General features: G+C 39.6%; 5 protein-coding genes and 1 long non-coding RNA gene across 13 annotated transcripts; 5 read left to right on the top strand and 1 right to left on the bottom strand.

Annotated features, from left to right (window-relative positions):
• Nucleotides 1–1,260: 1,260 nt before the first annotated feature.
• Nucleotides 1,261–9,102, top strand: hs6st2 (heparan sulfate 6-O-sulfotransferase 2). Its single transcript, XM_063000446.1, has 2 exons — nucleotides 1,261–2,539; nucleotides 7,682–9,102. The coding sequence occupies exons 1-2, from the start codon at nucleotides 1,998–2,000 to the stop codon at nucleotides 8,529–8,531; spliced, it is 1,392 nt and encodes a 463-aa protein (XP_062856516.1). The 5' UTR covers nucleotides 1,261–1,997; the 3' UTR covers nucleotides 8,532–9,102.
• Nucleotides 9,103–14,429: 5,327 nt separating this feature from the next.
• mbnl3 (muscleblind-like splicing regulator 3) lies at nucleotides 14,430–69,315 on the top strand. 8 transcript variants are annotated; one of them, XM_063000440.1, is made up of 9 exons: nucleotides 14,430–14,733; nucleotides 36,035–37,041; nucleotides 46,077–46,241; nucleotides 49,220–49,417; nucleotides 49,598–49,846; nucleotides 57,123–57,273; nucleotides 62,832–62,939; nucleotides 67,511–67,623; nucleotides 67,817–69,315. In XM_063000440.1, the coding sequence occupies exons 2-9, from the start codon at nucleotides 36,868–36,870 to the stop codon at nucleotides 67,955–67,957; spliced, it is 1,299 nt and encodes a 432-aa protein (XP_062856510.1). In that variant the 5' UTR covers nucleotides 14,430–14,733; nucleotides 36,035–36,867; the 3' UTR covers nucleotides 67,958–69,315. The 8 variants fall into 8 exon arrangements, with proteins under 8 accessions (XP_062856510.1, XP_062856508.1, XP_062856511.1 ...); XM_063000438.1 differs by having other exon boundaries at nucleotides 67,508–67,623; XM_063000441.1 differs by having other exon boundaries at nucleotides 67,508–67,623; nucleotides 67,821–67,961.
• On the bottom strand, nucleotides 57,806–62,757 carry LOC134319338 (uncharacterized). Its single transcript, XR_010013491.1, has 3 exons — nucleotides 62,612–62,757; nucleotides 60,534–60,614; nucleotides 57,806–58,228 (listed from the first exon to the last, which is right to left on the bottom strand). It is a non-coding gene; the product is annotated as an uncharacterized LOC134319338 (long non-coding RNA).
• An 8,846-nt stretch (nucleotides 69,316–78,161) lies between the features above and the next one.
• Nucleotides 78,162–84,747, top strand: rap2c (RAP2C, member of RAS oncogene family). The gene is made up of 3 exons (XM_063000437.1): nucleotides 78,162–79,076; nucleotides 80,467–80,773; nucleotides 83,142–84,747. Exons 1-2 carry the CDS (start codon nucleotides 78,804–78,806, stop codon nucleotides 80,743–80,745), a joined length of 552 nt encoding a protein of 183 aa, XP_062856507.1. The 5' UTR covers nucleotides 78,162–78,803; the 3' UTR covers nucleotides 80,746–80,773; nucleotides 83,142–84,747.
• A 1,208-nt stretch (nucleotides 84,748–85,955) lies between these two features.
• zgc:92907 (uncharacterized protein LOC436733 homolog) lies at nucleotides 85,956–89,783 on the top strand. The gene is made up of 4 exons (XM_062999805.1): nucleotides 85,956–86,050; nucleotides 86,876–87,038; nucleotides 87,761–87,899; nucleotides 88,109–89,783. The coding sequence occupies exons 1-4, from the start codon at nucleotides 85,970–85,972 to the stop codon at nucleotides 88,218–88,220; spliced, it is 495 nt and encodes a 164-aa protein (XP_062855875.1). The 5' UTR covers nucleotides 85,956–85,969; the 3' UTR covers nucleotides 88,221–89,783.
• Nucleotides 89,784–89,947: 164 nt separating this feature from the next.
• On the top strand, nucleotides 89,948–98,619 carry il2rgb (interleukin 2 receptor, gamma b). Its single transcript, XM_063000962.1, has 8 exons — nucleotides 89,948–90,038; nucleotides 91,468–91,561; nucleotides 91,668–91,840; nucleotides 94,646–94,785; nucleotides 96,039–96,219; nucleotides 96,679–96,763; nucleotides 97,370–97,466; nucleotides 97,576–98,619. The coding sequence occupies exons 1-8, from the start codon at nucleotides 89,948–89,950 to the stop codon at nucleotides 97,711–97,713; spliced, it is 999 nt and encodes a 332-aa protein (XP_062857032.1). The 3' UTR covers nucleotides 97,714–98,619.
• The last annotated feature ends 11,006 nt before the right edge of the window (nucleotides 98,620–109,625 follow it).

Genomic DNA, 109,625 nt, shown 5'->3' with positions numbered 1-109,625 from the left:
TTTGCTAAATGACTTGTAGCATCCAACCAAAACACCACTGAAGTCTCAAAATGTTTATACCCATCCTTCTTGGGACTAATTACTAAATAGAAAAAATGTAATATTTATTCTTACAAAAGTTATAATAAATAAATAAAAGGCATCCCACCCAGAGATTCAGCTGAAATTGAACTGTCCATTTACTCTCCAATTAAAGCAATAAGCCACGAGAGACTGTGCATTACTGCGATTTTATCACGAGGAAGGATGTTTTTCTCCGTGATAAAATCATAGCAGTAATGCCTCTCGTGGCTTATTGCTTTTATAAAACAGTGGTCAACATAAAATATAATAAAATACAACAATGTTCAATTTATAAATGTTTTTATTTACAAAAACACTTATAAAAAGCATTCTTCCACGAATTCAGGTAGTCCGTTAACAGTCTTGTTTATATTAATCTGGACATTTCCATGTATAGTACATGACTTAAAATAGTGTTCAACCAAGTTTGTACTTTTTCTATTCAGTGGCGTATTAATATGGAATGATGTGAGGTGGTCATAGGTGTGCGTATATCAGGGATTTTACAATGGCTTCGAATGCGTCTCAGCCAATCAGATTTTAGGACTGGAACTGTCTGTTTTATAATATTTATTTTACATTTTCAACATTTAGCAGACACTTTTTAGCCAAAGCGACTTACATTTCTGTGAGACAGTACACAGTCTAAACAAAGGTTAGGGCTTTGCTCAGTGGCAACCTGGCAGTTGTGGGCAAGGACGGATTAAGGATAGTCTGGGCCCCCTCCAAAAACATAAATAGATTAATACATTAAACCAGAGTTTCTCAACCTTTGCTCAGTCACAGCATCCTTTAAAAGTGTTCAAAATATTGGGTTGCCCCAGTCTACAATGTATTGAAAGGCACTTCGTCTCTGCGTCCCTCCTCGCACCACGCCCCCCTCCCCTTGATGAACCAGTTCTCGGTTGCATATGATAGGCACTGCTTCCGCCACGCCCCCTCCCCCTTGATGGAGCAACACTCAATCGTGAAGTCAGCGAGTGCGGTGGCTTGCCTGACAATTTATAGGTCCCTAGAGGATCAGGGGCCCATGGTGAACGACTTCTGTAGAAGTCTGGGGGCCCCCAAAAGCATGGCCCGGTCGGTAATCCAGCCATGGTTGTGGGGCTTGAACCAGTGACCTTCTGATTACTAGTCTAGTACCTTAAGCCTTAAGGATTTTAACATCACGTTTTACACACTGTGGTTACATTCATGACAAGTCATGTAATTACTAGTTACACAAGATTCATCAGTTTAAGTCTTTATTATCAAACAGAGTCAGGGACAATTTGGTATCTCCAGTTCACCTCACTTGCATGTTCTTGGACTGTGGGAGGTAACCGGAGCTCCCAGAGGAAACCCACGCAGACACGGGGAGAACATGCAAACTCCACACAGAATGGACCCGGACCACCCCACCTGGGAATCGAACCCATGACCTTCTTGCTACCTACCGAGCCAAGAATCAGAAGCTTGTTTATTCCAGGTGCTCTGGTTGTAAACTTTTATTTTGAAAAATGATAGGCGGGGACGAATACTGAGTCGCGGGGGGTTCTGGGAAAAGTGGGTCAGAGTCGAACACGGAATCGTAGAATGTTTTGGTCGGTTCATTAAGCTCTTACTGTAAGTATTCAGCTTTAAATAAAGACTCGTGTGTTTAAGGTGTTTGTGTGCAGGTTAAATAAGCGGATGAATACAGGTGGGGAGGAGCAGGGTGGCGCTTTTGTGCGGTGAGAGCCTGAAAAACCAGTCTGGGTTAGTTGTTGGAATGAAAGCACATACAGGGACAGGACAGCCCCGCTGATCGGGCGAGTTCAGTGGACAGATATCAGGACAGCATTTCCGATTAGCAGTGGGGCAGAAGTGTTCTGGAACAGGGGTAACAGGGGTAACAGGGCAGTAAGGGATCTGCCAGGCTCCGTGAGGAATGCTTTCCATTCTGCAGAGAGAAGATGGATGAAAAGTCCACATACAGTCGAATCCTGGTGGCCCTGCTCATGCTGCTGCTGTTCGCCATCATCGTGTTACAGTATGTATGTCCAGGGTCTGAGTGCCAACTGCTCCACCTGAGCGCTTTCTCCTCACACCTGCGGGCTGGAAGCGACGGCCGGGATGGAGATCCGTATGTGGCAGAGGACGGTGCGCTGGCGCGATTTGTACCACGCTTTAACTTCACCCAGCAAGATCTGGACCGAGAAGTGGACTTTAATATCAAGGGAGACGACGTGATCGTGTTCCTGCACATCCAGAAAACAGGGGGCACGACTTTCGGTCGCCACCTGGTCCGGAACATTCAGCTGGAGCGGCCGTGTGAGTGCCATGTGGGGCAGAAGAAATGTACATGTTACCGGCCGGGCAAAAAAGAAACATGGCTCTTTTCTCGCTTCTCCACCGGCTGGAGTTGTGGACTGCATGCAGACTGGACAGAGCTGGTCAACTGTGTCCCGTCTAAAATGAGCAACCGACAAGCAGCACAACTGCAAAAAACTAGAAGGTGAGTTCAGACCTGTGTACGTGTGAGATACAGAATGCTTCCTTCATCTGCTTCCTTATTTACTGTAAATACTAGTTTCAGACATACACAGTGCATGCAAACGTCCTTTTAGGTTATTCCTAGTCAAAGCTTCGAACCACTAAATTAAAAGTACTTAAATACAGCTAGATTCTCCTTTTTTTTCTTAATGCTCTGCAATAAGTAAAAATTTAGATTTTTGGTGCATATCAATGGCAGCCTAATGTCCTAGCCGGGCGTGTAACACTCAGTGTAACTCAGTGGGTAACACTGTCGCCTCACAGCAAGATGGTCCTGAGATCGATCCCCAGATGGGGCGGTCCGGGTCCTTTCTGTGTTGAGTTTGCATGTTCTCCCCGTGTCCGCGTGGGTTTCCTCCGGGTGCTCCGGTTTCCTCCCACAGTCCAAAGACGTGCAAGTGAGGTAAATTGGAGACACTAAATTGTCCATGACTGTGTTTGATATAAACTTGTGAACTGATGTTAAAATCCTAATAAACAAACAAATGTGCTAGCCCAACTTTGCAGGGACCCAAGTACAAGTTTCAGCAGTTCCACCAGTCTGTTTGGGCGCCCAGCCGACAAAACGGACTGTATATGAGTTAGAAAAGTGTGAATGAGAAATAGGCACCTTTCCACTGCAAAAGTGGCTTTGCTGTTTTGTTGAGGTGCTGACACGAGTGGTGGAGGAACACAGAGAGAACAGTGTAATATGTATCCACATCCATACATATTAGGGCTTTCAGTGAAAAGAGACCACGGGATGGTGTATAGGTGTGTCTGCCTGCTTTACATATTTCCAAGGAGGCATGTGCTAGCCTTCGGCCCTCCTGGGCCAGCGATGGTGTTCAAGCGTAAAGGGGAGTTAGATATTCCAACTCTTGTCAGTGGGTTCATTTTGTGGTATAGATCTCAAACTCTGGAACTCACTTCCATAAAAACTATAACATTTAAATTTTACAAATTGCAGCTTCAAAACATTTAATATTCAAGCTTCTGCTTGTAGTTGTGTCATTAGTATGCACCATTATAGTTGTATGTTTGGGTTTTTGTTTTAAAACAGTTTAGTTTCAGTTTGTGTATAGAAGACATGTAGTTTTCTTTTCCTTTTAGTTTATTTTAGGTTTAGTTTCAGTTTTAGTATGACAGTAAATGTTATGTACGCCACAAAACCAAAACTGTTCTCTGCAATGCGGATAAGTTTGCATTTATGTTGCGGGCCACTTGTATTTTTATGTTTTTGAAAGCTCCATTTTATCACATTCGTTTTCAAGCTTTTGTTTTGTTCTAGTTTTTTATTATGCAGTAATAACTTGGGCTTGTCTTATTATTATTGTCATGTCTGGGGTGTGTTACAATAACAATAGAAAGAGTTTTTTCCCTTTAGTTGTGTATTGTTTTGAATCTGAAGTCATACTTTTAGTAGTCATCAGTTCAGACTTTGCAATTAATAAATATTCTTATTTATAGTCACTTAGGTTGGATTGTTTATAGTATGTTTTGTTACAATTTAAGTAAAACTTATACTATTTTGATTACTTGGTTTTCCAATCTGCTTTATTTCATGCTTAAAAAATGCAAAATTCCTCATTCCTCAATTCCTCACCATTTGTTAGAAACTTCAGCAAAAGTCAATATTGTAACATGAAAATTCTGATATTGATACAACATTGATATTATAAATTATCTTAATATATTTGTATATCACCCACCCTGCCCTCCTGTTTGAGGTGTGTGACACAGTGATTTCGGGAAAATGGACCCTGAGCAGGATAAAGTGGTAGTAAAACATAAAAATGTAAAATTACCTACCCCTTCTGATGAAATCTTTTAGCCTGGATTTAAAATCTTATCTGGTCACTTGGCAGTATAAAAATAAAACATTAACATGGGAGGCATGATGGCACTTTGGAACTTGTTTTGGGTAAAGTTTCAGGCTGTTTGTGTTTTTATGTATCAATTGTTAATCACTGTAACAGTTAACTGGAGGTCAGTGTGTTTTCATCTTTGTTTTTTACCTTTTTATTTGACAATGTTGAGTTTGCTGAAATGAAATTGTTTTGTTAAGCAAGTCTTAATAGACCTATTTATGGTCCTAAATAGTGTTTTGTGCAAATGTCAATTCATGTAGAAGCTCTACTTAAACGTAACAAAGGACCAGATTCATTTGGCTTGCTATCTCTTCAGTCCTATTGTGCAACTCTAATCTTGATGAAACTTAACGCTCTCCTCCCCCATAATTGTTTTCAACCTGCATTATTCAATAAGAAAATCCACTGGGAAGCCAGATGTGGCAAGACAAAAAGGCCTGCAATAGGTCATTGACAGGCTATAGAGTTTGCCTTTCTTTAGATAACTTAAACCACAGGGGTTCTATTATATAAGGCATTCACGCTTCACACCAGGGGTGCCCAACCTTATTTTAGCAGGGGACAGATGGAGAAAATGGTGTTTTAGGCAACAAGCTTTTATTATTTGTAATAATGAAAACGTAAATTATCAGCCTACCGTGTTGCCACTATTGCACTGCTTTTAATTTAAGTGAATGTGTTAGTAAATAAGTTTTCTGCAACAGTGGCTTTACTGTTTTGTTGAGGTGCTGATACGAGTGGTGAAGGAACACAGAGAGAATAGTTTGATACTGCATACATATTAGGGCTTTTTGTCAGAAGACACCACTGTATAGATGGTGTATAGGTGTGTCCGGCTGCTTTACATATTCCCAAGGAGGCATGTGCTAGCCTTCAGCCCTCCTGGGCCAGAGATGGTGTGCAAGTGTAAAGAGTGTTGGATATCCAAACTGTTCCAGAGTTCCAACTCTTGTCAGTGGGTTCAATTTGTGTTCGATTTTTCCTCCTTTCCGGAATGGTCCCATACTGGGCTAATTTGTGATTGGACCCCGGAAATTGCTGCTTGCAGCTCTATTTGTTGTTGTTTTTCTTCTTCTTCTTATTTCTAATTCATGGCAGACCTGTTTTGGTAGTTCTGACACATTTTCACACATCATGAAGTAACACTTTGAGTCCCAATTTTGGCAAGAACTCACTGTACCATGTTGTTTTTAAGGGGTGCATTCAAACCTGCCTTATTTATTTATTTTACAGTCAGTTTAACAAGTACTAACAAGAAATTAGGATGTCATGCTACATGGTTAAGTGTCATTTCTAGAACTTTCTAGATTACCAACCTAACTATCCAGGTTGCTGAATGTATGATTTAGAACAAAACCCTGGAATACTTCAAACTGGTTAAGTAATAAATTAAGCAATATAAATCATGTACTCTTAATGGTAGTTTTGTAGAAGGTGAATTCGCATAATGTTTAATTCATCTACTAAAATACAAAATAAGGCAGCAATCAAGTTCTGTGAGAAAAAATGATATGTACACTTAAAAAGCTGTTCTACACAAATTTGATCCAGCATTTTAGAACCATACCCATCGTACCCCTGTAATTATAGGCTTGTACAATGCTGCCATTCTTCAGATGTTTTAAGATGTAGTAAAACATCTGTGTACTTAAATACTATGATTTTAGGAGTACTAATCTTCCTGGAACAAATGTTTTTGAACACAAAGCACCCCCCCCCTTCTGTTTTGTAGTAGACTGGAATGAAAGACATTAAAAGCATTAACGTGATTTTTTTTATATATATAACTTTAGGAATAGGTAAGATGATAGGACCTAAAAATGACTGAAGCAGTGAAATGGTTCACTGGGTGTAAAACCTTTAAACTATTAGGTGTCAACAGAAAACCAAACAAAAGAGAGGTGCACAATTACCAATACAGCTGCACATTTTAGTTGTACTGGGCTAAAAATTTATTAATTTAAAGTGGAACAGTAGTCGCAAACTAAAGCTCACCAACAGTAATAAATGGCACTTTACATGAAATTCGCTATAAAAATAATCATAAACACACTGAATAGCCTAACCACCTCTGTGTTTGCTGTAAAAGTAAGAATCGATAGCAGGGCTGCCATTTGACAACCTTCATTACCAAACGGATCTTTTATTAAATACATACTGTAACATTTTAAATATTTATGTGCATCAGTGCATTTTCATGTATTAACTCAGTCTAGACGTACAGCTCAAACTAGGTCCTACTTTTTGGTGTGCTGGTGGATGACAGCATTGCATGTGTATTGCCTTTACATTAAGGCTGAATCAAATCAGCAGGGTCGATCTGATTCTTTTTGATCAGCAGGATTGATATTTTGGCCCAGTTCTGTTTTAATAGATGTAGATTGTCTGGATAGATCAGAACAACACTGGTGAGAAAGTAAATTCGGTTGCTTTTTCAAAGAAAAATAATACCTTTGTCCAAAGAGATGTTTAAGAGTCGTCCATTGTTAGTAATTATATTGTATAAAGGTAGATAATGTTAAACAATATGCCAAATGAGTCAAAACTACGAATTAATGTATCTAACTCAACATAGCTATTAAACCATCTGAAAAGCAGCACAAAGTGTACATTAAAAGTTCAGCATTTCCTCTCCTCTCTATTTACCTGCCATGCAAATGCATTCACAAATAACCATGCAATTGGGTATCCCTCAGCAGCAGAAGAAAAATTGAGTGCAGTAAATCGGGAGGAAAATGGGGAGAAAAATGCATAAAAAATAAATAAATAAACTATTCACTCAGTCATTTGTTCTAATTAGCTTTATTAAACCAAGTGCCTGTAACCTGACAGTTCAGTTCAGATTTGTCTCAGCTTTAGGACAATAAGTGCTTCATATGTTACAAAAAATCCAGTTGTTTTTTTTTTCCCTAATAATGGGCCTGTAATTGCAATACGGGTATAATATAGCAGTTACTGACTTGCTTTTCAACTTTTTAGTGATGGTCCTAAAATGGTCTTGACTAATTTGACAAACTATGTACTGGTTTGGGACTTGCACAGGTAAAAAGATCTGTAAAGAAGTGATTGCTTTCACCAAACAACCCAAAATTCATTTGGCCTTACTTGTCTTGGAGACAAACACAGGAATCAATGTACATGCCAATGCTGATAGTCACAAATGCTGTATAAATTCCTCTTGGGAACACAGCTAAAAATCTGCACTTCGATACTCTAGCAAATTGTTTATTCTCTTTCTTTCTTTCTTTCCTTAGAAACTACTATTACATCACCATTCTAAGAGACCCAGTGTCACGCTACCTGAGCGAGTGGCGTCACGTGCAGCGTGGTGCCACATGGAAGGCCTCACTGCATGTGTGCGATGGCCGAGCGCCCACCCTGACCGAACTTCCTAGCTGCTACACTGGTGACGACTGGTCAGGCTGCTCTCTCGCAGAGTTCATGGCTTGCCCCTACAACCTGGCAAACAACCGACAAACTCGCATGCTGGCAGACCTGAGTCTGGTGGGCTGTTACAATGCATCATCCATGAGTGAGCAACAGAGAGGGGCTGTTTTACTGGAGAGCGCCAAGCGCAACCTGCGTCGTATGGCCTTCTTCGGCCTGACGGAGTACCAACGCAAGACTCAGTACTTGTTTGAGCGAACCTTCCGCCTGTCCTTCATCGCACCCTTCACTCAGCTTAACGGCACCCGCGCGGCCAGTGTGGATGTGGCAGCTGCAACACAGCAGCGCATTCGAGAACTCAATGCCTGGGACGTGGAGCTGTACGAGTACGCGCGTGATCTCTTCCTGCAGCGATTTCAGTACGCACGCCAGAAGGAGAGGCGCCAGGCTCGCCAGCGCCGCCAGCAGGAGAGGCGCAGGCTGCGCGCCAAGGTGCAGCCCTGGTTGGTAGGGCAGGGGGAGGAAGTTAGGCCCACTAAAACTCCAGTGCAAATGAGGGAGTCGTTTGCAACCAAGCTTGCTGAGCTAAAAAGGGAAGAGACGGGGAAAAAGTTGGAGGATGAGACGGAGGCGGAGTTGGAAGACCCGTGGTGGGAGGATGATGATGATGAGAACGACACTATAGAGGACTATTTAAACAATGTAGAACAGTGGTGATTGGTACTTGGTGGATGTTATTTAAGACAAATGGGTGGCATGAATGAACTTTCTAAAAAATGAAAAGACTTGACTTCATATTTCCTCCAGTGCTTTTTCTACTCAGTCTAACTTCAGAATACTACTGTTTTTTGTAGGTTAGCACATATAAGAAGTGCTATATTTGTGTTAGACACAATGAACTAAGTGAACTTTATTTAAGTGTCCTGAGTTTGGATCCCAAACAAATTTGATGCACATTACAATCCTTTTTTGTACCGAAGTCTTTAAAAGTTGGCTAAGATGCACTGCTATCTGGATCTCTGTTTAAAAAGCTATTAAATCAAAGATGTTTTTTTTTTATTGTACTATTTGGTCCTTCAGTTGACATTTGATTGTAGGTGCTGGTCTGTTTTGAGTATTTTTACTGTACTGATGGATGTGTGCCCTCTATAAAATGTTGTAGCAAATCATGTTATTTGTAATACCTAATGTAAGCTATATTTCAAATTCTGTGAACAGGTAAACATATGGGTATGCTGGTAATCAAATGCAATTTGTCACTTCTCAATAAATTTTTATTTTAATTGTATGTTTGCCATGTCAGCTGAAGATTATTTTATTCATTTTCACCACCCGCTTCTACCCTGTCAATGGTGTTCAAAGTGAAACTACACCCTAGAGAGGGTGCCAATCTGTTGCTGGGTAACACACTTGCACATTCACGTATGCTTTTACACCGAGGGAAATCCTAGATCAGCCAATTAACCTTCTGTGTGTTTTTGGGATAAGGAAAAACCCTGACTACACCAAGAAAACCCACATGGGAGAACATGACAAACACGTTACAGTGACTGAAGATGGAGATTAATGCCAGGCCTACAGGGTCCGTGCTGCTGTGTGGCACCCACTCTACCAGCTGTGCCACCGTGTCACCCTAGCCTTAATTTGTGATTTGATAGCTTTACTTAAATAGCCATGAAGACATTTTATTCAAATCAACTTACACTGGTGACTGAATATACTTTAAGCAACTGAAGTCACCAACTTAAGGATGGTGGGACTTAAACAGGCAACCTTCTGATTACTAGTACATTACCTTAGCCACTAAGCCATCACCTTCCTAGGGAAGCACATTACTACTCACCTAGTTTTAAAGGGGCACTTGCCAGTATTTCATTGTTTTTACTTTTACAAATTTGGTAAACATAATGTAAATAGTAAATTAATGCACTTAATACAGATTCCCTGTTTTTCAAATCCTTATTTTTTGAGGGATGATTTGTAATCATGCCCTCAAAAAGCCCTGATGTATGTAATTTAATTTGTCCTTTTAAATTAGGGGTGTGGAGATAAAAGTATCAATAATTTGCTACACACATACATGTATACCCATAGCAGGGCCCTGTCATGTCTGCAGTGTGGAGAACATAAACACTATACTAGATTTGAAACCTAATAACAGATAATACATAGTCGGGTATGAAGCCGTGTTCATTTTGCTCCCTCAATAAAGCCTGACCTTAACTGTTACTATAGTTTTTCTTTCTAATGTTAATGAGCTGAATTTAAACAGCCTTTGTGTCTGCATGAAGTCATGTCAGCATTGCATGTTGTGTTATGCTGGCCTTTTAAAAAGCTGTTTGAGTTTGCTAGCAGCGCTAAAATACTGAAGGTCACGTCAAGTTGACAAACAACCTTATCTGAGTCTGCTTCGTTATCACCATGCATGTAGCCCCTCTTAGTAATTAGCATGTCTGGCAGATTAACATATTTACATTTTAATTATCCTTCATTAGTTTTAGTATTCCTCACAAATTTAATTTAAAAAAGCACAAGTAAAACCAGGCCACTTGTTGACTTATCAGACAAAATACACTATTATTTAAAAGTTAAGTATAGTGCCTTGTTGAGGTTTGCATGAAACAGAGAAGCAAAGAGCTATGTCGTCTGTTGTTTGTCTGTGCTGTCTGTCTCTCACAAAAGAAGGGTGCTCCGGTTTCCTCCCACAGTCCAAAGACATGTAAGTAAGGTGAGTTGGAAATACTAAATTGTCCATGACTGTTCGAGATAACCTTGTGAGCTGATGAATCTTGTGTGGTAAGTAACTACCGTTCCTGTCATGGATATAACCATGGTGTAAAACATGACGTTAAAATCCTAATAAACAAACAAATCTAAATAAATATTTAATGAAAACATCATAAAAAGAAAACTAGTAATAACTTTTAAAAAGTAAGAAGAATTAAAGCAAATAAAAATAGATTTTTAGGAAATGTAGATAGCAGAAAATGCAGGCTGTTTAATACAGTTCATGTTCAGAGCTGTAATGTAAATGTGTGAGTAAACGAGTCAACAAACTAATCACAAACAAATTCCTAAACAATGAGGTCTGTTATCAAAAAAATACGTTTTAATACTCTTGTGGGTTGCGTCTCATTCTGCGTACAAAATCCCGTGTAGTGTGCTTGAAATAAGATCCTCGCTGTTGGTCAACTGTACAACAGTTATACATTGTTAAGTATATCGGCTGGTATTTTGAACACAACCGCTTTTGTATGCATGCTAAGAGGTCTAACTATTTTATTCGTTTTATATTCTTATTTTTTATTCTCCACTTGATCCAGTTTTAGTTCGAGTTTTCAGTTCGAGACAAAACCCAAACTAGAAAAAGATCGGAGTGATCTGGTATCAGCTGCAGTGTTTATTTCTCTCAGCAAGTGTCGCCATAGTTTTATTTAAGAAGTCGGACATCTTTTTTTTAACCAAGGCATATATATAAAATAAACCTGTCTTGCTTAAGCAGAGAAATTAAACATTTACGTTTTTCGTTTATATCGTTTATAATAAGAAGAAAACATTTAGTATTCATTTTTTACAATAAATTATTGGCTGGTGTTTTGGTATTAGTATATTGTTTTCCTTAAAATAATTTTTGACATAGCATTTAAAGAGTCATAATACCCTGTAATAAGATCCTACTACACAGAACCTCAGTGCGTATTGAATCTAATCCCTGGAGTATTTTACTCTGTCTCTGGAGTCTTAATCTGGAAAAATGACCAATTGAAAAAGTGTATAAAAAAAAATTAACTTAAATTCTTAAATCTGAGAGAACTGGGAGAGTTAACCTGAGAAGAGTGGACCAAACTACAGATTGAAGAGTGTAGAAATCTTATTAAGCTACAAAAAAGCACCTGATTTGGAGGTATCGTCTTTAAAGGCAGTCGGCAGTTGTAGCCTAGCAGTTAGGGTACTGGACTAGTAATCAGAATTAGTAATACTGTAGTCACTGGTTCAAACCCCACCACTGCCAGGTTGCTGCGGTTGGGCCCTTGAACACGGCCCTTAACCTTAATTTGCTTAGACTGTATACTGTCCCAGTACTGTATGTCGCTTTGGATAAAGGCATCTGCTAAATGCAGAAAATGTAAATGTAAAGGCTGTGCCACAAAATAGCAAAGCCGTAGCCATCAATTTAACATGGGGGGGAATCTACCTGGGGGGACCAAATCTACCTGGATGTGGGGGAGAGGGGCATTTTAAGCATATCCAGTAATGATCCAATAATGATTACGGCATTATAGAATAGTAAAGGTAACGATATTTTGTCATTTTGTTTACTTCATTCATCATTTCAAGGAATTTGTTACGTCATAATACAAAATCAACATTGCTGTTATGGTTTCTAGGTTATGTAACAGAGAGCCAAAATATCTGTACACCAAGGCTGTAATCAAAATATATAATGGGGGGACACATGCTCAAAATGTCCCCCAATATAATGATGTAAAAAATAACAAAACAGTAGCCATGAACTGAACATTTAGGAAGGGGGGGATTTACCTTAATGTGGGGGGATTGGGGTTTCCTGTCATTCTAAAACATTCATGGACAGATCCTAACATTATACAAAGCTAGTGAGTGGATTATGTTTATTTATCATTGTTATTAGTATATTGGGGGAACATTTTGACCATATCTAAATATTCAGGAGGGCCGCACAGTGGCTCGGTGGGTAGCACTGTCGCCTCACAGCAAGAAGGTCCTGGGTTTGATCCCCAGACAGGGCGGTCTGGATTCTTTCTGTGCGGAGTTTGCATGTTCTCCCCGTGTCCGCGTGGGTTTCCTCTGGGGGATCCGGTTTCCTCCCGCAGTCCAAAAACATGCAGCCAGGTTAATTATCATTGCACCTGCACTTTACCATCACCCCGGACTGCACACTGGACTGTTGTAATTAATTATTTATCATTAGCACCTGCACTTTACACAACCGTCATACATATATATGTATAGTTATAGTTCTTTTTCACCATCCTTATATAGTTATAGTCACAGCTGTATAGTTATTATTTACACATCTTTATTACTATTACTGTTATTACTAATATATACCTAACTAATCTTTATTATTATTACTGTTATAATTATAATGTATACCTAACTAATCTTTATTATTATTACTATTATTATAATAATACATACCAATTTTTATATATATGGTTGTTGTTATTATTGCTATTATGTATATAGTACTATGTACCTAGATATAATTCCATATATGTAAATAGCTATAGTTATAACTTTATATTCATATTAATCATAGACATATGTTTACTGATATTCTCTGTTTTTTTGCACAGTGCTACTATTTGCACTTCTGGTAGATGCTAACTACATTTCGTTGCCTTGTACCTGTACTGAGCAATGACAATAAAGTTGAATCTATCTATCTATCTATCTATCTATCTATCTATCTATCTATCTATCTATCTATCTATCTATCTATCTATCTATCTAATTGGAGACACTAAATTGCCTATGGGTGTGTGTATGTGTGTGTATGTCAGAGTCAGAGTCAGAGTCAGAGAGGTTTTATTGTCATTTCAGCTACATACAAGTACGTATTGAAACGAAACAGCGTTCCTCTAGGATCACGGTGTAACACGGTACAAAAAGTGCAAGACAATACAAAAACAGTGCAAATACAACAATAATACAAAAAATCCTATAATAAATAACTACAAAAGATATTCCTAATTATCCCTAATCTAAACAAGTAATTAGAAGACAGGACTAAAGACAAGTGTTAGTACATGATGGTGAATAGATGGTACAATGGTTCATGAGGTAGTGACATGTTGTACATTAGCAGCGTAAAATTGGCAATGCAGATAAGGTGCCTAAAAAGTAAATATGGTGCAAAATACAAGTAAGGTGCAGAAATTATTGTGCATTTCCAGGAGGTGTGCAAAAATGCAAGTAACAGTCAAAAATGCAAGTAACATAGTCAAAAATGCAAGTAACAGTCAAAAATGCAAGTAACATAGTCAAAAATGCAAGTAACAGTCAATACAGATCAGTGTGTGGCAGCAGAAAATTTCCGGAGGAAATTGTTACAGTCCTGAGTTTAGAAGTCTGATTGCTTGAGGGATAAAACTGTTACACAGTCTGGTTGTGTTAGTTCGGATGCTGCGGATGTGCGTATGTGCGTCTGCCCTGCGATGGACTGGTGCCCCGTCCAGGGTGTTACTGTGTGCCTTGCGCCCATTGAAAAGGTAGGATATAGACCGCACTAGAGAATAGTATAGGTAACGATATTTTGTCATTTTGTTGACTTCATTCATCATTTCAAGGATTTTGTTACGTCATAATACAAAATGAACATTGCTGTTATGGTTTCTAGGTTATGTAACAGAGAGTACACATAAATGTGCTATTTATGAATATTGACACGAATATTGTGAATATTTCTCCGGCTTGTCAGACTCCACCCTTGCCACAGGCATTTATCCGCACGGGAATCCCCTAAAATGGAAGCGTGGTGTGTGGGTCTGGTGTGTTGCACTAGTTTGTGTTCACTCTCCTCCCTCCTGACTGAGGAGTGACTGACTGCTCCCTCCCTCGTTTCCACCTCTCCTCTTCAGCACTGCTGGGCTGCTCCGCTCCGCCGTGTAGCCGCCGTTAGCAACTTCTCCCACCTCACTCCCTCACTCACTCACTCACGCTTCCTCATTCACTGGCTTCGTCCTTCATGTTTTAAACCCCGCTTCCAGTGAGCTGCAGAGCTAAACGCACCGAGGAGAAAGCTCCAGACTAACCAGTGTGTGTTACCGAGCTGGTTATTAGAAACACGCTCCGCTTGGCGCAGAGTTTGTTTTGAAACGAGGAGCTCCGGTATTCAGCGCTCCTTCCCCCCTCTGCAAACATCAGCTCTGCACAGGTAAGTGCTTCTTCTCCTGCGCACTTATATAGCGCACTTTCATTCTCAGAGTATTTCAAACAGAGCTTTAATAAAAATCATATTAAACGTAGGAAACTCTGCTTGTAAAGATAAATGCGCCACATTTGATAGCTACCCGGGCCTTTGACAATGGCATTGAGCTTCAGGGCTAACCTTGCTCTGCACATGGCCTTGAACCATGCCTGTTGTGACCTGTAATTTTCCTAACGGAGCTTCTTTCATTGTGGAATAGACTGCACAGCCGCTTGCATTGTGTACGCAGGAAAGTGCGTGTGTTTACTTTGCCTTGTCCAGTTGCAGCTGTTGATCCTCTCTCAATACTGAGTGACATTTATGTGGTACTGCACGCCAAAATATCTGGACACCAAGGCTGTAATCAAAATATATAAGGGGGGGGGGCACATTCCCAAAATGTCCCCTAATATAATGATGTAAAAAATAACAAAGTAGTAGCCATGAACTGCACATTTGGGAAGGGGGGGATTTACCTGGGTGTGAGAGTATTAAGGTTTCCTGCCATTCTAAAACATTCCTGCCATCAATAACTGATGGGTACAAGGACAGATCCTAACATTATACAAAGCTAGTGAGTGGATTATGTTTATTTATCATTGTTATTAGTATATTGGGGGGACATTTTGACCATATCTAAATATTCGGGAGGGCCGCACGGTGGCTCGGTGGGTAGCACTGTCGCCTCACGGCAAGAAGGTCCTGGGTTTGATCCCCAGACAGGGCGGTCTGGGTCCTTTCTGTGCGGAGTTTGCATGTTCTCCCGTGTCCGCGTGGGTTTCCTCTGGGGGATCCGGTTTCCTCGCACAGTCCAAAAACATGCAGCCAGGTTAAATGGAGACACTGAATTGCCTATGAGTGTGTGTGTGTGTATGTGTGTCTGCCCTGCGATGGACTGGCGCCCCGTCCAGGGTGTTACTGTGTGCCTTGTGCCCATTGAAAAGCTGGGATAGGCTCCGGCACCCAACCCCCACCGTGACCCTAACTGGATAAGCGGTTAAGAAATTGAGTGAGTAAATATTCAGGAGGAGGGGGTGTGTTCCGACAATATAAATTGTGATTATGGCTATGAAATCAGCCTTCCCAGAATAGCGCAGACTGTTATAGTTACAAGCAAAGAGAAGAGATTCCAAATTAATACCCATGGTTTTTGGTCAAGCTTATTGTCTGCATACTTTTGGCCATACAGTGTTTATTTACAACCATACGATAAGTCAAAATATGGCTTCTGTAAATAGCATTTGCACCATAGGGTGCACCCGATTCTGAGAAGTTGCCTCGAATTGGTTGTCCATAGACAACCATGCGGATATTTGACCTAAAGTTAAGTTGTCTGTGCATACCGTTAGTAGAGTTGACAGCAGACGATTAAAAGCATCATTTAGCTCCAACCAAACATAAATCCTGATGTAGGAAATATGAAAACAATGGTTACTCATCACACTGTATATTTATCGCTCAGCGTTGCAGTATTTTTGCATCCGTGCACCTTGGTATTTGGTTTCAGAAGTTTCAGAATTGCAACTATTTCATTTTGCTGATGGCGGTTGTTCATGATTAATATCTGCTGCCATGATTTTGACACTGGGCCCTTTGAAGCGTGGATTAATTCTTCTACAGTTCCTTCAATTACTGTTTGGCCCAATTGGAAATTAGACTGCCTGATTTTTATGTCTTTTTGAGATCTCATGGAGCAGGTGTCAGCGTTCGGAAACACACTACTTGTGCAGCTTTGGGATTTAGTGTCTCAAAGTTAAGTTTTTTTTTAATGCTGTTTTTGGTATTTTTACTTTCTGTGTGTATTATTTCCCAGTATATGTTAATTTGAAATATGCTGTCAACACATATTTCAAACTTTACCATATTAAAATAAACTGGGTTGCTTAAAGGGCCCTGGAACAGAAGTTGATCAGTTACAGCATCAGTTTGAGCTTCACATGGGCCATTTTGACCATAAGGGTAATAGCATCACATCTGGTAAATCTCTGGAAATGACTGGTAGATTAAGAATTTAAATCCCATCTCAGTCAGGCTTCCACTGTGGGGTGCAAACAAAACAGTTTTCCTGAATTGTATAGATATGTACAACCACTATAGTAAAAGATGTGTTTTTTTCTTGTCCTAGCATGGAAACAATTGCTGCTTTTTTACTAGTAACTGGCAAGCATGTGTTTCTTTTTTTAAACCAAGTTATTGCTTCGATTTTCAATAAAGTCTCAAAATAGAACTGGAGTGTGGAGTCCAGTAAGGTCTTAATGTCTGTCAGTCTAGCAGCAAACGTGTTAGACTAAGTATGTTTATTTTTCATTCTTAGCCACTTTGGCCTGCCATGCTTGGTTAACGTTTCTGCATGATGAATCCTTTTTAATTTTCTCTATTTATCTCTTAATTTAATCATTTCCATTAGATCTAGTCCGTGAATCCACTTTGTGCAAGCAAATGTGTTAGGCAAATTTATTACAATACAGATCCATAATTCTTAAGTATTGACAGATAAAAAGTAAGTAAATAGTTGTACAGAAAAAACTAAATTAAATTAAAAAGAAGATTAAAAAGAGGAAAGAAGAGGGTAATGGGTTAATGAAACTATTGCATCAATTAAAAAGCTCCAGAAATATTTTGTTAAAGAGCTACCAAGCTACAACATACGAGTTCTTGTTTAGGAAATGTGGGATTGCTATCTAAAATTCAAACCCAGTCTCATTACACAGCTCACTAGTCACCATGCCATATTTTTCTCAATGCTGTGGTTGGAATTGAAACTAAAATCTAACATTTTAGGGTTTTGTAAAACAGTGAGCATCAGTTTCTGCCCGTCATGTCCGTGCTTGGTCGCATTGGCGGCTTTTGAAAGGCTCAGCGTATAAGTGGGTCAAATTTCAATCAGATTAAACTTTGAGGGCATTTGGAAGGTGTAAAATCCAATCAGTCAGGTCTTGTCTGTTGGACGCCTGGCCAGGTGGGTGCACTGCTGATATTCAAACTTGAGTAAGTAGTTTGTGGCGGTAAGCTGGCATATTACACTGTTACGCCACCCGAGGACCCCTGTAGCTGATCTCTTTCTGATTAGCTGATGTTAATTATGCAATCTTATTTAGGGTTTCTCGGAAGTTTCATCCTAAATCTTAATGTTTAGTCTGTCAGGTGGCAAATGTGTTGTTTATTAATCATGTTTTTAGTTCACAACTCCTGTAGCTAATCTTAACAGCTTTTAGTTGCCTTTACAAGGCTTAAGCCAGCTGCTTAATGCACTAACAGGAAACACATGTCGGATTAACCATGCCGACCTTTGGCTCCTGGGTCTTTCAGGCTTTGTTTAACATGCACTTGAATGCTTTGTCTCATTGTGTTCTGTTTTCCCACACTTTCACTGATGCACTGACATATTCTCTGCATGTGTCATGCATGTTTCATGCGCAGACCAGTTAACACCCACACACCCACTCTTGCAAACTGGAAGGTTAAATAGGGCAAGTCAGAATTGGTGAGGTGGGCGGTGCTCACTATATTCTGTTTGATTTCACACCCTGTCTAAACGTAATGGTAGATGAGGACAAGAGAGTGGTATGCATTTGTCTCCCAGGATTTAAATAGGTTGGTTTATTTGCTGTGGTGTTTCTACAAACTTCCTCTGCTTCTGCCTCCTCGCATGTATCCAGCATGCTTTGCTTGAGGTGTTTGTGCATCAGAGTTGTACCTCCATGCAGGATCCCATACTTTGGAGGACCTGGGTCGTACTGTTTTCTCAGTTGTATGCTGTGTACTAAAGAACACTGTAAATTATTGATTGCATTTAGGATTTGATTTATGCTAGCGTAACAATATAGGACAATGTGTCAATGTACGTGTATATTTAGCCATGTTAGCATGGAATAAACAATAGACCAACTGATCAAACCAGCTATTGTGATAATTAATTAACATCAGTTGTGTCAGGTGTTGAGGCCTGACTGGCTGTGATTATATTCTTGACCAAGTATGAATCATAATAAGGCGCTTGGCATCTCCACAGACATGATTGGCTATGTCTGAGGTGGAGGATGGCCAAAGCCCTGCAAAGTATTAGTACATTTTTGTAAACAAACAAAAAAAAATGACACACAGATCAACATGTGCAGAGTTTAACATGCTGTCTTCAACTTCAAGACTTCAAACTGACACAAAACCACCTCAGTGTTTGTGAAAATATGTGATAATTTGACTGTTTTTATTATGCAATTGTTCCATTGTTCATGGTTAAATTAACATAAATGCATCACATAAAGTTTCCCTGATTGGCTCAGTGGTGCAGTTGTCAACACATTGGTAAACTGGCGCATGGGCACTGAGGGTGGGTAAGGGTGAATCTCAATTCAGCATCTCACCCTGGAAGCAACAGGGAGTTAAAAACGACTAGACTTGGGAGACAACCTCCTCCATCAAACATTTAAAGGAACTCAGATTTGTAAAAGTCATTACTACTAATTACTGAAGTAATTACTTCTAATTACTACTTAATAACAACTTCTCTTTTTCATGCCTTCAGACCACAACCTGTGCTTGTGTTCTCTATTGAACTACACTTTAAAGATTTAACAGTGTGTGGTTTTCATCAAACTACAAGCCAGCATCACTATTTGAGGTTTTGAGGACATGTTGAGTGCAGGCTCAGTTACTGTAAAGTGGTCACTATTAGTATGAAGCATCATACAACACTTAAAGGTTTAATATTGGGGCCAGATTGAAATTCCTATACCCTTTAACCATCAGGTATTGGGTCCACAAGGTCATTATAATGAGGGTATCAGTATCACTAGGTGCTTGAATGTGTACAACCTCCTCAATCATGGCGTCAGGACTGGGTCACAGAAACCCTGTTTTGGTATACAAGGAGTATGGTAGGGGTGTCAGTGATTAACCGGTTAAACGATAACCGACATAGAGTTTACAGTTTGATAAGTGCTGTCAGTAAAAACGTCATTTTAATTCATTTCCATCAGCTGACGCTTCACCTTAGTTGAGAGTGCAGCTATAATCTGTGCAGAGTAAGAGCACCAATTTGAAACACAGCCAACTGCTTCTTTTCACCTGCCGGAGACGAGTTCACGCAGAGATCATATGGAGAGTCACACACTGATCTCTGTTATTTCCGTTTGACCAGCCAGAGAGGCCACAATTACAGCAGCAGTGAGGAATCCCTTCAGCCCTCCCTCCCTCAGACATAGCCAATCATGTTTGTCTAGGTGCCCTGCTGGCTGATATCAGAGCTGCGATTTGAACTTGAAAACCTGAGAGCTTGGCGCACTACCACCCAAGCGGCCCAGCCTTGTTGATAAGGAAATTTCGGACGTATGATGATTTATATTTCGATAAGACTTTATAAGACTGTTGGTTATCGGTTAACCTTTGACTTATGATTCCTAGAGCATGAATTTAGAGCTGCTACTTATTCCAACTGAGATATTCTTGGACCGAAAAATACTGCCAGGTTAGCTACTGTGTGATGCCAAGTGGCTGACACAAGACTTAATAAAGCTGTTATATTCTACACTGTGTTCTGAAATGTCTGGAAACTTCCTCAAAGGAGTTGGAATCTGTGACCAAGGAAAAAGACATCTGGACTAATCTTTGCAGCGCTACTATTGCAGTCCTCATCTGTAAAGGCTGATGAAAAAATATTCTTTAAAGTATTTTAGTTAAAGATGCATTATATTGCCAGAAGTATGTGGACACCTGACCATGAGCAAAAACTATGGGCTTTAACAGCCTCCACTTGACTTTGACTTTGTATGCTTTGCAGGCAAACTTGTATGCATTGTATGTTAACAACCCCCTCAGGCATGGTTTCAGGACTGGGTCCCAGAAAACCTGTTTTATTGTACAACGTGCATAACGGGGTGTCAGTGATTAACCGGCTAACTGATAACCTAAAGATATCAAAGTTTAATAAATGCTGTCAATGAAAATTTTACATTTAAATTCATTTCCAATAGCTGACGCTTCATCCTAGTTTAGAGTGCAGCTACAGTCTTCGAAACACAGCCAACCACTTCTTTTCACCTGCCCGAGATGGGTTCATGCAGAGATCAATAGTGCATACAGTCACGCACTGATCTCTGTTATTCCCCATCTCTGTTCAGGTGCCTTTGACTAGCCAGAGAGGCCACAATTACAGCAGCAGTGAAGAATCCATTCAACCCTCCCTCCCTCAGACATAGCCAATTATGTCTATGTAGGCGCTTTGCAGACAATAGTATTGAGTAGTCTGTTCAGTGGTGATTAAGGCAGATGTGTAAATCAGCAGGAGGTACTTTTTTATATAATGTTATAACTAACCATAGTTTAGCCTGCCACACACAGTGCTGCCCTGAAGCTGTGCCATTCTAGTGCACTATTTGCTGTAACCCGGTTTCTGGTTCGCTGCCATGCCTCTGAGATGGTGGACTTTGCACTCGTCCAGCTCCCTCGCCCTGTTATCAGTTTATCAAGCGCCAGAACTGTACACATACATGTCCTGGGTTCACCTGGCAGGCCGGTTCTGCCATGTGGTAAAAAGGTGTGGAAAGGGTGCCGAGTGGTATAGAAGCCTTAATATGTTTCACAAGCGGGATAAGCCAGACTGAAGCGTCGCTGTTTACTAAAAGTAAGCTTGATCCTTTTATGTGGAAATAACCTCTGTATTATCATTACAAAAGCCTATTTAGAAAGCTCAAATGCTTTGCTAAGCCTGTGTGTATTAAAGTGAATAACCGTGACCGATTAGGGCATACCAGTAAGCATATAATCTCACGGTTCTCTTACTTTATTAGCATGTAATCCCACAGATGTCTTATTCAGTGCTAATTACCATCTGTGTTGCTTCATGTAGAGAGCTTACCTTGTTTAGATATTTGTACCAAGTGGGTTGTACTATTGGACACGGCCATTTGAAAATAATTGAAATTTTTCCGGCTGTGCTTCCTCTTCATCAGCGAATATACAGAAGACTTCCTGGGCTTGATAATCGTCATACCTATTAGGGGACAAGGTTGTACCATTTCAGTTATACGAAAATCATCTATTTACCCCCTTTATGTCACAGTTATTGATAGTGAATCCACTGCTGCTTACACAAGCCTAGATCTGATCAAGGATCAAGTTGGATCTCAACACAACCCCCCCATAATGCGTGTCCAATTTGCGGCCTCTTCTTATCACCTGCCAGTGTTAGGTTCCCACACAGAGCTGTATTGCATACGGAGGGACATGCTATGCTCCATGTGACCCCCAACACATACACACACACAATTGCACAGTCCAGAAGTTCTAAACCAATCCCGGAGTCCCCGTCTGCCCTCCCCTTCCTCAAACACAATCAACTGTGTTTGCATGAACGTGTGGCCAGGTCAGTGTCATGACATAATTAATAATTAGGGCCCTACTAAATTCACAGGAAAATGTGCTTAATGTCACGGACCTCCTTTTAGCTGCTTTAGACTTCAACAGCTTGGACATTTTGTCTAATCGATTGCTAGTGTAACAGAGCGTCTTTAGAGTTTGCTGAGTTTATGAAGAAAGAAATAAACTGTACATAGACAAACTATCAGGAGAATAATAGTTTACTGGCTTGTTCCTTTGAGGTACAGCACAGACTACATAGAGATGATCACATGTGTAGAGAAGCACACTTTTCCTTTGATTATGGATCCTAAAAGGGGCAAAATACACTCAGTACATAAACACATACAGTGTATCACAAAAGTGAGTACACCCCTCACATTTCTGCAGATATTTAAGTATATCTTTTCATGGGACAACACTGACAAAATGACACTTTGACACAATGAAAAGTAGTCTGTGTGCAGCTTATATAACAGTGTAAATTTATTCTTCCCTCAAAATAACTCAATATACAGCCATTAATGTCTAAACCACCGGCAACAAAAGTGAGTACACCCCTAAGAGACTACACCCCTAAATGTCCAAATTGAGCACTGCTTGTCATTTTCCCTCCAAAATGTCATGTGACTCGTTAGTGTTACTAGGTCTCAGGTGTGCATAGGGAGCAGGTGTGTTCAATTTAGTAGTACAGCTCTCACACTCTCTCATACTGGTCACTGAAAGTTCCAACATGGCACCTCATGGCAAAGAACTCTCTGAGGATCTTAAAAGACGAATTGTTGCGCTACATGAAGATGGCCAAGGCTACAAGAAGATTGCCAACACCCTGAAACTGAGCTGCAGCACAGTGGCCAAGATCATCCAGCGTTTTAAAAGAGCAGGATCCACTCAGAACAGACCTCGCGTTGGTCGTCCAAAGAAGCTGAGTGCACGTGCTCAGCGTCACATCCAACTGCTGTCTTTGAAAGATAGGCGCAGGAGTGCTGTCAGCATTGCTGCAAAGATTGAAAAGGTGGGGGGTCAGCCTGTCAGTGCTCAGACCATACGCCGCACACTACATCAAATTGATCTACATGGCTGTCACCCCAGAAGGAAGCCTCTTCTGAAGTCTCTACACAAGAAAGCCCGCAAACAGTTTGCTGAAGACATGTCAACAAAGTACATGGATTACTGGAACCATGTCCTATGGTCTGATGAGACCAAGATTAATTTGTTTGGTTCAGATGGTCTCAAGCATGTGTGGCGGCAATCAGTTGAGGAGTACAAAGATAAGTGTGTCATGCCTACAGTCAAGCATGGTGGTGGGAATGCCATGGTCTGGGGCTGCATGAGTGCAGCAGGTGTTGGGGAGTTACATTTCATTGAGGGACACATGAACTCCAATATGTACTGTGAATACTGAAGCAGAGCATGATCCCCTCCCTCCGGAAACTGGGTCGCAGGGCAGTGTTCCAGCATGATAATGACCCCAAACACACCTCTAAGACGACCACTGCTTTATTGAAGAGGCTGAGGGTAAAGGTGATGGACTGGCCAAGCATGTCTCCAGACCTAAACCCAATAGAACATCTTTGGGGCATCCTCAAGCGGAAGGTGGAGGAGCGCAAAGTCTCGAATATCCGCCAGCTCTGTGATGTCATCATGGAGGAGTGGAAAAGCATTCCAGTGGCAACCTGTGAAGCTCTGGTAAACTCCATGCCCAGGAGAGTTAAGGCAGTTCTGGGAAATAATGGTGGCCACACAAAATATTGACACTTCAGGAACTTTCACTAAGGGGTGTACTCACTTTTGTTGCTGGTGGTTTAGACATTAATGGCTGTATATTGAGTTATTTTGAGGGAAGAATAAATTTACACTGTTATATAAGCTGCACACAGACTACTTTTCATTGTGTCAAAGTGTCATTTTGTCAGTGTTGTCCCATGAAAAGATATACTTAAATATCTGCAGAAATGTGAGGGGTGTACTCACTTTTGTGATACACTGTACATCAAACATCGTCAGCACACTACACCACAGAAAAGGCTCTTACACTAACTTAATTGCCGTAGGACCGCCTTATATTGCGCCTCATGTATTACATATCTAAACACAAGCGTTAAATTTTGAAGTTGCATATTTCATGGGAAACGGCTTATTTCACAGCCGTGAATTTGGTAGGGCCTTACCTATAAACAAGATTGCCAAAACCAATAGCTACCGAGATACAAAAAGTGAAAGTGGCTAACCAGAAATCTAATAAAATGGGTGCGACCACAGACGGCGTAACTTTGCCATGTTATTTATATTTTTTTAATGGTTTACAATAACCAGTTCAGGTGGCACTATAAATTACAGGGAAACTCTTGTTCTTGGTTTGTTTAGATGACTAAACTGTCAAAACGAGTTTGGGTGGAGAAAAAAAAACATTTGCATGAAACCGTCAGAAAATCTGGCCTGCATCTGAGCGACGGCGTGTCTGTAGTGTGTGTGTTGTGTGTGTGTGTGGTTCTGTACGGCTGCGTCGAGGGGGTTTGTGAATGGAGACTGCAGTACTGAAGTGGGCTGAGGGGAGATTACACATACTTAACCTAATTATTTAGCTCTTAGGCCGTAAGCTTTCTCTCCCCTGCACTCTCTTTCTCTCACTCAGCTGCCGGCGCCTGTCTCCTAACCACTCCTCTTACTCACCTTAACCGCAGCTGCCTGCCATCCATTTCGGGCTCTGCCTCTGCACGTCCCTGCTCCACACCCCCTTGCTGCTATTTCTTTATTTTCTTCTTCAGTGACAGATAAACTCATGATTTCTCGGAACATGGTGAAATCCTTGCAGTCTGCCAGCACCTGTTACAAGGGACTAATATTTAGATCATCATTATGCCGCAACAAGGTGCTCGGGTTGCGCAGACATAAATTGCACCGGCCCACTACCGCTGGCATCCAAGGTTTTAATACATACAGTGCTTTATCACAGACTGGACTGAATAATGAAGAACTCCCAATTGTTTACATTATTTTTTTTTTTGCTAGTTATAACTTTTAGTTTTATTTGATTGTGTGTATGTATGATTTGTGTAAATCCTATTTATTCAAATTATCCTCCAGGCCACCCAAGGAGGATGGCGGTCCCTGCTGAGTCTGGTTCCTCTCAAGGTTTCTTCCTGTAATTTTAAGGGAGTTTCTTCTTTCCCCTGTTGCCCTCGGCTTACTCAACAGGGCTTTTTGGTCTGTTGGTCTTGGATTCTGTAAAGTTGCTTTGAGACAATGTCCAAAATAAATTTGACTTGACTATCAGCCGGTCGGGCATGTACATACAGAGAGGACTGGCTCTGTCTGAGGGGAGTGTCCGAGACCACGCCCTCCAAGAACAGTGTACGCTGTTCTGCTTCTGTTTTTTGACTTAACATTCACAGTTTCAGTTCTGCTTGAAAAACTCTGTAGTTTCTCTACACGCGCGCTTACAGTGGCAGAAAAATATTGGCCCCTTCAGTATTTTTTTTTCAGGTATTTGCATAGTAGTCATATTTAACAAAAGAAATAGATGCCCCTTATGATTTGGTACTTTTTCAATTCTGCAGTTCCACATTTAGCAGTGGTTTCCATTGCCAAGCGACCTGTACTGTACTCGAGTGCCCCTGCTTAATTTGTTTACCCTTTTTGACCAGGATCTGAGCGCACTGAATGTGCTGCATGTGTGGGGTGAGAAATAGTGCACACAATTAATTTGTCAAGCAGAATCACAACTGGAGTGAGGCGACCATGAAGCAGCATTTTTCAAAACCAGTTGTAAGTGATTGTAGTAAAACTGTGTCTTAAAAACATAGAAATTAAACGCTACAACTAAACACTGTGGGGCAAACCGGAAATCTGCTGCTACTGCTATTGTTTACAGTCACCACAGCGTGGCCAGGACAGTGTTATGATTTGGTTTAATGATGTTACCTATAAACAAGTCTGCCAACACCAATAGCTGCTGAGATACAAAGAACGGAAGTGGCTAACCAGAAGTATTACACAAAACCCCTAGAAAATGGGCACGTCCACAGACACACTGAAAATATGATGAATGGTATTTTCTTGGCCATCTGAAAACGGACATACCAACTAATTTATGTATATATTGTTCATTCATTCATTGTCTATTCTACCACCGCTTTACCAGAATCACTGTGGGTACAACTCTCTGGCCGAAATGCAGGAAACACCCTGGACAGGTTGCCAGTCCATCACAAGGCAAACACACACAAACATTAAAGGGCAATTTAGTATCTCCAATTTACCTCACTTGCATATGTTTGGACTGTGCGAGGAAACAGGAGATCCTGAAGGAAACCAACACAGACATGGTGAGAACATACACTGACTAGGCATAACATTATGACCACTGACAGGTGAAGTGAATAACACTGATTATCTCTTCATCACGGCTTCATCACACAATGCTTAATGTTTTGATAGGAAGGTGTCAGAATACACAGTGCATCGCAGTTGCAGGGCTGTTTTGGCAGCAAAAGGGGGACCAACCAAGTATTAGGAAGGTGGTCATAATGTTATGCCTGATTGGTGTATATGTCCACACATAAAGGACCCAGACTGCTTCACTTGGAATTCGAACCCAGGACCTTTGTGCTGTGAGCCAACCATGAAGCATGATATTTAAAACCCAGTTGTAAGAGATTTTAATACAACTGTGTCATAAAAAACAAAGAAGATTAAACAGTACAAGATAATGCAACGGGGCAAATCAGAGCTCATCCTGTTGTTGCTACTGCTATCGTTTACAGTTACCATAGTGTATTTGCTATAAGCATCTAGTGGAGGATGTCATTACACCCTCACCCTCAGTGACCTTCTCCTGCTTTTACCAGTACGCTTGAGCACTAGGAAACGGACAATCACACTGGGATTGGGATGAGTACTGTATTGTACTGTAGGGCGACCCACATTCTGTCCTTGATTTTTAACACAACCTAGTCAACACAAACCATGCATCTTACTCTGAACGTTTAGTAAAACACAAAATGAAATATACTTAATTAATGAGAAGGGCGGGACTGTCTGCTCTGTATGATCTGGTCCCACTGTGGTTCACAGTAGTTCTGTAAATCACTATTAATAATATTCAGAATCAAAGTCAAACAGAGGCAGCGAAGCAAACCAGACAGTCTGGGTTGCAATGTTGTAACATAAAGCCTACACAAGGGAGGCATTCATGTACATGTTAAATTTGTGTTTATGTGCCTGTTAAAATTTGTTTATTTAATGATTATTATTTTTCTCTGAGACCTGTTTTTGGCTCAGGGTTTTTTTTCTTACCTAAGTGCCTGTTTTGTAGCCCTTTTGTAGCTTTCCACAGTCATTCTGAATGGCACACTTGTGTATTGTGGTTTTCAAGTCCAGTGCAATGTATAATAAAGTCACCAGGTTTAGACTTTTAATGGAAAATGAAGATGTAATCATGCGCCAGCCAATCAGAGATGACGTTTTAGTCATTCGGGTCAGTGATGGAAATGAATGGAGAGGGTAATGCAGCTGTCAAATGTCATTCCAAACTGTCCATCTAGCACTTGTATTAATAAATGTATTTATTTGTGTCTACAACATCAGTCTATTTGATGTTTTGATATAAATATTGATATTTTTGCATCTAGCAACTTATACAGCATGTGTTTCAATTCGTATATCTAGTCTACAAGCAAGAAAGTAGTTTAGAAACATTTGTGGCTGTGTCCCAATCCACTCACCATATACTAAATACATGGCCAGTTAATTTTTCTATGTAATCTCAACTAGAATGTTTTAAGTAAATGCAACAAGCCTTTCGCTGTTAAACTAACTTAACTAAATTAGGTAATATCAACATGAAAATCTTTAACACCATCACGCTAAATTAATCTTTTTAATTGAATTTTAATTTCATTGTTTCGTTCCACAAACCCAAACAAATTAGGTTCTGCTAATATGAACATGCTGAATATTATTGTAATGTTTTCGAGAAAAGAAGGCGATAGGAATCAGCTCTTTTACTGATTCATTGGACAGACACCTACACATATACATTCATACCACAAATACACATGCCAACCCATTTCTCAGCATATCAACAAAGTTGAATCAGTTCATCTGGACAGAAAATTCTTGTCGAGAACAACAAACTCTACAACATATTTGTGTCCTGATAAACGAACTCAACTTTGTGAATTTGTGTACCCAGATAATTGAGCATGCATCGACACATATTTCAGCGTAGCCACACTGTTCCCAATGCTGGGCTGCACGGTCACGGTAGGTTTGGATACCACTGCCGCAAGTCCTTCTGGGTAAAGCTCCGCCCCTTCCCAGTATTTAAACATAATACATTCAAGCAACTCAGATATTTTAGTTGGCTCAACTCAAAATTGGTATGATGTTGTACTAAAGCAAAATAATGCGTTGAAAAAGGTTAAAATTTTGAGTTTGTCTAAAATAATGTCTTTTTAAGTTGCCTGAACTTAAAAGGTTTAACAAATGTAACAAACTTAATTTTTTTATGTTGAGCTGACTTGTTATATTACGTTTAATTTACTAATGTGCTGAATCATTTTTTAGAGTGTGGTTCAGGATGCAAATTTGCCTGTGAAGTAGGGAAAAAGAAACATGCAAACACACCAGATACACATCTTTACTTTTTTTGACGGGTGCCAAGAGTGTGATTGTTGAATGCAGCCTAACCTGTAAAATACAAGATCTATAAGGTGTGTGCGTGCAGGGAGTCACTCTGTCACTACATTTCCAGGTGCAGGTGTTTGCATGTTATGCCCTGCAATGGACTGGCAATGTAGGGGTGTGGGCAAAGGCTCCAAAGCCACCAGGATCCTGACCATGATAAAGCAGTTTCTGAACATATATAATAAAATAAATACTGAATTACAGCAAATTCGGGTTTCTTCTGTATTGTTTGACTGCACACAAATGCTTACTGTTCAAAAACGCAATAACAATGTGATAAAGCTTAAATGTTAATTTTTATCAACCTTGTATCAGTATTACTATTAATATTACTAGTTGCGACATGTCTTCGATGCTGGCGCAGCATTGCTTCTCTACAGGAGCGTGCACGTGGGTTTGGGTTGCTTGCACTGTACATACGAGGAAGTCTGCGCTTGGGTGTGTTATGCAGTGCAGCAGTAGCCATGAAGGTCACGTGAAAGTGTTCCGGTTGGAGCTTTCGGCACATTGCCACTCCTATCCTAACACTCGCCCACTGATTCCCATGCTTCCCCTGTCTACAGCACATGACCGCAGTGCTGCTGAACACATCCCTCCATGCACTGGTTTTTATGATGCCATTTGTCATGTGTTAGAACCTTCCACAGTGGAGCAGAGCTGTGCTGATTAAAGATGCTGGAAGAGATGGAAGTGATGAGGCTGCATAAGTTCTGCTACTAAGAGAATCAATTCCTTCAGTGCAGCAGTCTGGGTCCTTCCTGTTTGGAGTTTGCATGTTCTCCCCTTGTCTGTGTGGGTTTCTTTCAGGAGCTTGGTTTTCTCCCACAGTCCAAAGATGTGCAAGTGAGGTGAATTGGAGATACAAAATTGTCCATGACTGTGTTTGACATTAAACTTGAACTGATGAATCTTGTGTAACGAGTAACTACCTGTTCTGTCATGAATGTAACCAAAGTGTGTAAAACATGATGGTAAAATCCTAATAAAATAAAATAAAAAAATAATTACAAGGTGAAATCATCAATTTTATTAACTGTGGGTCAGGTAAACACCAGGAAACATGAGGCTCAAGGCAGGAATACCTCAGACACGGCGCCAATCTATCACAGAGCTTTGGCCATTCCCACAGCCTTCATGTCTGTGTAGACACCCGGCCAGCCGATAGCATCTCTGAGATTGGAACCCAGATCTCATTGTCCCAAAAGACAGCTGCTCCACCCTTGCCTTAATTTGATTAAATATCCGGGGTGGCACAGTGGCTCAGTGGGTAGCACTGTCGCCTCACAGCAAGAAGGTCCTGGGTCACCAGGCAGGGCGGTCCGGGTCCTTTCTGTGCAGATTTTGCATGTTCTCCTCATGTCTGCATGGGTTTCCTCTGAGAGCTCTGGTTTCCTCCCACATTGGAGACACTGAATTGTCCTATAGGTGAATGGGTGTGTGTATGTGTGTCTGCCCTGCAATGGACTGGCACCCGTACATGCGGGTTACTGTGTGCCTTGTGCCCATTGTGTGACTGTGTGCCTTGACCCCCCCGCCCCCCCCGACCCTAATTGGAAAAGCGGTTAAGAAATTGAGCGAGTGATTAAATATCCAATTGTTGGTGCATGTTATGCAGCCCTAATTCTACACTTACTCTTAGTGTACTGTTAACTATTTCACTTCTCTGATTAGTTTTTTTTTAATCAATTCAGCTTCATGGTAATGCTCACTCTGCTCTCTGAGTCCATGATTGACAGAGAAGGTTAGGTGAACTGTCAGGAAAATAATAGGTTACATGTGAATGTGGCTTACTGTAGTCTATTTATTCTCTTACAGGAAGTGAACTGGTGTGCGGTAAGCTTTCATTATAGCTATTCTGTGTGGATTCAATAACGCCATTGATCAGTGTGATGAAGAGTCTGAGGCTCGGCTGTTAACTCTTTGGGTGGGATTTTTGTTGAGACTGTACAGTCTACAGGAGCTTTTCTTTAGCTTTTAGATATCATTGATGGCTTAATGTGTATAAAGTTCATGTGTACATATGGACAGATGTTTGTGCCAAAACAGCAATGAGCCGGATAGACATTTTATATAACATGTTATATAATTATATAAGACTTCCCCTTTATTTTAGTTGCATGCACTGGGCACACTTGTATTAGCTTTGTTTTCAAAGACTGACCTGTGAATGCTAAACAGTGTCACATGGCAGGTCTCTCATGCTGCCTGGGCAGATTTTTCATTGTGTTACATTTCTGAAGGTCACTGCAATTTGAAGTGTGTGTATGTGTGTGTGTGTGTATCTGCTTCTCGCTCAATGACCTTGTAAATACACTCTCAATGTTTCCAGACGGTTGATATTTACTGGCCTTCCCTCAGCCACGCGGCAGTGACACACACATCGCCACACAATCTTCTCTTGCTGTTCTCAATTTTGCCTTGAGCTGCCAATCATCAGAATGAAACATCTTCACTTGTATTTTATTTCTTTAATAAATCGATTAGTTGGCTAATTTTAGAATATATCCAGTCTTGTAGTCTTAAAAAAACAACAGTAAATAATGCTAGTCCACTACCACTAGAATCCAGGGTTTAAGTCCCCAGCAGCTGATCGGATATCTTTATACAGAATTGACTGGCTGTGTCTGTAGGGGGTGGCCGAGGCCCCTCATAGTATTGCAGTCCTGCCCAGGGTGTGTTACTGCATTGTGCCCACTGTGGAGTGTTAGAACTCGCAATCCCAACAGAGCCACCAACCTGGCCGTCAGTCCACACAATCACAATCTGGGTGTCTTCCCATTTACACTGTGATCTCCAGGACCAGTCCGGGCGCCTCCACGAGTGGAGCTTAGCGTGGCTGATGATAAGCAGCCGCAGATTGGACACTTGTTGATCCGGCTCTCCTTGATCAGATTTGTACAAACGGCAGCAGATTTACAATCATGAGTGGGAAATGACGAGCTTGGGAGGTAAAGAGCGAACAATCCAGAAAAAAGTTTTTCTGTTAGGCTTAGAAGTGCTGCACTTCACACATTTGCAGGTGGGTAAGGGAGAGTCTGAATTCAGCAGTCTTATTCTGAACCCGTTGGGTACGAAAGAGAAAAATATGTAGCTTAGTTTTTAATTGAAATTAAGCGTCAGCTTTTGGTAATAGGTAGATGGATGGATGGATGGATGGATGGATAGATAGACATATGTAGCAAATGTACAATGTGCAGATATATAAAATACAGTATGCAAAAGATACACTGACAAGGCATAACATTATGACCACTGCCAGGTGACGTGAATAACACTGATTATCTCTTTAACAGAATAGCAACTGTAGCTCAAATTGCTAAAGAAGTTAATGCTGGTTTTGATAGAATGGTGTCAGAATACGCAGTGCATCAGTTTGTTGCGTATGGGGCAGCAAAAGGAGGATTAACACAATATAAGGAAAGTGGTCATAATGTTATGCCTAAATGGTGTATAACAGTATAATAACATTATAGTGTTAGTAACAGGGTGGGTGGTGCAGGACGAATGTAAATAATATGTACAAGGCATTAAATGAAACGGATTTTAATTGGATGTTTTACCTGACAGCATTAACCGAACATTGGCTAATCGATTAGTCATTAACCCATTAATTATTAACATACCTAAAATGCACCATACACCCATGACCTGAGTAGCGGTTGCACCTAGAGTTAATAATATTATTAACCTCAAACAGAACATTCTGTGTCTGCTCACTTTGTCCAAGCATTAAAAACGTGACTACATCACTAGTCACAGAGTCATGTTTGTCTTTTATTTTGTTAATAATTGTATTGAGTGTTTTTGAGGTCCTGATGGTCATTTATATGTTCTCATTTAGACGATTTGTCGGTAAGTCATGAGCGTAACATTAATGTTCGACCTCATCTTCCGGGTTTGCCTCACGTCATTAATTATTCAGCCTCCTGTCTGCTTATTCATGTCGTGACATTGGCTCTATTTATACCACTGCCCCTTCATGGCGGATCTGTCCATCACATTTAGCATTGCTTAGCATTAGTCGTAAGAACAACTGTGCATCATACGAAGGAGCACTGCAGCTACACGACCCACCCACAGTTCACCTGGCATACAAATACTACAGATAATTGGCCCTTTTAGACGTGATGTATATGTGTTTGTACAGGGAACAGGTGGTCTGGTGGTCCGGGCTGCTGGGATCTTAGTGGATTTACCAGAGCATAGCAGAAGCCATTGTTCAGGAGTCTGTTAGCAAGTCATTTCGTTTGCTTTTAGTCATACGCACCCATCATCACACCCGCTCCCACTTCACTGCAGTGCTCTCCGTCTGGGCTGTCTGTCTGCGCAGTCACGCTGCCGAACCCCCGCCACCTTCCCCGTCTGTGTCTGTTACTGTGAGACATGGTCTCGGATACTATCTGCCCTTCCGCCCCTCTACACTCTCTTTTTTATTCTTTTTAACCTGGACTTTTTCCCAAAAGGCAGATTAAGTTCATAACCTCCTTGACATGGGTTATGATTTTATTCTCACACTTTTTGCTTATGGAAAATTCAATGATTCCATGAAAAAGGTAAATATCTTGGTATTTTCTGATTTTGGTTGATGTAGGTTTACTTCTGGTAAACTGGGAGTTCCTTACCTGGGTTTGCTTCAGTGGGATCCACATCAATGACTGAATCAGAATCATTCGTAGTCACCATCCATTGATCTTTGTACTTTTGAGGTGGGCAAATCAACTATTTGTCCATTCTCAAAGACACAACATAGACTTTAGGTAATAATTAAAAATATATTGATATGGAGCTTAGGGCAGCTCTCCGTATGCTCCCATCACTGGTAGGTGATAAAAAGCGGCTGCAGATTGGACACACGTCAAAGGGGGCGTACTGTGATCTGGCTCTCATTGATCAGATTGGGGAGTGTGCATGGGAAGAGGATTCCAAATCAGGAATTGAAAATGACCAGATTGGGAGATAAAGGGGAGAAAGGGGGGTATCAGAAAAAATCTCTACTTTGTACAAATATCTAGGTTTTATTCCCCGAAAACCATTTTTATCTCTTTGTTCTGTAAACATGAACCATCCTGATTATCACATTGTGAACTAATTTAATGGCCGAATGTACACATTATTTTACCTTTATTTAACCTTTCTGAAACCTTTCTGAAATGTTATATTTTGTTCTTGATTAACCATTTAGCATCTATGTGAGAATGTCCCAAGATGGGATTAGTTGCTTAGTATTTATACATACATATCCTGTATGTTCTGTTGTTCCCCTTCCCTGTATAGATCCTTCTTAAATCAGCAAATAAGTAATACATGATATGTCAATTGACCGACATAATCACACATAGACATGCCAGTGTCAGCGCTGGTTTGGGTTTCCGAAACAAAAACCCACCATCAGAGTGGCTAATTACGCCTGTTGAAAGCTTTATTTGCTTTGGTAACAGACCGCCTTTGCTATTGACACTGTTAAATTGGGTTAAACTGAAAAGATGTGAAAAACAGGAGTAAATGCAGACATGATGTCTGTGTGCTGTTGCTAAATGTTGCTAAGTGATGTAGCTTAGTGGCATGAAATATACATTCATTATCATATAGTTTGTAGCTAATTAGCTTACAGAATTTGGACCATCAAAGGCAGTCAGAGCAACGATTTGCATTATAACGATCTTCCCTGTATCACCCATATTAATTACTCAATGATGTCTTGCTAATCATTCTCTCTGTTTGCACACTTCACTAGACGTAAGCCCTCAGACCAACCCCACCCCATGATCCACGGGTTCAGAGGAACACAAACACTCCCCCACTGCTTCCTCTATGTGTTTTGTTGATCACTTGGTTTTAATTAGAATGTCTGACATCTCATATTCTTCAATCCATTTTAGGCTAATTGAATCCTGAAACTGGGAATCAACTTGGGAAGTTGGGAATTTTAAGCAATTGGATTTTAAGTTAGCCACTTGGGTGGTACAGCGGTGAATTGCTAGCCCACTAATGCTGGGATCCAGCGTTCGAGTTCCACTTTACTGGTTATGTCTTGATGGATGAGGCCCTGCGACGGATTGGCGTCCTGTTTGGGGTGTGTTGCTGCATTGTGCCCAGTGATTTAAAGGAAACCAGACCCTCCTTGACCTTGAAATGAAATGATGGAATAACATAATAAAACTCATGCTCTGGGGGAGCGATTAGCTGACAGTTTCAATCGATTTGTCCTCTTAGAGGGAATCTGTTACCTAGTACTAAAGCACCAACTCACCCATTCTCTTACTCTCTTACACCTTGGGGCAATTTAGAAAAGCCTCAAGAGTCTACCGACAGGTTAAATAGATCCCCGTTGCCTGGTGTGGACATGTAAAACAGTCATGTAAGGATTGAAGCCAGGTTTTAGGGATCCTGGAGCTCTACGATACCTAGACTCCAAATACTAAGATTCATCTGGGTGTCACAAACATGTCCCACCTGTTATTTTTATGTATGAATACAACTGGGACTTGTCCAATATATTCAGCATTCTGCAGTGGCAGTGTCCACTAGAGGAGGCAGGGGAGACCGAGAGGAAAGCAACACGAGGATGGATGTGAAACTTTGGCGTCTCATTGGCTCTGCTCCACTCAGCGTGTTTGCAAAGCTGTCGCCGATTGGCTCTTGCACCACAAGCAGCTGCCGTTGCGAGGGCCAGCCCTTCCTCCTCTCTCTCACTTCTTGTTTTTACTTTTTTTATTAAAAAAAAAAAGTGTACAGATTCAGATTAGGTTTCAGTTCAGCCGTTCCTGGTAGTGCCGTCTTTGTAAACAAGCACTGTTCCAAATCAGATGGCCATTTTCGTTCTGTGTGACCTTGTCCCGGCAATTATTCTGCCGATCGTAAAGTGACGTAGCTCTCTTTACTGCTCTCTTCTCTCCCACTCTGTCTCTCCCCCTCCTCCTCCTCTCCCTGCCTCTATCTCTCTCTTAATCAAGACACAGCTCACCCTTTCCTGTGCATTGCTGCCTTGCCTCCCGTCCGCACGCCTCCTCTAGCGCTCTTTCGCTCTTTCCTATCGCTGACGCCTCCCCTGCCATGCGCTTTCCTTCTCTCGCTCTTTCTATGCCTAGTACCCTCTGTGTCATCATACCCAAGTCATCGTGCCAACACTTCATCCTTCGCTTTTTTATTTTGTGAATTCAAAACAGTGAATCTATTTTTTTTAACTTCTAGCCTGTTATAAAAATATCCCTTTTCCCGGCAGGCTTCGCTTCAAAGTAACCGAGGAGGACGGAGGACAGCTACAATGAGCGGAAGTTCCACGGTAAAAGCAGGAGGGACAAGAATGCAAGTAAAGTAGAAGGACTAGACGTGCATCACCACCAAGTGCCTGGATGTGCTGGACGCTGGAGCTGGACCGTGCTGGCGCATACTTTCCTCCACGCTGCTTTTTCGCGCTGACCGTGCCTGCGTGTGTGTATCCGTGAGTACGCCGGGCCTTGATTCTGGCTATATTTCACTCTGACGTCCTTCCATCCCACGTTCTCACCTCGCTCACCATATTGACCTGTTAATCCAAGGACAGTCGATTAGTTTCTTCTTTCGGAACGTGCATCTTGACCCCTCCAGCCTCTCAAATAGCTTTCATCTTTGGAACTGCAATCGCCTTCAAAAAAGCCCTGAGGTTGCATCTGCAGGCCGGGGGCATTGAGTTACCTTGAAAGTAAAAAAGTCCAGATGAACGTCCCCTTTGGGTTTCAGTGCCTCAGTCTGTAAACCAACAAGCAGCCATTGCAGCATGGTGGTGTGACCTGCCCCACCTCAGCATCCTTCTCCCGGAAAGGCTTGCATCCACATCCGCACACCTTTACATCTCACATGGAATGCATACCCTGATGTTATTTTGATTCGACCCATCCCCCCCCCAACCCCTTCCTATTCGGTTCGGACACACGAGCATGTCCCATTCCTTTCTTCAGCAAGCAAAAAGTCCTGTTTTTCGCAGCGTGGCACCTTAATTTTGGTTTGGCTGCGCCGCCTTTCGACCCTCAACTCCCAGACGACCCAGAAACTTCTCCCCGGCGAACCCCACCCGTCATGGCTGTAAACGTGGCAGTGGGCCGCGACACCAAGTGGCTGACGCTCGAGGTGTGCCGCGAGTTCCAGAGAGGATCGTGCTCGCGCTCCGACAACGAGTGCAAATTCGCGCACCCGTCGCGTACCTGCCACGTGGAGAACGGCCGAGTCATCGCCTGCTTCGACTCACTCAAGGTAATCCGCACACGCACAGACACGCAGATACACAGCCACGTTTGCTCTTGAGGTACTAAATTGTATTTTGGTTTGGTTATTTTTGTAACATGTAAGTGGAGCTGACTTTATACACACACACACACACACACACACAGACACACACACTCACACAGAGAGGCTTTTTATTATAGTATTGCTAACACCTTCAGCCTCTTTTGCTGAGTAGCCATTGCTCTTCTGCTGATGCCCTGAAAAGCATCGTGTTTTTGTGTCAGCTGTAACGGTGCACATCTGACTCGGGTCCACGAGAGCTGCAAAAATCCTGATCAAGCACTTCACTCGATGCATGCACAGCACAGCCTGAGATGTAGCGCAGGTAAAACAGGGAAATATAGATGATACGATGAGCAGTGTTTGCTCAGCAGTTAAGGTACTGAACTATTGATCCAGAGGTTGTTGGTTTAGAACGCCTTTATTTGTCATATATGTACAGTACAACATAATTATTTTTTTCCGCATATCCCAGCTTGTTTTTGGAAGCCTTGCTCAAGGGGTCAACGGTGGCTGCATGGTAGAGTTGGGATTCAAACTCTCAACCTTTTAGTTGACAGCCCACAGCTCTACCCACTAGGCTACCACTGTCCTTGGTCCCACCATTTTTATGTTTTTATGCTTTAAGAATTATATTTAATTGTCATGTTTTACCACCACTTTGTCCTGGTTAGGGTCATGGCAAGTTTGGCGTTCTGGAATTACTGGGCGCAAAGCAGCAACACACCCCGAACAAGATGCCAATCCAGCTCAGGGCCTTGGCCATCCCCCCTCTTTGACATAGCCAGTCATGTCTGTATGTCTGTTGGCCAATAGCGGCGCTTAGAATTCAGACCCTGCATTCCAGTAGTAATGGGCTAGTACAATTTACCACTGCACCACCCAAGTGCCTGTAAATGGTGGCACATTGGGTAGCGCTGTAGTATCACTACAGGGTGAGAGGGTGCCCCTTGGGCATAGCCAATCATGTACATGCAAGCACCTGACTGGCGATAGCACAGCTGAGATTTGAACCCCTGGTCTCAGCAGTAGTGGGCTAGCATGCTTAACCACTGCACCACCTGAGTACCCAACACGTACACCTTTAAAGAACATACATAATGCACGGTTATGTGTTTTGTATGTTTTCTGTTGGTTTTGATCCTACTGTTTACATACTGTATATCATCTCCATCAGCTGCCTTCATTAGACTTTACTAAGCTTCCAGCACTGCTCTGGTCACTGCTGGTTGGATCTTTAATCACTGCACCCGGCAGATTTGGTTTCTTTGTAGTTGGGTTTTATTTCAGACTTTAATTTCAGTACAGTCCACATTTTCTTGAAAGGGTTGAAATAAGGCCATTCCAATTTTGGTTATTACATATTCATGGATCATGGATCTGTTGAATTGAAGCTCAGAGTTGGTTTACTGCGGTTGTGCTGAAATTTTGTGAAATGATCGTCATCCTTTATTATTTTATTATTTTCAGTGATGCAGAGGTTCCACTGGCATTAAAACAGCTCATTTAAATCATACAGCCACCACCTTGCTTGACAGTAGGTACAGTGTTATTGGGTTTAATTGCCTCACTGTTTCTTCTCAAAACCTTAATTTGACCTTGCATCTGACCACAAACGACTGTGTGGTTAGGGTTAGGAACAGCATTCAGTTGAGCTCTCAGCTGCTGATTTTGGAGCAGGGTTTACTGACTGCATGAAAGTTCATTGTGATGCAACGCTTGCCTGACTCTGAACAGTCATACCTGTGTTTCAGCAGCTTCTAATTCTAGCAGACCTGTTTTTCGTAGGTGTCTGATTACATTTCATCATTTAAATGAGTTTCCTTTAACCATAAACTTACAGTCTGGGTTGTTTTGCTGACATGACCTTGTATTTGTTTGTAGGGATGATTATAGGCTCTAAAGTGGCTTTAACTGACATTACTGAAAAGCTAAGATCAGCTTTCTAAGATCTGTCCAGAGCTCTGTAGGCTTTTCCTCTTGGAGTATGATGGTTGGGGCTCAGTCTTAACAGGAGCAGTCAAACTAACCCTAGTTTGTGGGCACCAATAAGTCATCAGCTGAATTTAATCATAATTATTAATGAGGAATTAGGAAACCATGCCTCAAAGTGAAATAACATTATGGAACTTATGAAGTAAGGAGGGAACTTAAGTTTGTGAACATGTTTGGACAAAGCTTGTATTCCAATAAATTAGGGGAAAAAAACAATAAAGAAAGAAATGCCATTGCTGATACAATTAAATCCCCAACACCACCATGGTGTATGTTAGTTATATAAATAAATAATCTTTTCTAATGAAATGGCTCATAATAAACTGATGTCAATTATGAATGTAATTAAGTACGGTTCGTTACAGCAATGACAAGCACTAGATTATTCATGCACTTACTGTATGACTGAGTACCGGGGATTCGACTACTAGGCTGGGCTCACAAATACAGAATACACATGGCGTTACATGGACGTAGCCACTGGGAAGGGCACATCAGTGCACGCACAGTGCCGTTCCTAAGCCTGGATAAACTGCACAGATATATTAGGATCAGCACCCTGCGTTATTATTAAATAATAATCCGCTATGATGACTCAACTGGATTATCTGCAAGGATCCATCATTCCAATTCAAACCAGTATAACTTTAATACCATATTTAATACCATATTTAACTTTAATACCATATTTAACCTACAGAAACACAGCGAGCGTGTGTATATGTAGACTCCCTGGCTGGTTGACAGCACAGCTGGGATTCAGACTCTGGAGTTTAAGATTCCAGCAGTTCCAGAGATTCCTGCTGTTTTCGTCAGCATATAAAGCATAGATTGTTGTAATTTTAGATGTTTAATTAGTATGGTTAGCAGGGGAAGCCGCTCTTGAGCTTCCCTTTTCTGGGAGATGTTGGTTATCACCCTGAACAGCTGCTTTCTGAATCACTTTTTTACCCCATGAGTACAAATAAACCACTGATGACAAATTTGGTGCCAGGGTTACTAATTTGAACATGCTGTTGTGTCCAGTAAGACACCCAGCCAATGCAGAATGTGTGGTAACCATCTTGCATCAATAGCTTCCTTTTACAAGTGTGTATTTGGTGTATGTTACAGTTGTACGTCATCGTAACATGTATGTTTCCAAGTTGTAGCGATAGACTTCATATAGAAAGTGGAGAATGTCTGGATAATCTGACTGATGGTAAAAAATAATTTAGCCTAATTTAGTGTTAAATTTACTTCTGGGAAACCTGTTGTCATCACAGAAGAGTCCTCGTGTGCCTTTGTTCTCAGTGCAGAACACAAAATGATGAGTCCTGACTGCAGTTGCCGTCTTCACTCATATTGAGTTAGTATTTATTATTCAGTCATTTTTCAGACTTGTGGAGCCTGGAACCAAGGTGAAATCATCTTGAGGATGGGTGGTGACAAGCACACGTGCTTTAATCGTACCTACCCCAGGAGTGGTATATAGTATTAGTATAAATTGGAGTATTTTTAAGGAGGAAAAGCAGCCAGTTGTTGGCTTAGGGTCATCGAGTTGAGAGCAGGAGAGAAAGAAGGTAGATGAAGGTCAAGCAACGTCCCTATTTTAGTGGCATCTGCAAGTTTTTCAGGCACATCTTTGTCCTCAAAGCTCGAACCTTCTTTTGGTAACGAACTCTGACCATATTAAAGAGCGTCTGCACTCGCACTTCAGGTTTTTTTCATACTGCACTATTTATTTAATTAATGGTCCTTCATTTCTCCACAGACAAGAGAGCCCATCCCCCATGCCTCCTCCTCCCTGCATTGTCTCCTCCTCTTTGCTAATTTATTGACGTACCTTAATGGCGGCCCTGACATCCTTTCTCTTAAATGGTGTCTCCTGCAGAGGACTTGTTTTTAATGCATTAATTCTGCATGGTGGGACGCCGGTCTGGGTACACATGAATTATGCAGTCTGCTTAATTGTTCACTGTGTAAATGTGCTGCTTTTAATTAAAAGTCTATTTTACTCACGTTTTACATTCTGTAGAAATAAATACTTCAGAAAGTATCTGTTCACAAATTCTGGTGCTGCTTTGAATAGGATAATGAGTTTCAAATGAATTCTCTGCTGCATTTATATAGAAATAATTAAATAAAAGTGTCTTTCATATATGAAGCCACAAGTAGCAGAAATTTTGGTTCAACAGAGAAAGCGCCTCATCTGTTCTTCCTTTCCGGCTGCAACCAATGAGCGGTCAGGAAACAGGATGAGGCAAAACTTCCTCCTGGTTGCCGGGCGCGTTACCATGGCTACGCAGGGGAGATTCCTGACCCAGTGAATCCTGCTCAACATGGCTTACAGCTTTTCAAAATTTTCTCTCTCCTCGACCACAACAGCAACAGGAGAAAATGCTTGTTAGAAGATGTCAGCACAGAGGCTATATTTTGCTGTACATTATACATCTGTGTGTGTCTGTGTGTGTGTGTGTGTGTGTTTGGTTGTTATGAATCTACAGTACCATGAAAAAATATTTTCCCTTCCTGAGTTTCTTTATTCTGCATATTTGTCACAGTAACTGGTTCCATATTCTCAAACAAAATCTAATACAAGACAACAAGAACATGAGGGAACACAAAGCACCGGTTTTTATTATTGTTTCATTTATTATAGAAAAACAGTAATGCAACCACAAATCACTTGTGTTAAATAGTGAAAAAATGAATGTCCACTTCAGCTTGGTGTACCACTGTTAGCAGCAGCAGTGGCAGCAGCAACCAAACAATTCTGATAACTGAAGACCTTGGCCTTGCAAAACTGGTTTAGTTCAGTTACATGACTTTTGGACATGAACTGCCTGCTCAGGGTCTAATCACAGCATCTCAAAGGGCTTCAAGTCATCTTGTTAGAAGATGTCAGCACGTAGGCTATATTTTGCTGTACATGATACATTTGTGTTGGTGAAGCCATGCAGCACGGTTATTAATAATCCAGACAAGCACTTAGGGCTGGGCGGTATGACCAAAAATTTGTATCACAGTATTTTTTAAGATTCTGACAGTTTCACAGTATATCGCGGTATGTTTTATTTTTTTGTATGACTGGGACTTTTTTATATGTCTGTGGCTGATTTTAGTGTCTTAAGTACATACAGTAAAAACATTTTAATTTCACCATGTATATAATGAAGGTTTTGAGTACTATAAACTTTGCTTGGCCCCACAAAATGACACAATATTTGATGGAATCAGTACACGTGAAACAGGTGCATATACGATGTTTATTATTAATATCATATTTAAGTATTATACAATTACCGTTAGCTCTCCCTTTAACAAATAAAACAATGTTTGCAGTCTCTCAGTCACCACTGATGAAGTGCACAGTTATACCATTATACTGAGGTATGTCTCCACTGATTGTACTACTCGATCACAGGTCTGTTGTAGAAAAGTGGACAACTTTATATATCTACGCTTCCAGCTTTCTTCAGTGTTGTTGGTATAACGTCGGTATAATATTTTTGCCCCGGTAGTAACGTTGCTTAACCTTTTGCTTTTTTTGCAACAACCGTGCCCGACAAACCATATAGTATAAACCATATAGTGTTTTAATCTGTGTCGGAACAAAAAAAACTTCTAAACTGCCGACACAGCTCATTTCTTTATTTTTTTACACTATTTTGAGAAAACCTCTCTCATCTGTTAACACTGTTATGCTAATGCTACCTGCTTAACAAGTGAGCTAATCTGCACAGCGCTTCATAGCGCTTTTAGCAGTGAACAATATTATATGATTTGCTGCTTATTGAAGCTTACAGCTGTTGTATTAACTGTGCTACTTTTGGATTTCACCTGTCTGCTCATTTGGGATTATCTGCTCATTGCTGAATAGTCCCTAAACTCACACTGTTTACCAGATGTGTGTGTGTGTGTGACAATTAGAGTCTGTGCATGCACATTAGTAATATCATCATCATTTTGGATGAAGTATCAGATTTTCAGAAATCTACTAATGGTTTAGAATTGGAGCACAATAATCTGCTTATATAGTTCATAAAACCTGATATCACCTCTTTTTTAGATTTCTAGAACAATCTACAGCAGCGAAACCCAAACCAGAGCCAGAGTAAAAAGTAATATGTGCAATTAGGAAGCTTAGCGATGTGGTAGATACTCTTTTGGAATACTTAATAGTTCACTGCCTTAATAATTCATAGTTTGTGATTCAAGCCCCATTTTTTATAAAGTAGATATAGTTTGGAGAACAGCATTATATGATAACTGCTGCCATAAAACTTTATAATGCATATTTATTAGTAAAATGAAAGACTCAAGTCTTATTGGAAGCTAATAACTTTGAGATTTGCTTCTGATGCTACAAGAATGCATAATGTGATGAATACATCTACTACAAGTTGGGCTGTTTTACTGCTAGTTATATCACCATAATGCTGGGAAATACCATTTTATTTACAGTTATGGCATTTAGCAAGCGCTTTTATCCAGAGAGCCTTACAGTTGTGACTGAATATGTTTGAGCAATTGAGGGTTGATGGTCTTTCTCAGGGGCTCAACAGTGGCAACTTGGCAGTGGTGGGGCTTGAACTGGCATCCTTCTGATTACTAGTCCAATACCTCAATGAGCAAATATGAAACGTTGACTAGCGAATTTGTGTCTCTGACCAGAAAGACAACTAGTCTGTTGTATTGACATAAAAAATGACTCAAATTTGTATTCTACTGTATTATTAATTCAGTCTTTCAGAAATCATAAAAGTCCCAAGACTGCTTTTACGTACATGTCTAATTCAAGTGTATGTAAACTTTCCACATCAGCTGTAGTTTTAGAGGCTGTAATTCTAGCTTTTGTTTGATTGTTATGAATCTACAGTGCCGTAAAAAATATTTTCTTTATATTTCTTTATTCTGCATATTTGTCACACTAACTGGTTCCATATTCTCAAACAAAATCTAATACAAGACAACAAGAACATGATGGAACACAAAGCACCGTTATTGTTAAGTATTGTTTCATTTATTATAGAAAAACAGTAATGCAACCACAAATCATTTGTGTTAAATAGTGAAAAAAATGAATGTCCACTTCAGCCTGACGTGCCATTGTTGACAGCAGCAGTGGCAGCAGCAACCAAACAATCCTGATAACTGAAGACCTTGGCCTTGCAAAACTATTTTAGGACTTTTGGACATAAACTGCCTGCCTGCCTGGTCTATAGTCAGAGCATCTCAAATAGGTTCAGGTCTTACCAGGCCACTTTAAAAGCTTAATTTTAGACTTGCTCCTTGTTTCAGATCATTGTCATAATAACCCAGTTGTGCACAAGTTTACAATCACTGATGGATGATCATGCATTATTTTTTTACCATCTACCATATTGCACTATTACCACTATGTTTTACTGTTAGTATGATGTTGAATATATAGCTTATATTAATATTAAATACTTAGCTCATATTATACTTTTGACTCATCAGGACAAAACATTTTACCAAAAAAAATTGGGGGTCACCAAGATGTTTGTGAGATAATATTTTATGGTCCTCTTGGTTAGCAGTAGTTTTTGCCTCGTAACTCTCCCACAAATCTAATTTTTGGAGGCGTACACTTCCATAAATGTTTATGTAGGTGATGGGTTCTTCAGTGACTTCTTGTATGGGTCAGTGATGCACTTTTGGAAGTATTTTAGCAGTTTTTAACCTTTTTGGAAAATGTACATTTGTCTTAGTCCTAGTTGTCTCTATTTGAAAATAATTGCTCTCACTGTGGTTCACTGGAGTCTTAAATGTCTTTGTAACTTTTTTGCAGATTGATATATTATGATAACTTTTTCAGCTCTTCTGGAATTTTCTGTAATTGTGATATATTCTTATTAGGACATTTAAGACATTTGTTTTTAATCATGTTGTGGATAGCATACATTAATTGACATTGGAAACAATTAGATGGAGCAAAAAAAAAGAAAAGAAAAATCAGCATCAGTGTCAGGGCAAATATATTTTTACATCAATTTACATTTATTATACATAGCTGTCAGTTTTAACTGTAGAACCCAAAGTTATGGAAACAGTTGTAGCTTTTGGTTAGGTGTATTTAACCTGTTTTATGTTACTACATTTTAATTATATTCATAAAAACGTTTTTTTTTTTTTTTGTAATTTCATTTTTATGTTGTTGACCCCAAATACCTTGGTAAAGCAGTTTTTAGTTCATGCACAGCGTTAACAATGCAGTTGTGTTGAGTTTACTTACTTTCTCTCAGGCTAAAGTCACCTGCTTGCCGTGCACACTTTGTTTTATTATAACAAATTCTCACCATTTTCAAATAAATTCACTGGAAGTCAGTAAGTCTTATCAATCATGCAGTGGGAAGGCTCCATATGGCCAAGGTCAGTTGTGAAATGCTAACATGTGGCTCCATTATGTGTCTATAAATATTTCACAGGCTAGAGGTGGGCAAATATCCAAACAAACAGAAACTGAAGCCAGCCAGGCAGTGGCAACTACTATACTGCAGATAACTAATGCATATGTGATATGTCGTTGAAGTTGCCTGTAACCCAGAGTTCCCTTGCTATGTGCACAGATGTGCTGAATGGGCCTTTTTTTTTTACACCTGTTTCACCTGAACCTATTAATTATCAGGGGTGTCTACATACATTTGACCATATAATGTATGCAGGCTGCATGTATCTATACTTATGTTTACATGTAATGAATCAAAAATATTTATTATTCCAGTCCTGACAAAAATTGGTTATTATAATTAGCCCAGCGTTATCATATCAGCTTTTGAAATTACCCACAATCCTAAGTCTCATTTCAGTCTTTTTTAAGGTTTTCTGTCTTTGTTATTTTTCTGCTATCATACTGTACGTTAGAAACTCCATTTTCATTTCAACTGTGAAATCACAGCAGCCTTATCTGTCTGTCTCGCAGTCTCAGAAGCCAGTGCAATTTATCATTTAACCTCATCCTACTGTCTGTATTTATCTCCCTGTTGCGTTCGTTTTTTCAGGGCCGCTGTACACGTGATAACTGCAAGTACCTGCACCCTCCACCGCACCTGAAAACCCAGCTGGAGATCAACGGCCGGAACAACCTGATTCAGCAGAAGGCGGCTGCGGCTATGTTGGCCCAGCAGATGCAGTTCATGCTGCCTGGAGCTCAGCTACAGCCCATAGTAAGTCCAACCTATAACTCCTATAACTCCCAGCATTGTTGAATTGTTTTACAAGTAAGTTTGTTTGGCAGGGTGTTTCATAATTTTTTCATCGCTTGAAATAGTAATTAGTGAGTAAAGTCCCAACTTATCTGGAACTGGGGTTTGTACAAATTACTGTGTTAATAAATATGAAATAACTTACAATATTAGTGTATGCTGATACTGTACAGAGAATAGAAAAATCTTAACCCCCGAAGCTATGGCTATCAATCAGCAACACAGCTAATTCTAGCCAGACAAGACATTGATATTTTATTTAAAGCAAAGTCAGTTAAAGGAACAGTAACCTAGCTTTTATTTGTTGTACAGTCATGTTCTCATGGAAATAAATTTGCCTTTTTGTGGAAATTCAGACATTTTTTAAAAAGCATTCTGAGCTTACGAATGAACTGTGTAAAATTGTGTTTTACTTGGGAATAAAAACACACATGCACACCTTTCAGGTGGTAAAAGTCATTTATTTTTTTGAAGTATTTTATTTAGCCAGTGTAAGTACAGTGAAAGTGAAAATAAGACAGGAATGTCAGGGATGTCAACTTGTTTACAGAAATACTGGTGAATTAATAAGAAAACACACTGTTGTGTAACAAGATCATGTGTTCCTTTATTTTAATATTTCTTTCTGAATTTCAGGGGGTGCGAATATATGCGAAAACACAGCACCAAGGTCTACAAAAGTGCTAAACATGCAAATATGATAAACAGTAAAATGAACAATGTAAATAGATATGTTAATATGTAATGTAAAACATGTCAATAAATATTAAAATTGGTGTACTGTACTACTGGGGAGAAATTTCATTTACCTTGTGTAGTGGAGATGTTTTTTTTTTTTTTTACCGTGATTGTATAGTGGCTACTGGAGCAGTGCTGGTGCATAACTAAGCACTAGAACATGCAAAAATGAAGCATAAAACACAGAGAAAATGGCGAGAACAAAGCGAGCCTCCCGGCAAAATAAAGCCTATTGCTCATGTAAACAAAGATATGCGCCGGTTAGCTAAAAATGACTGAACTACTGGTCTTGGCACGCTTCCCGTGGGAATTTTAAACAATTGGACTGGACATTTGGTTTTTCAGATTTTGTCAGTTAAATCCGAAATCTGTTGAATGGAGGTTCCACTGTGTTTATATATAAGTATGTGTATATATACATGTATTGCATCGGCAGTAGGAAGAGACTCCATTTGACTTTCCCTTCCTCAGACACAACAAATTGTGTTTGTTTGCCAGATCAGTGGCTCTGCTAGGTTTGAACACTCCACAGTCCTGGGCTAGCGTGTTACACTGCTGCTCCACCTGTCGCCTACCTTGATAATATTAAGCAAAATATCACAAGCGTAGACCAGCTAAACGGCTCTAGGACATCTAGTTACATAGCAAGCTAGCTACCAAACACTGCATACTACATGCTCTGTACTGTTAACACATATGCAAAGCTATTACTAATGCTCCATTATTAAACAATTAATAATCTATTAATAATAATTCTAATATAATTAAACAACACTGTCAGGGTTAGACTGCGACCAGGTCTACTTACTTTCTGTATTTTTGTAAGTCCTCTGTATTAAACATCATGTGTTGGTAGATTTTAAACATGCTGTGCATGCATGACAGCCCACAAATATTTAAGGGCTGTGTTCTGCAAGGAGGAGTGAGTGAAAATTCCTAGCAAAAGAATTTTAAAAATCTTAGCTGGCAACAAACAGTGTTTTCCAGCTTTGATATCTAAAAGGAAGGTGTTACAAAGTACTTACTAGATCAAGTAAGGTGCTCAAACTTTTGCACATCACGATTATTTTTCCATTATAAAGTAACATGTAATGGTTTGCAGCAGAGGTTGTGTTGACTGTTTAATGCATACAACTAATTTTTAGTCTCCAAGTACCTACTCTGCTTAGAATTGCAGAGAGATTTGTATTTCCTGCTTATAGTTCTTATCTTTGTTTCACTTTGTCTGTGATTGATTTGGAAATAGTTCTGCTGCTGATCACGGTAAATAAGATCAATCATTTAACGCAAACTGAATACAGGTGGAATATTCAAAACCAGCTGTTGGTGTGCACCAAACAAAATGAAAACAAAATGAGTGCAAAAAGGAGCTCATGTGCTGTAATGGTAGGAGCCATACTGCTGGTAACAACAGGGCTTGAGTTTCAGGGGTTTGAATCCTAGGCTGGGCTCTCAAATGCAAAAGGTGGGCGCCCAGGTAGGCGCGCTCTGAGTCTCAGCTCTGCTACCGGTCGGCTGGGCGCCCCCTAGCAGACCCAATTGGCAGTGCCTGCAGCAGACAAAGTTGGCCACTAAAGTTGGCTGGGTGGGAAAGGTCCGGAGTAAATAGTGAGTGGGGTCTTCGATGCTGTGCCCCAGGTTAGTAACCCGAGGTGCCTGTTTAGACAGCGTGGAGATCAGTGTGTGAGATCTTACCTCACACACAAATTTACTGAAATATGGGCGAACAAGAGGGGGACGCAGGGAGCATGTGTCAGGCAAAATATACCCTCCTTTGAGGCCAACGGGGTCTCCAGCAGTGGTGGACGAATACAAAGGTGCATGGTGGTGTGTGAATCTAGCCATTGGGGAGACACATATTAGTGAACCTTTAGTGCCGGTCCCAAGCTCGGATAAAAAAGAGGCTTGCGGGAGGATGGCATAAAAACTGTACCTAATCAAATTTGTGCTTGAATGAAGGGCAGTGAAAGTTCAGAGGTTAAGAAGCTGGATTGGTAATCAGACAGTTGCTGGTTCAAGCCCCACTTTATCCAAGTTGCCACCGGCTTTTAACCCTAATTTGTAACTCGCGTTGGTTAAAAGCACCCGGTAAATGCTGTAAATCTAAATGATTTGCTGTGGTAACCCTTAACTTGCCAAAAATGTATTTACTACATTTCCTTCTCTTACACTTGTCCTCTGCTTGTTTGTTCTTCTTTCAGACTACATTTCCAGTATCACCTTCTTTGGCCAGTCAGAGCATGGCGTTCAGTCCTTACATGGGCCACATGAGCCCTGGCATCAGCCTCATGCCCGAGCTGCTGCCCAGCACCCCCGTGCTGGTCCCGGGGAGCCCAACAGGCATCACTATGGGCAACGGCAACTCCACGCAGAAGCATGCTCGCACAGACAAGCTTGAGGTATCGTTGTCAGACACAGTTCTGTTAAAATGCCTAAAAAACTACCCCCTAAATGTCAACACATTTAGAAACATAGAACTATTTAAAAATTAACTATAACTGTAATAATATATAAAAAAATATTTTGGGGAATCTTGTCATAGATGTACATCAACACAATTCCATTTGTTTGCAACCCAGGTGTGCAGGGAGTTCCAACGGGGCAACTGCACACGGGGCGAAAACGAGTGTCGCTACGCCCACCCGGTAGAGGCAGCCATGGTGGATGGCAGCGAGAACTCAGTCATCGTGTGCATGGACTACGTCAAGGGCCGCTGCTCACGTGACAAGTGCAAATACTTTCACCCTCCGGCACACCTGCAGGCCAGGATCAAGGCAACACAGCAACAGCAGGCTAACCAGAGCGCCGTTGCCACAGCAGCAGCCATGGTGAGATTATTGGGTGTTATAAACGGAATGTAAACATGTAGTTCTATAAGATATTGATTCGAGGTTTCTGGGTAAACAAGACATATTTGAATATTTTCTGCATTTAAATTAAACCATTTGGGTTCAATTTTGCACTGATGGAAGTGTTTTTGTTTACCTTTGGTAATCTAATAGGGTCATTAGTGTCCAAACTTTTGATCAGTAGTATATATGTTAATATGAAGTCGGAGTACAGGCGGCTCGACAAGGCAGCACTGAGGAGCTCTAGTGACCTCCCGGCTGGCCACTCGATATCGAAGTTGGCTAGCGCCTTAGACCACTTACACTTTCAAGCACAATTTACAACCCTGTTTACTGCCGTCTCTCTCATAGATCCAGCTCCAGATGTTACTTTAGTCATTTGCAATTTAAACCCTGGATCCCACTACCGCTGGGATCCAGGGTTTAAATCCCCAGTGTACTATTGGCTAGTTGCACGTGTACAAACAGACATGATTGGCTATGTCTGGTTGGGGAGGGGTGAGTGGGATTGGCATCCTGTCCATGGTGTGCTACTGCATTGTGGCCAGTGATTCCAGGGAAAACAGACCCGCCACTAGTCACTAGTCTGTTCAGCAGTTATAGTGACTGAATCTGTACGTGTCAATGCCTCAATAACGAACCCTCTTTAAAAGTCACTCAGATCTTTTACATTTGCCACCTTTATCCAAAATCAATGTCAGCAGAAGTGCTCAGAATTGTCCGCATTCCAGATCTTAATTGCTTTATTTTATTATGCAGAACCTGCTTGAAAGCATCTGCACTCGTAATGTTCTTTCAGTCATTTAGAGGTTTTACTTTTAAGTGTGTGTGAGGCAGGGACTGATACGGAATGGACTTTGCAAGTAAACATAGGATACAATAAAGCAGGACATCACGCTTTCGACAATTAGCAGTAATTGCAAAGTTGATGGTCAATTGTTCTGCAATTTGCATTATATAAAAACAAAAAAGAGGTTGTAGGAGTTTGTTAATAGTATTTTTAATGCTTAAATTTTTGTATAGACTTTTTTTCTGATAGATTCATATATTAATTGTTATAGTCTCACAAGATTTATGTGAGACAAATCATTGTAATGATTGTAGTGGCTATAAACAGCACTTAAAATGAGTGTGACCATCCCTAATCTTAAACTCGTCCCTGTTTAACACCACAAATGATTAATTCACATCACACGCCAAACCGTGTCTCCAAGTTTAGTGACAAATAGGCGCTCAGGTGGCACAGCTTTAAAAAACACACTCATCTATTTGAATCTAAGCTCTGCTACCGGCAGGCTGGGCGCCTACACAAACAACGATTGGCTTGTTGTTGCACACGTGTCGGAGGGGCGTGTGTTAGTCACTGCTGTCCTCAGTCAGAGTGGAGGTCAACATCAGTAGAGAGGAAGCATAATGCAATTGGATAATTGGATACAACTAGATTGGGAGGAAATTTTAGTGACAAACACTTTGCACCTCTGCACTATTTTTGCATCAGGCTACATTAAGCTTAAATGTGCCACTATTCCTGTACAGAGGAATATTAATGCTACTGTGCAATCTGCTTACTTTTATAAAAGACGTCCTTCAAATGACATTTACTGTTCGAGCATTGTTTTAGACACACGCAGCTGGTGCACAGCAAACCTAGCGCTGATCAGTGCCTCTGGTCTCTTTGTTTCTGTGTGGATTCTTGTGGCTGCTCTGGTTTTCTGCCATTTTCCAAAAATATGCAGCTGTAGGATTGGCTAGTCTAAATTAAGTACAATTTTCTGTGGCGGCCCGGGATAAATTGGTGTCCTTTTGTGTCTTGCGTCCAGTGATGGAGTGGCACTGAACCCATCGCATTCACATGATCACAGTACTGTCAGAATTGTGTTCTGTTTTCAATCTTGCCACTTAGTGGCAAAGCAAGCAGCAGCGGTTTTGCTGTGTGTCATGTGAAAGGCTTAAATGCTGCGGTAACTTGCCCAGCCTCGCGGTAAATGAAACTCAAAACGCTTATCATGTGAGAGATAATGAATGAATGATGATAAATGCTGTCTTCACTTTGCAGGCTTGATGTCTGGTGTTTTTTAGGCACACACACAGCACACAGGAGTGATTTTTCTTGCTTGTGTCCCAAGTGCATGCTCCTTCCCACGTAGTGTATAACTATAACATCAATAGTGCACTAATTAGACATTAGTAATGTATGATTTGGGACACGCTTGTAACTGCTGATGTTATTTTGAGCTCAGCGTTCAGGAAGCATAGACAGGCTTCCAAAACCCAACTAAGCTCAAATTAGTTTTCCTTGCAAGTGATTCTTTGTATATTATTATGTTATTATGTATATATATATATATATATATATATATATATATATATATATATATATATAGCCCAGGCTCTGTGCATAAAGAGTGTGTTTAATAATTCAGAGCCTTGCAAGGCTGTGTGTAAGCGAGAGCCAGTAAGAACGAAATGTCCTAAACGAAACCCTTTGTGTTCTCAATGATATATGGAACCTTCCAACTCGGTGATGAGTTACAAACACCCGCTCTGCAGCGCTGCAGGCAGAAACAAGAGGCGAAGCATTGAAAAAGAGATCAAGTGGTGAAAAGAAATGGTGCAACACAGGCTAACAGCCCCCCCCCCCTTCTGCATACAGCTGTTTTGCTGCAGTGAGCTTTCCCTTGCATGACATGAGTGCTTATTCTGTGTCCTCTGCAGCGCTTGCAGCATTTTACTGTATCACCAATTTTGCTGTCTATCATGTGTACAGAAACATCATGTTCCATCCCTCGCTCGCTCATCAGCTTGCTACAGTTTTTATTTGTGTTTCCGTTTAGACAATACAATTTTTTTTCCTCATGATGCTCCTCATAGTTAGCCGTGCATCGAGTAACTGACGGTTGTGCCCTGTGTTGCTCTAACATCCTCTTGTTTTTCATTCTGTCTTAACATTATGCTTTATAACTCCATCTCAGCCGACACCATTCCCACATTGGTTACAGTCTCGTGTGCCCTGTGTTTGTTCGTCTGTCTGTGTCTGTCTGCCCGTCTGTCTTCATTGATTGGTTTGCTGTCGCCATGCGCTCACTGCCTGCTAACCTGCACTCAGCCTGCAGCGCGTCCTCTGAAGCGCAGCCTGCAGCGAGCCCCCGACCTGGTACTTTTGACCTCTCACTTTTGTTTTCTTGCTTGTTTATGCCTTGTATGAGCCAAATACTTATTAATATGTACTATGATGCATGACTCAAGCTGCACGGTTCATTATTTATATTGCAACGTTGCAACGTCCCTGTGTGGTGGTGTAGTTGTAGTTTCCTAATTATAAAAGTTACAGCTTTTGTTTAAACCTCTGGTAAATTCACAGAAAAGCTTTAGCATTACAAGAGAGCTGGGAAACCAATCAAATAAAAAAAGTGTTGTTAATATATTGCTCTAGTGAGGCACTGCAGTATGTATATTGCAGCTTTTTTAATGTATGCATATCATACTTTAACATCATGCTTTTCAATGCCTTCAGTATGCAGATTGCAATTATGCAAATTAAATAGTCATATAATTTCATAGCTGGATAAATACAGACATATTTTTTTGCACTGGACTCGAAACTACAGTGCAGGGACAACAAAGTAAGCTTTACACTATTAAAAAGATTATACAATTCCATGTCATACAAATTTTACTTAAGCAAATAAGACACAAACAATTGCACTTCTCATGTCTTTATTATTCATGGATCGGGTGGCAAATATGTGAAGCCGGGTGTTCCTTTCGGCTGCTATTTTTAGGGGTCACCACAGCTGATCATTTACTTTCATCAGGCACCTTTCTATAAGAACCAGAATTAACTTCTTCAGCAATTTGAGCTACAGTAGCTCGTCTGTTGGATCAGACCAAACGGCCCACCTTGGGCGCATGTTGTTGCTTACTGCAGTGTTTATGCCTTTCACATGATATGCTGTGAAACTTCTTTCTACTGTCTGTTCCACTGAGTGCCAAGTTTAAAAATAATATGTAGTAAGACGCTTTATTCACATGCAGTTTTGTATAAAATTGTATTTTAGCTTGAAAATAAGAACGCTCGGACAGGGCTCGTCATGTGGATATGTGAGAAGGTAACAAAACAAAGTGGGTTAATAAAACTTTATTGATACAATCAAATCATACATTAAATCTTATTAAAGAGCTAGGAAGTCAAAACAAGCAATTCCAGGATTAGTAAATTCAGGATTGTTATCTATAATACAAACCCGACCTCCTCATTACACAGTTTACGATGTTACTCTGAATACCAAAGTTTATGGTTTTCTTAATCAGTGAGAATCAGTTTCTCTCCACCATTTCTGCTTTGCTTCAGACTAGGTCTGGACGAGGCGTCTTATTGGCGGGGCTTTGAAAATGTCAGCGGCAAACTGGGACAAAATTCAATCAGATTGATCTACAAGTGCAGTGATAAGTGGTGGCCTGGTCGGTAGAGCTTTGAGCTAACAATTGAATAATATTCTCGACCAAAATAATATTTGTCCGTCACCCATAATGGGGCATGATGGACAACAACCAGGTGTTGAGGTAAGTCGGCAGTAATGAGAAGACACCTAACATGTAGTGTTCCTCACCAACACTTTATTTATCTAGAAAACAGGATAAAAATAGCTTTCACTCTCTAGCTGCTTACTATTTTATTCTGCACTTGCTCCTTCAATCTTCATAATGACTGTGTGTAGCAAACCAACCTAAATAATTAGGAGTACTTCAGGCAGTACTAGAAAGTCTGTAAAACCGACTAGTGGACTGTTTATACAGTGCCTTGCAAAAGTATTCGGCCCCCTTGAACTTTTCAACCTTTTGCCACATTTCAGGCTTCAAACATAACGATATGAAATTGTAATTTTTTGTGAAGAATCAACAACAAGTGGGACACAATCGTGAAGTGGAACGAAATTTATTGGATATTTTAATCTTTTTTTAGAAATAAAAAACTAAAAAGTGGGGCGTGCAATATTATTCGGCCCCTTTACTTTCAGTGCAGCAAACTCACTCCAGAAGTTCAGTGAGGATCTCTGAATGATCCAATGTTGACCTAAATGACTGATGGTGATAAATAGAATCCACCTGTGTGTAATCAAGTCTCCGTATAAATGCACCTGCTCTGTGATAGTCTCAGAGTTCTGTTTAAAGCGCAGAGAGCATCATGAAGGCCAAGGAACACACCAGGCAGGTCCGAGATACTGTTGTGGAGAAGTTTAAAGCCGGATTTGGATACAAAAAGATTTCCCAAGCTTTAAACATCTCAAGGAGCACTGTGCAAGCGATCATATTGAAATGGAAGGAGTATCAGACCACTGCAAATCTACCAAGACCCGGCCGTCCCTCTAAACTTTCAGCTCAAACAAGGAGAAGACTGATCAGAGATGCAGCCAAGAGGCCCATGATCACTCTGAATGAACTGCAGAGATCTACAGCTGAGGTGGGAGACTCTGTCCATAGGACACAATCAGTCGTACACTGCACAAATCTGGCCTTTATGGAAGAGTGGCAAGAAGAAAGCCATTTCTCAAAGATATCCATAAAAAGTCACCTGGGAGACACACCAAACATGTGGAAGAAGGTGCTCTGGTCAGATGAAACCAAAATCGAACTTTTTGGCCACAATGCAAAACGTTATGTTTGGCGTAAAAGCAACACAGCTCATCACCCTGAACACACCATCCCCACTGTCAAACATGGTGGTGGCAGCATCATGGTTTGGGCCTGCTTTTCTTCAGCAGGGACAGGGAAGATGGTTAAAATTGATGGGAAGATGGATGGAGCCAAATACAGGACCATTCTGGAAGAAAACCTGTTGCAGTCTGCAAAAGACCTGAGACTGGGACGGAGATTTATCTTCCAACAAGACAATGAACCAAAACATAAAGCAAAATCTACAATGGAATGGTTCACAAATAAACGTATCCAGGTGTTAGAATGGCCAAGTCAAAGTCCAGACCTGAATCCCATCGAGAATCTGTGGAAAGAGCTGAAAACTGCTGTTCACAAACGCTCTCCATCCAACCTCACTGAGCTCGAGCTGTTTTGCAAGGAAGAATGGGCAAAAATTTCTGTCTCTCGATGTGCAAAACTGATAGAGACATACCCCAAGCGACTTGCAGCTGTAATCGCAGCAAAAGGTGGCGCTACAAAGTATTAACGCAAGGGGGCTGAATAATATTGCACGCCCCACTTTTCAGTTTTTTATTTCTAAAAAAAGTTTAAAATATCCAATAAATTTCGTTCCACTTCACGATTGTGTCCCACTTGTTGTTGATTCTTCACAAAAAATTACAATTTCATATCGTTATGTTTGAAGCCTGAAATGTGGCAAAAGGTTGAAAAGTTCAAGGGGGCCGAATACTTTTGCAAGGCACTGTACATCTGCAGGTCATGTGAGGCTGGAATGTATGTAAAACAGATACCTGGATTTTCTCTTGGTTTTAGTTTTTATTTATTTATTTGTTACGCTTCCTCTGTACCAATACTACCCTCCACTGCTGACTGAGGAGCGCCGCAACTGACACACGCCCCCTTTGACACGTGTCCAGTACTGACTGCATCTTTTCACCTGCACAAGGCGAGTTCATATGCGGATCAGCTTTGTGTACAGAGAGCCACATCCTGGTCAACGCATTATCCCTCGACTTTGTGCAGGCGTCATCAATAAGCCAGCAGATGTCGTAGTTGCATCAGTTATGAGGAACCCTGGTCTGGTCTGGTTCCCACCCTGTGTGAACAACAGCCAATCATTGTTCATGTAGCCACCCAGCCCAGCGGGATGGCAGAGCTAAAATTCGAAATGATGTGTTCGAAATCCCAGCTCTTGTGTGCTAGTGTGTTTTACCACTGCGCCACCTGAGCGGCCTATTTTAAATTTTTTTTATCTTGTTTACCTATGTTTTATCTATGTTTTTTTTTCTCAAAAATGGCATCTGTGGTAAATATCGACCTGTTTGGCAATATAAAAGCTTTTCTTTTATTAAAAATAGCCAACCATGTAAGTTCCCTTTAATCCTTGTGTTTAGTAAAGACATGAAAAGTAAAATTGTTTGTGTTTTATTTGTGCAAGCTGTTATTATATTATTAGGATTCAAAAATAAAATCCAGGTCATTTTGAAGGTTTGACAAACTCTTCTAGCATCCAAAACCAGGTGGTGATTTGTTCATTACTTTTCTGTTTTCACAACCTCGATCTATCTATTCCTCGTTCCCTTTTTGTCCCCCCCTAAAGGCGCTTCCACCAGGAAGCATGCAGCAGCTACCAAAGAGGTCTACCCTGGAGAAGAGTAACGGCATTGCAGCCATCTTTAACCCCAGCATGTTCCATTACCAGCAGGCTCTGGCTAGCATGCAGCTGCAGCAACCAACCTTCATCCCTACAGGTGAGCCTCAGAACATTTTTACCTGAGATTTATTTAGTTAGTTTGTTAGGAACGCACGCCATGCACATTCACTTTATTGCTTCACGCTGTCCCAGTTTTTTTTACCTGCTTGCTTTCTGTCCTCCTTTAAGCTTATGCAATCTCCGTCTCTCTTGGTAGTCCACTTTGTGCACAAAAGTCATGCTAATTGGTCCCCTGTAACTCGCACACTAAGCTTTGCCAGAGTTTGAATGCTGCATTGCATTATTTACTTGTACTCAGATGCTGCAATGCTTCTGGGCACTGCATGTCGCCTCCGCTAACTGCTCTCCATATACCTAATGATACGTAGAGGAGTCTGCTGTATCGCAAATATGCTTTACATGAAACTCATAGGCTTTCTTGTAAATGTATTAGTAGTAAAGTACAAAAAGCTATGTGGATTATACGATGCATAATAGGACTGATTGATTATTTTTAATTTGTCAAGAAAGGTTAAAAATACACTTCAAGACATAATTTATAATGACAGTCTTTATTTGTATGTGACATAATCAGTGGTACACTACTTCTGCCTTTCCTGGCTTAAAATTTGCTATTAAAACATACAAAAAGCACAAACAATATTTTCTTTTGTGACCCTTAGCTCTGTTTACCTTGATCTACCACTTTTAATAGCCATCAATAAGCTTCTGGCAGAACTCCAGTTGGATCGTTGACTCTTTGATTTTTACTTGCCAGAATTGAAAGAATGGTTGGTTCTTTACAGTCCACATATTCTCACCAAAAGATGAGATCAGCTTAATACTGGCATGATGTAAACATTTCAGAACTGTTGGTTGTGCTGGTTGGCTGGGCGGCCAACAGACAATCATTAAAAGTTGGTGTGCTTTCTACACAAAATGCCACCTCAACGTCTGGTCAGGGCACTGACTCTCCATACAAGGTACAGCTCACTGTGAGAATCCATCACCAGCTGGTGTAAAAGAAGAGGCCAGGAAATTGGAATGAAATAGATTTGGAGAAAAGTTGGGGGAAATTAAGAGAAAGCGTGAGAGTGGAAAGGTATCACGTGTTTGCTTACATCAAAACAAAACATGACTAGTTTAAATTTCAGCTCTGCTACCAGCAGGTCGGGCACCTACACAGACAATGATTGGCTTGTCCGAAAGTGGGAATGGGTGATTCCTCATAACTGCTGCAATTACGACCTCTGCTGGCTAATTGATGGCAGCTGCACAGAGACAGGAGATAATAGAGATCATCGTGTGACTTTGTGTGCAATACGGATCTCCATATGAACCTGCTTTATGCAGATGGTGAGCAGCAGTCAACTACTGCACACGTGTCAGAGGGAGCGTGTGTTAGTCATGACCCTTCTCGGTCAGGAGTGGAGGTCAGCAGCAGGAGAGGAGGTAAAATGCCATTGGGTAATTGGATACAACTAGATTGGAATCTTGGCCTCAGTACTTGGATTCAGTACTTGGCCTGTAGGTTGGACAGTATCTAATTCTTCGGCATAGAAATACTAATTGTTATATTCTACATGGGAAAGTTTGTACACATAAACATCTCAATAAAAATCAATACATATGAATATAAAATTGGTTCCCTATTACTACCATTATAACCTCTTCTCCTTTGGAAAAACATCCCATTAGGTATTAAAAATTAATGATGAATGACAAGTTGGATGTTTGAAAATGTAAACAGTAAAGTACCTTGCCTGAACTGTCCCAAAGTAATTGTCATTAATGTTAAAAAGTGTCTAAACCAACTAAACCCACATTTTTACATTAAATTGACAAATTGCCAAATAGTGCAGTGGAATAAGTCACTCCAAAGATTGCAGTTTTTTTGCTTCCGAGTCTAATTCTGATGTGCTTTACACCACTTCATACTGCAGTTTCAACTCACTTCAGCAATTTTAATTTTGTTACCTTGTGTGGCCTAGCTTTGCAGCTGTGCTGTTGTTGCTCCTAAACTTTACCAATTTACAATAACAGCATTTATACTTGAGGTGGTAGCTCTAACCGGGAAAACTGACTGGTTGAACAGGTGGCATTCGAATACAATAGCGTGTTAAAAGTAACTGAGGTGCTGGGAATAAGAGGGGGTCGTGGACTGTGCACATGTTGGAAGGAGCATGTGTCAGGCAAATATACTCTCCTCGGATGCGATAGGGGTCTCCAGCAGTGACGGACAAATCGGCTCTCTAGTATTGGGAGAAAAGGGGAGAAAATGCATAAAAAGTAGCAAAAGGGGTCTTTAGTATGGCCTATTCTACTCTCAGTGTTTGTCAGTGGAAACTGCAAGCACTGTATGATTGATATTATACACCTGTTAGCATTGGGTGTGGCTGAAATAACCAAATCGACTAATTAGAAGTGCTCTGTAAATTTGGAGGGAGAGAGATGTTTTATATGGCTCTGGTGGCTGATGTTCAAGTAAATGTTTAAGTATCCCTGGAGTGCTTTACTCTTTAAAATCTTAGTCTGCGCTTTGGGTCTGTCTGAAAACCTAGTGAGCTGCCTTGCTGCCTACTGCCTATTTAGGCAGCTGCCTAAGTAGAGAATATTCTAATAAGACATCAAACTCAAAAGGCAGATTATTTAGACGCTCTACTTAGACAGTGATTACGGTGATTACATCACATCAGTTTTCGTTTACTAAGCTTACACAGTTAGCCTCCGGCCATTTAAACCAATAATAACCACCTAATGTCTTCCTCTGTGTACCAGTTAAATTGTCACTGATAAGCCTGAATTTGCAGATAAATGACACTTGTACCTTTTATACAAATTAAAAAGCAACAAGAATTTATTTATTTAGATTTAGATTTAAAAAGAACTCTTCGCCATATTTGTACGTTTTTGTGAGAAAAGTTGTGCCGCACTGAATGCTGGGATTGTCTTCACTGCTTAGTAAGCATCAGCTGCTCTCATTATTCAATCTGATTATTGCTTAGAATTAAGGCACCTTAATAGGCAGCATTTTAAGGTAGCTAAGGATTTACACAGCTTTCTTCTAGGCAGCATGTAAGATGATGTAAAGCTCACTAGGTTTTTTAAACATACCCTTCATGTCCTCATCTTGAGTACTCTTATGTTAGAAAAAAGTTTGCTTTTAGTCTCGTCAGCGCTGGTACGAACTACTTTGATGTGTTTCTTTGTGTCAATGTCCTGTCTGTACCCCCAAGTGTTGTTTGTATGGCTTGCGGTCACCGTCGTGGCTCTAGCTCATCCACTAACCCTTCATGTTCTGTCAAGTCATTCACTGACCTCTTCCTCCTTAATTCTTCCATCCTTTTCCTTCTCCGTCTCCTTCTGGGCTCTACATGCATGGTGTGCCAGCTTCCTTGTCTGCATGGATACATTTGGAAGAGTTCCTAATGAGTTAGTTCTGCTCCCCTGTTCCAAAGCTCTTTAGCAAACAGGAAAATTCAATACATTTCAATAATTATAATGAGCTGTTTATAAGCTAACACTAGGTGGAATTGGGTTCTGCGACCAGGGGTAATCTTTGAGATGATTTGATTTGAGCTGTAGGCTACGCAACTGTAGTAAGCAGGAACTTGAAAGGCTTCACAGCATCTTCATCAGGTGCTCAGCAGACACAAAGGCCCGTGCTGCAACAGCAACAATTTAGCAGACACTTTTATCCAAATTGCCTTACTGTACACAGTCTAAGCAATTGACAGTTAAGGGCCTTGCTCAAGGGCCCAACAGTGGCAACCTGGCAGTGGTGCGGTTTGAACCAGTGATCTAATTACTAGATACCTGTGACAACCTACCAGGACCTTATTGAGTCACTCCCAGCCTGTCTAGCTGCTGTCCATGCTGCACACGGCGGTTACTCTGGATATTAGCTGGTGGTCATAATAATGTGACAGTGTACATGCAGCATATGGTAATATTCCAGACATGCATTCACATGATATGTGGCAAAACCGCTCTGCCATTGTTCCATACAGAGTGAGGCAGTGCTGCTTTCCTTGCCGTTGCGTCTCTCTAAACAGATTTGCCGCATTGACTTGACGTTTTTATTCCTTGCTGCTGTGCTTAGTTTTTAGTGTTCTAACTTTGTCCCAGTTTGCCGCTGACCTTTTCAACGCACCATCGATGAGATGAGTTGTTTATATGCCGCAGTCTGAAGCAAAGCATAGACATGACAAAGAAAAACTGATTCTCACTGATTTACAAAACCCGTTGTACTTAACTGTTTTAGTCAGAGTAACATTCTGAGAAAAAATGCGGCATGGGGACTAGTGAGCTGTGAAACTGTAGTACTGGGTTTGCATCATAGATAGCAATCACTTATATTCTAATCCATGAATTGTTTGTTGTAGCTTTGTATCTTTTTAATAAGATTCAGTCCACCTTTAATCCAAACAGCCTGGTGGTGAACGAAGCACAAAAAGCTTATCATGTGAATTCAGCCAGAGATTCCATTGCTGCCACTAAAAGGCATCACACATGTTGGATGTTTGCTTTTGGATCTGCTTGGCTTGTGTGGGTGCAGGGCATGCAGAAAAAAATCAGATTATGATAACTTCCAGTGATGAAGCCCAATGCTTTATTTAAAGAAGCACCTGTTTTCAGCCTTTAAAAATTTAATCAACATTTAAGGGGCGACCATGCTGAATCTCAAATAAACAAAGATGTATATGATTTATATATATATTACACAAAGAGAACTTAAATAGTAAGACAACACATAATTGCCCCTCATAACCAGTTGCACAATCTTTAGCAGCAAAGAACACAACATTAATATTACTTGAACTATAACTTTGACTAGGCCATGGTAGGTGAGCCCCTGCTTTTAGATTTTCTACATAGAGAACATTCTCCTGTCACAGAACCCAATTCCACCTTAATGTTAGCTTATAGACAGATGATCTTGCATTCAACCCAAGAATAATAGATTAAACTTTTTTTAGTGAAGTCCTAGAGCCTCAGACATTCATTGTTACCATTTCTAGACAGTTTTATGTGGCGTTTCTGTAAAAACACTGAAAATGACTAATTGACTTTGATGCTAATGATCAGAATAAGTTACAATTGCATTTAACAACCAAGAGGGCAGTACCAAATTATGTGTAATTATGAGAAATTTTCATATATAGTCTGACAACTGTGCAGTAAAGAAGATTGTCAGGAGAGGGGGCAATTACTTTTTTAAAAAGCTAAATATTCCAACTGCTTTAACGTTATATAAGCGGTATGATGCCATTGCGATTAACCACTTATGCTCCTATATAAATCTCGATGGTTTTAAACAGCCATAAATAAATAAAGAGCAAATCATTTTAGTAGCCGAGGCTGGATAAAACAGTCATGGTTCTTTTCTCTGTTACCTTATCATTATTTACTTTTCAGCTTTCCAGTCTGCTGTTAGTCTGTAGATTTCTTTTGGCTTTGGGTGCAGTTTTCAGTTCATTTTTGTTGAGCTTAAAAAGCGAGCCAGTCCTTATCCCTAAACCAATAAGAGTGGTTCCTGTTTTTCTTTCTACCCTTTTTTTTCCTTTTCTTCTTCCTTCTCTCCTCTCCTACATCTCCCCTTCAAATCTGTTGTAGGGCTTTTCAAACCGCCCGGCCCATTGGCAGAGGGGCGCTGGGAGAGGCGGGATTGGAGCAGTTGCCGACCCCCCAACAGCCGCTATCTATCAGGGCCCGGACACACTGGTGAGGGTAGAGTCCAGGCCCCCTCAAACACACACACATGCACACACACACACACACACTAATACCCATACACTGATCACGTAGATACTTGAGTCTGAGTCGATGCCCCAAGGCCAAATCAAAGCGAGTTCGCACATAGTTTATCTATTTACAGACACACTCTGGTGTTTACACAAAGTTCTGTGTGTGTGTTAGTGAGGTGAACTGTGTGTCTTTATTATTTAGTGATGTTCATTTATCATGCTATAATGGGTTGCCATCTGCCATATGATAGCAGTCTGTACCAATAAAGACGAGTAGTTTAGCACACATATTTCCTTTATCCACCATTCACACAATAATAAAGTAGAATAACATGACTTTATGACACAACGTTGACTGGTTTAACTATTAAATGCCAAATCAAAGAAACTAATGTATAAAAACTCAAATAAGACACATTACACTTAGTGCTAGATTTCTGCTGGAATGCATTGTGTGTGTGTATCCCACATCTCCTGCTGTGTTTGCCAGTTTTATTTTCATTTTGCTTTTCTCCAACACATAGTCCAGCTCCATCAAAATACAACTATCAGATGTTTCAGTCTGATTGGATTGTGTAATTTTGATGACTGTCTTAGGTGATGAACTGCAGTACAATATGTATTAATGTTGGTTATCATGTTGGTAACACTTTATAACAACAGCAGTTAAAAAGCCGTTTTTTAAACATTTAATACAGTTTTTTAAATCAAATGCTAGTTGGAAACATTTGGACATTTGATCAATGCTGCCAGCTCAATGTTGCTCTAAATAAAAGTGAAAACAGAATGGAAAGCATCTTCTTTTAGAAAGTGACCCATAACATAACTGCTTTATTAATCATGTGAAGGATTTGGGACACCCGGATGGCACAGCAACAAAACTGTGCTATCTCACTTCCGCTAGGGTCCAGGGATCGAATCCACAGCGGCCGCTCGGGTGTCTATATATAGACTTGATTGGCTATGTCTGGGAGGGGGAATGGCTGATGCTGCACGATGGATGGTCCTGTCTAGGGTGTGTTACGACATTTCAACCAAATTGACCAGTTACAATCAAGATGTTAAGAATGATATGGCATTACATGTAATAAATGTGTAATACATTTAATTGCTATGGAAAATCCTAATCAATTATCTTAATTGTTCACCCTAATTAATAATATTAATAGAGATTTTTGGGTGGCACACTGGTCTGTTATGCTAATGGAGTTTGAGCTGTTGAGCTATCGGCAGGTCTACACAAATATTATTTGTTATCTCTTGGGGGAGGCTGGAATAGATTGCCACCCTATGCATGGTGTCCCTTGCGCCTTGCGCTCAGTTCTGCTCAGGTCTCACTTCAACCCTGACCATTTTACTCAAGCACCTAAAGGGTCATATATTGAAAAATCTCAACTCAGACTGCTGTGTTCACATCATTGTCACATGAAAATCTTCTTCCCCTTAAAGCTTCTTTAAGCATCCAAAAAGGTGGAAATCAGATGACGCTAAATCTGGACTATAAGCTCTCTCTCAGTCTCTCAGACACGACCAATTACTACTCCTCCCACCCTCACTGTTTCCAATGGAAATATAAAAGTGCAAAAAAAGTTGATAATATAAGGGAGTTGAAGCACACATAATGTTGAAGTGCATGCTGGGATTGTAGTGCAGCACATTGTAGGTTAATATTAATGTAAAATTTTAATGATTTTGCCTGAACTGCCCTTAGACCTTGTGTTTGACACATGGGATGTAAATAAAATAAATTAATAATAACTGTATATAACTGTAATAATAACTGTAGCTAAAGATAAATAAATACATATGAATGTGTGCACTCACGTTTGTTATAAAGTGTTACCATGAGGTTTTACTGGCATGTCTTTGTTCTTGAGTGAAAACATCATCTTGGCAGTACATAAATGCTAGTTGCCATGACTGTTCCACCTGTTCCTTTGGCATATTATGTCATGGTACTCATAACATTCCTCCTCCCCTCCACCTCCCCCTTTCCCTTGTTTCTTGTCTGACTCGCCTGAAAAAAGTTCCCATGATGCACGGTGCCACCACTTCCACTGTTTCGTCGGCTACGACCCCAGTCACCAATGTTCCTTTTGCCGAATCAGCCGCCTCCAATCAGGTTTGCCCCTTCATTTTGGCCTCTTCTCTTTTTTAGCTGTACGGCATCCAGCTCTGGTCCACAGACGTTAAAGATACACCCGCAGAACCAATCTGTTACGTTTGTTTGTTTTAAGGCTTATTGCATTTCAGTGGAAAATAGTAAGACACTATTTAGTACTACTTATTATGTATTTCAGCTGTTATAATCGAGCCTCCTTTACACGGGAGCATTGCTTTAGCCCATAGGCAACCCACCTGAGCTGGCTGTTTGTGCTAGTAAAACCCAGCTGAATATGAACTCTCTGTGGACCAGTGAGGAGCCTTTGTGTAGCCCTGTGTCACCCTGTCTTTGTGTGTCTTCACCTTGTCTTTTCAAATGTCTTAAATGTCCTTGCTCTTTGCTCCACTCTACTATACCTGTGTGTAGTTTAATCATTATAGTGTTCGTGTTCATTTCTTTGTCAGTCTGAAGCTTTTTGAGGATCTCGGGTTGATTTGTGGCATTACAAATAGTAATGAGGGATGCACTAGGGATACAGGTCTGGGTCCCAGTCGTGCAATTTGCCGTATTTGGCAGAGATTTTCCCCAAGGATGCAAACAGTTATGCAGTAATCTAGTGGGAAACATTGTAGGGTCCCTTCTTATCTACTTTATTGGTTCTAGGAACCAGTTTGTCACCAGGTACAAGTTGTTTTGACCATTGCAGTGTTTTGTAATATAAGTACAGTATGTCACAAGTTGATTGTTATTGATTGGGGTTCTGCAGGCCAATTTATTAGGTACACATACCTTGCTTTTAAGTTTATTTGCTTTTTACATTTATTTAGCTACCACACTGACTGGAGCCCATCTCTTGCTATGCTCATTTTGTCACCACAGCTTTAATCATCCATTATGGCTTTAATTAACCATCTGAGATGAGCTCGAGCCCAGAAAACTCGAAGCCATTTTTGCATAGAATTGATGTACGGCTTTGTTTTTGTGTAATAAAGTATTCTTGAAGCAGAGGTGGACTGTGTTAAGTGACAGTGGTTTTCAGAAGTACTCCCGAGCCCATGGGATTGTATTTCTAACAGTAGCATGACGGTTTCTTAAGGCAGTGCCATCCCAGATCTCAAAGGTCATGCACATTTAACAGTGTCTTGTAAAGACTGATAATTTGGTGGAGTCTTCTTTTATACCCAATCATGATTCCCTCACTTGTTACCCATAAACCTGCTTATTGTGGAACACTGTAATTTGAATATGTTTAAAACTGTTCAGTCTTATTTTGCCTCTGTCCCAACTTTTTTTGGAGTGTTTATATTTACAGAATACAATGATTACTAAAAACACTTGGAATTTTTTATTTCCAGTTTTATCAGTTAAATAAAAATTCAAGAGAATTAACAAATCACTTTTTTTTCCTTTTTTTTTTTTTTTTACTGAATTTTACACTGTGTCCCAACTTTTTTTTCGGAAATGGGGTTTGTAGATAAGAATTGGGCACTATAAGTGCTAATTTTGTAGATCTGAGGTGAATATGTGCACTGAAAGTATATTCAATTCAATAACAAAAACAAAGTGGCTGAATACATTTTAACCTCCCTGTAAATGTGCTTTATGAGACAAGGTATGTGTTCTTAATAAACCACAAAACCTGCTCCTAAGGGGGGGGGGGGGGGGTCTCAGTGAGCCTATAGGGGGCCCTGTTGCATTTGACTGAGAAGAGTAAAAATAAACACATGTGATTGGACTGGAAAATCAATAGGCTATTAGCACACAGGAGATCTGAAGTGCAAAGATCAACAGATGGAGACTAGGAATGATTCCAATTCAGTTGTTGATGCAGATCCCGCTTATGCACACCCAGACCCACGTGAGGAAGCTCCCACCAACAGTTCACCAGAATTAAACCTAAAACATCAACCAAAATCAGAAAATACCAAGATATTTATCTTCATCATGGATTCATTGAATTCCCCATGAGCAAGAAGACAATACCTTTTGTCATCCTTTCTAAAAAGTGTAAAAATAACATCATAACCCATGTCAAGAGGGTCCCAGAAAAAAATTAAACATAGGGGGTCTAAGAGAAAAAAGTTAAAGAACCGCTGTTTTAGTGTTTTATGTCTTATCACGATTTTAAAAATGACCTCCACCTTTACTGTGTAATATAGAGGAGACAGTATTAATTTCCTGTGATGTAAAACCATATCAGTGACGTATTTACATGCAGATGTAACAGTCTCTTGTGTTTAAAGGATAAAATGAAAAAAGGTCGTAATATTCAGTGTTAACCGATAAACCGACAGTTAGCGTTCATGCAAAACCAGCCTTTCTTCAGCTCCTGCATTTGCTTGCCTTTGCATTTTTGTCATAACTGTCCCAAAATGTTTCAATCTTTCTCAACCCTCTCTCTTCCCTCTTCTCTTTCTATTTCGTGTGTGCTTGTTTTTCAGTAGACCCCGCCGAGGTACTGACTGCTGACCCCGTCGACCTCCACTGCATTCCTGTAGAAACACACCTATGTCCAGTCCCTAAACTGCTGGTCGCAGCCCCGGTGAGCCTGAACTCAGTAAGCCTCGGCCGTAACCTCAGTTAACACATCACCATCACCACGACCCTGTCCAACCACACCACAGAAAAGTCAATGCAACAAACATGTGCCTAATTTGACACCCAACTATGTCATAAAAAATAATACGACAAAAAGGTTTGCTGATCCTAAAATAGGCAATACTTCATCCTGGACCTTTAACTGTTTTAAGGAAGCGTGCCATGATGCAAGGAGACTTGAGCGCAGCCAGACGCTGGTTCTGAGCGTGTCGTCAAATTCACAGCCATACAAATACAGATTTGTAGACATGCACGAACACTGTTCAGAATGGTGCATCCTCAAGCGACAGTAAGGTCTCAGACCCGGCTTAATGGATCCAGCGGGAGGAGTGGAGCTGAGGCTCGACATCACCTGACAGCACATGTGACTCTGCAACAGCTTGTGTGGAGAACACAAGAATGTGATTGATGTGCACATCTATGCACAAAGACATGCTTATATCAGTGGGTGGGGAGCGGGGTAATTGCATGGTCAATTTTAAAAGCACTCATGGTTCTTTTATTTGCTCTTTTATCTGATACATTTACAGGTGTTAGTTTCTTTTATTCTCACACTGAGCTTCTTTAATGGAAAACTATTCACATCATTGTAGGATTTCGTTCACATTATTGGCCAAATTGCCTTCTGGTTATTAGGCTGCCGTTTCTGGAAAAGGCTTTTCCTGACATCTAAACCACAAAATACTTAAAGCTTTTAACGTCCCCCTGAACGTGAAAAGATGATTTTTAAATTGAAAGTCTGCTAACAGTGTAATTTGCTAATCCTAAACTAATCCTGACAAGCTAAAATATGATAACTGGAGAGTTCTTTATTCTCTGACTTGGATTTCTCTGTGGATGTAGGTAGTCAGAGGTTTAATTCTCACCCCTTAATTAGAATAGACAAGTGCACCAGCATATCCTATCATACGTAGTCATGCTGACTGATGATCAGGATCGGATTACATCCCTTAGCCGGCACTGCACAGAAGGTCTGATGGATGATTAGCTCAGGATGGGTCTGATTCTCATACTGTAAAAGATAGTGGCAGCGCAGCAGCTGGGGTGGTACATCAGAACAGTGCAACTTCTAAGCCCGAACATTGCCCCCTTTGGAAAAAAACTCCCTTTTTTGATCATTTTTATATTTAAATAATGTCAAGGACATGTAGACCTGATTTATCAGATGCACAGTGATGGAGACTGTCTCTACCTCTGTCTTTTCTCACAGTGCAGACACTCTTGCCAAAATCTGTGGCTCTGTCCCTCCTACTGTGTGACAGTCTGTTTGTCTGTGCTTATTGCTTAGCCCTGTTTGTTACATCTCACAGTAACACGAGATCTTGGAACCGTCCATACTGTGATATTCTCAGCACGACAACAACCAAAATTCCCCTTACAGAGTTTCAGCACTTTTCTATTTGGGGATGATGTGCACGTCTCATCGAAATGTTCTCTTGCTTACAGAATACGCAGTGCAGGGTATATTAAAATGAGCTCAGACAGAATTCAGACTGGTAAATGCTCCCAAAATTAATGACGTGTGAAAATCAGGAAAATATACAGTATATTCAAAATTCTATTGTTCTTAGGCCTGTCACAATTATAAAATGATCACCTAATTACAATGATTAAGCATCAAAAAGGGTGTACCAGCTTATTAAAAAATGCCAGCGCACACGCTCTTTTGTTGATTTTAAGTAAAATAAACTATATATATATATACTGTATATATATATACTGTATATATATATATATATATATATATATATATATATATATATAAATACACACAAGATATATACCCTGTTTCGTTCATTTTGATGCAGGGAAATCATCTTTCATTTTAACTAACCAGAAATACAACCCATCTCTGGCCAAAACACCCTTCATTCACTCACTGTCTTACACCTTGGGTAAGTTTGAGATTTTGTCGTATTAAACCCCATATATTTAAAAAAAATTTATGATAATGTGCATCGTTGCACCTGTAATATTTTGTAATAATATAACATTTATTATTTTGTGTTATCAAGACGATTCATACTCATTTTGCGACTGTATGGATAGTGTTTACTGTTTGGGCCTTTAGTCTTCTTAATGGCTAGTTACCTGTTTCCCTAATTGTATTCGTTCTTCGTAATCGTTCTTGTTGCTGGCCTAGTTCTCCTAGTTTACCTTAAAATATTCCAAGCATAACTGTCTTTTCCAATGAAATAGTTCTTCTTATAATTGGTCCAAAATAAAAGGTTTGGTTATCTGCCAGCACCATTCAAAAGCATTAATATTCATCCTGTCCCACTTTTTTATTGTTCAGCTTTAACATTCTTAAAGAACCCTAGAGCAGATTATAGTCTGGACAGTTTTTATCTAAATTGTTACATCTGAAGAGCTTCTCTAGTTACTTCATTCTTGTTCTGCCAAGAGCCAGTCTGTGTCTTATTTCCTGCCAGTTCATAATCAAAAACTTTATTAATATAATGAAATTACTGTGCTGTCATACAGTATTTCAGCCATCAGTATTGGTCAAGAGCTAATGAACTATTTGTGACTAGTTGTGTAGCTAATATTTAATTAAGTATTTATTCTAGCATGAAGTCAACAAGAAGGAAAAGTCTGTTAAATCGTTATGATTATTTGTACACAATACAAAGACGTGATGGATTTGGTATCCCTATGCCATGACAGACGATACAAATACTTACCCATATGGTCACAAACTAAGTCCAAATTGACTTGACAGCACTAAATAATACATCATTTATATTAATGTTAAATTTTACAGGTGCAATGTTGCACATTATTATGCTTTTTTAAAATGTAAAGGGTTTTATATGACAAAATCTCAAACTTCCCCAAGGTGTAAGACAGTAAGTAGCTAAAATGTAATCATTGTGACAGGCCTATAGCACTGGATACATTAGTCATTAACACTAATCATGCTGCTGTTTGCATGGCTGTAGCAAGTCAAGCTCTCTTCAACACATTTCGATTGTGCTGCTTTATGTGCCAATGACTTCCAGAGCAGGGTCACTCTGTGCCAATCACTGCTAAAAGAAAGGACTACAGTGATTACATTTCAAGGCCAGAAGCTGTATGATTTGATTGAAAAGGCTATTTCCCTTCCAGCTAATGCAATCATTAATGCTCTGCTTTCCTTTAGGCTTTCCATCTTTTCTAATTCCCTTTCACAATGTTGTAGCATTTAATTGGATTTACCGTATCTATTCTAAATAACATGTCCACGCTTACCAGTTACATGGTTTGATGGCTGGATTTAATTCAAGTTACTGAGAGACCTTTTACACCCTTTAGCTGGAGCTTGCAGTTTGTTTCGAATGAATGAACACAGTATGATGTTGAGTATAAATCAACTAGGGTTTGCATTATTTGTCCTAAAGTGTTATATATGTTTATCCTCTCACTGGTCACCATTGGAACTCATTTGGAATTGGATATTGGAGTCGTTTTAAAGCAGTTTTTCCCCCCAAAGTCAGAAGACTCTAAAAAGCTAGAATATTGTGGTTGACTGTAGCCTTACAAACATTTTAATAACATTTAGAAAAATTAATACAGAAAACGCAAAGCAGATGGATCAGCTGTAACTGTAGACCTGAGAAACCTCACTCACTCATTAACATTACTAGGAATGGGCCTTATACACACTGAATGTGACATTTAGGACAAGAAGAATGTCGTTAAAGCTTGAGGATGCCTGATTGATAATTCTTCTGAAGTGAACCATGCATTAAAACATATCAAGTGGGAGGGAGATCCTCTCAATGCCATTCACTGTTGAAGGACTGAAAGAAAAAGAAGAATCTACGGAGACTCATGTCAAGGACCTTTCAGTTGCCGCTGTCGCCGCTATTTAAAACAGCTGTGCTGTTTGATTGTAAAGATAGCCATACTATAAAGCAAATGTAAATGGACAAACATTGCACCTTTTAAAAGGAGACCTGGAAAGTATATGTTCATGTATTTTCTGTCTGTTGTAAACCATCTTTCTCCAATCAGATTTTTGGGCCTGTGTTCTAAACAAAGTTTTAAGACCCAGGAATAAACCTGATTGTCAAGATGAATGTTATAAAGTCATAGTCTTAAATTTTTGTTTGAAACTCGGCCCAAAGCGTATTTACTTTATAATGGCGATTTAGAAAAAAGGAAAAAATGATAAGTGTGCAGGATTAAATTCTGTAGAGTAGCCTGAGGTTAAATGCAAAATCTACAGGCCAACATACTGTGTTACGAGAATATTGCATTTTTGTGTTGTACACATTTTATAAACATTTAGGAGAGTGTTGGCTGATGATTTGTATAATGGATTTCTTGTAGGTGAAAAACTCTTATTGCCTAGCCAAGGTTTAGATCTCTCTTTCTCTCTCTCTCTCTCTCTCTCTCTCTCTCTCTCTCTCTCTCTCTCTATCTCTCTATCTCTATCTATCTATTTCTCTCTCTCTTTCACGTTTTTCTTTCATATCCACTTATGCCTTCTCCAACTGCTATCCAGCTGGAATCAACAAAATACTTGATTAAAAAAAACACATGCCCCGTTTGGGGCTTTAGCATTTTAAGAACACTCACTTTTTAAAAAGTGTATATTCAAGTATAATGTAGGTAATCTTTTATGTACATATTACAAATGCACCAGTGCTATAACTTCATCTCCATTCTAGTTATCGCTTGATCTTAATGTCATTTAATGGTACTTATTTTAGCTGCATCTTCACAACTTACGTCACTTGTTTTGCTGTGAAGGTGTGTTTAACATTTCTAAAACGAAATGTTTTAGTTTAATCATGAATGAGTTCTTATCAGTTGCTTAATCGGCGTAGAAAGTCATCGCATGAAATGAAAATAATCTAAATAATCCAATAGTTTGTGTACTTAGTATAAGCTAAAAATAAAGCTATATATATATATATAAATGTTAATCTATATACACATTTGTATTACAATGATAGATTCATTGTTACTTGATAGTAAGTTTGTTGCTATGGCAACAAAACTACAACATGGCTACCTTTTAAAAATTTAAATTGTGAATTTTTTCACACTTCAATTGAATTCATGTACAAGGTTAACTTATTATGAAAGGGAATGTGTTATCATATCTTGGATTAAAAGATAATTGCCTATTTTGTATAAAGTCCAAAGGCCATTTGGTGACATTATTATTTTTTTATGATTTGTTTCCCTATAGGGATTGGTGTCTGCCTGAGATAAATGATTAAAACAAGGCAGTGGGACTGTTGTATGAAAAGAACTTAAAAACCTCATTAATTTGGTAAAGAAGAAAAATGTTGTGGTGCAAAACAGTCTCACTTCAGGTGTGAAATCATCATTGTAAAAAAGGGCTTTCTGGACCGGTCGTTTCCAGAAAATATCTTAAAGACAGGAAGACTTGTTCTGATAATGTGTGCAGAAATCTTGAAATCGATGAGATCTGGAGCAGGTCCCTATTTAGGGCGTAGTGAGCTAGAACCTTGCTAAAACCTTGTCTCATTTCTGTCCCTGTGCACTCTCGCCAGCCTTTAGCCCAGCTGTGCTGGGACCTGCTGCGCCCCTTATCAGTGTACGAATGTGTGTTCTTCACCTCGTTTGCACTTATGTACATAACTGATGGAAAATATTCAGAATTTATTTTGAATATGCATAAATAAATTCAAATATAAGTATATATAATATTAAAAACTGGTACAAATGTAATCAGATGACTGTATTGTTCGAAATACAGGTAAACTGTTCTTTTACTCGGTTGTTCAAGAGATGTTGTTTTTGAGGGATGAATTTGTACTTTGTGTTTGCTGATGCCCTTGTTTTTTTCATCATGAGCATGACGATGCTTGCTGATAAAATGGGTAAAAAATAATTAAAATGCTTTGTAGTTATAGTTTACAAAAAAGTGTAATACCTGAGCACTGAAGCTGCCTAGATCTGATCCTACAGTGTGTTGGTGGTGTTTGAATAGAAGCATGGCCCTAAAAGATATGCGGGTCACGTGTTGTATCTAGAAACCAAAGAATAAATAACCTGCCTGGTGACCTGCTTCTTATTTTTCCTTATGTGTTATAATTTTAGGTACCCACTGCATTGTACTTGGCTGTGCTTGTTCGTATATGATAAAAATAAATCGTTCAGAGTTCTAGTAGCTCAACTGTATTAAGATCTCCAGCATTAGACTCCTTGTGATTTCAGCCCATGTGAACTTGCACTGGTGATGCTCTGCCCCCTTCAGATTGCAGAAAGTATGACAGAATTAAACATTTGTCTTGACTTTCTGGGCCTGACCATCATCCAAATAGAGTACACCACCAACATCAGGGTCAGATTACAGCAGAAAGCATTGCTACTGGTTCTAAAGAGTTTTTTTCTCTGTGTTTGGTTTCATTCAGTGTTCACTGCTCGCACATTCCCAAAAACCTGTCAATAATTCTCAAGATCTCAGTACGTTTGCTCCAAAACTCACAGTCCGACAGCAGAAACCAGACAAACTTTGCTATTTTAAATGTCGTATACAGTCTGTACTCTGCAACTGCTTTGAAAGCCAATACTTTTGTTGCCATGGCACTTGTCCTAGTAGTGAGGGAAAGACTGAGTCCTTTTAGGATCCTACACATCGATGCACCTTTGGGCCATACTGAAAATGGTCCCAAACCTTCTGCCTGCAATTTGGAAGGTTGCACTTAGGACTGAAAAAAGACTAAAGTCCCGATTTACAGGAACTGAATGCAATTAAAAGGCACTTTTAACCATTGTGCTAGTCAAAGAAAATGAAAAACAACACTCTTCGACTGTCCACCTTCCTGTGCCTAGACATTCTGTAAACATAGTGCTTTTTATGTTTGTTCTGTTTAACTTTTAACCAAGAAAACTATCACTTTCATATTGCATATTTAATCACTGTATTGTCTGTATGTCTCTGTGGAAATATTACATTGTAGTGATCATAAACGGTTAAATTTGTTGCTATATAAAAAGTTTGTAGTAAATTGTAAGCTCATATATGTTATACAAATGCTATGGATGTTGTTTTAATCTCTTGTTGTAATTGAGGTATCGACCCTCTCGAGGGCAACAGTCAGGTTAAATGTCAGGTTAAAGGTTTAAATGCGGAAGAATGCTTTCTAATTTCGAGAGCAGTTTAAAAAATTTCCAACTTTTTTTCAAAGCCATAGATCATTGATTCCTCTTTCCCCCACTGTAGGACAAGATCAAACTGAATGCCCTGACTTGTATGAAATGCTTCTCTTTCTATTTAGTGTGTCGTGCTTGTATGTGCTAAAGAATTGTGCTTCTTGCCAATCCCTTTTATGATTATATTAATGTATAGAAAATATACAGTACATACTTAAATGATCTGTTCTTTTTGTTTGCCATTTTAATAAAGCACTTAAAGTTGCACCATCTGACTTTTTTTAATTCGTCATTCTTTAATATCCGCTTTATCCTGATCAGGACTGCAGTAGAATAGTTAATACTCCTGTGTGTTTTGGGGAGGTAGTGGAAACCTAAGTACCCAAAAGAAACCCTCACAGGCACTGGGAGAATATGCCAATCTCCCTGACGATGACTGCAGGCAAGATTTGATTGGAGGTGACCAGAAGTGAAGATTGAACCCTCACTGTGCTGTGTGGCCCACATAATGTCAAAAGCACTACATACTTATTTGCCAGTTTATTCCATGCAGTTTTACATTTTCATTCTTACTAGCTGTTACTGGGGTCACCTACAATATGAATACACTTGATCAGGATACAGTAACTAAATGCAGCTCATCATTTTGCTATGTAGCAGCCCCTTTTACCCCAACACATCATTGTTCATATAATAAACAGTTGATCTGATTTTAGAAATGATTTGTCTACCATGTCAGCAACACAATGTGTGTATTACTATAATAGAAGAGATTTTAAAAATATTAGTGTCACTGCTGATATAAGAACAGTTATTTCATTGCATTTTTAAGTTCTACTACAGCTGCATTATGGTCAGTGTTGTGCCAGGTATGCTCCCCAGAATTACTGGGTGCAGTACAATAACACATCCCAGACAGGATCCCAGTCCATTAGAGGGCCTTTGCCACCAACTCCCCCCAGACATAGTCAATTGTGCCTGTATGTAGACGCCCGACCGAAAAAACAGTGATGATTCAAACCCTGGATTCCACCCTGAAAACAGTTTTATAAATAACATATCCCACAAACAGAGTCCTACAGACCACTCTTGGAAAGTTGAGCGATGAATACCACAATTTTTGGAAAACAATAAACTGGAATTTTAGGATTAATGAGTTCTCCAGAAGCCAGGATTTCCAATGAACTAAATAAAATTCTAACTGTGGGCTGTAAATGTGCTCTGTACAAATTTAAAAGGCAAATAAAAAACACTGCAGTTGGTTCAAAATGTATTCAACTGTGCCAACAATGCTGCTCTTGCTAGATATCACGGGAACCTGGCTTGTTGGCACTAAAAATGTTCAGAACTCACTACAGACATTATTACAGACTGGACTGAATAATGAAGAACTCCAAATTGTTTACATTATTATTATATATTTTTTGTTAGTTATAACTTTTAGTTCAATTTAATTGTGTGTATCTATGATTTGTGTAAATCCTATTCATTCAAATTACTCTCCAGGCCACCCAAGGAGGATGGGGGTCTCTGCTGAGTCTGGTTCCTCTCTATAATTTTAGGGGAGTTTTTCCTTGCCACTGTCGCCCTTGGCTTGCTCAACAAGGGTTTTTGGTCTGTCTGTCCTGGATTCTGTACATTTGACAGACGCTTTTATCCAAAGTGACATACAGTACTGTGACAGTATACTGTTTAAGTAATTCAGGGGTTAAGGGCCTTGCTCAAAGGCCCAACAGTGACAACCACACTGACTAAATACAAACTCAGTGCTCACAAGCTGGCCATCGAGACCGGACGCTACAAGAACTCCTGGCTCCCCACGGAACAAAGAGTGTGTACACAGTGCAACACCAACACCACAGAAACTGAGCTGCACTTCCTAACTGAGTGTCCAAAATACACTCACATACGGGAGGTGTACTACAAAACATTTCAGAAACTTCACCCTGAATTCTGCTCCCTCACCAACAACCAGAAACTGTTCATCATGTTGGGAGAGGAGAGGAAGAGCAGCACTGTAGCAGCTCAGTATGTATCTGCCTGCCACAGTCTGAGAGACACGGACTGATCCACCCAAACACAAGAACAGCCCTGATGGACACGGACTGATCCACCCAAACACAAGAACAGCCCTGATGGACACGGACTGATCCTCCCAAACACGGGAACAGCCCTGATGGACACGGACTGATCCACCCAAACACAAGAACAGCCCTGATGGACACGGACTGATCCACCCAAACACGGGAACAGCCCTGATGGACACGGACTGATCCACCCAAACACTGGAACAGCCCTGATGGACACGGACTGATCCACCCAAACACAAGAACAGCCCTGATGGACACGGACTGATCCACCCAAACACGGGAACAGCCCTGATGGACACGGACTGATCCACCCAAACACGGGAACAGCCCTGATGGACACGGACTGATCCACCCAAACACGGGAACAGCCCTGATGGACACGGACTGATCCACCCAAACACGGGAACAGCCCTGATGGACACGGACTGATCCACCCAAACACGGGAACAGCCCTGATGGACACGGACTGATCCACCCAAACACAAGAACAGCCCTGATGGACACGGACTGATCCACCCAAACACGGGAACAGCCCTGATGGACACGGACTGATCCACCCAAACACAAGAACAGCCCTGATGGACACGGACTGATCCACCCAAACACGGGAACAGCCCTGATGGACACGGACTGATCCACCCAAACACAAGAACAGCCCTGATGGACACGGACTGATCCACCCAAACACGGGAACAGCCCTGATGGACACGGACTGATCCACCCAAACACAAGAACAGCCCTGATGGACACGGACTGATCCACCCAAACATGGGAACAGCCCTGACGGACCCACACAGTGATAATGTTTGTTATGCACATCTGTTTTCATTCTATTTTTCTTTTTTATGTTCCTTTTTTAAATTTTATATTTTACTAAAATTATTTCTTTTTATATATTCATATAAATGTATTTTCAATGCTTTGGCAATACTGTAACCACTACAACAGTCATGCTAATAAAGCTCTTTCAATTGACAACCTGGCAATGGTGGAGCTTGAACCAGTGACCTTCTGATTACTAGACCAGTACCTTAACCATTAAGCTACAACTACCCATAGTCTGTAAAGTCGCTTTGAGATAACGTCTATGGTAAAAATCGCTATACAAATATTGTGTATTTGACTTGACTATGTGAACTATAGGCGGCGCAGCTGCATTCTGCCCTCCCAGACTGTACGTGTAGCCTGTTATGGATCGCGTCCTATTTCTCACACTCGGTAGTGCGGTAGTGTGCGGTTTGGGACCGAGCCCGCTGATTTAAACCAGCTGAACGGAATGCAGTGTGGTGGCCGATAGGGCTGAGGCGGGCCGGGAGGGAGAGGCCATAGACACACGGGCAAAAAAACTAGAGCGTTTGCTGTAAATTTCAAATAGTTGTACGTGCAGAAATCCTGACTTGTTGATTGAAAAGAGAAAGAAGCTCAGCGGTTTATCAGGCGAGCTGTGAAAGTGCTGCTATCGCGAGGTTTATTTGGCGCAAGTGAGCTAGCTGAATAGCATACTAGGCTAAAATAAGTAAAACGTTAGTGTTGTTCCCCTGGACGCCGGAATGGGCGCACACACACGGGCGTGCTTTGTATTTGGAAACTTTAGCAAACAGGGGTGAATGACAGACGCGTTAAGGGAACATTTTATTCCTTTAAAACGTTTTTATAATGAGCACTTAATCTAAAACAGTCCAACGTAGATGGAGCAGGGGCGCTTTAGTGGAAGTAGCTAGCACAGCTAGCCGGCCTGGCAGCTACATCCCAGAAGAACAGTTAATACCCTAAAGTAGTGTCGTTCATTTAAACGCTCTGGGTTACGATATTTGTTGTTTATCATGTCTAAATGTATCGGTTTGATTAAACAGGTTTAAGCTGCTTGCTTATGTTGGGAAGAAAATCAAGCTAGCAAGCCGCGATAGGCTCAGTGTTTTAGCGCCCAGTCCAGATGAAGGAGTATAAAGTGGTGGTGCTGGGCAGCGGCGGCGTGGGCAAGTCCGCCCTCACCGTGCAGTTTGTCACTGGCACCTTCATCGAGAAATACGACCCCACCATCGAGGACTTCTATCGGAAAGAGATCGAAGTGGACTCGTCCCCTTCTGTGCTGGAGATTTTGGACACAGCCGGAACCGAGCAGTTCGCTTCCATGCGAGATCTCTATATCAAAAATGGCCAAGGCTTTATCTTGGTTTACAGTCTTGTCAATCAGCAGTCCTTCCAGGTAAGATTACTCACAGGCTTCTGGTGGCTGGTGGGACTTTGTGTCTCACATGCTAACAAGGTTAAATGTTTTATAATGCACATTATCTATATAGCCAGTATGTGGACTTCTATTCTATTCATTGCGTTTATCTACTTCAACCACACCCATTGCTAACAGATATTTAAAAAAAAAATCCAACTTTGTGGCGACAGTTTAGGGAAGGCCCATTTCCTGTTCTGGCAGGACTGTTAAAAGATAGTTGACTAGTTTGGTATAAGACTCCAGTGGACTGCAGGGAGCCCTGACTTCAACCCCATTAACACATGTTGGCTAGAATGTTGATTGCCAGCCAGACCTTCCCATTCCACATGAAGTCTCAAGTGCTTGACTGTAAATGCTTTTTTGATGGATTGGCTTTTTTTTTTTTTTTTACACTAACGCCTTTTCGATGGAGTGGAGGTTGTAGCTGCAAATGGGGTATGACTAAGGGTGGCGGGGCTTCGTATTACTGCCCATGGTTTTGAAATGTTTATCAAGCTTATGGGTCATGTGTCCATATACTTTCGACTATGTAGTGTATGTCTTACAGATTTATTCAGCCTATTGGGTGGTTGTAACATATGCATGGCTTTTTTTAACAATCATGTTCCTTCTTAACTGCGTTTAAACTTCAGTATCCAAAGTTTCAGTATTAAATCAGAATTTATTATTCATGATAAAAGGTAAGATAAAATAATCCCAGTTTGTTGTATCCAGTGTCTGTTCATAATTTCATATTACAGAACTATAACATATTTTATAATACAAGATTTTGGAGTGAGTCTGCCCAATTAATCAACAAGATACATTTGAGAGATCAGACACTGATGTTGGACGAGAGGACTTGGCTTGCAATGTCTGTTCTAGTTCATCCCAAAGGTGCTTGTTGGAGTTGAGGCCTTTATGGACCTTGCTTTGTGAACTTGGGCACAGTCATGCTGAAACATAAAACAGCCTTCCTTAAATAGTGCCTACAAAGTTGGAAGCATATAATTGTCCATAATGTTCCAGTATGTTGAAATGTTATGATTTCCATTTACTGAAACTAAAGGGCATAGACAAACCCCTGTAAAACAACCCTTATAGCTTTATCCCTCCTTTACCAAACTTTACAGCTGGCACAGTGCAGTCAGACAGGTAACATTTTCCTGGTATTCACCAAACCCAGATTCGTCCATCAAACTGCCAGATAAACTGCCACTCCTTGCTGAATGTTCATAAGAATATAAAGAGGAAGAAAATGACTTCCACAATGAATACACAGAATGCATTGTTCCCTTCCCTACAAGACTAATGTACCAATACCTAACAGGTTAGATCACTGGCATTCCTCTTTATCATTGCCATCTTGTATTTTCAATTTCCCCAGGACATCAGACCAATGCGAGATCAGATAGTCAGAGTGAAGCGCTTCGAAAAGGTGCCCCTCATCCTGGTGGGAAACAAGGTGGACCTTGAGTCTGAGCGAGAGGTGGCCGGGTCAGACGGCCGAGCCCTTGCACAGGAGTGGGGCTGCCCCTTCATCGAGACCTCAGCCAAAAGCAAGACCATGGTGGACGAGCTGTTTGCTGAGATCGTGAGGCAAATGAACTATGCCACTTTGCCTGAGAAGCAGGAGCAGTGCTGCACGGCATGTGTGATGCAGTGAGGTTCTGGCCTTACTACAGTCTTTGCAGGTAAAAGGCTGAGGGTTTATTGATTTACTGATTTGATTTAATTTGAGTTTAAAACCAAAATAATGCATATAATAATAAATAAATAAGACATTGACATCTGTGTCCTTTGATATATGGTATCTGTTACCAGGACATTACCAGCCGGTCCTTTAACTTCTGTTTGTTGAGGAGCAGTAGCTACTCCACACTGGTTTAGTTCTGTTATCTTTAGATCACACAAAGAATGTGCCGTGAAGAACAAAAATGTCTGAGCCCACCACCAGTGTGGTGGAGCGTGAAGAGGCCGAGCAGTCTAGACTAGTGACAGGAACATGACAACAGGGAGATTCCCAGTAAAAAGAAAGAACACCTAACGTCCTGGATGATAATTGATGTTCCAGAATAACAGGAAACTGCTCTGGAGAAGTTCTCCATTATTGTGTTGTCATTGTTTCTGATGATGAATTGTTTTAGTGTTTGTTTTAGAAGAGCTAATTTTGTCTGGTGAAAAATGAAAGGTTTATCAATGTTTGTTGTAAGGAGGATTTCTAAGAATGCAGCAGTTTCATTGTTGCATGTACATTTAATTTTATTGCAGAACTGTAGTGCATGGCTTGTCATGATGAGCATATTTTAGCTGATTGCATTTCCCCGTCAAACAGGCTTCTTTTGTAGGACCATGTGCAGATAAATAGAATCTCTGTCTGCCTTTTAGACTATATAAAAATTGCTTAGAGATGACATCATTTTGTGGGCATGTTTGATTTACCAGTCACTACAGCCAGTGTCCACTGTTGCATTTAAAACTCTGCATATTGGAGCGTCAGTTCATGAGGTGGTGAGGAACTTGCACAGTTAGTGAGCAGGATGATCTTATAGTGTTCATACACTGTTGTATAAATCTGCTTACTTATGAAGAACAAAAATTACTTGTAGCGAGTGTGGTCATGTGTTACCTCTGGTGTTGCACGTTGCTGAGATATTATGCTGCTGCGTTATCTCAAGGTCGCTGGGTGTACGCACACAAGACAGGAACACCCCAGACTGGGTGCCAGTCTATTGCAGGGCTGCAATTTGAATTAATTGGATATAAATTAAAATGCACCCACCTGGGTCAGTACAAATAAACAATAGAACAAATCAAGTCCAAAGCTAACTGTGGGTCTTCGTAATCTCCTTAATCTGTCTTGGCATAAATCAGTGCAAAGGGTCCTGTGTGGAGATGGGAGAACCTGTCAAATGGTCAACCAATTCGACAGTTCTTCATAAATCAGGACTTAATGGCAGAGTAGCAAGAGGAAATCCAATATTGAGTTAAAAGCATATGACAGACCTTTTGTACTTTGCTAAGCAGTATGTAAAGGCAATATGAGGAAACTGGTTTTCTGGTCTGATGAGACTATTTGCACATCTGGCTAATACCCTCCCTAGGGTGAAACATGGTGGTGGCAGCATCATGCTGTTGGAAAGAGGAAGGAGGTGTTTGGTTTCTTTGTGGCAGGAAGAGGCAGACTGGTGAGAATTTAGTGATAAATTAATGTAGTCAAAAACAGGGTCATCCTTTAAGGAAATACAGTTCCCCTTTAGTCACAAGGACCCGAAGCAAACCACCAAAGAAAAATTATAGAGAGGCTTCAGTCAGGTCTCAGAATGTCATTGAGTGACTTAAACCCATCGAATATCAGTGTAAAGAATTGAAGATAGCAGATCATGAGAGCTTTTTCCATAAATCATGATATCAACTCCCCTAATCCCCTCCCCTAAGTGTCCAACACTTGTAGATGTGTATCCAAGCAGACTTAACAGAAGTATTCAGACCCTTTAATCACTACTTTGTACAGTAAGTGATGTGTTAAAAAAAAACAACAAAAAAAACCCCCTCAAACTGCAGTTTTCACTGCGTGGCTGAAATGGCAATTATAGTAATTTAAAATAAGTTAGGGCTGTGTTTGTGCGGGGATATTCCCAAACCTTGCCTGTCTTTGGCCCTCCAGCACTAAAATTGTGCAATATTACGTTCATGTCCTGTTTGAATGTAGTATATATGATGCAACATTGGGGAAGAGAATCCCATCGTCATTCATTAACATGGGAAATACTGGATCAGTATGCAGATAGAATTACACAAAGTATGTTGAAACAAAATTTTATTTGTGAAAATGAAAATTTTCAGGGTTTAGGGAAAATCCGGTCATCTTAAAAGATGATAAAATGCTGTAGGCTGTGTACTGCCATCTTCAGGTTTTCAGCAAATGTTTGGTGTGTCGGGGCTTTGGACTCTGCAAATTATTGTGGCATAAACTAAAAAAACTGCAAAATAGTATGATTGAGTATTAATAAAAATGGATGTATTGATAGTGTAACTGACTTACTTATGTTTCTTTTGTAGCTCCAGCACCTGGCAGGAAGACCTTTAAAACCAGTTTCTGCTTCAGTGATGTTTTGACCCCATGAGCCACACACCAGTCTCACTGAGCTGTCTGAACTGAGACTGATGAGGTCATCTGATGACAAAGCTTGGTTTTGCTGCATCTTAAAGCGGGGACTTTACGTCTCTGACTTTCATTGGTGTTTGTATTGTAGAGCACATATATAATACAGTATATATCCAGTATACTGGGCTTTTTTGGGAACTGCATGATGAGCATCAGTTGGAAAGCAGAGGACTTTGGAAACAGGGGCCATCCTTGACAGGGCTATTACTATCTATTTTCTTAGAGGAGGACCTTCGTTATGTATGAGCGGGACTTCCCGAACCTGCAAAATGCTGACGGTGCTCAGTCATGCAACCCCAGGTTTTCTTTTAACATTTTAAGTTTCATTTCTATTTTTAAAGTGATTTATAGCCATTATTCAGGATTAAGACCTGGACCATCTAACTTTGCTTTACTTTTTATTCTTTTTTTAAATGCAGTATGTATGCTTTTCCTCACAATAGTCTATTTATTAAAATCTTTAATTACAAAGATGGACAATGCATTTTTATGTTCCACTGGCCTTTTTTTGTTTTTGTGACCGTACGTATTGTTTCTGAAATGGAGAATTGATGACGCCTTAAATGATTACAGTCTGAACTTGTGTGGTCTATGCTTCCTGTTTCCTGAGTTCTTATACACACAAACAGTGGTGGGCCAAAAGTCTGAGACCACTAGTGAAAGTTTCTTCTACTTTGCATTTTCTTAAATTTAATACAGTGTTTTTAATTTAGAAACCATATAATTCAATGATACATCGAGCAAATTCACATGCTTCAGTCTTCTGAGCATGTGCTTTAATGGAAAGGGAATTTACATGGTTAATTTTGCAAATGTGTGTATATGCTTTTCACTAGAACCAAACACTGACTGTATGAGATGTATGTATTTTTCAAAAATTTATAGAATTGTACTCAAAATATGCTGCTTATAGAATTTGTCATGAACAAATTTGCCGTCATGGTCTCAGACTTTTGGCCCCAGCTGTGTATATAAACAAATTTCCTTTCAGGTCATAAGACTTCCATAAATAGTACTGTAGAAAGCCAAAAATCCCCTCTGTTTGTTATTGCATATTTGTTTAGCACTTTTGCGTCTCATTCTCTGAAGTTTCTCAGTGAGGCAGTGGCAGATCAGCGCATTGGATGTCCTCTAGTGGGCATCCGTAATGTAACAGTGTTGTATGAATTAAACCCACCATCCAAACAGGAAAAACAGTCTTTCACCGTGACTAGGTAATGTTTAACTGTGTAGTATTATTTAAATAATAATGTGTGATTTATTAACATTAAACTGGCATAACATAGTAGAAGGTTGTAGATTCGAATCCAAACTTTGCCTTTCAGCCACTGTTGGGCCCTCGAGCATGGCCCTTATCATTCCTGGCTCCAGGGGTGTTGTACAATGACTGCCCCTGCTTTCTGACCCCAGCTTCCAAAAACAGCTGGGATGTACAGAACACAAACATTTAATTGTACTGTACACATATACATATCAAATAAAGGTGTTTTATCAGCCCTAGGTTTTCTTCTACAGCCTCAGAAATAATAGTTGGGACCATGGAAAATGCAAATAAAAAGCACATTGTTTCTTGGAATTACTTTGAATTTTATTTAATTGCAGAAAGTATTACCTCAAGACATTTCATGTTTTTTCTGGTCATTTAGTTTGTGAATATATTTATCCCTGTAACACATTTCATAAAAGTTGGAATGGTAAAGCTTTTACCACTTGGTTATGTGCCATTCCTTTCACAACACTTTTAATTTGCATTTACCATACTGTCCCAACCCATACTGAACCTGAATGATATAAGAGTTTTAGAAATGTGATTAATATTGTGATTTCCACAAGTGAAAATTACAAAGACTTATAACAGAATCTGTTAAAATAAGTGCAGCATTTTGTAGGTATGTGGAATAATCCAGCATGTTATAATGCTTACTGAAACAAGTAAAACTATAAACAAATGAATTGGACTTGTTTATACAGGTCCATCGTTGGTCCCTATCTTTATTTTCTATGTGTTGTGAGCGGATTTTTAAACAAGCAACGTAACGAATTAAAGTCGAATTTACCAGTTAATCATCTGTTTATGTAGGAGGTATATGAATAGTTCTTAACATTTACTGTCCGTGCAGATAACAAGTACTTTTATTTTAAAAAGCGTTTTAATCATTTGACGCCATATTATCTGGACCTGACGGTGTCCCTGTTCACTGGAGTTGTTCAATTCTAAACGTATGGAGTCGATTCTAATGTCGACTCCAGGACTTGTGAATCAAGGGAGCCGCCAATTCCTCATACAAAATGTATTATTGTTATTAATGTAATTAATATTAGTAATACAGCTAAACACGTAAGAAATTAGATATTTTAAAATGTTATATACAGTGCACTGTTATCGCAGTATGATTAACAAAGTACATTGACATCTTTAAACTTTTTGTACAAACTCAATACCAGTTTGCTAAATATCTTATTTACATTAGTCTCCTTTTTCCAAAGTTACTGTCGCATTACTAATCTTCATGGTAAGACAGAGACAGTGAAAATCATCTTCGCATTTTCGGCAATAACTGAATTTGATTCATTGTGTCGAGTCAACGATTCACAGTTGTCGCGATTCCCAAAACCCGGAATTAGAGAATCGACTCTTCAAACGTTTGATTCAGTTACTGTTGAATCTGTAGCTTAGTTGTTAACGCTAGTTTTGTTAGTAAACTTAAAGCTCGTCAGCATAATGAAAACAGTGTTTGTAACTGTCGGAACTACCAGTTTTGATTATTTAATGATAAGCATGACTTCAAATGAAGTAGTAAAGGTAGATAATGTCACGTTCACTTTTACATTAACATGCTAGTTGCTTATCATACAGAGACCCGACAGGTTAAAACCACAAGTGATATTTGAAGCTTTATGTTTTTGTAGTGAGTACCACAAACATCATACACTATCTATAAAAGAGCTCTGATAAATATCTTATTAATGTGTATGGATGCAAAGCAACATCAGACAATTAACATAGTTCCAGAGTGCAGATGCATCAGTTACCAGCAATAACAGCAACGTGTTTTAAAGTGATCAGGCTCAGAATTCATGGCGGGTTTTGTGTTAAACATGGACATTAGAAACATGGAAAGAGGATCAGTGGTTGAAGGTGGATAAACAGGCACTCCACAGAAAAGTTTCTAAATGCTTTAAAGCGCAGCCACTAAAATAAACACAGAATGAAATGATCACATTTATGACCCAGTATCAAAAGCTGTGTGGTCTGAATATCACAAAGCTGAAATTTTCTCAATGCCAAATGATGCCTTTATCTCACAGTGTCTACTGTCAGCTATCAAGTATTATTGTGGTATTCCTGTTGGTATGGTAGCCATCTAATGGACCAACAGTTACTGGCTCAACAGTTAGTGTACTGGGCTGTAGATCATAATGTTGAGTATTTAAGCTCAACTGCTGTCACTGTTGGGCCCTGAGCAAAGCTCTTAACCATGCTTGGATTGTATTGTTAATTTTGTGATGGATAAAAGCATCCTCCCAATGCCTCAATCTTAAGTGATTGCACCTAATGATTGCTTGATGTGATATAACAGACAACAAGTTTGGGGGTATTTTTAATGTTATATTTTAACTCTTCTAGGCATTAGTAGATGGGGGATACACTGATGTGGTGCTTCAGTTTGGTCGTGGTTCATTTGTTCCTGATCCACAAACCTGTCCTGGACTGAGGATTGAAGCTTTCAGATTTAAAGAATCCATAGCTGAAAACATTCAGCTGGCTGATTTGGTCATTAGTCATGCGGGTAGGTATCTCAGCTAAGTCAGCATATGCTATTGTATAGTCTGCTAAATGCTACAATACTAAATGCTATATAACAAATGTTCCATACTTATATGCCTTATAGCATTCAGTATGTGAATCAGTATAAATTGCAATTTTTTTCTGTTTTGCTTAAATGCTCTACGTTAGTTTTGCTGCAACCAGTGAAAAAAACTATTTCATAAAGGAGCTATCAAACTGCCAGCACATAGCTCGAGAACATGGTTTGTGTATGATTATTAAACACATGGCTTAAACTTTAAACATTTCATGGAGCAAAATTAAATCAGATAAAAAAATTAAACAAATACGGTATGTCCACGATTTTGCTTAAAGAGACCATCTACAAAAATAGTAGTAGTGACTGAATAAGGAGTGTATTGGTCAGAAAAGCAACCAAAAGACCGAAAAGTAATTCTAAATTTTATATTAATGCCCATGGCTTTGTAATAGTCCAACAAGCTTATGGTTAGATGTCCACATACTTTTGTCCATATTTCACTGTCTCCGATTTAAAATATTGTTAAGTTTTTTTTTTTTTACATTTAACCTATGCAGTTAAACATTGAGCCTTCTAACTATTTAATACAAAATAAAAAAACTTGTAGAAAATGTTGGGATCGGCTGTTTTTAATTACTTTTAGTTGAAAGAGCATTTGTAAGGTCAGGTCATCCATGTTCAGTTGGATTTATTTGGATTTCTAGGTGCAGGAAGCTGTTTGGAGTCGTTAGGAGCAGGAAAGCCACTGCTTGTGGTTGTTAATGATAAGTTAATGGACAACCATCAGCTGGAACTGGCCAAGCAACTGCAAGCTGATGGTCATCTCCTCTACTGTACCTGCAGGTATTGAAATATGGTTTAATATTATAAACAAGAGCTTTCTTCTTTGAATAAGTACAATTATTATAATGTGAATCAATCAAAACTATTACACTTGTTTAGTGTGCAGGTGATATTTTAATTATTCGCATGTTACCCAGTAACTGTTATAATACTTAAATTACTGTATTTACTACTTTATCATGAGACAACATTCACTCTCTCTTTTTCAGCACTCTTGCACAAACTCTGCGGGAGATGGATTTGTCTGCTCTGCTGCCATTTCTGCCCGGTCAGCCTCAGAACTTTGCCAGATTTTTAGACAAAGCTGTTGGACTCGTCTGACTATCGTCTAGCCATTGATGTTTTGTGTTTCTGAACATCAGTATGGAGGAAGACTGCATACCAAACCATGCTACTTATAGGAATAGCTGACATAACGGAATCAAATGGTGTTGGTTTACTCAAAGTGCAAAATTAGCCAAAGGAATGGACAGAAGCACAAAGGTATCCAAGATATAAGGTGACTGGCTTTGGATTTGTATTTAGACGTAAACATAGTGTTTGAATTTCATTTCCTAGAAGCATCTGAAGAATACTTAGTACTTCTTTACTTAGCCTGCCACTGATCAGCCGTTCGAGTAAAGTCTTGTAGTGAAAGCTGCAGGCATAACAAACAACAATAATTAATTCAGTTCTTTAATTAGTCAAAGAATTGCTTTTTCACTTTATATGTATTAAAACATCAGCCTGTTTTATGAGAGGATGAAGATATAAGGTCAATATAATATCAGTGAGTTATCGGCTGTCTTGTTCGCTGCTATTGTAAAATTTAAAACAGAATGTTACCCGACCAATCACATTACACACAAAAAAAGATTTTTTTTTAGGTATACCAGAGATTACTGCTTAAGAGTGTGCCTGGGTTTGAAAACTTGGCTTTGCAAAGAAACATGCAAGTGCAAACACACCTTTCGCCAACTAGTTTCAGTTTATTATTAAAAAGTTTAACGTCATCTTTTACACTTTGGATACATTCATGACACGATTTATCAGTTCAATGTCAAACACAGTCACAGGCAACTTTGTATCTCCAGTTCACATGGCTTAATGTCTTTGGATACCACGGGACATCTTTAGAGGTCTTGTGGAGTCCATGCCTGTATGGGTCAGAGCTGTTTGCCAACATGAGAGCGACCTTCACAATATTAACCACACTGGTGCTTTAACTTTATGGCTGATTAGTGTATATGTACTATATGTAGGGTCCTACTAAATTCATGGGAAAATGTGCTTAATTTCACGGACCTCGTTTTAAAAAAAAATCTAAGATTTCACAGATTTTTAAAGAAAAGAGCCACATTTCACAGCAGTTGTTAAATAACACTCATAAATTGAATGTTAGAATAAATGAAAGCTACAGTACACAGCACAGCCTACATTAATGGTCGAATGTAAACCTAGAACATCCAGCGACTCGTCTGTGTTTTGACCCCCCCCCATTTAGTTAGTTACCTGAGTAGTGTTTTTAGCTGTTCACCTGGCTGCATGTCTTTAGACTGTGGGATGAAATCAGAGCTCCCAGAGAAAATCCACACAGACACGAGGAGAACATGCAAACTCTACACAAGAAGGATCCATACCACTCCACCTGGGAATCGAACCCAGGACCTTGTTGCTGACAGTGCTACCCACTGAGCCACTGTGCTGCGCCATCGCTCACTAACCAGAATGCACGCACACAGTAACTAAAGCTGGTATTCGAATAATGGCATTTGACAGTCCCAGTTTGTGTATTGGAACTGATACTAGGCCTGTTGAATTTTGAAATGTATTGGTGCCTTACTGTGGTACATGTATAAAGCTTATTATTATAATTTTAATTCAATAAATGATTAATATATTGTCTATGACGACTCTTCCACCCACCTTTCTTTTTCTGACCGGCTGTGGTGTAGACAGAACATGAGAGGAAGTAGTAGAACACGGAAGCATGCTGTAGCTTACCGTCTGTGTTTTGTTCATCAGAAAACCTCCCTTAGGTACAGCGGCTCTTTTTGGGGAGCGTAACTATGGCCTATATGCCACCATCACTGATTCTCTTCGGATGTGTTTTTCTTTTCTTATTACAAGGATACTGCTCCAGTTCTGAGGCTTTACCTAGTATGTACAACTTTTATTCTTTCTTTTCGGTTTTACATAATGTTTATAAATTAGTTAGCATAATGTTTTAAACGTGAATTGTTTCAATACTTAGTATAAATTTGGCTTTTTTGGCCTTTAAATTATTTATTTAAAGCTTGTTTTTAGAATTGTTTTTAGATGGCGACTGCTTTTTCTCAGAATACCGCTCAAAGAAAATGGGTCTGGAAAGTTTGTGGGTATTTCCTATGTGTCACTGGGTGATGTGTTTGATGAGGTATTGATATCAATTCTGACGGTGCAGATTCATTTAAGAAAATATTTAAGAGTGGACTATGGTCATAAATTCTGTTTATTTGGTGTGGTTTTTTTTTATCTGTGTACACAACGATTAGCAACAACATGAATACCTCTGACAGGTTACTCACAGGTGATTTATATCTTGTTACAATAGCACCTCTCAAGATGTGGGATTTATTAGGTGGCAAGTGAACAGTCAATTCATGAAGTTAATGTATGAAGCAGGAAAAAGATCTAACTAACTTTGACAAGGGCCAAATTGTGATAGCTAGACGACTGTGTCAGAGCCAGATCTGGTGAGGTGTTCTGGCATTCAGTGTTTGGTACCTACTAAAGGGGGCCTGGTCTGATAAATTTTGTTTCTTTTACATCATGTGGGCAGCCGGGTGCATTTGAATCTCCTACTTGGGAAAGAAATGGCACCAGGATACAGGATTGGGTCCGTCTGATATAAGCTGATGTGATCTAATGCACACAGTCAATGAACTCCCAATAAACACTTACAGATGTGCCAGTCTGCCATTAATAGTTGCCAGAATAATTATTTTTTTCTTATTATTGTTATTTTGTTTAGTCATTGTTTAAACAACTCTTTATTTTATATAGTGTATGGTGTGGTCACTGGCCCGGCAATGCCCACTGGTTTCCCCTGAATGTAGGTACAGGGACCACTAGAAGCCACTTTCAGAAGCCACTTTCAGAATCTAGTTGAGGAATACTCCATAACTCCATAACATGTTATATGTCTGAAATGAGATGTTTAATAAGCACATTATGTGTGCTCGGGTGGGACAGGGGTAAACTACGCTAGCTCACTACTACTAGGATCATGGGTTCGAATCTGCAGTGGTGCTATCGGCCAGTCAGGCTTCTACATGTAGACATCATTGGCTGTGTCTGGGGTTGGAGGGATGACTGAAGCCTTGAGATGGATTGGCATCCTATCCATGGGGTGGTACTGCATTGCTCCTAGTGATTCCAGGGTAAGTGGTGATAAAACATGAGGAAATTGTGTGGGTGTTTGTATATTTTTGTCTATGTAATTTATTTTATTTTGTTTCTGGTTAGTTAATGAAAATCACTGTTGGCCCATATAGCAAATGCATTGAACTTGTAATCAGATTCTAATGACATGTATTGTCTTGTTTAGAAGTCAACATCAGTTGTTTGATCATCAATCTGAAGTACATAAATTGCAGCTGGACTAAAGTGCAGATGCAGAAAATAAACTTCACCTTCAGGACGTAAGTCTGCAGCACAGCCACTCCACCATCTACACATCTGAATAAATATTACTGTTATTTAAGGTTTATATGGAAAGGTTTCTTAACACCTTTCTTGTCTCGTCAGCTTGAACAGTGATTTATATCAAGAGTGTCCAGAGTACCTCAAGGAGCTTGATCAGAATGTAGGCTGTAGAATCCCTCTTAAGATGCTGGAAGAACGATTTAGTCCTTTCTACACAAAGCTGACCGTGGGAGGAAATCATACAAAAGAAGATTATAAAAATCTGTTACAAAGAGGTAAGTGAAAATAAAAAAATATTCAAAACAATTTTTGTGAACATTACTATATAATTCATGATTAATTTATTGAATTGATTTATGTATCAAATAAAAGCTTCCTAGCTTTACCCACCACTGAAAGAAAATGAAGCTTTTAGTCAAAAGGGGTTAAATTTGGTCTAACCTAAGTTCTGATGCACTTTAATGCTGCAGAGGTGAGTTTAGATGGTCCACTCCCGCTGTGAATCAGGGTTCAAATCCCCAGCAGGGCACTCAAGTGTCTACATACAGACATGATTGGCTAAGAGTGGGGAAAGGATTTTTGTTATTGTACAAAATACCATAACTGTGCTGCTCAGCTGTAATCCATGGATTTTACTTTTGCAGTTTGAAATTTGGTAGTTAGTGAGCACAAGGCAGTGAATTTTTAAGGCTGCACACTTCAGCACTCTGAAATACCTTTTGGCAAGCTCATGTGGTCTGGGACTGAGTTGCAGTTGGTCAACTGACATGTGGGATGTCAGCAATTGCAATGTAGCATCCATTGCAGTGCCACATCAAGATCTTCAGTGTGACTGATTCTACAAATACTGTTTATTATCCGGCCCAGTCGTCTATGAAGATAAACTTTGTTATTACTGAGTGTCCAATAGTTAGAACAGAGGTCTAAATAATATTGACTTAATTTTTAATGTAGGTGCAGGGGTAAATTACGCTAGCCCACTACCACTGGGATCCTGGATTTAAACCCCCAGTGGTGCTTTCGGCCAGTCAAACGTCTACATACAGGCATGATTAGCCTGAGAGGGGAAGTCTGAGGGGGGAATGATAAGGCCCTGCGATAGATTGCCGTCCTGTCTGGGGTGTGTTGCTACCATTGTGCCCAGTGATTTATTAAAATAAATAAATGAATGAATTTCTAATGTAGGCGCTTGGGTGGTGCAGGAATAAATTACACTAGCCCACTACCACTGGGATCCTGGATTCAAATCCCCAGCTGTAATATTGGCCAGTCAAACATCTACATACAGACATGATTAGCTGTGTCTGACGGGAGTAATGTTGAGCCCCTGCAATAGATCGGTGTCCTGTCTGGAGTGTGTTGCTACATTGTGCCCAGTGATTTATGAAAATACAGTGTATCACAAAAGTGAGTACACCCCTCACATTTCTGCAAATATTTCATTATATCTTTTCATGGGACAACACTATAGACATGAAACTTGGATATAACTTAGAGTAGTCAGTGTACAACTTGTATAGCAGTGTAGATTTACTGTCTTCTGAAAATAACTCAACACACAGCCATTAATGTCTAAATAGCTGGCAACATAAGTGAGTACACCCCACAGTGAACATGTCCAAATTGTGCCCAAATGTGTCGTTGTCCCTCCCTGGTGTCATGTGTCAAGGTCCCAGGTGTAAATGGGGAGCAGGGCTGTTAAATTTGGTGTTTTGGGTACAATTCTCTCATACTGGCCACTGGATATTCAACATGGCACCTCATGGCAAAGAACTCCCTGAGGATGTGAGAAATAGAATTGTTGCTCTCCACAAAGATGGCCTGGGCTATAAGAAGATTGCTATCACCCTGAAACTGAGCTACAGCATGGTGGCCAAGGTCATACAGCGGTTTTCCAGGACAGGTTCCACTCGGAACAGGCTTCGCCAGGGTCGACCAAAGAAGTTGAGTCCACGTGTTCGGCGTCATATCCAGAGGTTGGCTTTAAAAAATAGACACATGAGTGCTGCCAGCATTGCTGCAGAGGTTGAAGACGTGGGAGGTCAGCCTGTCAGTGCTCAGACCATACGCTGCACACTGCATCAACTCGGTCTGCATGGTCGTCATCCCAGAAGGAAGCTGACGCACAAGAAAGCCTGCAAACAGTTTGCTGAAAACAAGCAGTCCAAGAACATGGATTACTGGAATGCCCTGTGGTCTGACGAGACCAAGATAAACTTGTTTGGTTCAGATGGTGTCCAGCATGTGTGGCGGTGCCCTGGTGAGAAGTACCAAGACAACTGTATCTTGCCTACAGTCAAGCATGGTGGTGGTAGCATCATGGTCTTGGGCTGCATGAGTGTTGCTGGCACTGGGGAGCTGCAGTTCATTGAGGGAAACATGAATTCCAACATGTACTGTGACATTCTGAAACAGAGCATTATCCCCTCCCTTCGAAAACTGGGCCTCATGGCAGTTTTCCAACAGGATAACGACCCCAAACACAACCTCCAAGATGACAACTGCCTTGCTGAAGAAGCTGAAGGTAAAGGTGATGGACTAAACCCAATTGAGCACCTGTGGCGCATCCTCAAGTGGAAGGTGGAGGAGTTCAAGGTGTCTAACATCCACCAGCTCCGTGATGTCATCATGGAGGAGTGGAAGAGGATCCCAGTAGCAACCTGTGCAGCTCTGGTGAATTCCATGCCCAGGAGGGTTAAGGCAGTGCTGGATAATAATGGTGGTCACACAAAATATTGACACTTTGGGCACAATTTGGACATGTTCACTGTGGGGTGTACTCACTTATGTTGCCAGCTATTTAGACATTAATGGCTGTGTGTTGAGTTATTTTCAGAAGACAGTAAATCTACACTGCTATACAAGTTGTACACTGACTACTCTAAGTTATATCCAAGTTTCATGTCTATAGTGTTGTCCCATGAAAAGATATAATAAAATATTTGCAGAAATGTGAGGGGTGTACTCACTTTTGTGATACACTGTAAATGAATAAATGAATTTCTAATGTTTGATGAATGAAGCTTTGTAACTGTCATTAACTTTGTTTAAATATGGGTTTGCTCTTTCTGTATATTCAGTGAAGCTCAACCCTCCCTATAACGTCTCTGTGAACTTCAGCAGTGCTGATAGTGAGGTCTGTATGCACTGGGTGAACAGTTTCAACGATTTATGTGTGGAGAACGAGGTACGCCATCGGATAGCCTCGAACAAATGGAAGGTACGAAAAAAATGAGTCTCTGCAGTCTCTGTCATGTGTGTATGTGAGAAATAATGGACACATCCAACAGGCACTAGCAATTTACCTTCTTGTCAGCACAAGAGCACCCATGCAGTCTATCCACAAAGGGTTATGTGACGTCAATTATAATCAGGAGGACAAATAAAACAGCTGTGCTAAGGAAAAAAAATGTAACATAGAAATGATGTCAAGCGCCAGAGACTCCCAGGCGTGATGCAGGGGCAAAGTATAGCAAAGTTCCCTTTATATGACCCTCTTGTTATCCAAATCTGATTTAAACAGCTACCGTGTATTTGTATCTTTAATTGTTTTAAAATTATACCTATATATAAAAAAGAATGAACTAACATTGTTATACAAGCGAATAACCAATAAAAAAATGGATGATGCACAGCAAATTACGCTAGCCAACTGGGATCCAAGTTTCCAATCCTCAGAGGTGCCATAAGCCGGTCAGGCATCTACTTACAGACATAATTGGCTGTGTCTGAAGGGAGGGGTGACCGTTGCCCTGTGATGGATTGGCGACTTTGACCAGGATAGAGTGGTGGTAAAACATGATGAGATAAAATGAAAATAATGAGCATTCCAGGCTCAGTGGGTAGCACGATTTGATTCCCAGGTAGAGCTGGTTCCTTTCTATGGGGAGTTTGCGTGTTCCCTTTGTGTCTGTGTGCATTTTTTGTTTTCTTCAGGTGAAGTTAAGTGTGTGTGTGTGTGTGTGTGTGTGTGTGTTTGCACAGCAACCCTGAATCGGATAAAGTGCTGCTAAAACAGACAATGAATGAAAAATTGAATAAATAATTGACAGTCTTTTTGTGTTTTTCACCATATGTTAACAAGGCCAATGGCATAAGTGAAGTAAAGAAAGTAAAGATGAAGTAAACTAAAAAAATTGATTTTTTTTTTTTTTAAATGCTTGCTTTGTGCTAATTTAAATGCTAAGTTTTTATTACAGCAGAGACAGAGAGACAGCAGCTCTGAAAACACAAACCCGTACAAAGAAGGATTTTGTTAATATAAAACCTTGCATTATATATCATCACTGCCAAATAACTGACACACTGATTTAAATAGTTTGGATTTTGTAGTGATGCCGGATTATACTGTACATTATGAATCTCATGCCTCTTGCACAAAAACATGTCGCTATAACAACTCATAGCTTCTGTAGTTATAGCATAATCATCAAGGGTATTTATTTTTAATTAGTTTTGTCTTTTTTTATTCAGACTTTTACTTCACCTTCGAAACTTTCATACTGTGTGTCTCCTGTCATCAATGATGTCACTTATACATTCCAAGTGAGAACCAGAATATTTGACTACTGTGGTGCTTCTGAATTGTGGAGTGATTGGACTGATCCAGTGCAGTGGAGTAACAACACAGATAACAACACAGATAACAACACAGGTATTAAATAGTGTGTGGTAACGATTACTAGACTTTCTCAACTTTGGTCCTGGATGCCGCTCTGCCCTATGAAATTCATTGTAATTTTTTTTCTTTTCACTCATGGTTTAACTCATGGTTTAACTGATTTTTAGCTCTTAAGAATCTGCCAAGGGAAGAGGGCATCCTAAAACGAAATTGCCAATCTCTTGCACAAGACATTCTCTGTTTGTTGCTGTTTTTTTCATTACAGTTATTTATCACAGGCATGTAACAATATAAAATAGCACAATTTTTCATTGTTCCTTCTACTGTATAAATTTCAATCCAATTATTTTTTAAATGTCGGTCCATTTGCTCTAGTTAGATACCTTCAGCATGTCAAGTGCTAAAAAAAACTTTAAAATGTGATTAATTATTAAGCGGTGGATTGAAAAAAGTCTGCTATTAATCTGTTCTCCCTGTTTATTTTACATTTAGGCAGAGCACAGTGGCATGTGTTGGTCATTGTACTCTCGGTTGTTCTCCTGATCTTTCTTTCCGTGCTGCTGTTCTGTTGTGAAAGGTAAGCTCTGCATACAGGGTTGGGCTACATGCTTGTGTTCATCTTTATGTGTTCACTAATATATTTTAGTGAAAAACACAATAGCATATTTAAGATACATGTGCATTCGGGTGGCTATTACACTATCCCACTTGCCAGGAAACACTGGGCAAGGCAGGAATACCCTGGACAGGGCACCAATCCATTGCAGAGTTTCATATCCAATCATGTCTGTGTAGACACCAGGTCAGTTGATAGTCAACTGTGGGGGTCTAGCGTAATAGACCTGTGTCACCCGCGCGCTGGTGGCATGATGTTCCTGTGAAAACTTTAGGGTGCTTAATTTTAATTTATTCCACATAACTGGCTGGCTAAAATCAAGCCTCACTGGGTTTGGTTTAAAAATTAAATTTGATCAACTGGTTCTTTGAATAACCAAGAGGGCTTTTTAAGTTGATGTGCATGTTGGATAACTTTAATAAACTTGTAATAATATTTAAATTTCTGTATTACATTAAGTCTGAAATTATGCACTGTAACCAATATGCCGATCACAAAGAAGTTAGAACTGTAAACGTATATAGGCACATTTTTACTTAAGTTTTACCTACTCTTGTTTGCTTGCAGGATAAAGGGAGGGATACATGTAGTTTTACTTCCTGTAGTGCCTGACCCAAGCAAGAACCTGCAGGATTTGTTTCACAAATATAATGGAAATGTTGAGGTAGCTACACCTTTAATTATTTGATGTGCTCAAATTTGATTTTTTTCATATTTAATACCATTTAAATTTGATCGTCATCTCCACTCATTGTCTTCTTTTTCTTCTTCAGAGCTGGGTTCATATTTCCAGAGAGTTAAAGGAGGCTTTTGAGCCAGACTACACAGAGTCCCCATGTGTTGTATATGAACCAGATCACACTCTAGAGAATAAAAGTGCAGAGGGCCCCGTGGAACAGCCTCAATCCTAAATTACTGTATTTTGGTATTTTACTATTGTTATTTGATGTGACTTGAAGTATTGCCAAGTACATTTTCTGTTACCTCTGTATAGTGTAGCTCAGATGACCAACCTCACAGCAAAGTAAATATAGAAAAACCTGACACATACCTAAAGCATATTTCTATCCCTCCAAACATTGATCATGATAACGTTCTTCCATTAGATGTATGGTTTTGCCATCGGTCATTGTGTATCTTTAGTAACTGCTTTATTCCAGGTTGTAGTTGGTCCAGAACTGATCTTAAGACAGGAAAACCCACAACCTGTCCATCACAGGACATCCCACACTCATCATCACCAAAGAGCAATTACGAACAGCCAGTCAGTCTGTGGGAGATGGGACGTGGGAGTAGAGCATACAAAACTTTACACAGAGAGGATGCTCAAATGGTGCACCAGTCTAATATTCATCTGCCACCAAAAGTGTAACACAGTTCTTTCATGCAGGTCATTTTTGTACATAAGGAAATTAAGAATATCGAAACTGGGGCAAAGCAAAAAGGGGAATGTAGACTGGAATTGAACCTCAGTCACTAGATCTGTGTGGCACCAACCCAACCTGCCATGCCAACATGTTGCCCTTGATCAGAAAGAATTACACTTCCAGTATAGCTTTACTGGTTTACAGTGTTATGTTAAAATGGCCTCATGAAACTGGCCTTGTCTCATATTCCTTTCCCACACACACTGATCTTTTATTATCGTGTGTCTGGTCCACATTGCTAACAAGAGTGGAAACCTTGATAGCTTAACAAAATGGAGAACTTTATAAAAATATAAAAATATATTTAAGTTGCATTTTAAAATGTTTTTGTTTTACATATTGTACATCCTAGACTGACAGGGTAAAAAGACATTAAAATAAAACATTCCATTTCTGTGACTGAAATATTTTCTGTTCTTTTTTTTTTTTTTATTGATATTTTTTATTAATTTCAAGCACATTTAACAATCTTTATAACTGTTTTTATTTTGCATTGATTGATTTTCCATGAGATCCTTTTTTCCTTTAGCATAATAATGGCTTTTTAGTCAAAGCTAATGAGGGTCTGTACCTGAATATACAGTATATACCTATATATATATTTTAGTTCAAACTTACTATTAAAAGAACCAACAAAAATACAAAAATTAAATATTAATTGAATTAATATTTAATTAATAATGTGGCTAAAATTTTACTAGTTAACATTTACCTCAGGATAACTAACCTAGCTAACATTAGCTCTGTAAAAGCTAACGAGCTAAATTCATTTTCTGGTGGATTTTGCAGCGTTTCTGGACATTCACTGCTTATTTTCATAATGCTGTTAGTTTTTTGGCAAAGTTGAATGAAACGTTAGTTTATTAGCACTCACAGACATAAGTGGACATAATCCCACTTGTACCGTTTGCTGCTCTCAGATAATGTGCAGTGTGTCTTAACCGCAAGATACAGTGTGACTGACGGGTGAATTTCACTGCCCGTGCACTAATCCACACGCAGTTCCAAGTTCCTTTGAACTGAACGCTTTCACTCCATGTGTTTGGAATCTCGCTTAAAATGTCCGAATTCCCTCTGTAGTCCACTTCATAGGGAACTACAGAGGTAAGTGGAATGCATCAATAGATTCTTAAACGCTGCAGGCAAAAGCGCAGAGCTCTGCGTGACATTATTCTGTTCGGTGTTGGAAGCTGTTTTACATCATACAGCTTCTGAAACACCGACCTTTAAGTGCTGTGGACCCAGCATTACCCTGCAGGTCGCTATTATGTTTGTTTGCATATCTGTAGACACCTGTTTTTTATTTGATGCAGTTACTTTGATTTAAGTACAATTTACATGTTATATTTTTTCTTTTGTAATTCTAATTTTTTGAATTGGTTTATTTGATGAATTGCTAAACATATGTCGAGAACCAGGCTGGACCTGGGTGAGATATGAATACATACATTTAATAAGATAAAGTCTTACACACAGAGACTTATAGTTTTCTGTGTTCACCTGTTTACTTAACTAGTTCTTGAGATACTATATAATGTTCTTATATTTACAATGTAGGTTGAATTCTCATTATAGGCTTACATTTTCCAAGCTGTTTTGTGGTAACTATCCATATGCCACCTTTGTTTTCATTTTTTAATTATTATTTTTAGAAGAACAAATTGTGATTATAACAAAATTTAAGAGTTAATAAGGCAGTTAATGAAGTTCATGGTTTTTTTTCCATAGTAAATGCTATTTGTAAATCAAGCAAAGCCTAATTTGTCAGTAAGCAATGTAGAACTAAAAAAAAGCCTAGAAATTTCTAGCTGTGAGGTGACAGTGCCACTAAATCTTCTGGGTCAAATGTACACATACAGCAACTTAGATTATTAAATTGATGGCGTAAAAAGAGAAAGAAAAAGTCTTCTGAAGAGAAGTGTTCAGATAAAACGAAGATGGAGTTATCTGGCCTTATAAAGCAGAAGTGTGATTTGGATGTTTCAGAAGGGCAATGACCAAAAAACTTACTTTTCACAAGTGTAGTGTTTACAACAATGTTTAGTAGAAATGCGTGTTAGAATTCTACAACATATCCTTCAAAGGTTAACCTGTAGCCTTTCTGTTAATATTAAAAGATCTTGCCATTCTTTTCTGATTCGTTTATCAACAAGACATTATTTCAGAACTGTCAACTCTGGATACTGGTGTGCATTAATCAGCCAGATCAGCCATTGTTCACATACTTAAACTCAACAATCATGCCATAGTCAAAGTCACTTAGGTCATATTTTCCCCATTCTGATTAACTGAAGCTTATGGCCTGTGTTTATGTAATTGAAATGATTGCTCTGCTGATTGAATTATTACCTGAATGAGCAGGTCTTTCTAATTAATTGACCTTTAAGTACACATGTCCCTTACATGTATACAATTTGTTTACTGTAAACCATTGTGTATTTTCATGTTTATTGTAGGACATTTGTCCTTCACCTTCTATTTGAATGGGTTTTAAGTAAACATGATCTTCTTTTAGCACAGTTGGAGCTGTTTGTCTAATGCACTCAGATAGTCTACAGTTCAGGGGGTTAGAAATCAGTTGGAAAAACATTGATATTGCTAATAATTGCTAAAGGATGTAAAAGAAGGAAGTTTGATCATTGTAATATTAATGTATCTCTACTGTAAATGTTTGACTCACTGTTCTGGTCATGGTGGTTATGGTGTCCACTTACGCCTGTGCCATGTCATCAGGGACACAGAACCCATCATTAATAGAGTGCTCATTACCACAGTCAATACCTCTGTACTTCATGCTCTGTCCAATGAACAGTACAAAAAGACTTTAGTTTGAAACTATATCCATACAATGTTTTTAAACCTGTTGGTGTATAGTGGATCTATGCGATTAAAAAGGAGCACTAAAAATGCTCTTCATGTCCCAGAGACTCCTGTTGTATGCCACTCATTTTTTATCCCCTCTAGGATTATTTGGCATTTGCTCTATTAACCGTAAGTTCTTCTTGTCTTCTATGGGTTCTCTGTGGGTATACATAAATATCACACCTATGCTTCCAATATCACAAAACAATGGATGACAATATAGCCTTACAGTTGCTGGTATTACATCATTTACTACTATAGAAAGGCCTTTCTTCAGATTTTGGAACGACAATGAGCAGTGGTAAGGTCTATGTTGGCCTGACTCACTTTGGCTCAGGTCTCTACAGGCCAGTTAAGTTCTTCCTCACCAACCTCAACAAACCTTTTCATTATAATGCTTGCTTTGTTTGTTATCATGCAAGACAAGAACAGGAAAAAAGATCTTCCCCAAACTGTTACTGCAACATTTGACTTTCTTTCTTTTGTATTTTATTTTTGCATGTTTCCCCTTTTTTCACTTAATCTGTTTATATCCAATTCCCCAGTTGTAACTTCCTTTGCTGCTGCATCTCCCTATGTGTTTGGTGAAACTGGACTTGACTTAATCCTGACCAAAATAAAGCGTTCATAAAAATGAAAATCAATTATAAAAAATTAATGAATACATTCATCGTGTAAAATGAAGTATTATGTAACAACCATACATTTATTTTCCTTCACTTTTCCTTCATTCTGGTACATCTGATGGGACGTCAAATCCATCAGCCCAAATGTGGCAAATACAGGCTCTACTCTTCAAGGTAATGCATCTGTAGTGAGAGTTTAAGGTACTAATGAGATTAATCAAAATTCTGCTTCAATAACAAATGGAAGTTTTACATTTACCTACCATAGCACAAGTCAGCTGTTCAATGTACTTTTTAATGGTTGGTGTCAAACTAGCTTCATTTTATGGACACAGACTATAGTTACCATATTGTTAATTATAATCACTAACAAGGAATTAAAGGGCATATTTACAAATTTAAATAACATTGTAAACCTTTATACACAAACAAAATAATTTGAGCTGTATGTATATTTTAACCCAGCATGTTTTCAGAAAACCTACAGTACACTAAGTTTATGTCTGTTTTTGTTATTTTTGTTTAACAGAATGTTTTGTGTGAAGTGTTTATGCAGGTTCTATCTGTATGTGATTGTGTAGGTTAAAGGAAGAACATGAACAGTGCATCCTGACACCACCGAGGATGACTCACCTCGTCAAACAGGAAGAAAGAGGCAAGAACAGCCAGACTTAACACCCCAGTACACAAATTTCACTGCACTTTACTACTTATAAAATGTCAGTGGTTTTCAGTTGCACTCCTGGGAATTCATGGTATTGTTTTGTCTCAGCCTTAAAATATTTGTGTTTTTAAACTAAAAGTGGATTAGCTATTTTACACACTGAAAAATCAGAGACTATGCAGACAGTGGGGTCTCCAAAAATTTTGTCTTTTGTTTTAATATTTTTTAATATTTCAGACTCAATAGTTCACTCAATAATTGTAGGCACGCATGGTGAAGAGTAGAAAAATAGTTATAAAAATTATGTTTTGGTAAATTAGCCTTATTACCCAGTGAAAAAAAATGAGAAAGGCTCATTTGTTGCAGTTCCAGTTGATTAGAATGGGAATAAGAATTAGAATTACTGCTCTAACTGTAGATAGATCCTTGTAATTAAAGGGTAATTAAGGATGTAGCTAGGTGGAATAAACCTAATATGTAATATAATCTGTAATTAATGCTTTAAAAGTTAAATGTTGTTTACAGTAGAAATCTAAAAGCTGTAACTGAAGCATTTTTCAGCAAAATAAATTTGAAGTGACTACTTTTTTTATACTTGTTTTTATACAGTTTGTGCCTTTTTATATAAATCTTATAAACATTTGTTTATATTAATAAGTACACTTTATCTTGGTTGATGTACATGTCTAATTATCAGCCACAACTTTACTGCTGCCAGTGGCTGTTCCAATGGTTATTATATTACAAGTCTTCATGTACATTTTTCAGCCTGCAGTGACAACGACTAACCCCTGAGTTTTATACAGAGGCAAAAATGACAACTATGTGTTATTAATTTAGCTAGTTTTATATATGAAGAGACCAGGTTTTACATTGAAATTCTTGTAATTTTTTACAAACTTTAAGTTTCAGCTGTAATGTATGCTGCTGTCACTTATACTGACATTTGGCACTACTAACGTTTTAGCACATTTTAACTTTGATCATAAAACTTTTCTTTATGTCGAAGTGCTTCTCAGCACTGCTAGACTTGTAGGATGATGCTTGACATTTGTAACAGATAATGTCATTCTAGTAAGCTGTAATTGGTTTCTACGAATGTCGTTTGTTACCAAGCATCATTCAGCCAGGAGAAGACTGATGAAAGCACATAAGGTGCAGGTTTATATTTAGAAGGGTGCAGGTTTATATTTAGAAGGATGTAGGCAAAGGGAAAGCTGTTGTACCAATATTAAAGTTTTTTTTTTCCATTTTGTTTCACAGACCCGGCCTGAACATTTTAACGTAGGAGTCTAAGAGTTCTCATGGAGACGGCATGTTTGAAATTTTATTCCACAGCTGATCTGTCAGTTTTTTTTTTGGTCTCCTATCTTGTTTTTCACACTCATTAATGTGGTTGTGATACTGTGGGAGCTTTCTGCTCCTCCAGACATATTTATGCTGCATGTGGGTGGAATGCAGCTGTGCAGCAGAGCCTGAATAAAATGTCAGTAGTTTCTATCTTCTGTGTCTGTGCTGATCTTGCAAAACAAATGTTTTCCTGTTCTTTTTAACAGCTAGTGTGTTATGTACTGTTAGAAACACAGAGTAGGAACGGTTGATAGATGCTGGTTGGAAAGTGTTGACAGGGTTTGTGTGTTGTTGAGTACGTTTGTAGATAACACCAGTAAGCTAAAGCAGCGTTACTGTAACTGATCGTATGTGTGGTGAAAGTGCTAAGGTGACTTTTTTCTCTAGACAGGAAGTGAAAAGTCAGAAAACTTAATACAACATTTTTATTTATAGTTCTGCTATTTACTGTCATAATTCATTACCAATTCACCACACCTTCCTTCCTTCCTTAAACGTCAAGGCAACTACATGGCTCTCAATTTTGCTAAGTTCAGTTTTCATAGCATTATAGTTTTGAAATGGCCTAGTCAAAGTCATCATTTAATCCTAGTATATATGATGTGGTTATTACTAAAACAAACAGGTCATGCTTAAAAACGCAGTACTGTGTCTAAAGCATTTAAAGCATTTTTGTAAATAAGAGTGGGCTAATTCTACATAAGTTGTGCAAACAGTTTTTGAATCAGAGGCGCATTTGCAATCAACAGTTTAGATGAACAAATAGCATTGACATTTTTTGTATACTGACTTGTTTACTAAATCTTATTGTGGTCTGTATGTGGGAAGTAGCATGACAGTGTCTGCGATTTCTGAAAATGACCATTGTTGTATTATTCATGTACCACCTAGTGTATTGTACAATCAACAATGGTTTGCTTTTATCACTGTTGTACAAGTGATACTTTTATATAGCTCTATAAACCTGGAACATTTTGTTTGAATTCTATTTTCAAAATCATCTTCCTTAAAAGCATACCACATAGCTTTTATACAGGTTTCAAAGTGGCACTTTGAAACATCTCAAATTTGTAATTTATAACACATTTGTGTAACTGTAATCATAATTGAAAGGGTATACATTATTTATTTAAAGAGGATTATCAATTACACTTGTAGACAATGTCAGGTAGCACCTCACATGTAAAATGTACTGTGTATTTTCAGGTTCTTTACCACTATGAACCTGTTTGAACTTACAGTATTTTAGGACATTGCATAAAACGTAAAGTGATATAAAATGCATCCAGCTTAAATGCATCCATGCTAAATATGGTAGCCTAGTGGCCCCCTAATCATTGCACACTACAATACAGTTTGATATGGTATGCATCCAAACCTAGAACTATCTATGCTGTAAAAGTAGGAGGAGTTTGCTGAAGGTGAGGCTGTTGCGGGGATTTTTAAAAATATATATATTGAATATATTGCAGATAAGTTTTAAATATGGTGCTTTTATTGTCTTCCTCCTTTGAAGATACTGTGAAAACTGCATTTGACCTGTCAACGATATTTACTGTTTTTGCAGCACCCATACACATCACTTTGTTATGCTTGGTTCCTGGTCAAGAAACATAACCAATTTAACATTGGTACTTGGGTACAGTATGAGTCACTTGCCAACAGAAACAACAAGGTCCTATCACTTTGTGACCGAGCTGTTGTAGCATTTTTTCACTTTAAAATAACTACAGACATTTAAAAAGCTAATTTAGTACAACTCTCTCTATATCCAATGTTTGTCTTAACAGATTACATGGTTGCATGCCTGATTTAGTTTGACCATGTGTTGGATCTATACACAGCGTAAACAAAAATAGTCATCTATCCCGTGTGTGTGTGTGTGTTTATAACAACTCTCTATTAGGGAGTGCATTATTTACTGAAGAGGTCGGGGACGCAGGAGCCTTCTCCTTGTAGAACTGAGTCTCTGAACAGTGGGGGAATGTGAGAGAGCTGAATTCAGAGCACAGTCTCTTTTCTTCAGTATTCACTCTTCGCTTGCGCCTACTCTCAGTACTTACTGATTCAGTAACTGGCACTGTTAGAGGCCCAGTGCAGGGACACTGCTCAATCACTTTCTTGTTCTGTGGAACAGAACAGGAATGAGGCTTGTATTTAGTTTGCTTATGATTACAGTTCTTTCCTTTTTCTGACCAAAAGCTTTAAGCTACAGGACATGAACCTACCACAGTGAAAACATGGTGTTATTGTGTGCTCATGTTTACAAAGAGTCAGAATTACTTAGAAATCTTTGCTGCTGGTCAGAAATAAAAGAACAAATATTAAGCAAATTTGCCCTTGTTAATATAATAGTAAATATATTGCATATATGCTTTAGATCAGAATCACTATTGCATGCTGATCAAGATCTGATACATTATATGGTATGGGCTTTGGAAATGGTGCTTGCAATGTTAAGCTTGCTGCTGGTATAAGGCCGGAACATTCTTGAACCACAGTCGTACTTTTTAAATACACAGCACTTCTGGAGACACATTCAATAACAAACAAGGCATTGTAACGAACAGTGCCACCAGTGTGGAGTGAGTATGTTTACAACATTTGAAAAATGATTCATTTTTTATTAATAAGCTTGATATTTGGCTCATTATTTAGCTCCTCAATTAGCTCCTTATTTTAAGGCAGAATGTTTTGAACAACATGTGAGAAATGATAAACATGCTTTAAATGCCATCATTTAGTCAATCTGATAAACTGTAATTACGCAGCTATCCAATGGACGTCTCGTGGATCTTGGTCTGGAAAAAAACAACAAACAAAAACAACCCCAGTTAAGTAAGTACAGATAGAAAGTCATTTTCTTAAACAACAGCCCCATTCATTCAATCAGTAAAAAATAATGAGGACCAGCAAGGCCTGTGTTAGGACTTCAGTGTCTACAGAGGAAAACTATTTTTTCTTTAATTTCCAGGGTTTGTATTTTGTAACACTGAAAACTAAACTTAGCCTTTTAGATGATGCACATTGCAACTTTCCACTGGAACAGTATGTTGCATTTCTTTGTGGGTGTAATGAAAACATAAAAAAAACCATATAAAAAACACTGTCAGCAAGGGCACACTTGATTTGATCACTATTAAATAAGTGACTAAATACTTAATTATTTAACTTAAAACGTTTATTTTAAAATCACTCTATAGCTAGTTGCTAGCTGCAGTGCAATCCAAACCTATGATCTGTAAATACATAGTATTTAATAGTGCTATATAGTCAGTTTGTTGTGTCTGCTATCCAGGAGAATGAGCACAGAAAGAGAACAGAAAGAGACCTCTGTTCTCACTTTCTTTTCCTGTTAGTTTGTGGTTTGTAGTTTCCATGAAATTATGCATTTTATGCTGTTGCAGTTTAAATTTAAGGAATACAAAGAACTGATTACCTTTTTATTAGATGTTTATACTCTTTACTTTACTTTAATTGTCCTGTGGCCCCCAGAGCAGGCTGGTTTCCACTTTTGAGTCCTGTCCTTATGCTTCCTAATGTGGTTCATTTAGTTTTACTTGGTATTGTGGTTTTTGGTTTGTTCATAGCACTGTACAAATAAATCTAAGCTGAATGTCTTATGTCTTAAGTTCTAAAATTTTGTCTCAGTATAGAGCACAAATCAGGGTTTTAGTTTTATGTTGGTTGACTGTTGTTGAGATTTGTAACCCTAGCTCAGGAGGCAAAGCCAATAATAACAATAATCTAGTGGACTCAGTTATCAGCTCCGCTGCTTTCAACAATAATTTAACTCATACTTTACATACCACACATTACCCAGTCCTGGTATTTTCTTAGGCCTCAGCTGGAAAGTTTACAGATCCACAGCACACATTCATGACTTTTTTTGTGGTGGTAAGTCTGGAAATACTAAGGCGGCAGGTATTTACCCTGGACAGGGTGCCATTCCTTTACAAAATGCCACATACAAATTCATTTCCTTATGCACTTAAACATAGGGGAGATTAGAGTACCAAAAGTAGAGTCTAAATTCTGCATTTTTTGAGGAATTGGGAGGACTCTGTAGAGTACCCTATGCAATGCAGACACAATGCAGACTACTGTTATAAATAGCATCATAATGTTTCACCTATGATGAGAAGTATTTGTATGCAGTCTGGTATGCAGCACAAACATATTGAAAATATACAATCATTAGAAATTGTGTTGTGAAATATGAATTTAAATTTACACTGTACAGAACAAGTTTGATCGTAGTTCAAAATAAATAAGTATATAAATATGACATGAATAATGGAAGTTTAAACTTGAGGGCTTGAAATCTCAGCGGTGGGGGTTAGTGCATTAGCTCACTGCACCACCCAAGCACCCAATTCCAAATATGATTAATCGGCTTAGGTTCAGGGCTCTGTGGAGGCCAATGATAGTAGGTTATTAGACAGACATACAGACAGTTATATAGACAGACTGTAGATAGACAGCCAGTAAAATAACAGACAAGTACACAGAATGATGGGCATACTACTATATATACACAAATAGACATACAGTGGATATTGAAAGTATTCAGACACATTGATGTTTTGGATTTAATATAATTGTCATATTATTGTAGCAATATAAGCAATACTTTGTGGAAGCCTCTTTGGCAGCAATTAAACAAGCTTTATACACCTGGATTTGGGTGGTTATCCCATTCTTTATGGCAGATCCTCTTAAGCGTCATCAGATTGGACGACAAACATTTGTGAACGGCCATCTTAAGGTCCTTCAGCAGATTTCTGATGGGGTTTGGCTTGGCTTGGCTGCGCCACTTCAGGATATTCAGAGACTCGCACAGACATCACTTCAGTGTTGTATTAGCTGTATGCTGTATTCATGTTGAAAGGTAAACTGTTGCCCCAGTATTTGTCTGCATTCATCAGTTACCCCATAGCATGATGCCACCACCAGTATGATGCCAGGCTATGTGTAGTGCCTGTTTTTCACCAGAGATAGTGCTTGCTATTCTGCCTAAAAAGTTCAGTTTTTATTTCATTAGACCAGAGAATCTTTTTCATGTTGCTGTTTAGCCAGCAGCCTGTCATATGCCTTTTACTCAGAAGTGGCTTTTGACTTGCCAGTCTGTTATAAAGGCCTGATTTATAAAGTGTCGCAGAGGTGGTCTATTGAAGACCTTCTCCCATTTCTGTACAGCTTACTTAACCTTACTGTTGGGTTTATTTTGCCTCCTTGCCTGGGTGCCCAATTTCAGCCTTAGTGTTTTTTACTCTTGCTTTAACTCAGTTTAATTAATAGACATACAGGTAGACAGTCAGTTAGATAGACAGTAGACACAAACAGACAGCATACAGTAAATACTGATAGTAAAATAATGAACAAAAACAGTCAGACTAGCAGCCAGACAGGCAGCCATGTGGACTGGGACAGTAGTAGCCTAGTGGGTAGAGCTTTGGGCTATCAACTGAAAGGTTAAGCGTTTGAATCCCAGCTCTGCCATGCAGCCACTGTTTGGCCCTTGAGCAAGGCTCTTAACCCTCTCTGCTCCAGGGATGTCGTACGTTGGCTGATCCTGTGTTCTGACCCCAGCTTCCAAACAAGCTGGGATATGTGAAGAAAGAATTTCATTGTACTCGTCTCTATATTTTAGGGTGACCATACATCCTCTTTTTCCTGGACATGTCCTCTTTTTGAGACCCAAAAAATGCGTCCGGGATCACCAAAAATGTCCGGGATTCGGCTTTTCTAGTCTGCACTCGCTATTCTGTGTGTATGTTTTTGCATTGGTTTGTTTTAGGTCTTTTTAGGAGTGCATCTGTTTTGTTAAAATAAGACTGATTTTCACATGCACGTACTAACACAGAGGCTATTGTCAACACCGTGATGGCCCT

The sequence above is a fragment of the Trichomycterus rosablanca genome, chromosome 8 (genome assembly GCF_030014385.1).
Source record: "Trichomycterus rosablanca isolate fTriRos1 chromosome 8, fTriRos1.hap1, whole genome shotgun sequence".
NCBI lineage: Eukaryota > Metazoa > Chordata > Actinopteri > Siluriformes > Trichomycteridae > Trichomycterus > Trichomycterus rosablanca.
This window is presented reverse-complemented; position numbering and strand designations above follow the sequence as displayed.

What these genes read in the sequence shown, in the direction of transcription:
- hs6st2 (XM_063000446.1), top strand. Translation starts at nt 1,998, where the DNA reads ATGGATGAAAAGTCCACATACAGTCGAATCCTGGTGGCCCTGCTCATG. An exon ending in CAACTGCAAAAAACTAGAAG is followed by an intron (nt 2,540 to 7,681) that starts GTGAGTTCAGAC and finishes TTCTTTCCTTAG; the next exon opens with AAACTACTATTACATCACCA.
- mbnl3 (XM_063000438.1), top strand. Translation starts at nt 36,868, where the DNA reads ATGGCTGTAAACGTGGCAGTGGGCCGCGACACCAAGTGGCTGACGCTC. An exon ending in CTCGCACAGACAAGCTTGAG is followed by an intron (nt 49,418 to 49,597) that starts GTATCGTTGTCA and finishes TTTGCAACCCAG; the next exon opens with GTGTGCAGGGAGTTCCAACG. An exon ending in TTGCCACAGCAGCAGCCATG is followed by an intron (nt 49,847 to 57,122) that starts GTGAGATTATTG and finishes CCCCCCCTAAAG; the next exon opens with GCGCTTCCACCAGGAAGCAT.
- rap2c (XM_063000437.1), top strand. Translation starts at nt 78,804, where the DNA reads ATGAAGGAGTATAAAGTGGTGGTGCTGGGCAGCGGCGGCGTGGGCAAG. An exon ending in TCAATCAGCAGTCCTTCCAG is followed by an intron (nt 79,077 to 80,466) that starts GTAAGATTACTC and finishes CAATTTCCCCAG; the next exon opens with GACATCAGACCAATGCGAGA.
- zgc:92907 (XM_062999805.1), top strand. Translation starts at nt 85,970, where the DNA reads ATGAAAACAGTGTTTGTAACTGTCGGAACTACCAGTTTTGATTATTTA. An exon ending in CTTCAAATGAAGTAGTAAAG is followed by an intron (nt 86,051 to 86,875) that starts GTAGATAATGTC and finishes TAACTCTTCTAG; the next exon opens with GCATTAGTAGATGGGGGATA. An exon ending in TTTGGTCATTAGTCATGCGG is followed by an intron (nt 87,039 to 87,760) that starts GTAGGTATCTCA and finishes TTGGATTTCTAG; the next exon opens with GTGCAGGAAGCTGTTTGGAG.
- il2rgb (XM_063000962.1), top strand. Translation starts at nt 89,948, where the DNA reads ATGGCCTATATGCCACCATCACTGATTCTCTTCGGATGTGTTTTTCTT. An exon ending in CAGTTCTGAGGCTTTACCTA is followed by an intron (nt 90,039 to 91,467) that starts GTATGTACAACT and finishes TGTCTTGTTTAG; the next exon opens with AAGTCAACATCAGTTGTTTG. An exon ending in ATAAACTTCACCTTCAGGAC is followed by an intron (nt 91,562 to 91,667) that starts GTAAGTCTGCAG and finishes TTGTCTCGTCAG; the next exon opens with CTTGAACAGTGATTTATATC.